Source organism: Ammodytes marinus (assembly GCF_949987685.1).
Source record: "Ammodytes marinus genome assembly, chromosome: 5".
Lineage (NCBI taxonomy): Eukaryota > Metazoa > Chordata > Actinopteri > Uranoscopiformes > Ammodytidae > Ammodytes > Ammodytes marinus.
The window spans coordinates 11,764,702-11,908,880 of record NC_137234.1 but is presented as its reverse complement, the minus strand read 5'-3'; the positions used below and the strand labels follow the sequence as shown (position 1 = coordinate 11,908,880).

The 144,179-nt window shown below is 41.4% G+C and overlaps 7 protein-coding genes across 8 annotated transcripts in view; 2 read left to right on the top strand and 5 right to left on the bottom strand.

The window, feature by feature from the left end:
• Positions 1–19,090: 19,090 nt before the first annotated feature.
• hbp1 (HMG-box transcription factor 1) lies at positions 19,091–26,951 on the bottom strand. 2 transcript variants are annotated; one of them, XM_080027194.1, is made up of 11 exons: positions 26,896–26,951; positions 25,425–25,588; positions 25,154–25,334; positions 24,693–24,813; positions 24,444–24,558; positions 23,531–23,652; positions 22,982–23,138; positions 22,615–22,759; positions 20,972–21,244; positions 20,165–20,306; positions 19,091–20,031 (listed from the first exon to the last, which is right to left on the bottom strand). In XM_080027194.1, the coding sequence occupies exons 2-11, from the start codon at positions 25,495–25,497 to the stop codon at positions 20,014–20,016; spliced, it is 1,347 nt and encodes a 448-aa protein (XP_079883320.1). In that variant the 5' UTR covers positions 25,498–25,588; positions 26,896–26,951; the 3' UTR covers positions 19,091–20,013. The 2 variants fall into 2 exon arrangements, with proteins under 2 accessions (XP_079883320.1, XP_079883321.1); XM_080027195.1 differs by lacking the exon at positions 26,896–26,951 and adding an exon at positions 26,384–26,519.
• A 1,964-nt stretch (positions 26,952–28,915) lies between these two features.
• On the bottom strand, positions 28,916–35,124 carry prkar2b (protein kinase cAMP-dependent type II regulatory subunit beta; the record flags this gene model as incomplete). Its single annotated transcript, XM_080028545.1, has 11 exons — positions 34,842–35,124; positions 33,751–33,786; positions 32,652–32,710; positions 32,397–32,480; positions 32,070–32,176; positions 31,742–31,895; positions 29,810–29,911; positions 29,642–29,716; positions 29,460–29,528; positions 29,198–29,333; positions 28,916–29,070 (listed from the first exon to the last, which is right to left on the bottom strand). The coding sequence occupies exons 1-11, from the start codon at positions 35,107–35,109 to the stop codon at positions 28,916–28,918; spliced, it is 1,245 nt and encodes a 414-aa protein (XP_079884671.1). The 5' UTR covers positions 35,110–35,124.
• Positions 35,125–38,983: 3,859 nt separating this feature from the next.
• Positions 38,984–46,502, bottom strand: hsp90b1 (heat shock protein 90, beta (grp94), member 1). Its single transcript, XM_080028350.1, has 18 exons — positions 46,367–46,502; positions 45,739–45,844; positions 45,253–45,394; positions 44,898–45,014; positions 44,441–44,775; positions 44,113–44,224; positions 43,854–43,982; positions 43,347–43,463; positions 42,446–42,583; positions 42,272–42,349; positions 42,099–42,164; positions 41,377–41,646; positions 40,762–41,007; positions 40,508–40,644; positions 40,320–40,398; positions 39,740–39,895; positions 39,361–39,459; positions 38,984–39,250 (listed from the first exon to the last, which is right to left on the bottom strand). The coding sequence occupies exons 1-18, from the start codon at positions 46,413–46,415 to the stop codon at positions 39,224–39,226; spliced, it is 2,403 nt and encodes an 800-aa protein (XP_079884476.1). The 5' UTR covers positions 46,416–46,502; the 3' UTR covers positions 38,984–39,223.
• A 3,075-nt stretch (positions 46,503–49,577) lies between these two features.
• On the top strand, positions 49,578–60,884 carry nt5dc3 (5'-nucleotidase domain containing 3). Its single transcript, XM_080028376.1, has 14 exons — positions 49,578–49,939; positions 51,173–51,357; positions 51,728–51,802; positions 53,533–53,588; positions 53,774–53,864; positions 53,965–54,102; positions 55,008–55,068; positions 55,301–55,403; positions 56,433–56,534; positions 56,716–56,797; positions 56,926–57,012; positions 58,612–58,752; positions 58,852–58,916; positions 59,314–60,884. The coding sequence occupies exons 1-14, from the start codon at positions 49,672–49,674 to the stop codon at positions 59,579–59,581; spliced, it is 1,722 nt and encodes a 573-aa protein (XP_079884502.1). The 5' UTR covers positions 49,578–49,671; the 3' UTR covers positions 59,582–60,884.
• Positions 60,885–61,405: 521 nt separating this feature from the next.
• parietopsin lies at positions 61,406–63,683 on the top strand (the record flags this gene model as incomplete). The annotated part of the gene is made up of 4 exons (XM_080028544.1): positions 61,406–61,748; positions 62,216–62,544; positions 62,866–63,111; positions 63,528–63,683. The coding sequence occupies 4 exons, from the start codon at positions 61,406–61,408 to the stop codon at positions 63,681–63,683; spliced, it is 1,074 nt and encodes a 357-aa protein (XP_079884670.1).
• Positions 63,684–70,528: 6,845 nt separating this feature from the next.
• On the bottom strand, positions 70,529–112,522 carry kcnd2 (potassium voltage-gated channel, Shal-related subfamily, member 2; the record flags this gene model as incomplete). Its single annotated transcript, XM_080027571.1, has 6 exons — positions 70,529–70,706; positions 71,992–72,212; positions 73,313–73,411; positions 74,376–74,474; positions 74,934–75,096; positions 111,411–112,522. The coding sequence occupies 6 exons, from the start codon at positions 112,520–112,522 to the stop codon at positions 70,529–70,531; spliced, it is 1,872 nt and encodes a 623-aa protein (XP_079883697.1).
• A 22,714-nt stretch (positions 112,523–135,236) lies between these two features.
• The window catches only part of LOC307250658 (filamin-C-like), a 23,600-nt gene continuing 14,657 nt past the window's right edge, over positions 135,237–144,179 (bottom strand). The window contains exons 25-46 of the mRNA XM_080027792.1: positions 144,033–144,156; positions 143,697–143,853; positions 143,425–143,614; positions 143,285–143,308; positions 142,927–143,168; positions 142,709–142,808; positions 142,473–142,613; positions 142,210–142,338; positions 141,914–142,087; positions 141,625–141,789; positions 141,313–141,516; positions 141,066–141,218; positions 140,829–140,951; positions 140,478–140,726; positions 139,628–139,897; positions 139,377–139,514; positions 139,098–139,213; positions 138,085–138,217; positions 137,820–137,996; positions 137,488–137,706; positions 136,754–136,975; positions 135,237–135,985 (exon numbers count right to left, since the gene is read on the bottom strand). Of these exons, the coding sequence (XP_079883918.1) occupies positions 135,798–135,985; positions 136,754–136,975; positions 137,488–137,706; positions 137,820–137,996; positions 138,085–138,217; positions 139,098–139,213; positions 139,377–139,514; positions 139,628–139,897; positions 140,478–140,726; positions 140,829–140,951; positions 141,066–141,218; positions 141,313–141,516; positions 141,625–141,789; positions 141,914–142,087; positions 142,210–142,338; positions 142,473–142,613; positions 142,709–142,808; positions 142,927–143,168; positions 143,285–143,308; positions 143,425–143,614; positions 143,697–143,853; positions 144,033–144,156 (3,638 nt within the window). The 3' untranslated portion in view covers positions 135,237–135,797. The remainder of the gene's footprint in view (positions 135,986–136,753; positions 136,976–137,487; positions 137,707–137,819; positions 137,997–138,084; positions 138,218–139,097; positions 139,214–139,376; positions 139,515–139,627; positions 139,898–140,477; positions 140,727–140,828; positions 140,952–141,065; positions 141,219–141,312; positions 141,517–141,624; positions 141,790–141,913; positions 142,088–142,209; positions 142,339–142,472; positions 142,614–142,708; positions 142,809–142,926; positions 143,169–143,284; positions 143,309–143,424; positions 143,615–143,696; positions 143,854–144,032; positions 144,157–144,179) is intronic.

Genomic DNA, 144,179 nt, shown 5'->3' with positions numbered 1-144,179 from the left:
CTAAAATAAGATGCTACCCTCCAACTCCTTTAAATGCGTGTCTTATAGACCAGGCATGTGGAGAACTCCAAAGCCTGACAGGCCTGCTGTGCCTTGTTATTGTTGCCAAGCAATGATTTGACAAGTGCTGTTTGGTGGAGGGGGTTTAGCGAATGAGCACTTTAATGTCGTTTTCCTCTGAGGTATAGGCTTTGTAAGTCTGTTGAGTATTCACAGTAAAATGCCAATTTCATAATAACAGTTGGTGACGTGTTGTGTGTTAACAGAGGAGAAAGTAGACAGAAATATTGTTCCTGTCTGACCATGGAGCTTTTTGTTGGTGGAGTGTTACTGAGGATATTTAGTGTCAGAGGAAGAACTTGCAGCTACAGTAGATATCAGAGCTTATGGAAACTGGGAGTGACAAATCTGAGTTATTTGCTTCGGAGATTTTAAAAGAGTGGATTTAAACCTATGGCTTGCAAGGGAAATGGAAATATGCTTTTGGCCTCCAGTTCACCTCTAGCGTTTCAAAATACGACGACACACCATCAGTCTGTGTATAACCACTAACTTCTGAAGAACTGACATCTGGTCACACCTCCTCCTGGGCAATTCTGTTGTGAGCTGTTTGCTTCTGACTCTGCCCCATACACGACACACATAAATACTGTCTTAAAGTGGAGAGTTTCTGAAGCGCCCGGCACTTATGTGTGATGGTAAGATCGCCGCCAATTAAAAGAAAGTCCAGACATGTTGCTCCGTCTGTTGGGAGGGAACAATGATTATTAGCTTGTGCTAGGGGTTATTGCCGCTGCCAAAGCTGCCCAAAAAGCCACATGTTCATAAATGAACCATGAAAGGATTTGTGTGCCTGTATGAGTTGATAAGAGGTATTTTGTGTGCATTTAAAAAAAAAGGGATAATTGACATCTTGGAATACATCCATCTTCTGCAGACCTGTTACTCTAGAAATAACAGCAGGTGCTATTTGTTTGGTAGTGATAATACCAGTTGTAAGAATCAGAGAACAATGGAGGGCGCCGACACAGTCTCCTCATCTGCCACTGATACCTCTAACTTTTCCTATTCCCATCTGTTTCATCCCCGGAGTATAACTGTCGTCTGCGGCCCAGGCTCAGTTTGCTTGGCTAAGGAGATCTTGTTTCCCCTAGAGCAGGCTATGCTTGTGTTTCATCATCTTTCATCCTCCCTTCGTACATCTCTGAAATGGACAACCTTTAAAACAACTGGCGGTAAGGAAGAGAATAGTCAGAGTTGAACTCTTTGTTAAGTGGAGGTGGCACTTTACGATAAGGTACACAAAAAAAGAGTAGTTACCCTTTTAAAAAGAGTAGTTAACCTTTTAAAAAGAGTAGTTACCCTTCCAAAAAAGAGTAGTTACTCTTCCAAAAAAGAGTAGTTACCCTTTTAAAAAGAGTAGTTTACCCATTAAAAAGTTTACCTTTTAAAAAGAGTAGTTTACCTTTTAAAAAGAGTAGTTAACCTTTTAAAAAGGGTAGTTAACCTTTCAAAAAAGAGTAGTTTACCTTTTAAAAGGGGTAGTTTATACCTTTTAAAAAGAGTAGTTACCCTTCCAAAAAAGAGTAGTTTACCTTTTAAAAAGAGTAGTTTACCCATTAAAAAGTTTACCTTTTAAAAAGAGTAGTTTACCTTTTAAAAAGAGTAGTTAACCTTTTAAAAAGGGTAGTTAACCTTTCAAAAAAGAGTAGTTACCCTTCCAAAAAAGAGTAGTTAACCTTTTAAAAAGAGTAGTTAACCTTTTAAAAAGGGTAGTTAACCTTTTAAAAAGTTTACCTTTTAAAAAGGGTAGTTAACCTTCCAAAAAAAAGTAGGTAACCTTTTAAAAAGAGTAGTTTACCTTTTAAAAATGGTAGTTTACCTTTTAAAAAGAGTAGTTAACCTTTTAAAAAGGGTAGTTACTCTTCCAAAAAAGAGTAGTTTACCTTTTAAAAAGAGTACTTTACCTTTTAAAAAGGGTAGTTAACCTTTTAAAAAGGGTAGTTTACCTTTTAAAAAGAGTAGTTTACCTTTTAAAAAGGGTAGTTTACCTTTTAAAAAGAGTAGTTTACCTTTTAAAAAGGGTAGTTAACCTTTTAAAAAGGGTAGTTTACCTTTTAAAAAGAGTAGTTAACCTTTTAAAAAGAGTACTTTACCTTTTAAAAAGGGTAGTTAACCTTTTAAAAAGAGTAGTTAACCTTTTAAAAAGAGTAGTTTACCTTTTAAAAAGAGTAGTTTACCTTTTAAAAAGAGTAGTTACTCTTCCAAAAAAGAGTAGTTACCCTTTTAAAAAGAGTAGTTTACCCATTAAAAAGTTTACCTTTTAAAAAGAGTAGTTTACCTTTTAAAAAACGTAGTTAACCTTTTAAAAAGGGTAGTTAACCTTTCAAAAAAGAGTAGTTACCCTTCCAAAAAAGAGTAGTTAACCTTTTAAAAAGAGTAGTTAACCTTTTAAAAAGGGTAGTTAACCTTTTAAAAAGTTTACCTTTTAAAAAGGGTAGTTAACCTTCCAAAAAAAAGTAGGTAACCTTTTAAAAAGAGTAGTTTACCTTTTAAAAATGGTAGTTTACCTTTTCCTTTTAAAAAGGGTAGTTACTCTTCCAAAAAAGAGTAGTTTACCTTTTAAAAAGAGTACTTTACCTTTTAAAAAGGGTAGTTAACCTTTTAAAAAGGGTAGTTTACCTTTTAAAAAGAGTAGTTAACCTTTTAAAAAGGGTAGTTAACCTTCCAAAAAAGAGTAGTTACTCTTTTTTTGAACAGTAACTACTCTTTTTTGGAACAGTAGCTACTCTTTTTAAAACAGTGACTACTCTTTTTTGGAAGAGTGACTACTCTTTTTTGGAAGGTTAACTACTCTTTTTAAAAGACTAACTACTCTTTTTAAAAGAGTAACTACTCTCTTTTGGAAGGGTAACTACTCTTTTTGGAAGAGTAACTACTCTTTTTTGGAAGAGTAACTACTCTTTTTTGGAAGGGTAACTACTCTTTTTAAAAGGTTAACTACTCTTTTTTTGTGTACCTTATTGTAAAGTGTTACCACGGCCTTGTGTTTAATTGTTAACCGAGTTGTTCTCTGTGCCCTGGAAAATCATGAAGGAGCTATGTATTCATTCTTAGTGAGTACAAAATGAGTTTATGAATAGACATCGATTACTATGACATTAAATGCAGCATGAGAGGAAAAAAATTATTTTATGCTGATGGGCAACTTATCAGTCCTTAAAGCTTTCAACTTTTTATTATTTTTCGCTTCGTAGAAATCTTTACAAAATGATAGGTGTCAGATTTATTTTAAGGACTAAGCCGAATTCCTTTGGAGACCGAGGTTATAATCACCATCACCGATGTCCCAAACATCAACAACAACGTCATCAAAATGAAAATCTAAATGAAATTCCAAAGCTTCTTAATTGCAAATCTGTCTTCAAAGTGTATGCTTAAAAGTTAAATCATGAGCTATTTATCATTGTGAGCAAATAATATATACAGTGGAAATAGAAAGTTTACACACCCCTACTAAAATGCCTGCGTTTTTGATGTAAAAAAATAAGAACCCGTTTAATAATGTCACAAAAAAATCCACCAGTAATATGACATTTAACCTGTTCAAATCAATTGAAAAGTTGCAGAAATATCTTAAGGGGGAGGAGTAAAAAATAAGAAACTGAAATAGGGTGACTGCACAAGTGTACACACCCTCTTATTACTGGGGGTGTGAATGGGATTTGAATGAACCAATCACATTCAAACCCATATAAAATAGGAGTCCATACACACCTGCAATGATTAAAAGTTCAACTGATTAACCCCAAATAAAATTTGGCTGTTCTAGTAAGCTTTTCCAGACATTTTCTCAGTCACATCACACAGCAGAAGACATGGTCCACAGAGGGCTTCCAAAACATCAGAGGGATCTGATTGTTAAACGTTATGAGTCAGGAGAAGGTTACAAAAGAATTTCCAAGGCATTGGATATACCATGGAACACAGTGAAGACAGTCATCATCAAATGGAGAAAATATGGCACAACAGTGACACTACCAAGAACCGGACGTCCCTCCAAAATTGATGAAAAGACCAGAAGAAAACTGGTGAGGGAGGCTAGCAAGAGGCCTACAGCAACATTAAAGGAGCTGCAAGAATTTCTGGCAGATAATGGCTGTGTGGTATATGTGACTACAATCTCCCGTATTCTTCATGCAACTGAGCTATGGGGTAGGGTTGCAAGACAGAAGCCTTATCTGTCAAAGAAAAACATCCAAGCGCGCCTCCATTACGCTAAAACACACATGAAGTCTCCCACAAACATGTGGAAAAACGTGTTATGGTCTGATGAAACAAAGGTCGAACTTTTTGGACATCCTTCCAAAAGGTATGTTTGGCGCAAAAACAACACTGCTCATCACCCAAAGAACACCATACCAACAGTGAAGCTTGGTGGTGGCAGCATCATGCTTTGGGGCTGTTTTTCTTCAGCAGGAACTGGGGCTTTAGTCAAGGTTGAGGGAATTATGAACAGTTGCAAATACCAGTCAATATTGGCACCAAACCTTCAGGCTTCTGCCAGAAAGCTGAAGATGAGGAGGAACTTCATCTTTATGCACGACAACGACCCAAAGCATACATCCAAATCAACCAAAGAATGGCTTCACCAGAATAAGATTAATGTTTTGCAATGGTCCAGCCAGAGCCCAGATCTGAATCCGATCGAAAATCTGTGGGGTGATCTGAAGAGGGCTGTGCACAAAAGATGCCCTCGCAATCTGACAGATTTGGAGCGTTTTTGCAAAGAAGAGTGGGACAAAATTGCCATATCAAGATGTGCTACACTGATAGACTCCTACCCAAAAAGACTGAGTGCTGTAATTAAAGCAAAAGGTGCTTCAACTAAGTATTAGTTTAAGGGTGTGCATATTTATGCAAGTAGGTTATTGTGTATTTTTAGTTTTTCTAAATTTCCCTGAAAAGATTTCAGTTTGTCTTTCTTTGACTTGTCCAGGTTATAGGACACATTAAAAGATGGAAAAAGTTCTGAAATGATTATCTTGTTTCCTTTTTATTACATCACACAAACCATGCATTTTAGAAGGGGTGTGTAGACTTTTCATATCCACTGTATTGACCAAAAGGAAAATGTATATGCATGGTTGTCAAACCCAACTGAATCTACAGGTAGGATTCCCTTTGTCAAAATACCAAATCAAAAACAACTGGTAACTGTTTTTCGACCATGTTCATTACAAAAACTAAGCAATATTTGCCACCACATTGGTTGCGTTTGGCCTTTAAAATAAAAGCTAATCTTTTGAACAGTATTCCTACTCATCTGTCTCCCTTTTTACTTGCATGGAAATCTTTCTCAAAACAGTCCAACAGATTGTGGCATAACACTCTCCCTTATTTGCATAATATGTAAAGTGCAGCAGAGACGAGAGAGGACTGGAGACACATTGATTAATTTTAATGGTGCAAAATTTGCGACCGCGGTTTTCTTATCAGAGTAAGGAAAACGTGGCTTGCAGTGTGCTCCTCTCCGCTCTACTCTCTTGGGTTGACTGACCTTAATAGTAGAAAACACATCGCTGGAGGTGCACGTTCATGGAAGTGTGCAAATCGGTCTGGATGTAAAAGGCAGCTTGTATAGCCGCTGGACACACTACAGAAAAAAATATCACATACAGGTATGTCTTATGAGTCGGCACTAGTGGATGGATTTTCTCCTGCTTAGCAACATGATGACATCACTCATAAGATTTCATTAGATCATAAAAGTAATGCACAGTAATGATTGTACTATACTGTTACAATGAGGCATAAGCTGCAGTTCACAGCTTTATTCGGAATGGGCCAGGGAGAGTCAAAGAAGTATAGAAATCTCAGAATCAATTTAGCTCCAGAGGTATATGTCATACCGTTCATCCCGCTCCACTTCTGACGTCAGAAACAGAACCCATTTACTTGAATGTGGCAATAGTGTGAGACTCGTCTTTTTGTACATCTCCTCTTAAAACTCTATTACATTACTTATGATCAGTTATGTGTCTCTCTGACCCAGTGCATACTTTGCATTCATTATTCCAAACGTTTATCTGCAAGGCTTTTTCCACAGCACATCCAGGACCGTTTTTAAAGCATGAAGTATATGGCTGCACAGAGAGGTATCAAGTTCGACAAAGAATGATGTTATGAATTTATAGTAAGGGGGTGGAAGATTACTCATACATTTTACCTCCCCTAGAACAAAAAAAAATAGTTCTTAATGTTGTTGTTAACTTTACGGCCATTCAGCCTGATTGCTTTGTGAAGTAGTCTGGCAGTGATTTTGTCAGAGATTGTGGCACACCTTCTCTTATAGCCTGTGGTCCATTCTGCTGAGGATAAAACAAGTATCCTAAGAAGTTGCTTTGTCTGCATTTTGCCAGTTTAGGTCAGTTCAAGGAGTCGGCTTTTTTGATCCTGGCTGTTGTAATAATACCGGTGATATCAAAAATGTTTAATGAACTTAAACTCTGTCTGAATGGTGACAGATGTTCAGTCCCAAGACACAGCACTGACAAATAACAGTAATAGAAAGGTTACTTTAAATAGCTTCAGTAAAAGGACACATGGTTTTAAACAATAAAGTATCACAACAGTAGAATGTTAATGGTGTGCATGTAGTGGTAAGTAGCTAACTACTACTGATATGATTCAATTAACTGGGTGTCATCTTTACCACTTCATTAGGTTGAAAAGGTCAATGGGATACAAAGGATACAGACACATCATACGTGTTCAGCTAAACCACCCACAAAGGCATGAAAGTAGAACCAGCAACATCTAAATAGTCTCTGCATGGCAAATCCTGCAGATACCACATGTCAGGCTGTATCTTCGACAGCCGAAGCAGCAGCACTCTGGACATTTCCCCTCACTCACACTTGTGTGTGACAGAAACTGGGCCAGTCTCCCGGCACACGGTGCTCCAGAAATACCTGCAGGTGATAACTAGCGGAGATCTTGTAGCAGGTGTCCTTTCACCTTCAGCGGTGTGTATATGCATCATACCTGTGGGTGGAGGTGGTGCTTTGCCCATTTTTAGAACGTTGCCATGACACCTCTCTGTGTGTCTCTCTGTCTTATCTCCTACAGTATGTTTTTTTTTCAATAACTCTCACCTATTAACAGTGTCTCTTTCTCTGTTGCCTGCTATGTGTTACTTCATATTTTTTCTCTCTTTCTCTCTCTCTCTCTCTCTCTCTCTCTCTCTCTCTCTTTCTTTAATATATTTAGTGTGTAGTGTTTCCATAAAATATACTAGGAATGCAGTCGGCCTAAATTTCCTTTCACCTTAAGTACATACCTGGTGTGTGTGTGTGAGTTTGGGTGGTCCTGGCAGGCTGACAGTGCCATCCATCATGGTCATCTGAGGTCACAGACGCTGCTCAGTGGGCTGTAGCCTGCAGGTAACAGAACCTCAGCTGTCATCCATCTACAGAATACCAACTTGAAGAGTGTTGTCCACAAAGGTCCACTGAAGCTCACAGGACAAATAAAATAACTGGTCTTTTTGTGCTGCAAGCCCACCAAAGCAAATGTGTAGCTTCATTAACGCTGGTTTACAGTCTTGCCTCAGGTTTGTGCCACAATATGTGACTTCATCTCCTCTTGAGTAATTTATTTAGTTTAAAGGTGCAGTGTGTAATATGAAATCATCACAACAGTTGGTCTCTATGGCTCCCGTTCAGAGAAGCAACAGAAATTCTTCAAGAACATTCCAGCTGGTAGTTCTGATGGACACAGAGTGGCCAACTGTTCCATTCTGTGCTTCTGTAGAGCTGATGACATTCCAACTATGACGCTTCCAAAATGGCGGCGCCCATGCCTTGGTCCATGGTATCGACAAATACGGAGATATAAGAGACCCATTCTAAGGGAAAAAATAATAATAAAAAAAAAACAATCAGCTATTATGCACTAAATTAAACGTACTTATGGATGTTATAATTATTTTCTACCAAGTCTGCTATGAAAAAAATCCCAAAATTCTACACACTGCAGGTTTAAAAACCCGTGGCTGTGTTACGGTTCTTGTTTTTTCAAAGTTTGACCTTTTTAAATGAGGATGATTTTATATGTGTCTCTCGTACTCTCTTAAAAATGTAAGTCAATTAATCTACAGTATTAGCTGATTGACAGGAAATCTATCAAAAACATTGATAATAGATAATGAATCATTTAAGTGATCTGATTCCCGCTCCTGCAGTGTGAGTAATTGCAGCTTTTTCCTCAGTTTTATATAACTGTTATCTGAATATGTTATGGACTGTGGGGTCTGGGAGACATATTAACATAATCAGCAGAATCACTTATCAAGCATTGTTAGATGCAGCAAGCACTGCCATTTAATTCCAATCAGTCAAATGACCTAGCCAACCACTTATTTATTCTGGACAGGTGTTGCTTTTAATCTGTCGTACAATTTGTCACATTATAAATTCCCCTCCCCGGTTCACTGCTGTCGTCTCCTGACAAATGGAGTAATGAAATGAAATGTCTGCTTGTGGTGAAATATTTAATAACCACCATAGCAAATATTAACGTTTGGAAGTAGAAGTGCGATATCATCAAAAGGTGAACGTTAGTTTAAGAGGGCGATGACATTTGAGTGATGATATCTGAGGGTCTGCGAAAGCTCTTCTCTGTGTCTGTTATTGCACTGCGCAGATAAAGAACAAAGTGGACATAGACCAGACATGCCAACATTAACATGCTACTGTAAATCACTCATGCTTCTCCCTTTCTTGAGGACCAGTCTTGAAGATTGCCTGCGAGGCTCAGTCATTTCTTATCCATAAAGATTGTCCACACCTTAACAACATCTAATTGGTTCTTCTGTATCCGATATCTTAGGTCATCTGGTGTTAAAAAGCAGAGTGATAAAAACATAAAACTATCTCAGATGTCAGCCAAGTCATAAAAATGGTGGTTGCACATGACATCAGCCTATGGTGTGACAGGTAGCACTGCAGATCTAAATGTCAATCTCAGTGGTTTAACAGACTCATGTAAACTTACACACATAATATAATATCCACCACCAACAACAACAATAATGACGATTATTTAAGAAAAAAGAGTATCTAGTATCAGTATCCATTTCGACAGATATTCATATCTAGGAATTGCAATAGGATCTGATCTGAAGAAAGTGGATCAGTGCATCTCCATGTATATAGTCCTGTGTCAAAGTCTCTGAAAATTGGTACCCTTTGGTTATTACAGTCTGGAATCGAAATAAAAAAAAAAACACTTAATTGCGAACAGACTGTAGCCAGGGTTTTGGACCAGCATTGGGTATTCTGATGGGCAGACCAGATATCGGGGATTAGCTCGTACCTAGTCTGGCATGACCACTTCCGCCAGCGTCTATTCGCTTGCGTCGAAAAGCAACGCAGCCCTGACGCAGCCCCCTCCTTTTCCGGGTGCTGGCTTTCCCCTATTGTGATCCCCCTCAAATTCGGAAACAATTCGCTCACAGTCAACCCGTGTGCTTATGTGCAGCGCTCTCTCTCACTCACACACACACACAGGGTGTGAGAAGTCACATTACTGTAGACAGAAATAAAGTGTGGCTATACTTCGGGATAATAATATTGGCGGCGGCGGTCCGGGACGCAGCCTAGCCTAGCTGTCCAACTTCATTGTACAACTACCCCCGGGCAGAAATACCCTCATAAACTCTGGAAAATGAAGCGTGGGGGTTTGAATTGAGCACCGGACCTTATAACCAGCTAGATTAAGATCCGCCGTTCCCTTTCTTTGGTGAGGGACTAAGCAGCGGTGTTTTAGCGACTGGGAAAGATTCCAACGGCTTCCACTATCACCTAGCAACTCTTACGGCTACTTGCTGCAGTTGGTGTAGCGCTCACAACGTCAAAACCCTGTTCTGCCTGTAAACAGACGGACTACGGCTCTGACTACAGCGATTGGAGGTGGTGACATAAGTTCTCGAATGCTAAAAATTCTACTCGACCGCCGTAGCCGTCCTCTCAACCGCCGATGATAATGTTACCAGAGATAACACTACGTGGCTAGTTAACTCCGGTTAAGTTATCCCGTGAGCTCCTCGGGGGCTAAAGTGTATGGTGTCTTGACATGCTGGTTAGAAAGCAACACACTATGTATATTCCTTTTGTCTTTAATAGTTTTTGTGTGGCGTTTGCGGGTTTAGCCATTTCTCTGACAGTCTCTGGACGTGAAGACGTTCCATCAAAATAAGTCCCCCCCCGGCACTATTTTGCAGGACACCGCTGCTGCTTCCCGGGGTTAGCCCCGCCCTAGTCTGGCATGACCACTTCCGCCAGCGTCTATTCGCTTGCGTCGAAAAGCTACGCAGCCCTGACGCAGCCCCCTCCTTTTCCGGTTGCTGGCTTTCCCCTATTGTGATCCCCCTCACATTCGGAAACAATTCGCTCACAGTCAACCCGTGTGCTTATGTGCAGCGCTCTCTCTCACACACACACACAGGGTGTGAGAAGTCACATTACTGTAGACAGAAATAAAGTGTGGCGATACTTCGGGATAATAATATTGGCGGCGGCGGTCTGGGACGCAGCCTAGCCTAGCTGTCCAATTTCATTGTACAACTACCCCCGGGCAGAAATACCCTCATAAACTCTGGAAAATGAAGCGTGGGGGTTTGAATTGAGCACCGGACCTTATAACCAGCTAGATTAAGATCCGCCGTTCCCTTTCTTTGGTGAATTAGGGACTAAGCAGCGGTGTTTTAGCGACGGGGAAAGATTCCAACGGCTTCCACTATCACCTAGCAACTCTTACGGCTACTTGCTGCAGTTGGTGTAGCGCTCACAACGTCAAAACCCTGTTCTGCCTGTAAACAGACGGACTACGGCTCTGACTACAGCGATAGGAGGTGGGGACATAAGTTCTCGAATGCTAAAAATTCTACTCGACCGCCGTAGCCGTCCTCTCAACCGCCGATGATAATGTTACCAGAGATAACACTACGTGGCTAGTTAACTCCGGTTAAGTTATCCCGTGAGCTCCTCGGGGGCTAAAGTGTATGGTGTCTTGACATGCTGGTTAGAAAGCAACACACTATGTATATTCCTTTTGTCTTTAATAGTTTTTGTGTGGCGTTTGCGGGTTTAGCCATTTCTCTGACAGTCTCTGGACGTGAAGACGTTCCATCAAAATAAGTCCCCCCCCCGGCACTATTTTGCAGGACACCGCTGCTGCTTCCCGGGGTTAGCCCCGCCCTAGATGATTGTGATTGGTTTAAACAAATACAAACAGGCTAGCCCAGTTTCCCCCGGTTTCCCCACCCGAATAGACGGCTCTAAACAGAGTGCTTCCAGACCATACTACTTGCTGTAGTTTGGTCTGGCTTTGCGAGACTAGCCCCGCCCTAGATGATTGTGATTGGTTTAAAACAAATACAAACAGGCTAGTCCAGTTTCCCCCGGTTTCCCCACCCGAATAGACGGCTCTAAACAGAGTGCTTCCAGACCATACTACGTGCTGTAGTTTGGTCTGGCTTTGCGAGACTAGCTCGTACCACATGCAGGCTTAGTGCAGCAGCCTATTAGGTTTCCATTGATGGCTCCAGAGATTCAATAAAAGATTAGGCTCCCAGATCCAAAGCAGTGCTTACTTGCTTGCTTACCTCCTTCTGTTTCCTTGGCACAGGCGAATTCTCACTCGTGGTGGCATATTTATAGTCTCAAGCACATGATGACTGTGAGGTCACAGGATTTATCTTTATTTCTTTGGACTTATGTGTGTTTGGGGGTTATGTGAAGAACGGTCATACATACAGCACTTTGAACTAGATTTGGACGATAAAGGACAATATATAATGTGTGGTCATTAAAATGTGTAAGTCATCAGAGACGTTTTACCTTGTTATCACCGAAACATCCATCCCTCTGTTATATCTGGGTGTGTTAGGTCATGAGGGAAATGTTACAAATCAATGAAGAGAACTGCTTTATGACTATAATAGATTGTTGTTCTAACTAGTGGCGTGGCTCTATGGTTAGCAACATTCTTGGGTCCACTACTTTGCTTTTGAGTAAAATTTCTTAACGACTATTTGATGGATACCATAAAACATGCCAACGATATCCACAGCATTAATTCCTATGACTTTAGCAATCCCTCAACACCAGAAGTCACTAAGAAGTTTGAACTTGTGCAGTTTAATATCTCAGCGTCTGCATGATAGATTGATATATGCTAGCATCAGCATGCTAGCATTGGTAATAGTCTCTCACTTTGAATAGCATTTAATTGAATGGATTGATATGATTTTTTTTTATAAAACCTATGATAATATATTTCATGGTCAAATCAAATCAAATCAGTTATATTTGTATAGCCCAATATCACAAATAGATATTTGCCTCAGTGGGCTTTACATTCCATACAGTATGACACCCTGCCCTTAAACCCTTAGCTCGGCTGAGAAAAAACTCCCAGTAAAAAACCCTTTACCGGGATTTAAAAAAATTGAGAAATCTCAGGGAGAGTCGACAAAGTAAGGGATCCCTCTCCCAGGACGGACATGCTGCAATAGATGTCATAAGTAGAGAAAATCACGAAGGAATTCGATCATTGACCAGATGCCTGTAGCCTGCTGTAGTATAGCCAAATGTTTAAACATGTGCTAGCAGTCACTAAAGTACGCTCACATTACGTCATTTAATTCATATGTAAATTGTTCAAACCTTATTAAGTCAGGATTAAGATAATTTATGGAAATGCTTATAGGTGTGTAAAATGACTGCGAGAGTGTGTCACCCTCAACGTCTGGGTTTGTCAAAGTAGCTCGTATTAACCTTCATTAACTTTCTTTGAGTGTCTGCATCTTTTCTGTAGGCCTAGGTGTACCATATCTTCAAACACGAGTACGCCCACACTATGTGATGATCATAACAGCATGAAGTACCCGCACAAGCTGTTCTGCTGCAGTGGATGTCTTGTTAGAGGAACCGGTGGCTTCTTCTTAATGTGTTTTGATGAAGTTGTGTGCTGCATAATTTCAGACGTCTTTATTGTTCTCCTGACATCACTGCACCTCACTTCAAGCAAACAGCTCAGATGACTTACAAAGCCCCCTGAGTAAATAACAAGGCAATAACATTAGATAAGCTTAGAATGGCCAGTTAACGACAACAATCTAATGATCTATTAACTCATTGGTAAAACATCTTTACAACCAATGAATAATTCCCTGTTGAGATAACCTGCATTTCATGATTATGACTAATAAAAATAAATAAATATTTATCAAGCTCCCATTCTATTTGTAGATCAGTGGGGCATAATGTGAGTAGAGTCAGGTGTCTTTCTCAGTCTGTCTCTCATTCTGTCTCTGTGTCTGTCTCCGCCATGTCTTGATGTCTCATTAGCGGTGTGCTCTACAGGGTTATTGATCTCTGAGAAACGTTAATTACGTTATCAGAGCTTGAATTGTATCTTTCGATATTGTAAACACAGGAAATGAGGATCTGAGGCTGATTGACCACTGAGCATAGTTTCTGGGAAAATATTAATCGATAACGATGTACACGGCCCGATGTTATTAAATCTCATTGCATCTCATTTTATGACCATTTTCGACAAACCATTTCTTACTTCCTCTCTTTTGCAACCATATGCTGAGCTGCCTCAAGTGCTACATTTAGAAACAACAAGAGATAGAGTGATTCTAAGGTGAGTTGTCAGTCTACAACGCCAGTTTGGGTGACACTATAGAAGAAGGTACACACATTTTTAGGAGCTACTAGGGGAGAACGGGGTAAGTAAGCACACTTTTTACTTTAGTGAGAATTGTTCATCTCCTAAACGTCTTTAAATTGAAGCTTAAGGTGTTGGCTTGAAATGTGTACCCCTCACTTTTTCTATCTTATTGTAATAAAGAAGAAATTAATCATCAAAGACACCCTTACACATTGTGACAACCAACCCCATCAAGGGGTCGGCAGAACTAAATTTGAAAGTTTAATTGCATTGTCAAGTTGACAAATAGGCCTAGATCACTTACTGTAGCCTTGGCAGCTGGTGTAGTTTGGGATGCACTGGGTTGTTCTGATTTTGTTGCCCTTTTTTCTTTTGCATGCTAGCTGCCTTTTCTTTCTCTATTCTTTCCTTCTCTGGGGTGTCAGTCAGGATACAACTTGACAATTTATTTCTTTATTGGGTTCCTTTTCTGGCTGCAGCCTTTGGATAACATGTGACAACCAACCCCCAAAAAAATGTGACGACCAACCCCAACTTGAACTTCTTGCTAGCATCAAGGCCAACAGCCATCTGACAACTAATTAGCTTGCTAACCACAATCTAAACTATAGTTTACCCTACACACTTTTTATGGGTAACAAGTGTTTTGTTATAAACCCATTGTGTAAAAGCCTAGAAGAAAAATAAGGAGGAGCTAAATATTTTCAATTTGACATGAAAAACACAAACAGTCCTCTCACCTCAAATTCAGCAGTCTAACTCCAAGGAAGACTATGTAGGTGACCTCTGATCCCAATTCTGGATATTTATATCCCAAAATTTCACAGACAGCGCCTTCTGGTTCCGAGATGTAACGATTGTGACAACCAACCCGTGTGACATATTACCCCGTTCTCCCCTACATATGCATTACCTACTACAAAGTTTTTAGTTTTTTTAGTAATTACTAAGGAATTACCTACTACATAAGTTGTTTTATTCTTATTTTTTTAGTAACTACTACATAGTTCTTTTTTATTTTTTTGCTAAGGAAGAATACAGTTTTCCAGAGCCCAAAGTGGTGTCTTCAAGCAGTTTGCCTTATAGTCCTAAACCCCAAGATCTTCCTATAAAATAGGAGAGAAACAGCAAATAATTAACTTTGAAAAGCTGTAACCAGCAAATAATTAATTTTTTTTAATATGTTTGACTTGGCTTTACTAAATGTTGTGCCACAATCACTGCCAGCAGATACATTTTTCCCTCCGTAAAATATCTCAACATCTCTGGGAATTTAAAAATGATGTTCACAGTTACCCAGACAATGCGTCCTAATGTCTAATGTTTCTCTCGTTTGTCTCTCTATGATCCCCTGACTTGGACATGGTATCCCAACTGTCAGATTGATTGATGTCAAATTTGCAATATTGTTGGTATTCCCCTCACTTCTCATCTAATGCACTTTAGGTCAAAATATTTTCGATGCTACTTTGATTTATGCTTAACTAAGATTGTGCATGTGGTAAACATTATAACTTCAACATTTTGGCATTGTCATGTCATTGCTTGATAAATAATTTGAACACTCTACTGTGTGGGGCTTCAAAAGCAGTGACCTGGAAAGTGCCTCGGCCCAGACTTGGATTGTGTGTGTGTCTACACTAACAACTGTGTAATCCAGGGAAGCCGCTACAGTGTGAACATTAATTTGGATTAGTATACCTCCATGCAAGCGGTTATGTTCCCGGCTTCTCTGGAGCTTTGTTCGAACACTGTGATTTCTGTCGTCTTGGCTGTTCTGTTGTTCCACTGTCAGACCAAAGTGCAAATTCTATCATCGGGGCTTTACTCAATCCAGTTCTCCGATGCTTGAAACCTGTGGACCAAGGAAATTGAATGATTTTCCCCCTTTTGACTGTATTCACACACCATCCAATTAGTGCTCGGAAACACAAGGGAGAGAGCAATTGGCAGCCAAAGATGTGGGCAGTGAAAAAGTACAAAAGAAGAACGGCGGTGTGACAGGTTATAGAATATAGTTGGAGAAGGAAAGAGACGAAAGAGGAGCAAAATACCGTGCCTTTGAAATACCACCATACTCGCTTGTATGTGCTCAGTTAAACTGAATCCATGAAGCCATCACTTTTGACGCTGTTTCCCCTTCAATGCGTCTGTTTTGTGTTTTTTTATCCTAATCCTTTTTTTAATCATCTAAAGCGACAGCATCATACTGTCAGCATCAAAGTCTTAGATCTCACATCCTCTTGCCAGCACATGAACAGACTGTAAATCAGTTGAAGATTTGAAAAAATAAGTCAATTCTTTCAACTACATGGAGACGTGCACAGTTGAATGCAAGATGAATGCACTGTAATAGTACATAATGCATATTTTTTTCAAGTTTATCTATGGCTGTTTTGGAAGGAAGGGGAAAAACCACACATTCAACTACAATAGTTATAGTGTTGTACATGATGATGTAGCTGTCATGGAGAGAGTATGTGGTTTGTAAAAAATAAAGAGAGAGAGAGAGAGAGAGAGAGAGAGAGAGAGAGAGAAATTAGAGTTTTCCTCAATGCATCAGAATCTTGGCTTCAGCTGCATCAATGTGATCCACACTTCACCATCAGATAGATTGTCACCAGCATTCTTTGCTGCCCACTCTTCTTGAATGAAGGTTCAATTGGAAGTGTTGCTCAGTATCGCCCCCTGCAGCTGTGACAGGCAGAAACCACCGCACCTTTCTCTCCTCCAGCGGGAGTCCGTAAATCACCTGTTTCTACCTGAGAGGTGTGAAGTCAAGGAAAGTAACAAAGCACCAACACAAACCTGTCACTAAAACCCCTCACACAAAATGATTGACTGCCTGCACACGCACAAGCCTCTTTTTCAATGGAGCTAGGATCAAGGAAAGAGCGCCACAAAAGAACTCAATCACCGAGAGAGTCAACCATGTGGCTCGGTCTCTCCCTTTGCCACACGCTTCCCGACAATCCAGTGAACCTGCAGAAATCTTCACCTCTCTTCAAATGTCAAAGCCCCAATGAGCTGCCTGTGACGGTTGAGACACTTTTAGAAAGGGAATCTACATTATCTTTATTTCTTTTTATTGTGTCTCTTTCTTTCAGTTCCTTTTTCCTAAATTAAACACAGTACCCTATCTTGCAGGGTGATTTGACACAAGTGAAAAATGAGCATGGAAATTCAAAGACGCTCTACTACATGAGTGAATGAAAATGTACTAATGTAAAAAAAAATATATATATATATATATATATAATAATAATAATAAATTAAGGTACTGCATGAATCACGCTCCAGCTCATGTTTTAGTAGGAGCAGATTGTTTACCAAACTGTTTAACGATTAAAGTATTAAGAGTTGAAAACCAAGGCGTAGAGATGTATCCATAACAGAATACCATTGAGAGATGAATGCCAGACACAGGCACAAACACTTTTCTCTAACAAAGACAGCAGGAGTCTGTTTTCTCTCAGTGAATAACTAAAGTTAATTGCCACTGATTAAAGTGCAGCTTTAGATATAAGAGGAAGCCAGCTGCGATGATCTCTGTCTGGGTTTCTTTCCATTCTAATTGTTCATTTTAGTATTAATGTCCTCTTTAATTGTTCATGTCAAAGGACCTTATGCATAAATGCATTTCATTTGTGCAAAATTAACACCTTTTTCTGTGGATTGCTACCCAGAGACCTTCAATTATTCAGATGATTACTATTCTTTCTGTCCTCAATATATGACTCTTTAAAGAAGAAGAATGTTTGAAATCTGAGAACATCTTAGATAAGGCATTGCTTTTTTAGTTGTTTTAGTCATAGGTCTCTATATGCCTCTGTATGTGCTCTGTAGTGATGTTGGCTGCAGAAGCGTCTTGCTGGGATTTATACATTTTATTTTCCCTCAATTAAACTTCAATACAGCAGTCAATACTAATCAAATGTGAGAAGACCTTAATGATTGTCCCCACAGCAGCACGTCATGTCCTGTACTGTACTCCACACAGTAAAGCTCATAAATGGACAACTCTGTTTCCATTTTCTGCCTCATGACAATGATGCATTGTTTTAATTTACAAAACTGTGACAGGATTTGAAAAATGCTTCTAATTTCTGGCCGCAATAACGACTATGCCTATATTCTGTAGTTCTCCATTTATACTTCCAATGGCCTTCAGCCAGTAGCACATCTGACGCAACTTTCTCCATTTCCTCGAATAAAGTATGCGACTCGGATCATTTTTGAATGGCCTTTTTTTGATGTGCTATAATTAGATTCCTGCGCTTGAGAGGCTTGCGCGGTGTTGATAATTGTTATTTCATGAGGCACGCAGTGCTATGAATCTCAACCATTTCAGACTAACGTGCAAACAAGCAGGGCCTTCGAGATATTCATAAACAGGTAAATAAATAGCTTCCTGGTGTCCATAAATCGTTTGAAGGATTTTGTTTTTTATTTAAACTTATAGGTAATGTGCTAATTATGGACTGCTAAATTAATGCAACTACATGTCACAGTTCCATAAACCCCAGATACAGTAGTAGGCTATCAATGCTATCTGTATGTTCATTTCATAATCATGCCATCTTTTCCAATGAAATGGTTCAGATGGGAGATGTTTATATCAGGAGAAAATTGTCATTTCTTTCACTGAACAAAAGTGGAATGACAGCGCCCTCTGGCTTTGACAATGAGAGTGATGATGTAAAATTAATAGTTTTTAAATGTTCTTTTTGACTGTGCCATTTTTTTAACCCTTCTTTATTAATCTCATTGAGACACGGGGTCTCATTCTCAAGAGAGACCTGTTCAGGCAGCAGATTACATTTATCAACTTGTAACTACATCAATGGATGTTTTGTCTTCCTTGGAAACACTGTCTCCAGTAAAAAGTGTATGATAATGTGTTTCTCTATTTTTATTTCCTTCCAGGTCCCTTTTCATCACCAGGAGAAGAGGCCAGGGCTCCAGTGAGAATACGAATTAATTTAAACTTTTAAAATCGTGCTCATTCAGCCCGAGAGCGAATAATCATGTGTCAGGACAATGGTTCCTTGGGAGGCTTTGTTAGCTCTTGTGCATAAGGGTTTTGATATGGCAGGACAGCAGAGAAACGTCAGACTTTACTGGTTGGACGTTTAGATCAGTGGATAAATCGAGAGCTTTCAAAAGCCTGAGATCAAATGTGCCTGGTTAAGCGTCTTATTTAAGGACGCACATTTGTTCACAAGAGGAAACTGACATACTGTACTGTAGTATATCAAAGGAAAAGACATGTAGCAAGGCACACAAAGCAAGGCCCCCGCCCAGGTTGCAGTTACAGTTTAGGAAAAAAGAGCAAAACACTTGGTTGAGATGCAAGTTTAAAAAAATTATTTATAATATGATACAAGGATATTCTGTGCAAGAGGTTGCTGGGGCTTTGAAACCTGTACATTATGAACAAAGCACTTAAAATACAGTGGCAACCTGAAAGCAGAACATGGCTACTGGGCCATGATTGTGTCAAAACGGTTAACTGTCAAGATACTACCTGTATTGTACAAATGGGTTTCCACCAGTATACAATGTCTGTATTGGATTAGATTACATATATAAAGTGCAACAGAAACAAACACTTGCAGTGAAGGCCTGAAGTGCTTTGTGACTGAGTGTAAACCCACCACCACACGCTGAAAGCCTTCTCGTGATATGGCCAGGTGGGCAGAAACAATCTGAAGACTTGGCACAGAGGGCAGTAACCCAAACTGTTGGCCATAGTTCAGATGCAGAATATAAACCGTATTAAAAACTGTATGAAATCTTTGCATTACAATGAATCTTACAAATATAAGCAATATGAACAGTTGTGGAAAATCTGTCTAAGATCTAAAATTCCCCCTTTTTACAATTATAAATACACATGTTTTGTTTATGGCTCCTTCTACACCGCAGCATAGCACCACAGGCTCTCATTTTTCAACATTGAATATGAAATGACCCAAGAACCTCAATGAGAAGGTTCATTCTTATTTCAGGGAAGATAGGACGTCTCTGACATGAAGGATATAAGAAAATATATATGCACTGTTAGTGACTAGATTACATGTTTTGTTTATAGTTCATAATTCTGTTCTCTAATAATGTTTCAAGGTTATAAAAAGCAAGTGAAATCAGCATCACAGTTGAGTCTCAAGAATACAGGAGAGCAAAGAGGTGTCAAGCGGTCCATCAGACTCTGTCCAGCCCCTCGCCATGCCAACACACCAGCAGCTGAGGATTCTGGGGGATTATCTAGGTCTGCTGGGAACCCTGATAAAAGAACACAAAAGCATTAGTATACATTACGAGTATGCAATAGAGTGGACATATTTAGATATCATTTGAGAATTTAAGATGCAATGCGATATATATATGTATGTAGCGGTTACTTTCTGATCCTTACCGAGTTGGTTCTTTTACGTTTCCAGCAGTCTGGATTGAGTCTTTTCTGCTCCTCAGCCAGAGCCTTGGCCTCCATGGTGTACATCCTCCTCTCCTCATTCTTCATCTTCTTCCACTTGTCACCAAGAATGACACTGATGGCTCTGGAGTGTCAGGGTTACAGACAGAAGATCAATGACTCGCCTATTGGGGATTATTGTCTTTATAGGATCTTTCTTAATTTTTTTTGTCTCCCAGCTTGTTTTCCTCTATTCCTTTTTGTTATAGGGAAGTTGAACACAACTTGCATTTTTTAAAGCTCTTTAACTTAAGTAGTCCTCTTGAAAATGGTAATGCACTTAAGGTTTCAACAACCACACAGTCGGATGATAATCCTACACCACAATGATTTCATTTGGAGAGCATGTGAATGTAATTAAATTTTTGTCTAAATATTTCACTCTGCTATAGTCACTGCGTTACTTCATCCTGACCCTTGGGCTGTCAGAAATTCATGAGGCATTCTCTTTGTGTTAAAGAACAAAGCTTCACATATAATAGCATACACTTCTAATTTGTAGTTCTGGGCTCCAGCTATGGTCGACTTTGTAACACGTCTGTAATTAAACTAAAAGTCAAACACACTGCACCACCCCCTACCTTCATTTTCTTAACAGTACTTCTTCTTCATTATAATGTAACTGTACCTTAAAATTTGACAGTAATCAAATATAAAATCCTTATCCTAAATAGGATAATTCTGCTCTACAAATGGGCAACTACTTACATGATAGTTTCAATACAATATATGTCATTGACTTTTGCATACCTGTTGTCCTTCCCAGGATACATCTGGGTGTACTCCACTCTGTACTTCTTGGCGTAGAGCATGAAGGCATTCATTGGCCGCTTGCATTTTGTAGGCGTGGCAATGGTGGCTGTCCCTGAGGTGTTGCTGCGGTTTGATTTGCTGGCGGAGGATTGCTCCAGTTTATCACAGTCTGGACTGGCGGCGCCCCCGCTAGACAGGGAGGTCCTGCGCTGACGAGCCATGCTGCTGAGAACATACACCGCAGAGGAATCTAGTGGGGTGAAGTCGTAACTGCACAAGGGAAGAATGAAAAGAGAGACATGGAGTTAGCATAATCTTCATTTAATCCGTCACATTCTAGCTGCAATTTAGTTTTTTCATCTGTCACCTTGTCCCTCCAAAATGATGGGTGCACTACAGCTCACATTTTCTTTGCTCTTACTTAATAAAAACCTCAAAAAATACCATATAATTAAACAGCTGTAGATATTCTATACAAATCAATACATTTGTATTTCTAGACCAATCATTTTGTTTTTAAGATACAAATCATGTTCTTAACTTTTGTTAAAATAAAGAATGTTGTACATTTTGGAGCAGCAGAAAGTAGTTGTGAACACAACATTGACGTCATCATTCATTTGTTATGATGTACGTCCAATATTCCCTCCCTTTTTTAAGTTTTTGGTTTCTACCAACTCCTGAGGGAAATATCTGGTTCTTTAGCTGCTAAATGTTACGCTATTTTCATCAGCTGGTCGCTAAATGTGTCTGTCTGCCATTTAATACTGAGCCACGACAGAATCAGCAGTTGGACAATGAACTGAAACTCTCTGTGAAGCTCTGTTAAAACCCTCTGAGGTCTACGGCCGTGCGCGCGTATCTTTGTCAATATCTCCCTGAAGATATGGCTGAAAAATAAAATGAAAACATCATCTCAAACTAGAGGTCCTCCTGTTTCCGGGGAATGTTCTCGTGATACTGTCAGTCCCTTACAGGCTTAGAAAACAGAAGCAAGACTCAGAAGCTCCCCAGCTACCACTTAGCTTGTAAATAGTGCATAGAGTATATACGTACATAGTGTGAAAGTAGTTTGTTATTATTGTTTTTATATTTACTTAATGGTTTGTTTGAAAAATGTTTTGTGATGCTTCCTCTTTTATTAGTATACATCCCATAAATCATTATATGTGGTTCAAAGTCTTCATTCAGTCTAATTTCCTAATGTATTTTGAAAGTAGAGATAACATTTCTACCAAAAAGCATCTGGACCAAATTTCATATTAGTCATGTTTTGTGCACTTCCCTACTGTGTTTTGGAAATGTTCTGATGCTAAGGCTTAGGAGAAGCAATTTCAAGAGCCAAAACAATTCAACAGGATGACTAAAGGTTCTTCTTTCATACAAATTTCCAGGTTTTTCAAAAATCGCAATTAATTTTTCAGCATTTAAGCCAATTATTTATATACACAATGGTCTAGGACATATGTAGACCTCAGAAAACAAAGGCCTAATGTGTTCTGAACATTTCCATATAAAACACTTTGGTATAATTTATCTTCTTGCACATTTAAAATAGGTATTTATAGAAGTATGTAAAATCGGAGAAAATACCCCTCGACCTTCCTCAAAGAAAGACCACATTACGTAGAAGATTGTACCTTCTGAAAGTGTCAAACACAACCGAGTCATCACACTTAATGGCATCTGGGTGGTTTGGTGGCAGACACACATCGCCTAACTGCATCTCATAGCAAGGGATGCCATGGTGCACCACAGTAAGGCTCGGATAAAAGGAAGACCACCCTGAAAAACACAGATGGTAAATTACAGATTACTCAGTTCATAGAGCCAATTATTAAGGCAAAACACTAAATAGCATGCATTTGGTAAACAACGGTTGGTCAGTGGAAGCTTCTGTTGGCAAAGGCTACTATTACATAATGCTATAAAATCTGTTCCTGACATAATTCTGCTTTTAATTCCAAATAATGATTGTTCTTTTCATGAACAGAAAAAAAAATGTACCTTTATTTTTTACAAAAAACGGGTGATCCAATCGGCATTCAGCTGTTAAGAAGCTGTCATCGAGTGAGCCAGGGTCAAAGGTCAGTTTAAGAACTGCTTGGCCAAAAGATATCGTCTCTTCGTGGCTCACCAACTTCAGCCCCTCTAAACCGTATCTCTGTAAATCAACCATAGATTGTAGAATTCAACAGACCAATTGGATTTCCTTGAACTCGCCACCAAATAGAAAAACGTGAAAAACAACAAGGTGCCCGATTGCCTGAAAACTACTATCATATTAAATAAAACCACCTTAGCAAATCATCAAAGATATGTGTTTCGACCATAGACTAAAAATAGGTTTCGACCTACATGCACACTTACTTCCTGTACCCCAACTGTAAGCCTTGCTGCCATCTTGTGGCCATTACAAGCTATTGTAATATCTACTCACCTAGTCAGCAATGCAGAAATACTACGCTGAAGTGCACACACAGCTGGTACATTTCAGAGTAAAGTAGAATATTATGAGATGTATTAAACACACTAAACGTTCTATGTGTTGCCTACCTTAAGAGAGGAAGAGGAGGAGGGCATCATGGTTTCATCATCTGACTCATCATCAGAGTCCCGTAGTTCATCGGCTTCCTGCCACTCCACATTAAGACCTCGATGGAAGCGCAGGCGTGTTCCTGAATACAAACACAACAATGCAACATGACGAATATGCTGATGTGTGTTGATACTGATAAGAGCATGGTGGGAAATGGAAGCATAACTCCTGTTGGGACACCCAAGGTCAGAAGTTCTTGGCAAATGCCTTCTTTAAATTCATGCTCCTCCTGGTAAAGGGAGGGTCCTTTCAGAAAATTGTAAACAAACACTTTGTGTCAGCCCCTCCACAACTTCAGAACAGTGCTGACAGCACACTTTGAGGGCAGAGCAGTTAAGCAGCAAATCAATGCTATTTTAACCATATAAAAGACAGGTCCATTCACAAACACATCGGAAGACGGAAGTAAAGTATTGGAAGTAAATAAAAGTGAAATTATGTATTTCTCAATTGATCGTTTTTGAAAAAATTGGGTGTTTTACTTTTTTGTTAAGACATTATTGATGTAAACAAAAAATATATTTAAGAAAACATAAATGAATGACTTATTTTTATGGAATGGGAAGTACATTTTGACACTTGATAGTGTCCTTGAGCTATGAGGCATAACTCTTAACGTGTCCTGTTTTTTTTTCTCTTAGAATTTTTTTTTAAAAAGGCCCAGGGATATGAGTGCGCTCATGGTGCAGTGGTTAGAACGCCACCCCATGAGGCTCATTCCTCACAGCAGACCCGGTTCGAGTCCGACCCGTGGTCAGTTCTCTGCACGTCCTTCCACTCTCGGCTCAATTTCATCTCTGTCTCTTTGCACTATAAATAAAGCATTCAAAGTGGCAAATTGTCAAAATGTGTATTTGCTAATGTGTTCACCTTTAAGGAAGCAGTGCCAGGCTGTGGTGGGCCAGGAGTGAGACCAGGCCATGTCTTCATCATCAGAAAACGATGAGGACATTGAGAAAACTCCAGACTCCGATTCACTGCTGGCCTGTTGGAATTCAGTTAAGATAAACTATTTAAGTATGCATGTCATACAGAACTTACTAGGAAATATTCACTGGGTCTACAGGAATGGATGATTATTAAGGTTGTCAGAGGATGATGTTGAAAAAGAAAGATTACCCTGACACGCCTGCGCTCCCTGAAGTGGCCTCTGGACGGGTTGGGTGCACTACTGGCTAATGGGGGACGGGCGTAGGAATGTAAACTATTACTGTTGCCAAAGATGTGGACTGGAGATGATCTGAAAGAAAGAAAAAGATGTCGGTGGCATAAACATTATTCATATTAATTTATAAACAGCCAAATATTAGTTAACCTAGTTTATAATGTTTTTAATGTTTTTTTTTTTTTGCAATATTCTGGTTACAATGTTGAAACACAATGAGCAATTCACTTGCCATTTGTATTAATTAATTAAGTGCAAAAATTCAACAGACATTTCATCGATTTTCAAAGTTATGTGGCGGTCTTAACAATTATAGATTGTGAAACACTATATCGGTAGTGGAGTGTATCTTATTACATGTGTTTTCTACTTCTCATTTGAGTTTCCTCATGTGTTTTTTTGTATTGGTACGAACCTCTTGTGTGGGGCATTTTTCAGTAGGGGGCTCTGGGGACTGGTGGCTATTTTGGCCAGCTCAGCCAGCCAGTTGGTTCTGGGGGAGCGGCTGAGCTCCTGGTGAGACACTCCTGCTCCAACCTGAAATAACCCTGCAGACCGCTGGTCCTCTTCCACTTCCTGCAGCTCTGGCAAGTCCTCTGGGGAGACATCAACAGTAATATTCATGTGTGGAAAAGCTCAGTTTGCTTAAATGTAGAATGGCACTCATTGGTGGTTTAGTGTTTTACCATAATCCATGTTGAACCCAGGTGAGGAAGGCAGGTCCTCGTTACAATTGAGAGGATCAAATGACTCATCCATTGTCACAATGTTCTTCTTTTTCCTTTTTCTTTTCCTTTTAATCAGGTTTCAGGTCAGTTTACTTAGCTTCCTTCATACTTTGCTACACCAGCTGGTTTGAAGGGGAAAAGGACACAATGTAAGCTTTAATAAACAAAGTGAAACTACTGCACAGTTCCATTTACAATGCTGCTTCGATCAAACCTATATAATAACCATTCATATATAGCCATTTGCATTGGCTATATAACATCTGAATGGCGCAGTTTGTGTTTTTGATAGTAGCCTAATAAGGTTTTATTAAGACAAAGGCCAAATGAATGATACATGGAATAAATATTATCCATAGGCCCTATTACAATTCACAGCATGTAATAAATATCCCGAAACAGTATGTAACCATTGCAATAGGGTGCCTTTCGGGAATCCTTTGTCTCTGAATCGACACCCTGTGCCTCTGACTGGTCATGTGACCCGATGCGTGGAGGCCTTGTTTATAAACTTAAAGGGATTCGGCGCATGCGTACCAGAGCTCATTCATTCAAAACTGCGTAGCAAAAGTGTTAAATAACAGAAATTCGCGTACAAAGGCTACAAAACACGAACTAGAGAAAAATGTAAAAGAATATCAAAAACATAGCAAATGTGTTCTGTTCATTATTAAATAATGTAGTAGGCCTATTTGGCGACATGCAAAGTAAAACAATATTAGGCTGTTTATATAGCCTACTATATATTGTTATAACGTTATAATATCCTATACAAGGAGCTGAGATTTGATTAAAAAAAATCCATTTACAAAAATGTACGGTCATTTGTATTTCTTATAAACCACCAACGGTCGCTGCACGCTCTTCAAACCGTTGATTCGACTTCGTAAAGCGGATATAGGCTACTGATAACATACCGTTAATAAAACGTTTCAAAAGTATTCTCATTCCCCTAGAAAAAGCAAGGTTTGACAACGGGGCCTAGTGTTTTCCCATTCCTCAGAGCAGCAGCAGTGCCTTCAGCTCAAACCCAGAGGCTGTCGGGTCTCACACTGTAAACAAAAGAATGTCAACAAGTTGAGGCATGACGCAACCTCTCTGGCCCGTTCAAAATGAATGACACCTAAAGCCCCACACACCTTTCAACCTCATTTCAACACTATTATAATTAGCTTATGCCAAAGGAAGGACTTGGTTTTCATACATAAAAATGCAGACGGGAGGGCTTGTTATCACAAAAACAAGCGTCACAGCGGAAGAAAAAAAATTGTCGAGCACAACCTACCATTCGACATCAAATAAAAGCGTGACAACCCCGCTGAAACGTCGCATTAGAATTGCAAAGACATTGTTCACAAAACGCAAGAGTTAAAAATGAGTTTGAAACATTTATTTATTCGTAAAAAGTAGTCAACTTCTTCCCACTTACCAAACCAGTCGCCATCAAAAAACTCTCTGGTGTTCGCTCGATGGGTGGCAACTAATGGTTCCAGAGAAAATCTGCCATTGGTGGATAAGAACGTCAGAAACAAGAATACGCGTAGTCTATTGGTCGATACTGTTGAGAAAAACATGGAAGGCGGGGTTTAGTTTGTTTTTCATCGTATCATTGGATGAATGTACATGCCTGTTACTGCCCAGTAACAGCTGATTGGCAATAACAGGAACAATACATGGTTATGTTTTATCTCAAATGTTGCAAGTACAGCAAGTACTATTTGTTGCTTTCTATGTTATTTTCCTTTCCCTTGTAATTGAATCATTGCTTTTAACATTTTACTAAAAAATCTTGTGAATGAACCAACAATGAATAATGAATGAATGAAGGCATGAATGAATGAGTGGTAGCCTACATTAGTGAACAATGAATGAAAAGCTTTGAAAGCCTGCTATTCTTTAAGTGTAACAAATAATTACATGAAACGCTAATATAAAAAGGTTCTTTATTGACATGAAAAGTGATACATACAGTTCTTTCAGCCAGTATTATGGGATTGCCTTTAAAAATTACCAGTACTACCTGCACAAAGGGGGGGAAATAAATTTTGAATGTTTAAATGTTAAACCAGCTTTAAACAGTTTAAGCTGCAGTAAACCACAGACAAAATACAGAATTACAGAAGTTCAATTATTAATTTTAAAGGAGAGAGAGAGAATAAGAAGAAAAGAGATAAGACCCACTTGAGATTCCTGTTATAGAAACATCAGAATGTGTTTCCAAACAGTATAAGTTGTTGGCAGAGGTAGACAGCAATAATGAATGTAATAATCATAATATATGTTTCACAGACACAAAAACAGTATGACCTATATTTTTTTTTTACATTAGAACACAGGAAATGTAATAGTCTAAATACATTGCCTATAATGACTACAGTTCAGTGGGGCAACTTATTAAACTAAAAGTGGGCCTATATAATAACAGCAAATACTCAGTTTCAAATTGTACAGCAATGTGTTGGATATTCTTTCAAAACTATCAGCTATCTGAAGCCTTTTTTTTTTTTTGCAAAAGCATAGTATAAGGCTCATAGCCACAAACACTTACCAACAATGATATACAGTTGATGAACATGTCTTTAAAGGATTAAATCTTATGCTGAAAAGAAGAATATCTCGTAGTAAAAAAATGAATAATAATAATAATAATAATAATAATAATAATAAATAATAATAATAATAATAATAATAATAATAATAAAAATAATAATAATAATACTGCCAAGTCTACATTCTGTTGTGATCAAAATGTGAAAGATGTTATTCAGACACCAAATCAAATTGACTCTTGTTACCAACTTTTAATCCTCTCTCATGTGGGGTCTGTGGTGGCAGATATTGAATGTTGGAATGCTTATTAATGTAATAGGAAACATTGTATTTATCTTGTATTACTCCTGTATGTCTAAGGTTAAATTCCTCAAATGTGTATTGAAGAGTACTCAGACTGTACCTCCCCAAATGACAAGAGGATGTGACATATTTGCTCGCAATTATCCAGTAATAAATACGCTTTGGCATCTGATTTTTAAAAACTATGTTTAGAAATGTACAAAGGATACTAGTGTGGGTGCAGCTATAATAACACTGCAGAGAATAAAGAGAGCGTTAACAACTGTTAAATATACAAACAAACAATGCATCCGACACTGACAAGTGAAATGTGCACTTACATTTTAAATTAAAGAGTTGTGGCAATAATCTAATTCAAACAAGCTTCAAGCAACTCGGCTTTGGCTTACTCTACTTTCATTAACACTTTGTGACAAACTCTGCTTAAATGAACGGGAATCTGACGTGGTCCATTTTATTTGTCTGAAACATAAACGCTGGAGTGGATATTCACATGTTATTGTGATATTATGATATTCATGTAAGAAAAGCCGTTTGAGTGATTATGGGGAAGAAACAAAAACATCCATACAAGCCTCTTTTTTTCATCCACTGATTCACGGTCTATTTGAGCCGTCTCGTACACTCTGTTGCTCAATCTCAGCGCTACTCCCAAACAGGGTCACCAGTTGCTCCTCATAGTTAGCAATGTTTCTCTTCATGATGTCCATGCACGGGCCCAGCAATCTCTCGAAGGCTTTGATGTCCAAGACTGATTTTGGAAGAAAAAGAACAGACATAGTTCAAGGAGAGTTACCGTATGTTAAAATATAAGTGGTGCACTAGGAAATTTAAAAGCTCAACGTAATGCGTGAATGATAAAGCTGCACAGAAAGTACCCAAGCATTTGACGCTCCCCACTGCATAGGCTGACGCAGCTCTGGGCTTGTTTGTGACAAGGGCCAACTCCCCAAAATACTGTCCCCTAGAGCATGTGGCGATCTCCACCTCCTCTTCCTCCTGGTCTTTTTTCGTCTGGCAAGAAATAAAGAAACCCTATAAAATACCACAAAACTACAAGTTTTTTTTTATTGTGTGTTTGTTAGAAGTTTAGCTTTTTGTTTACACTTCAAAGGCCTAACTTTAAGACAGCATACATACCCTGCTTCTTGTCATGGTGATTCTAACTTGGCCAGACTCAACTACGTAGAAGCAATTTGCTAAATCCCCCTGTAACACAATGCATTCATGTCAATTGTAAACAGGCAACGTGCTCATAAATTCTCCATTGCAGCAGGTAATAAAATACTAATCCAAGAGAGGATCATACAATGATTCCTGACCTGAGCAATGATTTGCTGTGCATCACTGTACACCTTGGTGGAGAGGACGTCGACTACCTTCATTCTCTCCGAGAGCTGCGGATGAAAGGGTATTTGGTTAGCAATGGTTTGATTGTAAATGAACACTGCACTTTCGAAAAGACTCAGAGGAAAAAAGCTAATATTAACCTCTAATGACGTGAGGAGTGGTAGCGTTTCAATGAATGCCTCATACATCTTCCTCTTCTTGGCATTGTTCTTCAGTATGATCCTCCTGAATGTCAGACGGTCCTGAGACACAGGTTTAAAGAAAAGAAAAAAACATTTAGGTTCATGTTTAAGTTCACAGTGTCTTGGGTTGATGGTTGGTTTGTTTGTATAAACTGTACAGTATACACACATACACAATATTGTTGATGAATTGTTCTGAGCTCTAAAGCATCCGCATAACCAGGATGCCTGGTCTCCAAAATATTTGATATTGTGTTCATGTCAGGGAAGTCTGGATGGCTGAGTGGTGATACTCAATTACGATACAATAACAATACAGTAACAACATATTGCAGTGGGGGTCGCTGTTAATCAGGTCTTCAGCAAGCAGAGCATCTGCAAACCATTACACTACTAGCAGCAGCAGAAATATTGTAAAACTCAGGAACATGGTGTCTCAAACGGAGATGGAAATATTATTTCATGCCTTCATATCATCCCGTCTACACTGCTGCAACTCTCTTTTCATTTGCCTTAGTAAAACATCCCTAGACCAGTTACAAGACGTCCAAAATGCATTTGCCATACTCTAAACTAGGACGCCCAAAATATCTCATGTCACACCAATTTTAATAATTCTCCACTGGCCACCAGTCAAATATAGAATTCATTTGAGAAATCTTGACATCACCTAAAGTGCACTAAATGGTGAGTCACCTGCTTACTTCAGAGATTTACTTCAACCTTATGCCACTGGCAAGTTTCTGATTTCCTCAAGTCCTCCTTGGTCTGCTGGCTGTCCCTCAGTCCAGATTTTAAACTAAACTATCTCGTCAATGTTGCCTTGTATTGTGTTTGTCTTAGTAGGCTATATACTATGTTAGTCTTTTATCTTGTTTCACTATGTTTTGTGACTATCAATGTTTTATACTTTTAGCTGTTTGAAGCACTCTTGAAAGGTGCTATAAATAAAGGTACTTTCTTACTTACTGTCATTTCAGACAGAAGTGAAGTTTTCATATCTCTCCAGACTGCCACAAAAGTTGTTTGTGTACAACTTTAATACCGGGCCTGAATCAGACACTAATTTAAGCTCCTATATTGTTTGCACAGAGGGCCTAGAGCCGCATTGTTTCTCTTTCACCTCAGGGGATCATTAGTTGAACAGGCTGGTTCACATACTCAAACACACACTACAAGGACCTGGGTCAACTCAGGATACAGCTGCAACCTGCCCAGCCTCACGCAGATGACCAAACAAAGCATCACCATGCAGTTTAAGGACACAACCTTTAAGACTCATTAATAAACAAGCTGCTTCAGAGAAACTGTAGCTACTGAATATTCATAAAAAGTGCTCTGAACACAGTTTACACAATTGCTTGATTTTGTTCAACCAAAATACAATCCAAAACTCAGCTGTGCAGAACATTTGTTTTCACCTTGAGCAGGGCTTTCTCCTTGATGGTGCCGACAGCTCCACTTGCAATTCATAACATTTTCCATACTCAATTACCTCAGTTCATCTGAGGTGCATACTTGCTCAAACAGACACTAATCTGATAGCCACAAAAGTTTTTTTTTTGCCTGACATTCATAAATAAATGTATTTCATATTCAGTTCTGAAAATAATTTGATTCAAATGAATCAACATTGATGATCATGTAAATTCAAATGTATTTTCAGGGACATGATTATTGCTCTCTAACCTTTTGTTGAATTTACTAGGTTGTATATGTTATCTCAGTATGGTATCACACTCTCACCCATGGTCCCATGGAGGTAGCAACACTGTCACACACAAACTGGATAATGACAGTAAATCCTGACAACCGACAGCACAGCGTGTTATAACAACCTGAGCACAGAGCCGACTGTGCTATTGCATGAGGATTTAATGGTTTACTCACAAGGCACCAAAGGGCTCCAGGCGAGGTGGCAATTATTGTTGCTGCCCTGGGGGTGTTGTACATCAGAGCCAGCTCTCCAAAACTGCCACGGTTGTCGTAGCAGCCCACTAGCTTCTCTGCGCCTTCAACCTTGACGAAAATGTTAAATGTCCCGCTAAATGAAAATGGAAAGGAAAAATACATCAGCCATATTGATGTCTTGTGAAATCTTTGCACAGCAGGGAAAAAACTGATTTTATAGATTGTTTTACCTATAAATTCACTTTTAAAGTCATACATCAATTAATAATCTGATTCAAAATGATTGAGTTATGTTGTGAAAGAGCACCTTTCAATCACATAGAAGTTGTCCCCATCGTCATCTTGATCAATGATGTGCTCCCCTTCAATGCTTATCTTCTCAAATATGGCATCCAGCACCTGAGACATCTCTTCCTGTAGTGGTGTGCAATATCAGTAAAATTATTTGAATTTCATGTGTTGAAACAATCATGTGGAATATGCCTTGCGTGCCATTTCAGCTACTTAAAAATAACCATCTTTAAAATCCATGCATAGTGTAGTGCACTGAACTGTGGCTGCCGGCCTCAGGCCACATTCTCCGTTGTGTTATTAAAGAGATGGCAGACCACAAACCAGAGGAGAATCCACTCACCGGATCTAAGTTCTTGAACAGAAGAATGTCCCTACATGCTTCCTGTAGTCTCTGTCTCTGCTCATCGGTTTTTGGGTGGGTGACCTTTGGATTGAAGCACAGTCTTGTGATATGACCCTATGGTGGCCTTTACATCAAAATTCAGAACACTTCATAATGTTGGCTGTTTGATTAATATGCAGAATTAGGGTTCAGATCGTTTAGAAACATCAGCCTCAGTATTACAGGATCTCTGTAGTATGAAAGCCAGTTTACCCATGGCTCTTTCTCCTCCTCCTCGTCATCTTCATCAGGGTTGAACGCTTCAGCACACACTGCATGACAAGATATCAACAAATTAATGAACAGGATTACCAGACAGTAAATTCATCCAGAAAATCCGCCAAACTATTTGTAAAGGCAGAACCTTTAGAAACGACGACTTTAAAAAAAACCTCATACCCCAAAGAATAAAGCTTCCTATTCAGAGGGTCCAGCAGCAAAACTTTCATACCAGTCTAATAACAAACCCAAAATCAAAGGGATAATTCAGCTGCATTTGTTGCTATAAACATTTAAATAAACACAACGTTTCTCATCTAAATTGTGGAGCTTTGGGGGGAGGTAGTGCTGATTTTGGCACTCATATTACACTTTTTTCTCCTATCCTAAAACCAAGAGTAGTCAAAACAAATGTTTACCACGGGTCGAAAATTGAAAAATTATTTATATTGGAATTTTAAAAAGTCTGAAAATTGACATTGATTTTGCAAAAGAAAACACAAAATGCATAAACCTTGTTGACAGAATATCTTTAATCTGTAACACATTGAATCTTTTGTTATTTTATTGACAAGAGCACTTCTTTTGATTGAATTCTTAAGTCTACTTAGTGTCCTATCAGTTCATTCCCCATCATTCCCCATCTGAATTGATAAAACAAACTCTTACTGAAAACCTTCACTTGCTCATATTTTCCATCAGTACTGCCAAACATGCAGATACCAGCCCCAATACAGCTGTTATTCTTGTGAAGCCCCAATATTACTATTATCAAGAGCAGGCAATGTTATTATAAGTAGTTCCACCTGTCCTAAACTGTCCCTACCCACGTCACTCACTGACACTATTAACCAAGAGAGGTTTCACAAACTCTTATAAATCACAATTTTTTATAAACTGAAGAAGGAGACAAAAGACAGATGGAAAAATGACTCCAATATTGCCTGTACCAGAGTATATCTGACGTATGGCCTCAGTATTAATGTTTCAAAGAAGTTTTATATGTTTGCAGCGCTGACACTTTCCAGAGTTTTCCTCTTAAGCAGGCTTTTAACATTCGGTTTAGACAGCCATGCAGCAGATGACAACTCACCTGATGCTCTTCTGATGAATCTGCTCATGACCGGGGCTGCAAAATAACACAAACATTTTTATTAGCAGGTTATATTTCATCACAGAGGAGACATATTTGACTGGAAACGGTTGTGGCAATGCAATGTGCTTCTCCATCCACAGTGGTGCATGTGTAGTGGGGCATGCCATGCACAGTGCCGTGCTCATTAAGGATCCATGTTCATTTGGGGATAAAACCTGAATGAGGACAGCTGCTTTGAAGTGCGTTCGCCTCTTTGAATTAAATTTAAATGAGAGATAAATGCTATTACAAGGGCTCAGAATGAATACATTAGATAGGAGATCTCATCCATTATTATACTGCCTTTCAGTGTTATCCGAGGATCATCTAAATATCATGAAGACATAAGACACTGGACGTGTGACGGTCGGGGCACCACCGTAACCTGACGTATAGTTTAATGACTGAATATAGTGTTTTCTTGTGCTTATGTAACCATTGCAGCCCCTGCAGACCCCACCACTCATTGGGATGCTGGGTCAGAGCTCTTGGTTGCTATGCTACTTGCTGCACCCTATGGCAACTGTCTACAGCCGGCCATTGTGTTGAATATGACCACAGTTTAGGAGGTACAAATTAATCTGGGCCGTAAACATTTTACATTCATTGCATCATAGCATGGATTAAGCTTTTTACTATTATCTGCTTTGTCATATTTGACATGCATAACCAGGGTAAAGGCCCACTAGGCCTGCACCTGAAACTGATAATATCCAAACGACCTAGAGGTGCAGGGTCCCTCTAAAAACACACACAGTGTTTTTTTTTCTGCAGCTGCCATTCCTATGCGCTGTCCTCATCACAAAATGTGTCTGCATAGATGAAGACCAAGACTCCTTCATCAACCAAGATTCATCCTCCCTGACCATATATGGCAAATGACAGCCGTGGTGGATGCAAGGTGGCGAGGCGCTGTAGCATCACTGCGCGCAATGTGCTCTTCATTTTATCCCACTGAACACAACCCGTTGAGTAAAGCGGTGCATGCTGATTAAAATAAATGAAAGCACGTTGACACATCTTATAAATAGTCAAATCTATTTGCCTACCTATGAATTCCTCGTCATCGTCGTCGTCCTCCTCCTCTTCGTTTTCCGAATCGATCTGCATGGCTTCTTCAATGAAATTGACCGCTTTTCCAGGTCTTGGGGCCGAATTTTGGTCATTGCCAAACGAGGCCTCTTTGGTCTCCCTTTCCTTCAGCTGGGTGAAGTATTGTAACGCAAACTCGAGCAAATCCCTGGGCTGATTCCTCAACACTTCCACGGTAAAGCTCTGCAACAGCTCCGTCAGTCCTTCAGGAATTTCTATACTCATTCCTGTTATCAGTCTATGGATGTGGACAAAACCGGTTTGCTGCGAATTTGAGACGATCAAACGCATATAGCCTAGTTGAGAGTAGGAAAAACGAAAGAAGCCCGAAATTAGCACATGGGTGTATAGTCAGGCCACCCAGTCAGCGAACTATCCACAGCGAATCCCTCTCGTTTTCTTCAATGAAAATGGCTCTGGATTTTTGGTCCAAGCATCTTCTGCTGCTTCTGGCTACAGGAAACCCACGCATGTGACCCAGGATTTCCATGGCAACCACCTATCCATGGATTGCGTATGAGCAGGAGCAGCGCAAAGAAACTGCAGCCAGTCGCAAAATACAAATGATCGGACAGGGAGAGACTCTGGTGGTATATCAGGAGGACATCAATTTTCACTGAGAGAGATATGAGATGCCCGTCGTCTATGAAGTAGTCACTTTAAAATTTCGTTTATTATTTTTATTTTAAAAATCTCTGTTTATTTTCCCACTGGCAATCAGGAGGCTAGCCTAAACGTCTCACAAGATCACATTCAGATATTATTGAAAATATCCTAATTATAACAATGGGCATTTAAAATAAATTCGAAAGGAATACAGGAATACATAATTGCCCTGCTCTTAAATTTTGTCAAAGGAAATTATATAATATAGCCTACAGTAGATGTAATCATTCATGTAGCCTACAATGATAGCAAACAGGTCAAAATTGAAGGTGCAGCAAATCAGGCAACAGGAAAAACAGTAAAAAAGGTTTCATCATACAGCAGCTTCATTATCAATTATTAATTACATTCATAAACTAATTAATAGCTGTAAGAAAAAGGCTCATTATCAAGGGTTTGTCCCTTTCTCAAGCAATTTAGAGCTTATTTCTTATTCCAGAGGGACATCAATTAATAAATCTGATGCAGTTTTAGTATCATGGGACTTCTCAGAACAGTGTGACTCCCAGGAAAAAATACTATATGCTGCCAGAAAGCTTCATTACAGGAATAGACATAAAATAAATCCTGTGATAAAAATTATTCTTAGACTGCAACTCAGACGTAAGAGTCCAGATATGGTGAGACCTTTACAATGGAAAAGATGTGACTAGTAGTGACGCACTCATTTGGGTTTGAAAAACCCTGGTCAGGCAATATGACTTATCTCTTTCTCATGAATGGATTTTGAAAAAGAAGCTTGTCTTACCAACTCTCACAATAGAATAAATTGTATTTCTGGGATTCACATGTGAATACAGGTGGTGAACACTGGTAAAACTGCTGCCTCCAACTCCGATTTCAACTTTGCATTTCTCAGCTTGCTTGAGTCAAATTTAAACAGCTACTCAGGGAGGAAAGAAAGGAGAGGACACAGAGAGAAAATTGCACGTTCATGAAATCATTGTACTACAGAAGAAAAAACTGTAGCAGATTTGGCGAGTCTAAATAGGAAATCCCCAGGCTTCCATATGTGCCACAACCCTCCCCTCTGTGTGTGCCATATTGTAGGGATTATGGCCTTGTGTTGGAATCTGATGGCAGAGAGCAGAGGGCAAATCACAGAAGAAGGAATCAATCTAATAGTTTATAACAGCAGGGAATTACTTATGGGAGAACAAATTGTAACAAAGACAGAAGAACACACAGCCTCATAGCATAATACATGCCATGATGGTCAGCCCTCTGTGGCTCGGCTATATGAGACCCCTCCCCCTCTGCTGTGGCCCACATCTGTCACTCCTTGTTAAGAAAGGCCCAACGTTTTCGCACTCAGGCAAACATGGGAGCCAACCATGACGTGCCCTGCAAAACTGATGATGCTGCTTAGCTGCTATAGCTCTCAAATTCATCAGACAATACTTCAATCTTTGAACTGTCCAAAAGGGGTTTTATTTTGGTGTGTAGGCTACAACACAGCCCCACCATACACTGTAACAACAGAGACCTCAGCCCTGCTCTGTGAACCGTAGATCCTGAAGATTGTCGCTGCTAAATGCCTCTCAGCAGAGCAGGGCAGCTGTTGAATAATTACACTTCCATATGCAAATCATTTCTGAATCATCCTAGGGTCGCGACACGACTTTGTAATAAAGAAATATACATGATAAAATGTATGAAGAACACAATTGTGAAACCACCTGAAATACTACACCATGCAACTGGAACTGTATCACATACTACAGCTTCCAAAGCTGAAGCAACTTTTCTCTAAAAAAATTCCATCAACAACTGAACAATAAATGCTCATGAATGAACAAACACACTGCCGGCTAAGGACAAGCACTATGGGGTCAAGCTACATTGCAAATTATACAATTACAATTGCTTTTGAAAATACATTTTCCACTACATTAATGCCACTCGCATTATGCCAACACAACTATGAAAGTATGAGAACCACTGGGAGGAGTGAATACATTATGTGACACTAGTCCAGGGGGTTATCAAGTATCAATATCTCATACAAATGTATTTTTTTATTATAAACTTCATGGAGGGAGGATATAGTTGGAATGTTGTATTAAAGTGAATAAGTTATAGGTGGATGTACCTAAGAAACTGGCTACAGAATGTACTTGCAGGTGTTTTGACCTCTTTTTCATTATACCCTTTATAGTGGTGTTCATAATTCCAAGATGTGAGTGACTGTGCCACCTACTGGGCATAAGATGTAATGCACTGTTTAAATACATTGCATTGTGATATTCCCTTTATGCATGTATCATCTATTCTGATTAATCATTCTGGGATTTAGTCAGATCATCCATTTAACAATGAGAAACATTTTTCCTGCAACCTGATCCCAGTGTGCAGGAAGGATTAATCTTGGACCATGGGGGATGTGATGAGGTCATGTTGTTCATGAGATCAATACAGTGAGACAAGTAGCAAGATTTTTACTCTTCTGGAGATATCATACCTGTGAGTATAACCGTCAGACAGTTTTCAAGATATATACAAAAATGTGTAATACTATTTGCGATTCGTTTCTTATTGTGCTCCTGGGCTCTGTAGTTTGTTGACTTGAATGATGAGATTGAGATAAACCTGTGCAATTTTTCTCTTACCCGATTTCAGATAAATTACTAAACCACACACAAATGCAGCTGATAAACGCAAAGCATGAAGTTTTCACTGAAGTGAAAGTTATTTATGTAGACATTAGTCCAACTGTTAGTCTAAATTTTGTTCACTCTTATTGAAATGCAACACGTTCAGTAAAACTGTTCAATGAAGAGATACAGTAGATGGACATACTGGGCAGCATTTTCCTAAAAACAAAATTTAAAGTCATACAAAAATGATCCCCATCAATGCAATCACCTATGCCCCACTAAAATGTGTGGTGAAGTGTTTTTTGTATTTTTCCAGGTAATTTTTTTGGTTGTGTTTTGTAAACCAAAGATTCAGACCTCCCCGCGATTTGAATCGCAAAATAGATTTCAGACGTACGTTTTGTCAAAAATATTTTAAGTAAAAAGCCAGAACCTTTTGAAAAGGCTATGCTGATGTTTTAGTCTTTTGTCCATTTACCATTGGCTTCTTCATTTTGTAGTAATTCCGCCATCTGAACATTATGATTTGGCCTCAAATAGATTTTAGGTCAACTTAAAATAGCTTATGGACAGACGTTTTTAATTTTTTTTTCCCCAGTGAAAGTAACAAGTGAAAATGTCAGTTGGCTAAAAACCTTTTCCACTTAGCATCAGTCCATTTTTTATTCACTCACCAATCTGTTGTCAACTTGTTGCTTTCCTGACCCCTTTACTACTAAAAACCATCCGATTTCCACTTCTAAGTCAAACTAACTACCTTTCAGTAACCTTTATAATATATATTTATTATATATTTTTTAACATCAGTGTGTATATAAGACCAAACAGAGTCCGTGTCCTTTTTCCAGGAAACATTTAATTCGATCAAGAGACAGGATCGCATCTTTCCATAAACAGGTCAGTTAAATATTAACAAATTTACAGCCATGAGGAATGTAATAAAAAAACAAAACAAAAACAAACAATGCTCGCCTTAAAAAACCCCAACCCAGGGACCCCAATCAGGATAATGTCGACCACTTTGGTGCTGGAACACGACCAGCTCTGTTGTTAACGTGCTCTTCAAATTCAGTGCTTCACAGTTCGTCTTTGTCTGTTTGTGTCTGGAAGGGAACACAAGTTAAGTGATGAGTAAACAGCCAGAAGAGTAAATATTTGCAGCATCTTAATTCTTTACATCCCAGAGAAGCCTCAGCATGTTAAGTGTTCTCACCGATTCTTCATCATCGTCATCCTCAATTTCCTCCTCCTTGTCTTCAGAGTCGTCCTCTGCAGGCTCTTCCTCCGGCTCCTCCTCTGGCTCTTCTTCAATCTGAAACAGTACCATCATTTTTAACATCAGCTGACAAAAACACAATTGGGAAACCTGAAGGAGGTAGAGAAGCATAAGATGTTCAAAGATGGAACATACTATAATAAAAAGGAACTATTTTCATTGAGTAAATTAACAGTTTAATCAAGTGAGAGATAGGACTGTGTTCAATGGCTGTGGGAGAGGAGATGCGACTTGATGCACACACTGAAACCGAAAAACATTTTGCATAGAAATGTCTCAAATGAACTCCAGTAAGTGGCAGCTGTCGGTGACTTGCCTGTTCGTCCAGAGCTACGTTCATGCTCAGTCGGAGCATGCGCTCTATCCTGTCACCGTAAGCCTTGGTGTCAGCCAGCTGGTAGCCTGAGCGCAGTGTGGCCGTCTCAAATAGAACCATAGCCATGTCTGATGCAGTCTGGTCATCACCATCCTCCTGAAAGATACAAGGAATAGAAAAACTCATCAGGTATTTGCTCTGATGTGCGACAAAAATCTGCACTAAAACCAAGTGATGCATGTCAACTGGATAACAAATTAAAACATAAGAATTCACAGAACTGTATTACCATGTTTAAAAGAAGGCTTTACGCCTAACCGCATCAGTGTGGATTTATTGTGATGCAAACCTAATTATAGGAGTACATTTATTTAAAAAAAAATTCTGTATTTTGTTCTCCCTAACTTTGGAACTTGAGATTTACAACGCTTTTTGGAATACTGCATTGCTTGATTTGAATGATTCAATATAAATGTATCTTTTTGATAAAATACACTTATAGTAACTTATTTTAGAAACAAGAACACATTGCATCTTTAAAATAGTACAAACATAGGGAGGTGACAGTGTTCAGACTTACGTTGACTTTGTTGAGCATCTGCTTGATGAGTGGATGTTTGGGGTTGATTTCTAATGTTTTCTTCTGGCTGGCATAATAACTGAAGGAGAGAAAAGGAGGTTTAATTTAGCCATATAAGCTCAGTTAACAGTCAGTCAGTCAGTCAGTCAGGCTAAAACATGAATGCAAAGCCAAGGATCATTACTCACTTTGTTGAAATGTCTTTTCCTGTCTGGTAAGCCTGTGCCTTCATGATCCTCTCCATGTTTCCTGACCAGCCGTACTGACTGGCAACCAGAGCGCAGGGGGAGTTGGTGAGCCTCTGAGAGAGGACGGCCTTCTCAATCTGTGGGAAGAGATATCAAACATTCAAAAATGCAACCGATGAAAGCTATTTTATCACCTCGTGGCTGGTGTTTATTTATTTCCCATGTTGAATATTACACAACTATCCTCTCTCTACCTTGTCCTTCAGGGCTTTGTCCTTCAGCCAAGTGGTGAGAGGCTCAAAATCTTTTTCCAAGGTCTCCCTCCTTCCCTTGGCCTTATCACTTTCGTCAAACTTGATCCCCTCCTTTGCCACGTTCTGGAAGCGTTTGCCGTCATACTCGGGCAGCGCCTGGATGCAGTACTCATCCACAGGCTCCGTCAGGTAGATCACCTCGTAGCCCTTCTTCAGCAAGTTCTCTACGAAGGGAGAAGACTCAGCCTAAAGGAGGGATAAACAGGAGGACACATGATGATCAAGGCCAGACTATTCAATGTTGATCATTCAAAGTCTTACATACACCACAGGTTCCATTTTTAATTCAATACCATTTTATCCAGATATTTCTAGTTTTATATTTTATGAGTTTAGTATCAATTACACACTGTCCTGGTTTGTTGTTTGTTCTGTATGATGTTATGAAATAAAATATATTTAGGTGAAGGCTTCAAATAAGCCCACTGGGTTATCTTTGTCATTCTGTACGTTCCAGAATGTGCAAAGAATAATAAAATAAATAAAAAATAAACCTATGTTACAGCCTACACTACTTCTGACATAATTGAGCATTTTACAAACACATGAGCTCACCTCCTTCCTGCTGGTTCCAGCCATGAAGTAGATCTTGTCCTGCTTCTCCTTCATGCGCTCCACATACTCCTCCAGGCTGGCCACCACAGTTTGGCTGTTGGAGGTCTGGAAGCGCAGCAGCTTGGCCAGACGGGTTCTGTTGGAGTGATCCTCAATCACTCCCAGCTTGATGTTGGTTCCAAACTCCTTCCAGAACTTGTCGTTGTACACTTCCTCAGCAATCTTTTTGATCATGTCCAAAGTCTTACGCACCAGCTTCTTGCGGATAACCTGAACGGGGGAGAAGATGAGTTGTGTCGTTGGTCAATTTCCCCTTTAGATTAAGTTGAAGTACTGCTTAAAAATGTAACAGGAATTTGTGGTCTGTTTATTGACCGCTCTGCCATGTCTAAATAACTAGCTGAATAGTTATCCAAAGCGTCTTTGTCGCTAGTAATATATTTCCGATTTCAAGTTCTTCCCGATTGCCTCCTTGATCCTGGTGCTAATGGAAGGGGCAGACAGTAGACACTTAAAATAGTATTTAGAGAAGAAGTCTAGTCTAGCCAGTCAAATTCAAGCAGAAAGGTTACTGTTGACAAAATGACAGTGAAAAATATATATTTTTAAAGACCGGATATCCATGATGAATAAAAGTTCAACTACAAAAACCTATATAACAAATTTCAAAATAAAGCGTGGCATGTAGATGTTGCTGTATGACTGTTTAATGTGAAGCTCACCTTGAGCAGTTTGTGCTGCTGCAGAGTCTCTCGGGACACATTCAGGGGAAGGTCATCAGAGTCAACCTGGCAAATACATTTCCATTAATCAAAGTGCAGGTGCCATCTTAGCATAGACCCAGCAGTTCATATTGGCACGACTAAGTCTTCACTTGAGTTTAGGAATCACTCACCACTCCCTTGACAAAGTTCAGGTACTTGGGCATCATGTCGTTGAAGTCGTCCGTGATGAACACTCTTCTCACGAACAGCTGGGACGGAAAGAAACATTCATTTAGAAACAGTTGAGTGAATCATTTTTATATAAGCAAATTAGCATCCCTCACAATGGAAACTGAGGGACTTACCTTGATGTAGTCGTTCTTCTTGGAGCCGTACTCGTCAAATAGGCCGCGGGGAGCTGCAGTGGGCACGAACAGGATGGACCTGAAGGTAACCTCGCCCTCAGCCATGAAGTGGATGTGGGCCAGAGGGTCTTCGGTGTCCTGTTAAAGAAAGCCAGAAGATAATCGTTACCTAGGGGGCAAAACCCCTTTTTTGGAGCGTTGTAAAAGGTTGTTCACCAGAAATGATATCCAGGACCTTCCACGATCACAACCTGGGTGGACAACCTTGTCAACAAGCTGCTGGAAAGCTACAGCGGGCCGACAGAGCAAATCAGAACCACTGTTTAAGCGAATGGGGGTGGGCTAATAGGGAATTTTTTAAATATATATATATATATATATATATATATATATATATATATATATATATATATATATATATATATATATCAGTATGAAACTTTGCAAGTTGATTACTGACATTAAAACAACTTTTTGTATTACAGTATTTTCCAAAAGGTTTGAATAAATATGAAAAATCATCAATATCTTACTAATGATGTGTAAATTTGCACATCTGCAAAGCCCCAAAATCTAGATGTTGGACAAAAACAAAGTCAGTTTATTTTAAAAACAAAACAAGTGTCCAACTGCCTGAAGCCTTTCCTAATCACAGTTCAAATTTGATCAATAACCCATAGAAAACGATTTTTTTTTTTTTACACAGTTTTTTTCCAAGGGAATGTCTAGCCGTTTCCTAAAATACCAGCTGGAGACTCCAAAAGGACACTTTTGGGCCATGGCACATGACATGTAACTGTGTAAAAAATGTATTCATTAAATCAAATTCATTGAGGTTATAAAATAAGGCAAAAAATCTCTGCAGCTGTTTGACAAAGCGCTACTGTTCAGGGGCACCTACCTTAGAGAATGTCTTGTAGAAAGCAATGTACTCATCCTCCTCAACATCCTTAGCTGGTCTCTGCCAGATGGGCTTGATGTCATTCATCAGTTCCCAGTCCCACACAGTCTTCTCAACCTAGAAAAAAAAAAAAAAAAATGCACATTTAAAAAAAATGGCCTAAAAATGTCACCCTTCTAAAAAAAATTAAAATTAGGTATTCAGTTATTCAAACGAACAAATGGAATTAGCATCCACTTATGTTTTACCACCTCTCCATATAAATCGTCGTACAATTCATAGTTCAAAGTCCAAATGTTTAAGGAATAAGTTAATATTTAACCAGCTTTCTTTTTACAGCTTGGGTTCTTAAACGATATTAATGTGTCTGTGCATGGGAGGGGGACAACTATTAAAACCATACGCCTAAACAAAATAAAAAAACACAAGTTAAATTTAGAAGAAATTAAAAAAAAATATTGTAACATTAACTTGCATTTGATATTCATAATAATATTTTTGTCCTACCTTCTTTGTCTTAGGCTTGTCTTTGTCCTCCTCCTCTTCCTCTACCTCGACGTCATCCTCAGTAGCTTCCTTCTCTGGTTCCTCTGCCGCCTCAGCATCTTCCTCAATGGGCTCTTCAACAGTCTCAGTCTGGCATGTTGGGGGTGAGAAAGAGAAGGAACCACTTGTTAATCTCCATACGTGTCAGTTTCATAACATAACTGTACTGGGATCAGATGCGAGTCATGGTGTCGAGGGAAGTGCCTTGTGTTGTAATCACCTTGCTGGCCCAAACGTAGATGGGGAAGTTGATGAACTGAGAGTATTTCTTGACGAGGTTCTTGATGCTCTCCAGCTCCAGATAGTCTGAGGCCTCCTCTTTTAGGACAAGTCTGGAGGTTGGAAAAGATTTGGCAGGGTTTAATATCAAGGTCAATCCTATTCTAACATTTTTGAATAGAGTAATACGAGTAAAACAGCAATCATGGTGCAATTGCGCAAGTGTTACAGTAGTCTTTATAATAAGAGGTGGATAAGAGCAATAAGACCAAGGGCAGTTGATCATAAAAAGTGTGCTATAAAAAAATATATATGTAAAGTTAACCCACGTGATGGTGGTTCCTCTGCCCAGTGTGTCTCCTCGAGGGTCTTCAATGACAGAGAAGGCATTAGAGTCGGACTCCCAGATGTGCTGCGTGTCATTGTTGTGTTTGGTGGTCACGATGACTTTGTCGGCGACCAGGAAAGCGGAGTAGAAACCCACGCCGAACTGTCCAATCAGCTCCGAGGTGGACTGATCCCCCTCGGTCTGACCCTCCGACATCTTGTTGAGGAACTCGCTGGTGCCGGACTTAGCAATGGTGCCCAGGTTTTTCACCAGGTCCTCTTTGGTCATTCCAACACCAGTGTCGGTGATGTGAAGCATGTTCTTCTCCTTATCAGACTGGGGGATAGGAAACAATACATTACAATTAAGTTGATGCAGCGAAAGAGAACTGTCAATTGCCAATAGAGACAGCAACATCAAGTGAATGCACCCCCCCCTTTCCCCATCCTTGTGCATACTTTTATTTTGATGGTCAGCTCTTCATTGGTGGCCATTGCTTCCTCGTTCGTCAAAGACAACAGGCGGATCTTATCCAGAGCATCTGAGGCATTGGATATCAGCTCCCTAAGGAAGATCTGAAAAAAAAGTAAAATCATTTGATCATTAGTTCAGTTTTTCCTGTAGTACATACCACAAAAAAAGGCAGTGCCAGGGCTGGGCATAATACTAAATTCATATAGAACTGCTATATATAGTAAAATTATTATTGATTGACACATAGCATTTGAAGCCCTGGATCTCCAGTGATTCTACTGTGTAGCACAAGTACATTTTTAAAGATTGTACACAAAGATGCTATGTATTCCTGCTTACCTCTTTGTTCTTGTAGAGGGAGTTGATGATGAGCTTCATCATACGGTTGACTTCAGCCTGAAAGACATGTTTTTCTGACTTTTCTCTGAGTTCCTTGATCTGAGCTGCATTCAATCCATCCAGCTGGATAGCCTCCTCTTCCCTGTAGGATAGACAGGTGCATACACACACAGACACACAGTAAGCGATGTGCACAACAACAAACGACAGGTGTCGACAATCAACCGGCAAATCTGTGCTCCCCTCTCTGGGGATCAGCATCCAATTTGGAAGCCAAGACACACAAGGTTCCCTGTTCTTAACGAGACCTGCAGTAAACCTTGCTAAAGATTATTTGCCCCCACTGCTGTGAGTGTTTGTGTGCACAAGCTTGGTCGTGGTGACCTTGTGCAGTCAACTTAAGGTTGAGTCGACATTTTTTGATTAGGGACAAACAAAGTTTACTCCCCAGACACACTATGAAAATTTATTCAAAGTGACACCTACCTCTGCACCACCTCATCGTCCGTTTTGGAGCCATCTCTGCTTTTACCGAGGTCCTCCTCCACTGCCCCATCGATGTCAAGTTCTTCATCCTCTGCCTTTACAGCAGCTGCACAAGGACACAAAGTGGTTAGATTATTAAGATTAACTAACCAATTGCCCCAGGTGCGTGTGGAGAAATATTCAGAATTAAAAGATGATTTCATTTTGGCTAAACCTCAGCAAAGACTTGATCAAAACCACCAGATTGTGTAACGTTTGATAGGCCGAGTTTTTCTTAGCTTATCTTTTTATTATGCGAATTTGAGTCATTCCAATAGAAATGGGGTTTCATGGGGGTGTTAGCTAGCATCCGACTGCTTTTACATTCATCTGTGTTTCTACTAGACACTTCTGAAAAGGCCATTAGGAATAACGAATAGTATATTTTCTCTGAGAAATGCTTTGTATCCATATCAACCACGCGGTATCTCATTAAGCAATTGAAAAAATTACGAAAGGAAATAGCAAATGTATGAATGAGCAGAGGAGAAGCACAAAAGCAAGTTAACGCTAGCTTAGTGGCTACAGTTAGCCCGGACGTTTAGTATTAAAAAGTGTCAGGCGACAAGCAAACGTTCCCGTTACTCACCAAAGGCTACGAGAGCGAACAGAAGACCTATCGCCCAAACTCGTTTCATTTTGAGATAGTGCTCTAATGACGATGTGTGTCTTCTTCTCCTGAAACAAAAGCCGGGAGTGAGGCGCACGCAGCAGTACTGCTTTAATCAAGAAAGACTGACAAGCTGCCTCTCCCACCAAAAGAGCCCACTCTATTAGACCCGTGACAACCGACCAATGGCTGCGCACCACGCACAACCTTCGGCCAATCACAGCGCTGACTACCGTACATGTTGTCCAATCAGATTCTTCTACATAAGTCAATACCCGAAATTCGTGGCTCGCCCCCATTGGTCGGGAATGAATAATCAGCACATCACTTCCTAAAAACTCACCTCTCAATGTAGGGGAGAAAAAAGTCTGTCAACCCTTTAGGTAAACTTTGATTTCCTTACGCAATGTTGAGGCCAAGTGACAAGGCTAGATGACATTAAAGATGCAAGCACGATATTGATTAGCCTACGACTGCATTAGATCTGTCTGCAGCAGCATTAGGCTACCTGTATCTGTGCCTGTCTGTTATATTCTTGCGGTAGCCTATATTATTTGGATTATCTGTGTTGCCTTTGCCTTCCATAATAATGTGAATGCATTGTAGCCTACATAATATATCATGCTGTGGACGCAGACACACATTCATTAGTTATATTATTATCTGATATTTGTCCACAAGATGGCCCTGTTTAGTTAATGAGTTTTTTTGTTGCTGTTTTGTTTGTTTTTTAAACTGACCCAAACAAACGGTCTCATCAATTTGTGAAACACTGAGATTGTGTACTACTGGAATTATTAATGGATGGATATTATGGCGGGTAACTTTGACGTATACCAATGTGCATGTCATTGTGCGTCTCGGTCACATCTCACCTGTCTGTGCGTACCAGGTCATGTGGGATGAGGATGCAGGTGTCAGATATCAACTACTGTATAGTTACAATTAGGGGTGTGTGTGTGTGTGTGTGTGTGTGTGTGTGAGAGAGAGAGAGAGAGAGAGAGAGAGAGAGAGAGAGAGAGAGAGAGAGAGAGAGAGAGAGAGAGAGAGAGAGAGAGAGAGAGAGAGAGAGAGAGAGAGAGAGAGAGATAGATAGATAGATAGATAGATAGATAGATAGATAGATAGATAGATAGATAGATAGATAGATAGATAGATAGATAGATAGATAGATAGATAGATAGATAGATAGATAGATAGATAGATAGATAGATAGAGGGATGTGAAAGTAATCTTTAAAATAATGAACATTTAAAAATATTTTACATGTGGTAAATCAAAATGATAAAGAGTCATACATATTATTTACTTAGTTTTCAGTGTGTACTACAAACCTTGAATTATCATTCAGACTTTCCATGATTTTATTATTTTCTGTCAGAAAAAAATACAAGTATAATGAACAAAATAAATAAAAAATAGCAGAACACAAGATATTTAATTAAAACGTTTGATTTTCTGTCTAAAATACTGCCATACGGTAAGGTTATAATTAAAGGTAAGGTCATAATTGTGCCTTTAAAGTCAAACTTTTTAATAATTAGCTCATCAAATTAGGTATTTTTTTCATGAAGATAAGTCAATTTTAGGCCCGTGAGATAGTCAAGAATATCCATGTCAGAATAATGATACTAAGTCAAACTGTGGGCTTGTTGTGTCAAACTTATGAGAAAAAGAGTCAATTGGAACAATTCCTCTCATTAATGTGTCCTTGAAAAAAAATATATTATAGTTATTTGGTAACACTTTACAATAAGGTACACAACATTACCTACTACATATATATGTGTTACCTACTACATAGGTTTTTTTGTGTTACCTACTACATAGGGTTTTTTTTGTTGTTGTGCTACCTAACACATAGGTTTTTTTTTGGTGTGTTATCTACTACATAAGTTTAATTTTTTTGTGCTACCTAACACATAGGTTTTTTTGTTTGTTTTACCTACTACATAGGGTTTTTTTGTGTGCTACCTAACACATAAGTTTTTTTTTTGTGCTACCTAACAGGTTTTTTTTTGGTGTTACCTACTACATACGTTTTTTTTGTGCTACCTAACACATAGGTTTTTTTTTGGTGTGTTACCTACTACATACGTTTTTTTGTGTGCTACCTAACACATAGGGGTTTTTTTTTGTTGTGCTACCTAACAAATAGTTTTTTTTGTGTTACCTACTACATAGGTTTTTTTGTGTGCTACCTAACACATAGGTTTTTTTTTGTGCTACCTAACACATGGGTTTTTTTTTGGTGTGTTACCTACTTCATACGTATTTGTTTGTGCTACTTAACACTTAGGTTTTTTTTTGGTGTGTTACCTACTACATACGTTTTTTTTGTGCTACCTAACACATAGGTTTTTTTTTTGGTGTGTTACCTAACAAATAGGTTTTTTTTGTGTTACCTACTACATAGTTTTTTTTTGTGTGCTACCTAACACATAGGTTTTTTTTGTGCTACCTAACACAGGTTTTTTTTTTGGTGTGTTACCTACTACATACGTATTTTTTTGTGCTACTTAACACTTAGGTTTTGTTTTGGTGTGTTACATACGTTTTTTTTGTGCTACCTAACACATAGGGGTTTTTTTTGGTGTGTTACCTAACAAATAGGTTTTTTTTGTGTTACCTACTACATAGGTTTTTTTTGTGTGCTACCTAACAGGTTTTTTTTTGTGCTACCTAACACACGGGTTTTTTTTTGGTGTGTTACCTACTACATACGTATTTTTTTGTGCTACTTAACACTTAGGTTTTGTTTTGGTGTGTTACCTACTACATACGTTTTTTTGTGCTACCTAACACATAGGTTTTTTTTTGGTGTGTTACCTAACAAATAGGTTTTTTTTGTGTTACCTACTACATAGGTTTTTTTTGTGTGCTACCTAACATATATGTTTTTTTTTGTGCTACCTAACACATGGGTTTTTTTTTTGGTGTGTTACCTACTACATACGTTTTTTTTGTGCTACCTAACACATAGTTTCTTTTTGGTAAAACTTTACAATAAGGTACACAATTGTGTGTACCTTATTGTAAAGTGTTACCAGTTATTTTGTTGTTCATAAAATATTGCGTGTATGCAGCAGCCTTTCGAGTCGACTGAACTCCGCACGCATCCGCCTCTGATTGGATGCTTGGCTGGGACCTTGCCAAACGCGGAAGTGACGTACGAAGTGACCATCCTGGAACGTTTTCGGTATTTACAGCGCCCGTCAACCTCATGCGATTGTTTGGGAGCCCACCGCGACCTACACACGGGCTGCCCCCCAGAGAGCAAAGCCATGGCGCCCTTATCCGTGCCCCTGTCGTGTCTCAAGGGCTTTCTGCAGAAGACGAATGTTTGTTGTAAAGTGTTACAGGGTTTGCGCCACACGCCTTTCAGATCTGGCCTATGGAAACGGAATTTCGGTGCAGTGACACACGGAGTCGGTCAACTGTTGTCAAACCAACCTAGAGCCACAAACTACGCCGCATCTGTATGCAGTAGCTCCTCAGACACGACAGAGAGGCTGCGCTCTGTTTACAATGAGACCAAAAGGCAGACTCAAGGTATGATAACTAAAACATAGCACTGTGTTAAATAGCACACACAACTGGCGTTGCCTTATAACCCTGTAATGACTCATTTATCCTGCACCACCATAGTAAATAATAGTGCACAACCCAGTTTCATAGCACCATATTACTATTAGCAACATTTAGAATGATACGTTTGTCATGCGCATTGCGCACAATGGAGGTAAGGAAACATTGACGCTAGGCTATATGATACTTTTGATTACTTTGTTTGGACATAAGTGAAAAATAAACATGAATAGGCTACCTGAAAGATATAGCCCTATATGCAACACAATACAATGCAAAAGCCACGCCATAAAGAACAATTTTGTGAACCTCACACAATATGCTTGATAAATGCCCAAATGTTTGCAGTATTTTACAAATAGGATGAACACAACATGAAGGGTTGTCATTAAGGACAGGCCAGGATTAAAAACGCCTGTCATGTTATTGTCCAGTCTTTGTTTACAATTTGTCAGAGGAGGGCTGAATTAAACTTTTGCTAGTTTGAAGTGGATTTTATTTCAAACTTAAGTGTTCGTTTTATTATGTCTACTACGGAACTAGTGCTTGCATTGAAGTGAAAAAAGTTGTCAAATCTATCTATCTATCTATCTATCTATCTATCTATCTATCTATCTATCTATCTATCTATCTATCTATCTATCTATCTATCTATCTATCTATGAAACTTATTATTATTATTATGGGACTTATTATTATTATTATCAATATAATGTATGTAGTAACAATTCATGTGTATGAAATAAAATGTCAATAGCCCACACAGCTCCAATTGAATAATTATATTAAAAAGTGGTGTAATCGGGGGCGCCCTTAGCTCAGTTGGTAGGGTGTCCCCCCAATGGGCCTAGGCCAGCAGCGGACCCCGGTTCGATTCCAGCCCTCTGTCGTTCTCTGCATGTCACTCCCCTCTCTGCCCCATTTAAACTCTGTCTCTACACTATCAATAAAGCATAACAATGCCAAAAAATTATCTTTAAAAAAAAAGTGGTGTAATCCAAAATTAAAGTTTTTCATATCTGTGTGTATCTACCCTATTCTGACGCTGCTCTGAACATTTAAGCAAAAGCAACTTCCCAAAGCAGCATTAGGTATCAAATGTTAGTCCATACTACCATTACTTTCTTTCTAGCAGCATGTGATATTCCCAAGTGAAAGGAAACTGCAAAATAACCTCAGGTGTTTCTCTCCTCTTAGATCTGTTCCCAGTCTTATCTACCAACTCTGTTGACCCCGACACCATATTTGCCAACAATGAGATGAGCCTGCGTGACATCGAGATCTATGGCTTTGACTATGACTACACCCTGGCATTTTACTCCCGCCACCTCCACACCCTCATCTTCAACACAGCACGGGACATCCTCATCAATGAACACAGGGTGTGTGAATCTTTACAACCTGGTACATGTGTTCCCCTGTCCTGTTAGTCACTGAACATACAGAGTATGTCCATGTAAAACTATGAACAGGATCCCACAGAGAAAACACTGGAACTATGCAATCAAGCAAAGGCGTTAGTCTGTTTATGACTGAATGTGTTTGACAACTCTGGTGATAAGAGTACGCCTGCATTTAACGTTTAAACTTGGCTTCAACTGTGTTGCACTGTCAACCATTGTTCCTACATACTAAGATGGATAATTGATTAGCATTTTGGATTTCCCCATTGATGTGGCTCAACTGTTTTAAGGTTCAGTTGAGCCAAGTTTTATTGTCCCTGAAAATTGCTTTTTTTTCTCTTTATATTAGTATCCAGAGGGTCTACGGAAGTATGAGTATATTCCTGACTTTGCAGTAAGAGGACTTCACTATGATGTTCAGAAGGTGAGCAGGTCTTTGATTATCTAAATGAAAAAACTGAAAGGTTTATGTTTTCTGCATCAGTTGTACCAAAAGCTCAATGTGACAATAATTTTTTTCTTTACATACAGTGCTGTGTGAAAGTTTGTGAGCCCCTTGAACCTTTTGGAATTTTATTTATTTTTACCATTATTAATTCATTTTTCTCAATACCAGTATTTTTTATATGAAATAATATAATATAATATAATATGTTTATCAATTCAAAATGTTTCTTTTCCAGAAATCAATTGTTAAAAGACATAAAACAAATTATTTGCCAACTGTTGTATGTGCAAAAGTTTGTGAACCCTGAGCTGCATTGCTTAAATCGAGCAGGTTGACACAATCAGGTGGGCCAAATTGAGTCATGAAATAGACCAATGTAATGAGAGATCTTTAGGGAAGAAATTGGGTGGCACTAGATAAAACAGAGATAAAACCAGGTCAGTTTAGGCTCACCAAAGTGAACCCGTACAGGTCAGACATGCTAAAAGGGAAAAAAATCTCAGAGGATCTCAGGAATAGAGTTTTGATGTTGCACATTTGTTTGGGGACAGCTATAAATTCATATAAAAAATTTGAGCTCCATCGGTCCACCGTGAAGCAAATCATCTACAAATGGAGAGCTTTAAGAGTGCCTAGAAGTGGACTTCCTGCAAAAATATCCTCAAGCGCCACAAGAAAAGTGATTTTTCAGGTAAAAGCCAACCCAAACATTACATCTGGAGATTTGCAGACAATTTGACACCACCATTCTTCACTTGGGAGAAGGTTCTCTTGGTGGTAGGCAGAGTTGCGTTTTTGCCGAAACATGACGGATAACTTATGACCAAACAGTTCAATTTTGGACTAATCTGTCCACAGAATAAGACTTCAGGTATCTCCAGGTGCTCTCTGGCAAAGTTGTGACAAGCAGTTTTGTTCTTTTTTGAGAGCAGAGGCTTCTTCAGCAACCCTCCCATGAAAGCCATTTTGACTGAGTTTTCTTCTTATTGTGGAACCATGCACATCTGTCCCAGATGCTGCAAGAGAGGTCTGCAAATCACAAGATGTAATGTTTGGGTTGGCTTTTAACTGAAAAATAACTTGTCTTGTGGCGCTTGTGGATATTTTTGAAGGAAGTCTACTTCTAGGCAGATGTTCAGTCACTCTTAAAGCTCTCCATTTGTAGATGATTTGCCTCACGGAGGACCAATGGAGCTCAAACTTTTTTTTAAAATTATTTATAGCTGTCCCCAGACAAATGTGCAGCATCACAACTCTATTCCTGAGATCCTCAGAGATTTGTTTCCCTGTTAGCATGTCTGACCTGTATGGGTTCAGTTTGGTGAGCCTAAACTGACCTGGTTTTATCTCTGTTTTATCTAGTGCCGCCCAATTTCTTCCCTTAAGATCTCTCACTACATTGGTCCATTTCATGACTCAATTTGGCCCATCTGATTGTGTTTACTAGCTCGATTTAAGCAATGCAGCTTAGGGTTCACAAACTTTTGCACATACAACAGTTGTCAAATAATTTGTTTTATCTGTTTTAACAATTGATTTCTGGAAAAGAAAAATGTTGAATTGATAAACTAACATCTGTTATTTCATATAAAAAATACTGGTATTGATAAAAATTAATTAATAATGGTAAAAATAAATAAAATTCCGAAAGGTTCAAGGGGTTCACAAACTTTCACACAGCACTGTATATATTGATTTGCAAACAGGCACTGCTGATGAAGATAGATGCTTTTCACTACATCCAGTTGGGAACTGTATACAGGTACCTGTGTGTTCAAACATTCCTGTTTTCACTAAGGAAAATATATTTTGAAAAAAAAAAAGTTGTATGTACAGTTTAAACATCTGACAGCCTTTCTGTGGTTTATCATCACTTTTAGTAGGTTGAACATGCTACAAATGACCACATATGAATTTACTGTTTGTTATCTTTTGCTTTTTCTACAGGGGTCTGAATCCAGTCACCGATGAGGAAGTCATTGCCATGTACGAAAGCTGTCATGTACCTCTAGAGCACATGAGCGACTTCTATGGCAAGGTGATTATCATTTCCCTTTCACTGTCTTTAAACAAGAGGGCCAGGTCAGAAAGACAAGCAACAGAACATAACACTTTAATGTCGATCCCTGTTCCTGCAGAGTTCCCATGGCCATACCATGAAACAGTTCATGGACATATTCTCCCTGCCTGAGATGACACTGCTGTCCTGCGTCAATGACTTCTTCATGAAGCACAATATCGACTATGAGCCGGTGCATCTCTACAAAGACGTCAAGGTGAATGATTTATTATAATTCGAACTTCTTAGATCAGTGTTTCGTAATTTGCATACAATATTTGCTAAATAACTTAACAAGGTGACAGAGTAACACTCTTCTTTTCCCAGTTATTGTATTTCCGAGTGGTGTGTCAAGTACATAAATGCGAGAGTATATTTACACGTTAACAACAGTGTGCTGTGTGAATGATACTGCAGTCTTAATTTTAGCTCTGAAAACCGGTGTCTAATTTTAGTGTTGTGAGCCCGCCTCCAGCCATCTGCGTCTGTTCCCCTAGCGGCTCTGCTACTTCAGAGGGAGAGAGGGGCGAGGAGACAGAGCTGTCTTCTCCCTTTGAGGGCAGCTGTCACGCTGCTCCTGTCTATTTAGTTTGACACTTTAGCGTTTTTGACGGATCACTGTCGTTAAAAGCCCCTCAACACGCCGCTCTCTGTTCCAAGAGTGCCCCTCTCGTATCTTTTCAAGGACAACCCCCCCTCCTCAATCTTTTTTTCCCCCCCTTGCCTTTCAAGATTTATTTATTATTCAGCAATTTTAAACCTGTTGTGTCATCAAATAATCTCCTGTGCAGGATGAAAAACCTCCCTTTTAAAATGTGCCCTCAAAATGTGCAACTTTACACAGGATAGTCTATTTACTCGTCTGCCGATTCCAAAAAAGTTACACTTTTGAAAATGCGCTGGAAACTTTCTCGCTGTGTCACCAAAGTAACTAAACCTCCAGGGCGCTGCTTTCTCAGTGTTTAATTTGTATTCACGGATGCACTTTTCTTTGTGCCTCCGAGTCAACCATTTATATACAGAGCAAAGTGTTGCTCCTGGAGCTGAATGCTAACATTGTGTGACTGAAGTACTGACTTCCTTGCTGAGGGCTGTTTTTTTTTTTTTTCATTCTCCTCACAGGAAGCCATTAGAGATGTTCATGTCAAGGGCCTTATGTACCGAGCCGTGGAGGCTGACATTGGTAACGTTCTTTGATTTATATTGCTTTGTTTGTGCTAATATATAAAATAAATTATTCGGCCATGTCTGAGTTGTTTCGCAGGACATAAAAAATGTATTGGGTGATAATGAGGCTGTGGTATACAAATAAAAAAGCATATTTGTTTGTGCAAATGAAATCAGTAGCACTGATCAGTGTCGCCTCTCACTTTCTCCTTTCCTCCGTCCGCTCACTGTTTTTTCTCATTTTCCAGGCAAATATATTTGCTATGGTGAGGAAAGCCACGCCGTTCTGAAGAAGCTGGCACAGCACGGCAAAAAGATGTTCCTCATTACCAATAGCCCGTTTGACTTTGTGTAAGTGTGAGCAAACAAGAGTTCAAGTTGTTGTTGGCCTTATTAATTAAAACCGCCAATGTTTCTGTGTACCTCTATTAAGTTTGATGGCCTCTGTGGGATGCCCCAATTCTTCTATGGGCAGCCACACATAAAAGAGTGGTCTCGCCTTGCAGTATTTGTAATTCAGACTCGGTCATTGACAATCAGCCTCTTTTGAAGTTGGCCGTGATTGCACAAAATGACCAGTGATGCGTGCCCAGCCTCAAATGCCTTCCCAGAGCCCAGAGAACATTAAACCTATTGTCTTGAGTTAATAGTTTGTGTTGCATTTATTCATCACAGCACCAAACAAAGGAAATAGGAGACTGAAATGTGCCAGTTCCCAGTTTCTTACTAATGCAACATTCTGATCACAACATCTTTGTACATCCATATTCCTCCTACATGTTAACAGTTTATCTATATCCTGGTCATCCTGATTTCCTTCATTGTAATTTTGCAATTTGGATGTATTCTGCACGGACGACATCTATTGTATTGTTTTGGTGTATGCTGGGACAAGGTGAATGCTGCACAGCTTGTGAAGCCCCTTGAGGCATTGTGATTTGTGATACCGGGCTATACAAATACAATTATCTTGATTGAGCCGCAGTTGGAAAAGGCCCTGCAGGGTTGAGTCCATGCATTAATAAACATTTGGGAGCTTGTGTGTGTGTGTGTGTGTGTGTGTGTGTGTGTGTGTGTGTGTGTGTGTGTGTGTGTGTGTGTGTGTGTGTGTGTGTGTGTGTGTGTGTGTGTGTGTGTGTGTGTGTGTGTGTGTGTGTGTGTGTGTGTGTGTGTGTGTGTGTGTGTGTGTGTGTGTGTGTGTGTGTGTGTGTGTGTGTGTGTGTGTGTGTGTGTGTGTGTGTGTGTGTGTGTGTGTGTGTGTGTGTGAAATTGCACACTAACCACACAGCATTGCAGTTATGCTGTGCCCTCAGTACCCCTATTGTAGTCTTTAAGATGCTGCTGACTTTGTAATGTCTTGAATCTTTGTCCTTGCTATAGGGACCGAGGAATGGGCTTCATCGTAGGAAAGGACTGGAGGGACCTGTTTGATGTTGTGATTGTTCAGGCCGACAAACCTGGTTTCTTCAACGACAGGAGAAAGTAAGTGTGTGCGGTTCATACCGCGTCCATGCTGTGCCTCTTTTGAAACTGCCGGCAGCTAGCAGTAGAACCTTGAACACTGTCTGTACACAGAATGCACGGAGGTGTATGTTTGTTTGGGAGCTGTCAATATGATATGTGGGTAAGAGTTGTGTCCTTGTGTATTTTTACTTTCCCACAGACCTTTCAGGCGAGTTACAGACAAAGGTGCGTTGCTCTGGGACCGGATTCACAGGTTGGAAAAAGGGCAGATCTACAAACAGGTGTTGTGCATGGGAATTACATGCCAGTTTAAATACTTTAAACATTTCTATTTGATAAAAACACAAGGTGGATTTTCTAATGTGTGTGTGTGTGCGCGTGTGTGTCTGTGTGTCTCTGATGACTGTAGGGAAACCTTTACGAGTTCCTGAGACTCACCGGCTGGAGAGGATCCAAAGTGCTCTACTTTGGTGATCACATATACAGTGACTTGGCAGTAAGTAGCATCCAGCCATATTTTACAACAAAGGACTCATTATAACGACACAAAACACTGTGCTGTGGTATTAACGGTCACACTATTATGTTCCAAAAGGTTCAAAACCTGCTCCATTTAAAGATAAGTGTTTCTGGAAGTTAAACTTTATATGCAACTAAATCGTAATGTGCACATAGTGACATGTATTTCTCCATGCATTAAACCACAATTACTGTAGCCCTGCATTGGGACTGGTTGCCAGGCATTTTCATGAGTGTCAGTGTGTCTCCTGGCATATCACACCTACAACAGCAACCTAGAAACTGTAACTGTAACCTAGAAACTCGCCCAACAGCTGCCTCCCTCTCCTATCTTGGCTAGACAAACCAACTGGTGTCGTTTTTCCACCCTTTTTTTTCACCGATTTATCATGCACTTGATTATATATGCATGTGTCTGATGAGCTGTAACTGGTGATATTGAAAGACTTGAGTTTACATCCTTGGCCACGGTGCCTTGCTGGTGGCAGGTAGCGGACTCAAACATATCATCTTGTTAATTATTTAGAAAGATGGAACATGGCACTTTTTAGTTTTGGAACCAACAGCACGCAGCTTCCAGAGGCAGACTGTGACCAGGGGGGGGGTCATTGCAGCACAGAGCAGTGTATACAGTATATACGGCTGAGTTGCTAACGAGTTACAGGGAAAGGAAGGAGGAAAGGAGAAGTTTTCTATTCTGCTTTGTCCATTTTTATTTTTTTAAGAATGCAGAAGCACCGAAGAATCCCCCCCAAAAGATCAGTCTTACTTGAGATTTGGCAAATAAATGCAACCAGAGTGGTGAAGGCTTCCAAGTCTTTTTCCCTGTAATCTTATTTGTACAACTACATTGGTTGTGTATTGGGGGTGTCAAATTGTCAAATGCATTTCAGTACTCCAGCAGGCCTCCTGTGACTGTGCAGATCTACTGTGACATTGCAAGCTGTGCTGATGATGTGCTTTGCTTGCTACATGGCTGACACAGACAAGGTGTTTATGTCGCAGTTGTCACAAATGTGAGTGTGACACTGGTGTAAGAGCAGCAAGGCACTGGAGTTCAGGCTGATGTGATCCATACTCCAGTGTAGGCTTTCTAGCACTATTGCTTAAAGGTGGAGTCAGCAATTCTGGAGAACACTTGTTGTCAAAATAATTTTTTGTCTGAATGGGTGAATGTCTCCTCACAATCCACTAGCTGTCCATACTGTGCTTGCTGAAAATAAATATGGTGTTATTACATAGCCCAGGCTCTGTAAACTGGCATCTTGCTAGCGACGGTGGTCCCCTTTGTTTACATACCAGTTTATGGAGCCTATGCTGTGTACTAACACCAGCTTTTTTTAAGCGCACTCACAGTACGGACAGGTAGCAGAAACGTGAGGAGATATTAACTGATTTTGTAAAAAAAAAGGTGATTTGGACGACAAGCATTCTCCAGAATCACTGACTCCACCTTTAATTTCAGGATGTAAAAAACCTAATTAAGACACAAACCATTCCTAAATCATTGATAAACCCATCCTGTAACACAGTAGTTCGGTTTAAAGACCGGTCTTTTCTTTCTTTCTTTTTGCAGGACCTGACGCTGAAACATGGATGGAGGACGGGCGCCATCATCCCTGAGCTGAGGAAGGAGATCAAGATCATGAACACTGGGAAGTACATGCACATGATGGCCTGGTTACAGGCGCTGACTGGCCTCATAGAACGGATGCAGGTCAGGAAAACACTCAATTTTTCATCAGATGCATAAAATTCCATCCTCGAATGTTTGTGCGTAACTTTTTTCTCTTCACACCACTCGCTCCCACAACAGGTCCACAGGGATCCAGAGTCTCAAGCTGTCGTCGAGGAGTGGATCAGAGAGAGAGACGCCATGAGGTAATGGGGATACAGACAGTAATTACTTTTCCATGGACACTTTCCATCATTTGAGTGGAACTAGATCTAACTTTGTCTCGATGTGTTTTTTTTATTTATTTTTAATTTATTTGTTGGTGATAATGTTCAAGACAGAACAAGTATGTGCACACAAATAACGACAACATTAAACAACGACAAGGGAAAGAAAACATAGGGGTGGTAGGAACACAAGGTGTGGTACAAGATTATTTTATCTAAGCAGTATGAGGGTTAGGGTCAGAGAGAAGAAAAAAATAATAAAATGAATAATAATAGGGTTGTTAAATAAAAATACTAGTAATAATGGCTATCATTTTTTTTTAATAATAATTAAGCAATAAGCAGGGACCGATGTGTGTGTTTTTTTTAATGGCAGGCCACAGACGAAGGACATCTTCAACGGTCAGTTTGGGAGTCTCTTCAGGACGTACCACAACCCCACCTACTTCTCTCGCCGCCTGTCGCGCTTCGCAGACATCTACATGGCCTCCATCAGCTGCCTGCTCAACTACGACTTCCAGCACACCTTCTTCCCCCGCCGCACGCCCTTGCAGCACGAGTCCCCATTCTGGCCTGAAAACAGTCCTTCAGGTGTAAGCGCCTCCTCGAAGCCCCAAGACACCAAAGCAGCTGAGTCCGATTAAACAGAGAGAGAATGAGAGGGTGGTTCAGGAGTAATTGGGTAGGATCGAATGTTTCTCCATTGCTGACCTAAACCTTTTTAGTCACATTTTTAGGGTATGTACTGTATAGTTGGTAACAATCACATAAACTGTCAATGTTTATTAAGCTTTAAACTAGTTTGTTACGTACTCCATCTCAAAGAATTTGAACTTTTAGAGAAACATCGGTTTTAGTGCTTTTAAGCCAAATGACAGAATGAGCATTTAGGATGTTTTAATGTAAAATGTCTAGTATTTGACTTTCATTTTACACGGAATGCACTGGTTGTTTTAGTATTGTATTGTTGTGTGTGTGTGTGTGTGTGTGTGTGTGTGTGTGTGTGTGTGTGTGTGTGTGTGTGTGTGTGTGTGTGTGTGTGTGTGTGTGTGTGTGTGTGTGTGTGTGTGTGTGTGTGTGTGTGTGTGTGTGTGTGTGTGTGTGTGTGTGTGTGTGTGTGTGTGTGTGTGTGTGTGTGTGCGCATTTGTTTGTTTATCTGCGTTTGTGTGTGTGTGTGTGTCTGTGTGTAACTGTTTATAAGTGAGAAATTATACAAGGAGGGTGCATTTACACGGTTTAAACAAAAGGGGGCAGCCACACATGAGGTCTATCATTGATCTCTGCAGTATGAATTGCACACCATGTCTAAAGGTGATCTTCTTTTTTTTATCCTTTGAATCTGTAAAACTATACAAGACTGTCATTGAAATGTGAATACTCAAATGTCACATTTTAAATGTCAACCTTTGTTGCCTTAATCTCAATGCCCAGTGCAAATGTATTTTTGTAACAGCCGAATATTATTTATAGTATTAAGACTTTCAACTTTTACCAGCAGGCATTTTGGTTCATTTCATTTTGAAATGGCACATCGTGTTACACGTTGCACATTTATGTCCCTGAGATCTTTGTATCGGGCTGCTTTAAGCACACGATGCAGCCTGTAAGTTTTCATTTGATATATGTTCATATTTGTCAGGGAAGTACAGAGTACCATTGCTATATTTATCATGTGTGTTGCTATTTGATCTGTGAAGGCAGCATTGGGTTTCGTGAGTTTGACACTTTTGCAGAAAATGTGTGGAAATGTTTTCAGACATGCTGGTATGATTGCTTCATGAGAAGAATGTGTTTAATATAAAAGCTGGGATCCTAGTTTCTGTTAAAAAAAAGGGAATTCTTAATTCACCAGTGGCATCATCCGAGACCTCATGGGTTATTTGTGTTTCTGTAGTTTTGAGGTGTGTATTTCTATTTAGCTATTTATTAAAATGCAAATGGCTTCATGATTTGTGCTTGTGTGATGATTTTAAAGCAGCTTGATGTGGCTGGATAATTGTCCTGTAATTGCATTTGATTAACAGCTAAGTGTTTTTATTGAGTGTGTGTAGGTCATTCGTGTGCCAAGCTCTCATTTTCCTTTTTTATATTAACTGTATAAAATACAAAAAGGAAGAATTATTTCAACATTTGAAAAATTAATTTTGAAAAGACTAATTTATCCCTCCATAATATCCCTCAGCTTTCCAATTAGCATTATAGCGGTGGGTTTTATTGGATTTAATCCCTCCAAATCGGGTTATGGACCAATATCCCATATTGCATTTGGGGGCTTTCTCTCTCTCTGGGGCAGGTGCACAGTCTTGAGATCCTGGAAAATAAGGGAAAGCCTTGTTGAGTAAAAGGGATCAGAAATGATAAGATCGATAAGATAACCCTGTGAGCTAAGCTGAGCAGAGTTTCAGCAGGCTGGCTCTCTGGCCTCACATTCGTTTCCACCCAAGCTGGACTTCACATAGGCACAGCCATGGACAGCAACAGCACTTCGTGGATCCCCGGCTCTCACCCTCCTAACTTCCAAGCTGATGTGGCACCCACCATCTTCCCTCGCGTGGGCTACAGTATCATCTCTTTCCTCATGTTCATCAACACAGTGTTGTCGGTTTTTAACAATAGCCTGGTCATAACCGTGATGCTGAAGAACCCGTCTCTCCTCCATCCCATGAACGTTATCATCTTCAGCCTGGCTGTGTCCGACCTCATGATCGGCCTGTGTGGCTCCCTGGTCGTCACCATCACTAACTACGAAGGCTCCTTCTTTATTGGCCACACTGCCTGCATTTTTCAAGGATTTGCTGTCAATTATTTTGGTAAGTGCCAGTCTTAGTGAGTTTTGAGTATCTTAAGGGTGTACAGTGTATTGTGGTGTAGCCTATTGTTTCTCTGCAACTAATCTCAGCATGTAGGCTATTCCAGCTTTACACAAATGTTTATTTTGTTTGTAGCTTTTCTCAGGCTTTCCTATACTGTTGACGGATCCGGCAAATGTCATGTTTCTTTTTCTTGGAAAAAAAAAATGTGTCACAATTTCTATTGTGAAGTTTATTCTTGGAATTGAACTGTAATTCAACATGTGACAAGTAGGCCACCTCTTTCCAAAATGTTTAACCATATCTCTGTGGTCTCTTCAGAGGGGGGGGGGGGGGTTGCAGTTTGCTCAGTTGCCATGGAGATATTCTCACTGACAGCAAAACTCCAATTTAGCTTGCAGTCAGAAAAGTCTAGAAAAAGAAAGAGTGGACCTTGAGCTTAGATTTTCTCTTCTTTCTCCCTATAGGTCTGGTGTCTCTGTGCACTCTGACCCTGCTTGCCTACGAGCGATACAACGTGGTGTGTAAGCCCCGAGCAGGTCTGAAGTTGAGCATGAGGAGAAGCATCATAGGGCTGATAATCGTGTGGGTCTTCTGCCTGTTCTGGGCCGTGGCTCCTTTACTGGGCTGGAGCTCGTACGGACCGGAAGGGATCCAGACCTCCTGCTCCCTGGCATGGGAAGAGAGGTCCTGGAGCAACTACAGCTACCTCATCCTCTACACACTCCTCTGCTTCCTTCTGCCTGTTGCAATCATCATCTACTGCTACTCCAAAGTGCTCACATCCATGAATAAGGTGGGCTCACTATACACAATGGCTTCTTTGCTTTTATTGACACCGTTAGAAAAATATTTAAATTTAGCCCTCCCCCCCAAATAGAGGCTCAGTCCTCATAAGCAGCAGACCACGGGTTGAAAATCTGGCCTGTGGTCGTTCTCTGCATGACATTACCCTCTTTGCGCCATTTCATATCTGTCCCTCCAAAACTGTTGAAGAAAAAGATTTAAATTTCCAAACTCCGATCCTTGTTTATTTTTTTCACTTTACCACCTATGTATTCAAATGAGTTATTATCTTTTAATGGGTTTCAAATTTGTTTTGTTTTTTTATTCGTAGCTGAACAGGAGTGTGGAGCTGCAGGGCGGGTGTTCCAGCCAAAAGGAGAATGAGCATGCGATCACCATGGTCCTGGCTATGATCATAGCTTTCTTTGTTTGCTGGCTGCCCTACACGGCGCTGTCAGTGGTGGTAGTGGTGGATCCAGAGCTCTACATCCCTCCACTGGTTGCCTCCATGCCCATGTACTTTGCCAAGACCAGCCCTGTCTACAACCCCATCATCTACGTCCTTTCCAACAAGCAGGTAAGCAGCTGGATATCAAAATCTGCCGTTTTTTTCAAGCAATGTTCAATTTTGACATTTTTGGCTATTTGGCTTCCATAACAAAGGTTATTTTTTCAGTATAAATAAAAGGTCCAAAATGTACATTTAGGTGTTTAATTTACTAAACCTTTTCTGATTGTGTCTGTTTATTTCTCCTATAAAACCATGTTTAATGGCCATTATCTCAACATTGTTGTTTTTTTCCAATACCCATTCTGAGCACTATTCTGAATGTTATTACAGAAGGATTTCGTTCATATGTTGTTGATTACCTAATTTATGATACATGAAAAAAGGCGGAGTATGCAGTGCACAATGATAGGAGACAATTGCATGTGACATTTATGCTTGTATATTTCCCTCCACGCCGTTAAATTGTTTTTCTTGTCCACCAGTTCCGCGACGCCACTCTGGAGGTGCTGTCCTGTGGCCGATTCATTCCCCATGGGCCTTCAAGCGGCAGCATCAACATGCGCAACTTGAACAGCAGGAGCCGGCTCACTTCTTTTAGCAGGAAGATCAGCACGCCCAGTAAGGTGTTGCCTCTGTGACAACATCCAGCAGATACAAGAAGCTGCTGTGGCGGTCAGTGTTTATTAAAGGACACAGACATGCACACACACACACAGAGGCCCGTGTCCCTCCCAGAGTTCTTCACTGTAGCCCATTGGGAACATAATTGGGGTTAAAAGACTGAAAGCTGATATGGTTGTTAATATAAGTGGGAAACCGTACAACACACTGTAATGCAACTCAACATCTTGATAAAATAAACGTTGATATTATTAAAATATCAATGTTTCTTCTGTGAAATTGTGTGAAAGATGTGCAGATTCATTGCTTTTTGAGACTAGTTTGTTTTGGTATTTTATCGAATTTAATTTGTTATATTGCAAAGTGTTGCCGTAGTCATTGTCCATCCCGTTTGAGAGTATTCAGTATGATGGTTTTAGTATGTATAATTTGTTTAGATAAAATTGTTACTGTTTTTTCATATTGATGTCTGCAAGTGTGTTCTGTACACTATGTGGGGTAAACTATGGCCAAAAAAGAACGGAGATCTTGAAAGGACAGCAAACACTGAGTGAAATGAATGTTTTTTGAGAAATGTAGTTTCAATTCTCAATTTCCCATTTGTATGAATTTTTAACAAGACAAGGCAAGTCAATAGAGCGGCTCTGCAGAAAGAGAGCGATAGAGAGACAGTGAGAAAATTAGACATTTGACCCCTGAATTTTTCTGTTCACAAATAAAAGGCTCTGGAACTGTTTAACGTAGCGTGAGATGATACTTTCTGAAAAGTCACCGAAATGTTAAACATTTTCAGGGTGTTGTGCAATTCATTCCGCGCGGCTTGAAATATTGATTCTCACAAATCGGACTGTGCAACCCCTCTTATTATTAGAAGGCCCTTTTTTAGAAGAAAAAAAATACTTTTTGATTCTATGTAAGATATACTTTTACTGCACGGACCTATTCGTATGTAATATTTTCATGTCATTAAAAAAAATTAATCTCAACAATAGCCAATTGCATCATCTCATCAACAGCACTGCCAAATAATTGGAAAAACGCAATTTTACTCATAAACACCTTTGTGAATAGGATTTGCTCTGTACAATTATTCATCAGTTGCGCCGACGATTGTGCTGCTGGCCTTATGCATAACAATGACATTATATGTTTGTGTTTTTCTTTTTCAAATCTGCATTTCCCATTCAATCAAAAAGATAGGGAAGTTTGGTTGCACTTATTAGACGAGCCTGCTGTCCACTTCCCCTCTGTGAATGTTTTAATAATGGGAAGTCAGCCAGGCAGCAAAAAACCTGCATTTGTTTCGGCTGGCCTGCTCTGTGGTCTGTTTGTTTTGTATTTTCTATCTCTCTATACAGTTCAGAGAGGGATTAGACCATTCAGAGAAGGATGACATAATGACAAAGTCTCTGAGCCTGATTCAACCCCAGGAACATCATGACATACACAGCGCTCCCCTGAGCCCACATAAATCACCAGAAATCAGGATTCATATGAATCACTGAAAATATATATAAAAGGACACACCTCTTGGATTATGTTTTTTTAAAGGAATCTATTAATTTGATTCATTTATTGATTTTTATTGATTTTATTTACTTAATTTCATTATTATGTTTTTTAATGTATTATAATATAATTGGCTTATACTGTATGTTGAGCAATGAGCATGAGCATTGATTCGACTATACGTTTGTTACAACATGATTCAATTAATTTAGTTTACACATTAAACCTTTCAATAATCTCCATAAATCCCTCAGTCCATCCTTATTTTTCCAATAACTGTCAAAAAATATCATTGTCCCATGAGCCGGTCTGGAGGCACTATTTTGAACAGTCGTCATTGTAAATGAGGGCAACCATTGTCTCACAAGTTGAAATAAAGGTCATTGAATTGAATCATTCCTTTTTTACGTAATTATTTCTTATTTCCCCTCTCTTGCTTGTTTTCTAAATCTCCAGGTCTGCACTTTACCTTTTTTTTCTCTCTCATCTGTTTGATGTAATAATTGCAGTGGTGGGAATTAGGCAATTTCAATTGGTCTCCTCCTTTCTATTTTATCCATTTGCTTAATCTGTTGTCTCCTTGTTTGCACCTAGGCGTTTGCTCAATTGTTTTGTGATTTTCTATTATTCTCATATTATTTTCTTATCCATACATTGAATCAGTCTAATACATAGGATGGTCAGGAAGATGATGTATTGTGTTATCTAATCCCAAGATTTTGGATAGTCCATAAACTTGTACATTCGAAGCAAGAGCATTTCCCGCTTTATCTCCAAACAGGATTACACAAGGTCATGCTATAATCCAGCAGCTTGGCTGAGCCATTTCAAGAAATCCCAAGTCATCTATCTGGCATGCTTACTGCAAAAGCTTTTAACTTTTGTGAGGTAGCGTATTAAATGAAATGGCCAGCTGTTGACCTCACCACACACATATGCATATCCTATGGGTCACCGTGCCAAACCATCATCGTTAAGCTATTTCGAGCTTTGAACCTCGGCTTGGCTTCTTTTTTTTTTTTAAATTGCACATCCGGATTGAGATTCAATTAACAACCATCCCTTTCTTCCAGTTTGTCTATGCTGAGAATACACAGCACAGTTTTTAATTAATGTGATCAGTGAGGAACTCCCAGGTGACTGCTGCTGTGTGTGTGAGTGATAATGGAAAGGGCGGACGCTTTGGCCTGACTTGTCCAGGCTTCAGGTTGGTTCACACATTCAGCTGGGAGAATCACTTGGCGACTAGCAAAAGCATTGGCTCACCGTGTGTTCTCTCAGAGTAAACAGAATGTAGATATAAAGGAACAAATATGCTGACTCTTTGAACCTGGAGATGAGAGGCGAGCATACACCTGCGTGGGACTCTGGGAACAGCACCATTTGGAAGGAATACATTGACTTCTCCTTTGTGGCAAACTGCTTGATCCTGTCGGCCACATCTGCTGTTGGGATTGCGGCGAATATATTTGTCATACTGGCAGTGTATCACCAAAAATCCCTGCAGACTTCCAATAATGCACTGGTGGTGAATCTTGCGGTTATAGACCTTTTGAGGTGTGCCATCGACTGCCCCATTCTTCTCACCATCGTCGCGACCGTGCGTCAAAGAGGACACGTAGACGGGTGGCTCTGTGATGCACAAGTGGCCTCGTTTTCTTTTAGCTGCTGCATCCAAATGTTGACACTGGCCGGTATAAGCGGAGAGAGATACCAGGCCATTGCGCAACCCTTCAAAACCAGTCACAGGCGCAGGCGAATTATGGTGCTGATTACAATCACGTGGACTTTGTCTATTCTGGTGTCTGGGTTTTGTCTGACATTCGTGAAGGACTCCCCCGTGTATGTGAAATGCGAAGGATTAGCCAGAGAAGAATCGCCCTCCTACGACACATTCGGAATTTATATGTTGTTCCCACTTTGGGCAGTTTGCTTTGGTGTCATCACTGGATTCTACACGCGCATCTTTGGCCTGGTGAGATCACACAACCGCAAAATATTTGACAAAGGCATTTTCCCTGTTACAAAAACAGACAAAATGGAAGAAAAGCAGAAGAAAGAAGAACACAGAACTACAGTTGTGGAAAATGGACATGAAAAAACAGAGCATGGCCAGACCTTGAGCAAAAGCGTTGCATGGGTGGAACTATTGACACAAGCTGAACCAGATTCATCCAAGAAAGAGTCTACGGCTGCTGTGCTGACCTCAGCAAAAACTCCACAGTGTGTCTCCATCAGCCCAGGGAATAAAAAAGAATTAAAAAAGGCATTGGAGATAAGTGACCTGGAAAAGGAACAAGCTCACCCTCCAGTAATGCAGGTTGCAGCAGATTCTGGGGGGAAACCCTTAACAGCAGAGCAATTGAAGCCTTGTTCCACGAAAGCTCAAGAAAAACCTTCAAATAGAGATGCCGTTACTGGTGTTAAGAGCTCAACCGCAAAGCCGCAGAAGGTGTCAAGCAATTTTGACACTGAAAAGCAGCCCAAAGAGAGAGCGAGAAGTGACACAACAGCACCCTCTGAAATGAAAGAACCCAGGCCCCATGTTCCACAGCCTGCACAGTTAGAAAATCCTGAATCCGCTTCTATTCTACTGATTGAACCAAAGGGAGCTAAGAGCAGCAATACAGAGGAAACACTGGCTGTTGCTGCAGTAGTAGACCAAGCGTCTCCATTACCTCCACCACTCTCAATTATTGTCCCTGTAACAGAGGCTAAAGAAGAAGGAGCTCAGGTGGAAGGGGCCGTTTGCATGATGCCTTCCAAGCAAAGCAAAGAGAGGGCACACAAAAAGAAGGAGAGTAAAATGGCTATGCGTGCCGGCTACATCATTATAACCTTCCTCTTATTCTGGCTGCCGTTGATTATGACTATCCTGGTGAATTTTGTCCTTGACCAAAACAAGAATATACAGGTTAGTATTGAGCAGAGGTAAGGATGCAATCATAAACTGTCTTTTTTTGTGTCAGGCAGAGTTTGCTGCTTTGAAGTAGTAGGATATAGTGCTTGACTTTTATACTGTTTCAATCAACATGAATTTGTAGGTCCCAAGGCATGGGATTAGCACAAGGCAGTATTTATAATATACAGTGGGGGTTAGTTCGACTCCATGACTACGGCCTTAGCAACAATTCAAATTGTGCCAGATGTCAAGATGTGAATTTTGAGTAGGAGAGACTTCTAACTTCTGTTTTCTGAGATTTACAGTATATCAGTGAACTCAATGCTTAAAACTTCTGTTCTATAGGTTGCTGTTTCACAAAGTGTGTTTTGCTTCTTTTTTTTTTCTATAATTTTTTTCTTCCAGATAACAATCGCCCAGGACTTGGAGGTTCTTTCAGTCTCCGTTGCCTGCATCACATCACTGAGTAACCCAATAATATACGCTGCAGTGAATCCTCAGTTTCGGGAAGAGTTTTATAGGTTTAAAAAAAGGTTTAAATCCATCTTCAATAAGAAATTATAACCATAGAAATAAATGACCATATTCAATATTCAGTATATTAATACGGTTAACATTTGTCTAGTCATTCATATCAATGTGGGATTTTATATTTTTGGTAAAGGAGTGGCCCATTGTTTTATATGCTGCTGTGTTTTCTTATATATAATACCGGCTGACTTCTCAGCAGTTGCTAAACACGGCAAAGCAGAGGCGCTGCATGCTGTGAGAAGCAGCTTGCACCGAAGCAATCGGCTCAGCAGGAGGAACACTGTAGAGTTCTTTGTCAAACAGACACGGAGGCCTTTCTGTCAGTCTGTCTGTCTGTCTGTCCCCAGAGAGCACAACCCACCGCTGGGCCGGGTCAGGTCCTCACACGTCCTCAAACACCACCTCATTATTATCCCATCCGGTTATTAGCGATGCTGTTTGATTGCTAAAGCAAAAACATTATGAAATCCACCTAATTGTGTTCTCAAAAAATAAAAGCGACATGGGTCATTTAATGGATTTTTTCCCCCGTAGAGCTAAAGTATGTATTCTACCCACTGCACCAAATGCACAATGTTTGATTATTTAACCCCTTTTTCCTTAACCCTTATATATATGTACTCCATGACAAGATTGTTATTTTATTAAAAGCAAAAGTGTTGCAGAATTTACACATCATAACATACCAGCCTCGTGGTTTTCTTCCATCAATCTCATTTTTACTGACAAACCTCCAACAAGAAGCAGACATACTTTTTAATAAAACAGAATTCTTCAATGACAGCATGCAAATCCTTAATTCAACCAGTTAACAGACAGAAATAGTATGCCAACAACTGCCAACTAAATCTAGAAAGAAGAGGAGCCAACTTCAAATGCAGTTTAGGTTCTAACTGAGATATTTACAGTATGAAAAATGTACAAAATGGCCCATTAACACAGTGAAATCTACCAAGTCTCGCTTATGATTATTATAATTTAAGAGGAACAATGGAATTGATGTTCTACACTCTTTCATATAGTTTTCCAGGTAATTTACTATTTGTCCAGGTTAGGGTTAGCATTAGTTAAATGTTGTGGAGAACATTCACTTTTATTTCTACCTTGTGACCTTAATAATATGTACCCTGTATCGTTCTAAATATCAATTGCAAATGAAGGTGGCTTTCACATAGATCCATATCAGAATGCAACACACAATTTGTCATTTTGACTTTCACTTACACATTTCACAAACATGTCAGGATGCTAAGCATATTTTTACTCATCAAGCGATGACATCGACCAGTTAATGAGTCCGTTAATGAATATTCACAAGTTATCCATTCCAGCGGATGTATGTATGTATTCTGAATTTACAACAGTGAAGGGACTATCAGCAACCAGTTCATTCAGGGTTTTTCCAAAACAATCCATTTAACCGGGTGAGATGAATGTTTTTAAACGTGTAAATAGACCGATGTAATATTCACAAAGTTTGTTAATGAATATGTGTGCTTTGTCATCAAAGGCCGTCAAGAGTGACCTTTGAACATCTGCCTTTCCTCCTTTATATCAGAAGACAACAAATACAACTACATTACATATTCAAAAATAAAGTTTTTTTTCCTCAGTATTTTTAGGCAACGACGATAACCACGCAAAATCCCAACACGTCCTTGCTCTGCTGTGCTGTGCTTTAATGGAGCAAAAGATCTGCTGGTTTCGCTTTTTATTCCCAAAGGCAGCTGTCCAGATCACTTTAATACCATGCAGAGTTTGACATCAGATGAGATCACTACTTCAAAAACCCCCAGACTTCTGCTAATCTTATAATCCCTTTAGATTATGGCAGGTTGATGCTCGGTGGTCCCTCTTCCTCAGCATCTGGTGCTTCTCGAGACCAGTTAGCTGATCAGATAGGCAAGTATACAAGTATATCTACAAGGCAGATACTCGGACAATGTTGCTCTGAGAGTATGGGGTGGTGGCCGAGGAGCCGTGCCCGTCTGATGAGGTCACCACTGGGGCAGACAGGTTGACCATGGTGGGAGTGATGTAAGCTTCCTCGCATTTCAAGGGCACAGTCTCATCTAGTTTGGCATTCAGGCAGGAGCGGCTGTGAAAGGAGACGTGGGATATGAGAGAGAAGGTGAGAGCTCTGACCTTGTGACTGTATTACACAAAGCCTGTACTACACAGAGTCCCTTTGTAAACTGTATAAAAGCTATTGTCAAGTAATACCCAAGTTCTTTGTGAGTGAATATAGACGGGATCTCATGTGGCTCGTTAGAGGTAGCTTTTCAGGTGTCAGTGTGGACGTCTGCAGCCTATGTCAGAAATATTGTTAAAAATAACCTACATATTAAATGTGCTTTTTGGTTGCAGGTGAACACATTCGATTTCTGATATTGTTTTCTAGTATACGTATATTCAGCGTTGCTGCATGCAGAATGCCATTTTCCACTATAAATTAACATTATCACATCATGGAGTGGCAGGCATATTGGTGAAAAAGTGTTTTCAATTCTCACATATGTATGACATATTTGCGGACCAAGATTAATGGGTCTCAGTTCTTCATATTTATGACATAACAAGTGTTCTGCGCCCCAATGTAACATAGGTGAATGGAATTTCATTTGGGGTGCTTAAAAATAACATTTGACACCAACACTTCTTTCCAGACACAGTGTCCTAGTTGTTCTGGATAATCCACAGAGCATGCTGTTCAAATGTCTCGCTGGGAGAGAAAGGACTAGTTCTTTGGTGGAAAGTAGTCCCACTGTAAACTGTGATGTCCGTGGGTTATCACAATTTACAGGGACATCATTGGGGGGCCAGTTTTTTTTTCAAAATTTCCTTTGATCAAAACCAGCGAACCTTCACCCCTTTCATTGTAACGTGTTATAACAAGAAATTCAGACAGTAAAGCAGAAATTCAGCGCTATTAAAACCAAAAGGATCTGTAGCTAGATATCAGTAAAGGTAAGTGAAAAACTAATTATGATTCTACACAACGTGGCCTTTGATTTTAAAATAAATCTACATTTATGAAACAGAAACATGTCCAAACTTCTCCAAAATGAAATAGGAAATCAGCCTTGTTTAATGCTTCTCGACAATGCATTCTTTGAAATCCAACAGATAATCGTTTGAAACCAGAAAAGGGCCTTTCATTCATTTAAAAACCTAATAACCCGAGACTCAAGATTATTTATGATAGAATACTGTCTATACATCTATATAACAAATCCATCAATACATTTCCCAGCATGGAATCAATAAAATATACATAATTTTAAAATACACATATCAGCTATTTACATGCATTTGTGTGTGTGTGTGTGTATTTTGGTGGTGTGAGTGTGTCGACAAAAGAGCAATACTGAGAAGAGCCCTACCTGTTGGCCACTGGCCTCTCTCTGATCTGTATGGTGCTGAGCTCCTGGTTGTTTGTGCTGGGCAGGCTGAAGCTGCTCTTCTTCCTGTGGCGGCGGGAGCAGCAGGAGCCCAGGCCCGGTGGAGAGGAGGAGAGCGAGGAAGCACGAGAGACCGACTTGTTCATCACAGAGATCTCCATGCAGTTGGCCTGGAACGTCTGCTCGTCCACAAACTCATGGTTCTGCATGGGGTGGGGCAGGGGCGGGCGGACATTTTGGGTTTTTAATGTTTTGCTCGTGAATCACTCTATTAGGTACATCCAACGATCGGGCTTGGCTAAATAATGAGTAAAGATGTTTCCACGGTAAAAGACTAAATAGACCGAACAGAATCCACAGCAAAAATTGTTTAATAATTGGAAAAATGAATCATCAAGGGGAATATAAATATATGGGCCCAGATGTCCACATTAAGAGCCATCTGTGAAAAACATTCAACACTGTTATCCCTGTGACAAATGAGCATTGCCTTGAAGGTCAGCCTCCAGAGTGTGTTTCGGCCTCTGCCAACAGGTGGCAGAGTGACACCGCGCAGTGGATCTGACGCCAAAGCGAATCATACCTCCCTTTCTTATACCTTCCCTCTGTCACTCCTTGCTCTACACTCCTCCATATATAATGCAACCCCATGAGAGGGACCAATATAAACATGTGCGCTATGCCATCTGAATGGCGCGAAGCCTTTATGGAGCTTTTCACAGACCAGATCAGCATGCCTTTTTACCGGGGGCGGATCATCTGTGAGGAGGAACACTGATTTACTGCCCGTCTGTCTGGTCTGTCTGGTGTGTCTCTGTACAGGGTTTTAGAGCTGCAAGTGTAAAAGAGTTAAACTCATGTATCATCAAAGTGGCTCTTATATATCTAAATAATAGATAGTGTAAATGTAAAATCAAGTATGCTGGTTTGTTAGGTGGGAATACTGTTACTGACTGGCACTGTCATCGTTAGCATGTTGCTGGAGCAACAACATTTTCCCAGCCCCCATTTACAGCTATTTTTAATAGTTTGTTGCTGCATATAAAATGATTTTTACAGTTTGTGCATGGATGAAAGAAATCACTTTGTCTCCATTTGTGACACACTCCGACACCGCTGATGATACAGCGCAGACTGCACAAGTGAGGAAATTTTACATAAAAAGGAACTATTTTTCACAGCAAGTTATTTCCAAGTGAAATCTGTTACCAGAATAGTACAAATGAAAGAGGCCTATGGGAGTGATTGCTTTCCAGTGGGCACAGCTTTACAGTTTGAATGGATAAAAAAAAAGGTATTTTACCGTAGTCTTCTCCAAGCAGTGCAGCAGGTGATTATGTTGGCTCTCAAAAGGAGGGTTGCGGGCCTTCATCACCAGGGCTTGTCCTGCCTCCTTGGAGGCCTTCGAACACACAAAGTAAAAAAACACACACACAAAAACAGTGTAGATGAGCTGGTTCACACTCTGGATAGAAAGAGAATCTCAGGCAACAGCTAGCTCGGTGATGTAGTGGAGAGTATATACGCAAAGCATTGAGAGTCGTAATGCTGATCTGTAGCACGGCAGCCAATCTACTGAGAACCTAGCTAGGTGAGGACGTTTTAGAGATGCATAGAGACAGTGGCTTATCACAACATGGTTCTCTGATATAATTGGTTCCGCTATTCTTTGGTTGAGAAGGACCAGTCAAATTAGAACAGAGCTCATTTCAGTAACAACAGCAGTGGCACACCTAGACACAGATCAAACAGACTGCACCAAAAACACAGCACAGATTCCGGACCAAAACAACACCACACACTTTGATGAATGCTCTGCACGGCTCTGGGATGGAAGGCATGTCATGTTAGTCTGCACTACAACCTGGATGCTCTAGGAATAACACACCGAACACACAGCAGATCAAAAACAAGAGTTTAGAGGAGATGCAGGCTGAGGAGGAGACAGCCTCCACAGGCGACCTAACTGTCCATTCAAGCCTTTGGTTCACATAAAACCCCTCAAACCCTGTTGGACAGACATGCAGAGCTGTTGGTCATGAGTCAGTGTGACTGTTAATGGCTGAAAACTCCGCCAGAAGGCAAACTGTGCCTGCCTGGCCCTCCTGCTGTATGGACAGAGAGAGAGAGAGAGAGAGAGAGTGTGTAAACGAAGCATGTCACAGCTGAGAGGTGTGATGTAGGAGAGAGAAGACGATCAACACTGAAGCACTGGAATGACAGCAGCCCCTGTGTTAGAGCATGGGAAGCCCCGCCCGTCCCCGCCTCCCCTCCCGGTGTGTGGTGGCATGGCCCCCCGAGCAGAGCGGCATGCAGCGAGGCCCCGGTCAGGCAGCCCTCAAGCAGCTACTTGGTGGTCCCGTTACCTCCTCCAGCGAGTCCATCAGGAGCCCATTTTGTTTGTAGCGCATATAGGCATTAGTGCCCTGGATCTTCACTGCACGGATTCTAGCAGTTCGAGTTTTCTGTTTGAACAAACAGACCTCTGTTTAGGCCTCTGACGGTTTGTCTGTCACTAATTGGCTCCGTCTCCCTCCGGCAGTCACAGTATTTAGTAGGGGGAGAGGCCATGCTTACATCTACCATTAGAGAGATTCTGCCTTAGCAAACACATTTAGGATGAAATGCACAAATTGCTATTGAAAAGCTGCTGACACTATACTCTGAAGATCATTTGTTCAGACATTGTCAATTCCCTCTCTTTATTTATTTTCCCCCCACTGAGAAATATACTCAAGCAAGTTTAGCCCACCCAACACACACATACACACAAGCACAAGAAAAAGATTAATATTCTGGAAGATAGTGTTTGCCCTGTCATTCTGTTACATGCGGATAAGACAGGGACAGAGGCAGATAGAAGCAAAATAGAGAGATAGAGAGAAAGAGGAGGAGAGAGGCAGAGGGAGGGGGAGAGTCAGTACCCTCTGGGCTCGGCGTTTCTCTGACCGCTGGCTTTGGTGGTAGATGCGGCTGAAGTTTGACACTATGACAGGGACAGGCAAGGCAATGACCAGCACCCCACTCAGCGAACATATGGACCCAAACACCTTCCCCACGATTGTTTTTGGCACCATGTCACCATACCTGAAACACAGAAAACAGACAACAGTCAACACACTGCAAAGAGAAAAAAACAACCTTTTAGAGAATCCACGTTGGATGCTTGTTTTTAATCATGATGATATGTTATTGTGTGTTTAATGTGTTTTTTTAAAGTCATGAAATAGTTACAGTGACCTTCATCATCATCATTTCAAAACTTCAAAATAAAAAAGTCAGACATTTCGTCAAGTGGTTGAGGAATAAATAGGACTTCTCTGTAGTCACTTCTTGCTGGCCTACTTTCTGCATGCCATGGTGACGTTCCTCTTCTCAAACCCTGTTTCATATAATTACACACCTGCTGGCACCGGATAATGCTTCCCCCGTCGTGACCATACGCGCTACATGTCCCCTGTGACCTCTGTTAGCCAAACAGCTTGTGAAGGATACCGCGAGTGTGGTATCACAGCAAGTAAAAGCACAAGAAGAAGGGAGCAGTGTGATGCTAAAAAAGCTTTGAGAAATCGTTTAAGTCTGATGGGCCACTTGTGCGTTATGTTCTTCCTCTTCACACATCAAAATGGGCTTTTGAATATTCAATGCAGTAATGTAGTGAAACCACATTAAAAACCACTCCTTGGAACTTGTGCATGACTGATCTCTTGGGGAATCCAGGCTCAAGCATGTAGTTTTTGAACATTTTACAAATGTGGAACAGGCCGCATTCAGCAAGAACAGATTAATGGTTGTACATATGTCAGATGGGACTGAAGCATCCCCCATTAAAGAGATTAATGTGCCTGTCTTCTCTCAGGCAGTCAGACCTGTCTGTGCTCAAGGTAAAGCTAAAATCAAACTGTCTGCATGATCTCACTTTCTTTACATTAGCACCTCCAGCGCCACTTACCGGAGGTGGAAATGACAAATCTATTTGCTTTTTTTAGATGGTGTCATTCAGTTCAGTTCAAATATTTGTACTCTTCCTTCAGTGCTGATTTCTGACTTCAGTTGAGAGTGTTCCTGATTCAAACAGCTACGTTCAGTTTTGTACAAAACTAGACTTTAAAGATAATGTTTTTAAGTAATCATGCTATGATTGTTCATGTCACTGTGGTCTTTTAATGAGCTCTTAATGAGGCTAATAACATTCTGTGCTGACATTGAAGCTTTCAAAGCTACTTATCCATTCAACAATGGTGATCAGTCATTTTGGTTGCGTTTGAAGATAATATGTGTTTAACATTTGTTTGAACATGTAATAAACACCTCTACTACTTACCAGCCAATACTACGAGGACTTACAAACTAAACATATAACCAGACACATAGTGATATTCTGTTCACCACACATAAGTGATTATCATTCAACATCATGAAATAAATTAGTAGATAAACCCTAAAATTATTCCAGGTAATTCATTAATAGCACCAGCCAGAAACCTGCAAATTATACCTACAAATCATCTGAACATAACCAGAGTGTTCATGAATAGCCCTCTGCAGACACTTTAGGGCAGCACTGGGATTTAGGAAAAGGAGAGCAAATTAATGATTCAAAGCATGTTTTCCTTGTCTTCTAAACATCCCCTTTCGGTGCTGCAGAGGACCAGCAATCCACAGGCTTGCAGGTGGGTGAGATGAATGATCGCGGCCCTAATGCGCAAATGACCTGAGAAGACCATTACCTCCGGAGAGTAAGATGAATGCAGGTAGGAAGGGACATTAGCATTGCTCGGTGGCTGTGACAGCCCGCATGTCTCTCAAGTGAGGCACGGTAATGTGAATGCATCGCTACACGGGAGGTTGACTATTTCATAAATGAAGTTGTCTAATGCCCACGGCCGTCTGCGTGAGTCATTAGCCTCAGGTTTCCATCATGTTGAACCCAACAGCCTGGGCTTTTTCACAGAGCTTGGGCGGAAAAGATGTAAAAGTGAACATTTTAATATCACGCTCGATGGGACTGCATGTACAACAGTTTGCTTTCAACTTGAGTAATCGCACGGCAATGTCATTAGTTTTACAGTTCATTACAGTTCAAGTCATTTTCCTATGTAATCACCGACCAAGCCTGACAGCAGGTGTCAATTATAGATTCCGGATGTACCGCTGAAAGCCTATTAAGAGATCCACATAAAAAATGCAAGACAGCATTCCCCTCACATGCGTACATGTTTTCGTTCACTTGTGTTTTATTCCAATGGGAGGACGGTTAAAATGCTGCTGTATGTGAATTATTGGTCTGATTCGGAACTGTCAAAAGTGGAATACAATGTATTGCAGTCCTTTTTCGGCGAGCATCGTCTTTTGAGAGCAAAGCGTAGCAGTGAGCAGGTGAAAAAAGAGAATGTGCAAGCACACTCCGGAGAGAAGCACTAACAGTGATGGATTGTTCATAAGGGGGAAGCTGAGATACAACCAAGCTCTGCCTCCCAGATGACGGCAGAGGTAGGAATTAACAGCAGCAAGAGATTAAAGTAATGTTCACTGCTTTGTTCTTGTTGTCTCTGACTAGCAGGTACCCACGTTTGCTACCCCGAGCTGACATGGGTGAGACACGAAGATGGATGGCCAGATCCTTATCCGCCCTGCAGTGGAGGAGGACGAGTGTCGAAATGACTGAGTATCAATTCCCCAGTTCCACCCAACTGAACCCATGCAGCGCTTGCACTCGCACCAGTCTTAAAAGCGGCGCATTCTCTGGAATTGTCTTACAGTGAGATGACAGCACTGCAGATGAGGCCCGGCATGGTGTGAGAGAGAGAGTGAAACTTTAGGGTTCACCTTAGATGGTGTAGGAGAAATGTCAGTTTAAAAGAAATATTTGAATTCCAAAAGCCGGGGGGAATGAATGTCCCCGTCCGGCTTGGATAATCGACCAATCAAACATTTATAAGTCCCTTTATCAACCTGGGTGGCAGAGTTTGTATGGTTGACCTTAATAGCGGTGCCGTATTCCATCAGGGGGAGAGAGAGTTCTGTACATGACCTCATCGTCACAAAGCAATGGCTGACAACCAAAAACAAGGACACGACACAAACAGTCACGAGAACAGTCACGAGAACACTTTGTTTGTATGTGTGAGTGTGAAATGGTCCTTAATTTGACATATAGTTAAACCAACCCCCTTCCTCAAAAAGCAATCTTGTTCCTTGATTGTCTTCCAGAACCCTGTGTCTGAAATCTGACCGCCATCTGGTTAGTGGGAAAACAAAAAACAAACAAGATATCTGGATGACTTTACAGACACGGCATTTGTTTAATACCCTTCTCAGAGACAGGGTAAGTCTTTTTTTCTAGAATCAAACGCAAATTAAATGAAATCTTTTAAAGGTAAAAATGAGCCTGGATTGGACAAAGCTGACCTCTGGTCAACAAATCAATCTATTGTATTTAAGTGTTTGAGGGCTGGCAGGAGAAAGACTAAACTATTACATATAAACCCCTTTTAAGTGGAAACAGGCTCAACCTTCTAGTAAGGATAGAGGTCTAACAGTCAGTCCTGCTGTCCCAGCAGCTGACATGCCAGTTGAGATTCCCGCAAACAGCTTAGCAGTGCTGACAATTTGGATCCAAGAAGGATTGTGGCAGATCTTTCAGCTGAGAGGGCTTTGTCAACAGCGTTAAAATCCAATCATTCACTGCCACCTCTGCCATAGTCCTTCTAGTTCCAACTTCCTGGGTTTTTACCGTGAAATGAACTAACTCGCCTCCTGCAGAATGACAGCAGTCAAGGGCAATAAAAAAAAGCTAATTGAATGAATGGCCTCGCAGCATTTAAACCCACTGATGGGAGCCATAAAGGTCAAGGTGTTCAAATGAAGAAGGATCCTGTGATGAAGACACTAGTGCTGCTTGACTGTGTGTATCTATTAAATCGGCCACGGAAAGGCATTAAATCCCATCTAACAGCACGTTGATCTACTCCACTTCAATGAGAAGCAATGGAATGAAACTAATTTGATTAATACATTAAGCATTCTGATTAATCAGCTGATTCAAATCAAGATGAATTAAGCACACCGTCCTATCTCGGGCACTATCTATCCTCGTTGTTTCATGCCAATAATTACTAAGGGGCCCTGCAATCTGATAATCTGAATATAAAATGAATTTCAATCTCACCTTCCTCCATGAGGTTGGTTTTACTTTGCAAATGCCACACACAGCATTTGTTTCTCATTATGTGCAACCATAATTGTGCATCCATTGTGCATGGAGTGACTGTGAAAATGCTCTTATAAAAATATATATCTTGATCACAAGATATATATTTTTTTTTAAATAATTAGAAAAAAATTCATTCAAAGTCAACCACTTCGTCCGACACAGCATTAGCATTTTCATAATTTCCAAAAAAGATTTAGTTGGTAAATTCCAGACATGCTTTCTGCATCGAGGGTCCAGTATTTGAAGATTCTTTGAATGCAGGATTTTCAGTCTGACCTTCACCGACCATCCCCTTGCACACAATCTACCTATCAGTGCCTCCTGGGGTAATTCACTCGCTCATTTTCACAGTTCGATGCCTTCTACAGCACAGAAAAGCCCTCCAAACCTTAAAGTCTAGAAACCTGTCAATTATCCTGAAGCTCTGATACTGTCACTGGCTGTCCCAATACTAAATTGATAATAACAGAGAGAGGCATTAATACTGTGCAAGGACAACGGGACAGTGGCAAGGTCAGGAGGTAACAGATGTCATTAAGGTGTTGACATGTCCCGCGGGCAAATTTCAAGTTACGGCAGAGAATCACAGTGTCAGAGTGGTGGACACAACATTAAAATCATATCCGAGGTCTTGACATAAAAGTGGTAAATCCTCACACTGGCCAACTGTGAAAGGCACGCTTTTTTCTTTGACTTTTTTTTAACAAAATATGACAAGGAGCAAATGGAGCTTTGCTCCATGACAATACTGTGCTCTGTACCTTCTGCACAAGGCTGAAAGAGCACGATATTCATCCTTGCTGACAGTTAAAAAAATAATTTTCCTCCTGAAATCTATCATGCTCGTACAACTTGAATTCAGATCCTCAAGAAAATGTATTTTGCCGCCTGCATGTCGTAGACGCATACTAATGTGAATGACAAGAAGATATACATTTTCTGTGTGTATTTGTGCAGAATGCAAGATTTATGTAGTGCTGCGAGAGAGGTCCTGAGGGTGGCTGTGTCTGAGCCCTCATAAAAAATGAAGTTCATCAAGACAAGAAAGGAAAGGCTGTATGATCGTTCTATTCTTTGCCAATAGGCATCGTGAATCTTAGTAAGGGAAAGGTGATATGCAAACAGACTGTTGCATTCACATACTGTATAAACAAGGTCAGTGAAACTGGTTGAATAGAGGCAAACTCCATCTGGTTTACTATATATTTATATTATTGATGAGCCAAATGCAAGTCTGTTTTGTCTTTTGGTCAGCATGTTCAAATATTAAGGGCATTCTGTATCTATCACAAACATGAACGGACTGTAAAAGAAAATCCTTGTAATGCCAGAGAGCCTGGGCAGCAGCACTGTTGGCTAAGATCTTTTCAATGCAGTGGTACAGCTACAGTGTGTACCACTGCAATGCAATCCTAGAGGGAGATAATATACCACGAGGTTACAAGAATCAGAAGCACAATGAGTGAACATGATCTCCAATGTGATCCCTAAACACAACGTCCGATCCCTGATGTTCTGCAGAGCACATCTGGCTACTAAGGCCCGAGGAGCACAACATCCAGAAAGCTGCCTCTCTTGGGTTTGGACACCAAAGACCGATGGGATTAAGAGTGTGTAGGATGATAGGACTGTGCTCTGATGCTATCCCCTCAGATATACATCATTATAGAGCGTGGGAATCCCACAGGCGTTGGGATTAGCCGTTAGATTTTCACTGCAGGTGATAAGGGAGAGAAGAGGAGGCTGGCAGGACTACACAACATAATGGGAAGATGGGGAAGCACAGATAGGAGGGAGCCAGAGGGCCGCACCTCCTGGTGTAATGCGTGTGGCAGGAAAAACAGAGCGTTCATGTATGAGTTACTGCAAAACAATAGCTACAGGGAAGGACAACTGTCTTTGAGATCACCGACTCCATGGGCAAGAATGGAATGCACATACTACTAAACTGCTCCGACTGGATGCGGAAATGCGGTAGAATGTAAGCGTGGAGAATATGTGATGAGAGATTGTTTGGTATGCCTTCCACATGCTTTTCCAGCTGAGATCCGGTCTCTGCAGAATTGGGAAAAGGCGAAGGGTATAGAGCTGAAGGTTAGTATGTTCAAGGAAACAGCCATAGCATGCGTGGCAACTTGCCAGTCGGTGTTAACGTATTGTAAATGAAGACTTTGTGGCGCAGCAGTGTCAAAGTGGCTTTAATCTTCCTCAACTGAACCTCCTGACGTTTAGCTATGCAGACGACACAGATAAAACCATATAGAATAATCCCCCACGTATAGCTCTGGCAAAGGCACCTCCGTCTCTCTCTCTCTCGCTCACATATCTAACATGTATCCCCTCAGCCCTCAAAATCCCAGCTTAACCCTCACCCCGCGAAACAAGGCGGCTAGTTATCACTGCGGCTTTGACATTAGCATGCACGCCCTCTCTCATTTGGGAGATCTTCTTAAGAGTCCGGGATGATAAAAAGCTTTCCTCTCTGCCGCTCTTCCATTCCTGACTTTGACTCACCCTTCCTCCGCCTGGACCTGCCTGCCTCTAACTATGAGTTAGAGATGAAACGCTTCATTCTCTCCTCCCTTTCTATTATCATGCAGTGGTGCTAGCACAGCCCTGCTTGACATTTTCCTTTTCTTCTACTCTCTTCTCCAGTCTCTCGGTCCACACCTGCTGACACTTGGGAAACAACTGCTGTCCTATGCATAAAACACCACTATTTCCCTGCCATTATAAACCAAGCCACCTCTACTACTCGGCTCCTCGTCGTCATGATTACGACCAATTCCTTGGGGCAATTTACTTTAACTGCTATACAAATGGCTGTTTTCCATTAATAGTAGTTTTACGAGGGTTAAGAATCCACATGGATCCATAAAATAGCATGCTCTCCTGAAAACATGCTAATGTGAGAATTATAATAGTTTTTGTGTCAGGAAGGGTGTGTGTATGTATGTGAGGGGGGTCTGGATAACGCAAATCTTTGACATGATGACGCTAAGTAAACAGACTCAGACAGTGCTCTAATTTGTTATTCCGTGTTTAGATTTCTGTCCATCCCCCTTACATTTCTTCAGAAAGCCATGGGCTAAAAATACATTCCCACAATGTCAGTATAATACTTTGATAATGCAATTACACTGCTTCGTGGCTGAATGGGGAGGGCAAAGGAACATGAAAGAGAGGTTGGGTGCAAGAAGGGTTGCCAGAGCTATGGATTATGAGAGAGCGTGATAATAAAATGAAATCATCAGACACTCAAGCGATTATGCTAATTAACTCATTCCGTATTCATCATTGGTTAATCGGCACGTGGGCGAGAAAGTGGTGGCATTTTCTTGAACACAGAAAGCTTTGATTAAGCAGGCAGTGAGGTACCTCACTTCTGGAGTATGAAAGCCTGAGGTGGGTAAAAAAAAATGTTAATTTTTTTTTAAAGTTGACTAATAAAAAATAAGTAAAGTAGCAATAAAAGTCACATCATCAGTAATAGCACTGTTTATAGAATGAGCTGTATTGTTGTTTTATTCTATTCTGGAGCCCATCTAGGATGCTGCTCACAAGGAGCACACTAATAAACTGATCATTATATGTTTACCAGTTTTTTCAAGTGCTAATGTAAACCACATTAACCACAAAAGCCGTTATTGGATTAAAATAATTTGATAAACACAGCTAGTTTTTTCGGCAATATGTCATCTATTTCGGACATGTGTACCGTCAATTGAATTACTTTTGGCCTTTTACATCTGCGCATGTGTAAAAACTTAGAGGGACTCATCTCATAACATCATTCATCAGATCACACAGTTTCACAAATACTCTCTGCGACATTGTGACATTCTCTCTCCATTCCAGGCCAGTCCACTATAGTGCCGATTGCCTATGAAATTGTCTATTGATGATTGAAGGCACGATCTGCAATAGTTTTTTTTTTTAAGATGGTGCTATCGGACTTACCGAGGTTAAATAAAACTATGAGTACTACGATTCCATCGCCAATCAGATGGAACCCTAGTGGACTGGAGTGGTGCCGAAGGAATTCTCACATCACGAATGGAGAGAGAAATTAAGAATGTCGCAGAGAGCATTCGTGTAACTGTGTGATCTGATGAAGGATGTTGTGAGCCAGGCCGTTGGACAGCAGCAACCATCCCTACAGTCCAACCACAAGTCTTTGCTCTTAACGTGCATCCAACAAGTTTAAGTTTTATTATAGGAGAGAAGGAAGACTTATGCTGTCCAGACCAATGGCAGAGGCTTGCTGAATAAATACTTCAGGTCCTTTTCTGCTCATATGCACAACGTGAAGACGAAGGGCATTATTCTGTTAATTCTGTTAAAATTCTGCCTGTTTTGCAAGCCTAACAACTCCCACATAAGGACAGCACCGACAGTCAGAGAAGCCACAAGCGACGGCATGTTGACAGGATGTTATGACAGGAAATTTTGGAGAAAAAAAAACAAAACAGTTTTATGTCATGTACTTGGAAAGAAATTCAATTAATTGACTAAATCATGTAAAGCCGCATTACTAAAGTGCATGTAAACGCATCAAATCAGATTATTGCTATTACCTGATTATTCTCAGATTATTGCTATTACCTGATTATTCCCAGTTATCGGATTATTGTGGTCATGTAATGTACTCAAGGACGCGACAGACTAAACTAGCTTCTTTCTTGCACATACTGTACATGAGGTACTATGCAAATACTCAAATCATATTGATCGGATGAGACTCCAGAGTGAACCCTGTCTTGACCTTTGTGTGTGTGTGTGTGTGGGGGGGGGGGGGGGAGGGTCAGGTGGTGGAGGAAGAGGCAGAAACGTGAAAGGTCCTGCGGATTAGTGCCTCTGTGTTGGAAAGGGGAACTGGTCCAGGAGCCTCATCACACTGACAGCAGATTAGTGCTCCGCAGCGCCAGAGCAGACGGTGCAAGATTAACTTTGATGTGCGATTCCACACAGAGCAACGGCTGGATATCAACTCCCTCCAACAAATGGCCCCTTAACTCAGAGGTTGCGGCGTGTGCATTCGTGAGGTACAGTATCTAGAAATCAGCTTCTTCCCTTTTTTGTAAGGAAGAGAAGTGTCTCCAGATGTCGGGGTGTGTTCTTACTGATTATTTTTGACTATCGATTAATCTATTGTTTGATGATACTGTAAAGTGCAAAGGGTGGGCAATGTGAAAATGTTATAGATGTCCACAATCTCATTTTTGATGATTAGAACAAATCCATTTAGGCCCATATTTGCCTTTTATACAGATTTATAAAACTGAATTATTATAGGTATGGGAAACATGGGTACAGGTCAGATGGCTTATGGCTAAACTACCATTGTATAAACATGGTACATTTTAAATCTCCTTTCATCCCTATGGCTAAACTTCATAAATCACATTTTAGAACTTGCTGAAATATCACATGTTAGAGCATGCAATTTAGCTTTGAAGGATTAAAATACTGCAGCTGATACAGTAAAGTTAGAGTTACTTATCTCGGATGCAGCAGGTTACAAGATAGTCTTGCGCCTGAGTGAAGTGCATGCATGCATGCAGCGGGGGAGGGGAGGGGTCTGACTGCTAGGCCTACTGCGAGATGCTTTGACGAAGGAACGCAGCAAGACACAACGTTGTCTTTGTTGTTTTGAGAAGAAGTGTGAAGATATTTTCGATTCATTATCAAACTATGGTGTAACGAATTAAACTACGTCCTCGTAAGATTATTAAAATGGTAAAAGTCAAATTGATTTAGCATTTCCCAGGAAAAGTCGGACCTGTGCAAATGCATTAATAATAGCTATATAAAAATAGAGTTGTTTTCGCTGATGGTCTTGTTTGCTGTTACAGCTAATTTATTATCACAAGAGGAAAACTGTTTCATAAAAGTTCCTTGCAGGAGGTTTAAAGATAAAGAAATGCTGAAATTCCTTCCATTTCAGAAGCGGAAAGAAGTGAATGTTTCCATGTTAAAATAACTGAGCTTGCATGTCAGCAGATCTATCTCCCAGACCATCTGTTGATGTAGACCGTGTGATAGGAGGACTAAAAGCTCTGATAAAGCCAGTATGTGGACCTTATATTGGGATCATTTAGTCAAACCACTACTATAGTAAAACAGGTTTATGTTACAATAAAAGCTTAAAAAAAGATTTAAAAGGTGGAGTATACAATTTCCAGAGAACGCTTGTTGATATTTGGACTAAGCATTAAAACAAATACAAAGCGTAAAAATGTACTTCAGGCTCCGCCCCCAGATGTGCTTTGCTTTAGCAATAGCAGTCGATATAACTACCTGCCCAATAGGATTGTTGCTACTGAAGACATGAACACTGCCGCAGCTGATTGGTTGGAGATATGTTGCTGGGCTAGCTTTGACACACTCGACTCCCTTTCTTTACATAGCCATTAACAAAGCCTTCATTGTGTATAAACACCAGCCTTTTTTACAGTGTACACGCGATACAAACAGGTAGCAGACGGTGACGAGATATTCACTCATTTAGATGTCTATTTTGGTGTTTTGGATTGGGATCGTTGCCTTCACCTTTAATGCACAGTAGAGTAAATTTCTTTTTTAGATTTGGAGTGAAGGAGAAAGTCTCAAGGGGGAAAGGATCGATTTTCCTCATGGTCGACACCAGAAAACTTGTAGATTCAGTTTGAGTTGCAATTTTAAATTGTTTACATCAGCCTTTTACCCCAAACAGCTGCAACCCCTCATCCTCAAAATTGCTTCCTGCCCATACAAAACTACACTCACATGCAGGGTAGTTAACCTTGTATGGAACACTGTAAGTAGGTACAGAATTCAATAGAGAAATGGCCTCAGATTATTAGTCATACCAGTGAAAGGAGAAAAGAAGCAGCGACAAATATCAAGGTACAGATTTCCGTCCATTGAAAAAGAATAAGAAAAGTGGCTGCATGTTCAAGGGAACACTTCAAAATCTCAGTGAAAGCAAGGGGAGCGGAGGTTGGGATGAGAGAGAAAGGGTGGTGAAGCGTAAAAATGTACTGAGCGCTCTCTCAGAGAGTGTGGACAGCAGCCAGACTTGCGACAGCAGCGAGCCCAGATAACAGCGAGTACCGGGAACCTGCACGAACCTTTGGGGAAGTATTGAGAAGGGCTGCATCTCCGCTAACAGCTGCTGACTGGCCCCTGGGGCAAAGCACAGCTCCTTGCTGCAGCCATATCCACAATTTCCCCAACTGCACCACGTTGCTTCACGCACATTGGGACATCATTACTTTTTCCATTTCACTCCCAGAGACTTCTCTTGTCAAATCTAAAAATGACACGAAAAATAATAACTCTGGGCCATGGGCGGAACAACAAAAACACAACTGAAAGGTCATTTTGCCCATGAAAATTGGTCTTGCATCCACACAATGTACCAGTCATCAACAGGTTTATTGCTACGTGTGCTTTCCCAGCAGGGGATGGCTGAAGCTTGAAATAAACTGACCTGGGGTCAGTGGGAGAAAGAGTGTTTGTTTGATGACACAACCCCCCATTATTTATAACTTCTACATCTTTGTCACTGCAGAGGACAGGCCTGCTGAAGAATAATGATGGAAACACCAGACAGGTGGAGTTAAGGCACAGCTCTGGCTCCGTCACAGAAGGCACATTCAAATGTGCCTTTAACAAACGTGACTGAATGAAGGTTATTCATTTTAATCACACTCCAGCACGCCCTCCCTCCCACTGTCCCAGGGGGTTGCTATATTTAAGCACTTTTTCATTTATTCTCCTTTTTTGGTCTTTGCTGATGGCAAGGCAATTGCTTTGTAGGACGTCTGCCCTTGAAGAATCAGACAACAGAAGGAGATATTTATACATACTGTAGATGTGGAGTGAGAGCTTGCTGTATCAAATTTAACGCGTACCTATTTTCCTGTGTAGCGTTAGGAAATCAAAGGCACCTTTTTCAGTCAGCTTTCTAGCTTTAATTTCTAATTTTTTTAATGTTTCCCCCTCCAAAACAGAAGACATGTTGGTTTTGTACCTGTACTCTAGGATTAGCTGTCTGTCCTGGGGGAGAGAGAAAGAGTTGGAACACTCCTATCCCATTTCTCCCATTAATTCGCCTGCTTCCCTAATTGGTCTTCTCCATCTGTTGAGGTCTACAAATTGTCTTCAGGGGATGCTACAGCTAAAACATCCTATCAAACACACAAATACATCGGGGACAGTTTTCTTGGAAAGCTGCCATACCAGGCACTGAAAGAGTAGGCTGTGCAAATGTGTGTGTGCCTGTTTGATGTACACTATAATCAGAAGTCCAGCAGCATACAGCCTGGAGATAAGTAGATATAGTATACGCTGAACTATGATCTGAAGCAGACAGGATTGGTTACTTGGAGAATTAATCTATCCACCACACAGCAGCAGATCTGTCAGTGGCGAGTGACGTCCTTTAATAAGAATTATTTCACAAGATGATATTGTCCATGGTGGGAGCCTGAAACACAGTGTCGTGACTGTATGTCACATGCACTTCTGATGAAGCTTTTCCTTCTGCAGTCCCCAAAGATCCTGAGCAAATAGACCAGATTTATAAATTATGGAAAATAGCAAAGTTTTATGGATTCTATTCCAATTTTCACTTAGTCGTTAATGATATGGGAAATTGTGTTCCTCATGCTTGTCACTCTTTACATCCCATTGACTGGGAGTTGAATACTCGGCAGCGAGCAGCAGTGGGACGTATGACAGTGTATTTGTGGTGATGATTACAGCCCATTAACTTTGATGGATGCCATTTCACAGAAAAGACGATGGGAGTTGGAACGACAGCGATGCAGCTTGTTTTCTGTCACCAACACGAGTACACAGAATGGTGGAGAAGAGCCCGAAGAAGTAAACTGTAGCAATGTCCATTTCAAATTGATTTCTGCATCCAAATGAGACGGCTTCACCTTTGGAGGTAATTGAATGTCACATTAGAGAAGCTGATGCTGGATCCTTCCTCCAGGAAGCTCAGGCATGATTCCCCTGTGACCTCCTGAGGACAGCAAGGACTGAGGATCCACCATCTACCAGCACATACATCAGGAAAGTAAATGATGTGGTGGTGTGTGCTTCCATGCATGTATGTATGAGCAAGAAAATGAGACTGAATTTGAACCTGAAATTGATTGCAGTGTTGCAGTGCTTTATTAATGCTAACGGTCTGGACAGCTTTCTTACATGCTCAACTCGCGTGCTTCTTTTTCGGCCCAAATGTGTGGCTTAGTCCAAACGAGACACGCTCCATTTGTCTGTGGCCGTTATGTAAAGATAAGGCCATGCATGCCAGAAATCTAACTCTTAAGCTCCTCCACAGGGATTATGGACAATTGGCTAAGGGGAAAAATACAAATAATAATCAACCGTTTACGGTTTTCCACTAATACTTTGAAAAAGAAGCGAAAATCCTCACATGGAAACGCAATCCTTAAGCAGTTTAGATAGGACGCCTGCAGAGAGACACGAAGGCAGGAAATCCTGTAGGTGGGAGCTGAACCAGCACTTCAATAACACCTAGACGAACATATCAATATATAGTAGCTATCTGCTACTATAAAAAAAGAAAAAAAAAGCTTTTAAATTGTTTCCATTTTTATGTCAATGATATCAAACCAGTGCTGCAGCATCAGAAGCCTTACCAAAATAGGATTAGGATTTATCATTTGCTTTGTTCTTTTTTACTTTGCACATTAATATGCTTACCTGTGATCCTGTTCGTCGTTAGCCTTGTTTAACCCCTACAGTATGTGTTCTACTCGTAGGCCTATGTAGACATGTAACAAATTGAACACACAATTTGAGTAGAATTTCAACCTTTTGTTTAGCCACAAATAACACATTATTACTAATAATAAAAATAAAATAAAAGAAAACTGTATTTTCACGCATAATATAGTTTGTTTTCTCTGTTCCAAATCATGGACCAATTGGTTCAAATTTTGCATTTTGCCTTAAATTGGTGCCATGGTGTTTACTTAGCAGCATTAACACATGTGGACCAAAATGTGTGGTGTGAGAGGTAACAGCTCTGTAATTGGTAACAATTTTTGTTGCGGGAAAACTTCTGGAAGTAAACAAAGGAGAAAAAAGGGTGAAAAGAAAAAAAGAGCCTAATGTTTGAATCTAGAAATTAATGCGCCCCAATTTCACAATGGGGGGACAACTATGCGAACCTGGTTATCGTTTATTACATGCTTTGCATGTAGCCTATCTCCAAGCAAACACACAGTATGAAAATAAGGCTGAGATTGATGCATTCTGGTCGCCAAATCTGCTAATCAAGAGGCGTTTAGTAATCAGCTGGCAATGGGAAATGGTTTAATCCACACGACATATGGCGGAATGCTTCCTGCAGTCTCAGCAAACAAACAAACAAAATCAGAGTAGGCTACAGTATCCGGACGGAGATCAACTCTTCAACCCGAGTGTCACCTATCTGTCTCCACACCTGCCCAAATGCAGCCTACGCTCTAGGACTCCAATCAACGGAATTAAACAATACAGGTGAGAAAGCGCCCACACACACACCCATTCATTCAACCCGTCGACCAAAAATGTGTATATATATATATATATATATATATATATATATATATATATATATATATATATATATATATATATATATATATATATATATTATATATATAGGGGAGAACGGGGTAATCTGAGCCACTTTTTACATTTGCTCCCCTCTAAGCGAGCTAAATTGATCACTCAAATGTACACATTTCCCATTAATTCAGGATGTTTCCTAGAAATGGGCATTAGCAGAATTTTTTCAAGACAAAGGGCAGTGAAAATATGATTGTTTTAAAAAAAGTTGTCATGTGGCTCACTTTACCCCAGCTGTGGGGTAAACTGATCCACTTACTTTTTCCACTCTGAAACTACCATAACAACACATATTGTAACAGTAAGAATCCTGAAAGCTAGCCACACATTCCAGAACTAATGTCGGACTAGTAAAAGAATGATGGGGTTTGGTCAATTAAGCAAAGCAAATTTTCTAAACACTTGAAAGTAACTCTGAACAAAATCAAATACAACATATTATAATTCAAAAGGTTTTAATAAGATTCAAATGAAAGATAGAACCAGTTAGATTAGAACACAGTCTGGGGGTCAGAACACAGGACCCTTAGAGCCAGCTAGTGTCTGGGGGTCAAAGCATAGGAAAATCAGAACCAGCGAGAACAGCCTGGGACTCAGAACACAGGAGAAGACCCAACTGGATTATAACATCAGCCTGTCATACTCTACAACTAGGCCAACTCTACATTCCAGCCCTGAAAGTTACAGGGAAAGATGAGAAGGTGCTCTTTCCGTGTGGTTGCCCCAGGTCGTCTTCCTGGTGTATTTCCTTGGCATGATGGCTTTTCTACAATGTGTATGACATTAAAATAAAACATATGTTATGTAATATTACATTAAAATATGTTTAAGACTAAACTTAACTTGTGCCTCATGGTGGGGGAAAGTGAGACAGTGGCTCACTTTCCCCCACCACCACAATTTGAGAAAAAACTACCTCTCTTAGCATTGTAGGCTAATATTCAGTTATCAGCATCACATGGTTTCATATGTTGGTAGTTCATCAACACTTATGATAGAAGTTTTTCTACGTGAATACATTTGCTTTGGCACAACAGTTGATTAAGTTGACAGCAAGAAAATTTACTTTTACATGCAAAATACCTATTTTGGTGAAAAAAACATGCTTACCACAGCACCATGAGGTCCTCTCTTTCAGGGCCATGGAGAAATGAGAGGGGCTTGAAAACATATATCTCACATGACCACAAATGTTTTCCGTTGCTTAGATACAGGGGGTGGCTCACATTACCCGATGCCTCAGATTCCCCCGTTCTCCCCTATATACAGTATGTATATATATATATAAATATAATATTTTTTTAATCTCCATTTAAATCCCGATAGAAGCGACTTTGCTCAGACCAAACAAGAATCAATGTGGAATAGCCTACTCGGCGAGCCTAATTGTGTATGGCGAAATAAAGTGGCGGCCTGATGCTGACCGAGAGGAAACATCTTTCTCCCACTTTGCCTGGGTGCTATCCTGGCAGTTTAGTAGGCTATGTGCCATATTCACTCAACTAGGTGCAGACTAGATTACCCTATAGCCTATGTTACTAAATTAGTAGCCTATGTAAAATCAAAAGTAGGCCTAACTAAAGCTGACAAATAATTGTAGAATTGACAAAAATTCAAATATTTTCCTATAGAAATATAAAGGGGTAGAACAATTCTTACCATCCAGCTGTGATGCCTGAACCTAATCGCAAATTTCAGGACCATATGCTGCGCGACCATCGGGCTGTGGGAACTTAGAGATGACCCGTTAAAACAAGCTGCTCTGTAATGGAACAGTGGTACTTTGAGCTAAATGTTGGTCAGTATGCTAACTTGCTCACAATGACAATAACATGCTAATGTGTTTAGTAAACAATAATGTGACATGTCCTCCATCTTATTGTAGCGTGCTAAAATGCCATTTGCTAATTAGCATCAAACACAAGAGTACAGCTGAGGACGATGCGACTGTCATGAGTTCTGCAGTGTTTTGGTAATGCTGTCACAGTCAATTCATAAACAAATTGAAATTTTTATATGATGGTGTAGCTAGCAGAAATGTTAATGGCTCGCCAATGTTATAACAACTCATCCTGAAGGGAACACCAATGTCTGCACCCAATTTTATTGCAATCCATCAAACAGTTGCAGTGACATTTCACTTAAAACTGCAAAAGTCAATCTCATGGTGGTGCAAGAGAAAAAGTCAGGGGATCACTGAAGTAGCCTAACCAGGCTTCATCCTCTGGGGCACATTAATATCTGTACCAAATTGAATGGGAATCTATCCAATAGTTGTTGAGATATTATAGTCTGGACCAAAGTGATGGACCGACTGAAAGACATTGTCATTCATAGTCACAACTATAGTCAACTCTGTGCAGGAACCTGGAAAATGCTTTATCACTGTGGGACAGTAAATTACACTGAAATACAGGCAAAAGACAGACACTGATATGTGCTGCCTTCAACCTGTCATATGACTGCTCAGAATTTACAGTGGTGTGGGCGCAATAAAAACATCATCGTCCATTTCCTTGCATGGTGATTTAATGCTGGCTCCTTGTTCAGACAATGCAGCGGTGTGTTGATTTAACACTGGTAATTCTTTTAGACCAAAGTTTGTTGTAATTCAATTGATCAATATTGTTCTGTGTGATTTTGACGACCCCCATAAGGAGTGCCCAACACCTTTTCCAACACATCCAACAAAATGACACAAAAACAAAAAGAACAATGCAGCTTTCAAAGGCAGGCAGCTATTGTAACAGCCAGAAACCTTGAACAGTAAATGCAACTGGCACTACTGGCATATTATATTATATTATGTAAAAAATGTATATTATAATATTAATTCTAAAAATATCTATAAAACTTACATTAGATCCACTGAAATGATTATTTGGAGGTGTCTGAGGGTCTCTGAACTTGATGTAAAAGAAGGGGAACTATATGATCGCAGCTTAATGTCATCAATCCATCCCAGACCACATGGAGACACATAAAGAAGAGGAAAACATAGACTGAGGTGGTGACACTGTGCACCTGTACATGAGAAATTAGTTTGAGGTGAAAGAGAAAGATTTTGCCCCAAGGCACACGCCCTGTTTAGTTTCTGGTTGACCAAATGGCCTACATTAGGTGATATATTTAGCTATTAATAGAAGCTGGGGCAGGCAGGAAACAGCTGCCATGCGTCAGGGTGACAGGCTGACATCCCTCATCTCAGCAGGACCTCCCTGCCAGGCAGACAGGAGGAAGCTCTATATACCTACGCTCAAATGGGACGTAGCCTCTTATCAGTCATATTGCATACAGAAACTAATAATCCATGGAGCTTGTGGCCAAGAAGCCTCAACAATGAAACAGAGTAAACCCTGGACAGCTTTATTCCAAGCCACACTTAGTGCTCTTTTACGCAGATCTGTATTCTGCCTTTACAGCAAACACTGTGGATTTTTTTTTCATTGAATTGGGATCATATTGATCACGAGGAGATTTATTGTGGTATCCTTGCATGACGTCGTAAACTGGCAGAACATCCCTCAGCACTGACAAAGATGAGACGGTTCATGAACAGTGAAGTAGGGCTTTAAGATGACAAATGGGTTGAATCAATATTCATGACGTTGCCATGAAGCTGCCCAGGTGCAGGTATTATGAATGGCCTGTAAACCAAGTTCCAATTAATGTGTGAGCGTCAAAGTTTTACCGCTGTCTCTAGAACTGATGACAAGCTATTCCTTATACTATAGCCTTCTGTTTGTCTCTCTGGTACATTAACGCCTATATTGATTTAATTGCTCTCACAGGATAGAATACAGCACAACTGTTGTTAACATTATATACTAAATGTGTGCTACACAGCATTTAAGTGCATGCCTTTCAAAAAAACTAGGGTAACTGTCAATGAAATGGATTTCTCTTAATTCACCCAAGTTCATTTTTTATCGCCAGGAGGATTTAGAAACTGCATATCTGTTGTTTTAAACCTTGTCTACAGGGAAATCCTATCATTCTCTAGATGAGGTGTCGGACCAGCAGAGGTTACATCACTCTTTGAATTCCTTACTGTTTTGTTCACACAGCAGACCCATGATTGCTGTTAGCTATAATCTCCCTGAATCTCTGCTGATCACAGATTATGGCTTGTTGGCTGAGGGGCATTTTTGATAAAGACACAAATGTCAGGGGGGATGGATACTCACACTCTGGCATTGTAAAAGCTGGCACCGATTCAAGATAGTGTGTTTGCCATGCTGTCCCAATGCGCCCTAGAGGAGAAATAGGTGAAAAAAGCAATACAATGCTCCCAAAACTACTCACAACAATGGGTGGGACAACTTTTTGGATCTACATTTGTGGCGCAAAGCTGGATTTTGAGGTCAGAAGGGGGGTAAAGGCAGCTTTGGGTTTAGGAAAAGCTGTATAATGAATGCTAGGTCAGTGTTTACCAGGGTGACTAGTGACAAGGCATCTAAAAATAAAGGAACAACTGTTTCTCCCTCAACCAGCACTCATTACATGCCAATGCGGGGAGTAGTGTAATGTTCAGACAGGCATGGCGAACATTAAAAATGTTACAGCTCTGCATGAAAACAGCCTGCGGCCACCTCTTTGTTTGCTCATTAGCTCAAAATGTTACACAAAAGTAGGAAGTGCAAGCCCATATGCATTTATTCAACTTTACAATTTATTACAGTGACTTTTTTCACAATTCAAAATGTGACGGTGTGTCTTATCAGTTCTTTCCTCTGTTGTTTCAACACTATGTTGAGATTATGATTAGTTTTCTGACCTTACAGTGAAACCCTGACTTTTAAAATTAAAACATGTGGGTGCTTGTGACACTGTCTGTGAGGAAACTTTTAGTGGTAGTAAAAAGGGCTTTCTTTAGTATAGGAAAATGTACTGATAGCAAGGTCCAACTTAAGTGAAAGCACAGGAATTGACACAATGGAGGAGTACCTTTTTATAGTAATGTTAAGATCCTTTCCGATTAAGAAGATAGCCCAGTGGCTATGTAAACTCAATTGGAATGCAGGTAAATGACTTATTTGGCAATTGTTTTAAAAAATCTCCTAAATAAATATTGTGTTTTGTTGACCCATCAATCAAACACGGCATGCTCCTGATGACTTTGTTGGTATAATAGAATTGTTACCTGACCATTTGCTTCTGTAATAATTAATGTAGGTGCTAGAAAGGCAATCTCAGATGAAAAGATTGATACCACTCAAGAATGATTCTCGTGTGTGAAGATATATCCAGCTGCTGGTTATCTTAGCTTAGCATATCAGCCAGAAGCAGGGGGTGTCTAACCCATTTGGCAAACATACGAAAAACAAGGCACAAATGAAAACAACATATTGATAACACAAATGTGGCATTAAGAAATACATACTGCAAGTAAAGAGAACATAATTCAATCAAGAAAGTTAATTACTAATTAGACAGATTAGTGACAAAAAGAAACACACTAAAAATAGAAAAATACATGCAAACACAGTAAGTCGTCCCACGCAGAGGGACTCCCGTACTGATTACAAAAAGCAACCCTTTGTGAAAGGTGAATGCTAGGTGTTGAGCAAACCACTCGGTTAATATTGGAATCCTCATCCAATTAACTAAAATAAACATGGTAAGCTCCTTCTTCCAACATCACTGATGATAGTTTGGATTTTCTGAATTCTGGAAACTTTTATTTTGTTGTATTTCTGTATTTGCATTTTTGTATTTGTGTGCGCAATGTATTCTGTGGTGATGATATTTTTCTTCAGTTGCTTGTGCGTTCCAAAGTTGCGTTGCGCTGTAGCGTGGGTGGAACGATATAGTAATGACTCATACTAAAGACAGTGGGTGTCTTTTAGGGTATCGACATCAATATGATCGCGACAAAAAGAAAAAGGAAATGAACTCTCTTATTAATGCTTTGCTTCTTTGCTTCTCTACTGTATTCACACGGCGATCATTTCCTTGGTTCATAGAATTCCCAAAATACAAATTTTTGTCATTTATCATTATGTTGGTTGCTATGAAAATACATTAAGTAGCCTTTTAATGATATTTTACACTTCATACATCATGGCACATGGTCCTTCCGGATATGATTCTGTCCATTACCACCTTTTAATAAGGAACGTTTACAACTAAAACACTGTGTGCCTTTGCCAAAAGAGGCATTGTAATTCTAGTTATAGTAGTAATAGTAGACTCACATCTCTGCTACATGGATGTCACTTTACTACTGCCATAATTGTTATATTTTTTTACTGTACATAGATACTCTATTGTACTGGCTTCACCTCATTGTTATTTACTTACATCTCAGTATGTATATTATTTACTAACAGCTATACTTATTCACATAACAGTATATAAATATGTTTCCCCTATCTGTTTCCAACCTTTTTATCTGACGGTGTATTTAAATGCATAATTTCACTATTATGTTTGAGTTTCTAATTAGATTCCTGTCCACGTGATTTTTCTCTGTACATATTTTATTTATACTGTATAGCTGTATGAGCACAGTTGGAGAGAGACTGAGATCTAAGAACTTCATTGCCAATTGCTTCACTGAAATCCTTGTGCGTGAAAAAAATATGTATAAACATAACTAAAACTGTGGATTTGTGTTCAGAATAGCAATTTATACACACATTTTTGTGATCTAAAAAAATATATATAATTTGTTTTAAACAATTTGTTTATGATAATTCCATGGATCTACAGTGTACATTTTACTAGACTAAAGTGAATCCACTTTGTACTCTGTTTTACATCAAAAAAGTGATTAGGAGGCATTATGTGTGTCTGCATACTAATGTCCATGACCAGACAAGCCATTTCCATCTGTATGTAAATGCTGAGCATGTAAATAAGCCATGCAGCTCTACAGAAGGAGATAGCTGTTGGGTTTATCATTTGAACACCATTTGATCCAGTGATATCATGGCACACGCTACATCTGATATCTTTGACAACATATCAGCTTTCATGATACTACATAGTCAAATGATAAGCAGTATTTCCCAATTTCGGGCTTTCACTCAAGCTGGGTCAGGGTTTGTGGGGATTTTAGATTAGATAGAAGAGGGGCCGGGCAAAGCAAATGCTTTCTAACAACAATGAAATCGAGGTGATCTGTTTCACATATCTCCTTATTTCCTAATGCAGTGATGCTGCATTCACTACAAGCAACTTTAATCTTGTCCCGGAAAATTCCATTAATCTTTGACGTTGCAATACAAAGAAGATGAAAATGCTGAGCAGTGTAAAAAAACACTGATGCCAGATTTTATGTCCTCACACTACTGTACGTTACCCAGGCCTGACTGCAGAGCATGCAAGTCTATTTCCCTGCTTAATGCAGCACATTCAAAGTGAATTAATGAAAACCCCCCCACGTGGAATGAGTGTTATTGGCGCTGCTTCGAAGACGGGTTGTCAAAGAAATCGAATCAAATGGTGGGACAGCCATTTTGTCCTTGCCATATGGATTATTTATCAATCTGACCATCCGCAGTGACGCATGCCTGCTTTTAGAGTCAGTTCACACACACAGTACCCTCACATCAACCTACCAGCTGGCCATAATCTGTTTTTCGGTTCAGGGTTGACTGACCGCAGAAACATTTTCGTTTCCTCGTTGTATTTTTCAATAAAAAAATATGTATGCTGGCATCAAAGTGTACTTTATGGTGCAAGTGAAAGTCTTTGAAGTTTCTACCTATTAAAGTACATAAGTATGATGTAATAAACCTGTAATATATGGCTGCCTATAAAATGTTAATCAATCCTTCATCTCACACCTCCACAACACCCTTTTAAATCTCTGGCTGCCTGGGTAAAAACTGTTCAGTGTGGTGAAAAACAAAGAGAATAAAGGAAATGCAGGGGCTTGCGTATTTTGAATTTAGCAGAAGAAGAAAAAAAAATCATCTGTTTATTTTTTTTGTCTGTTTTTATTCTGTCTTTCACAATGATCTTAATCTACCCTGAAGAAGGGAGGAAGGCTGCCTGCTCCCACCCCTCTCGCTCCCACTCCTCCATTTTGCAGTCATTTGTATGGGCAGGAAGGAGCTAGCACAGAACACATTTCAATGCCCAGGTTCCCCTCATTAAGTCACCTGTCACTTCAGGACCATTATGGCAGCATCATATTAACATCACCTCTCCTCCCCCATAAAGCACCTGGAGGGTCGCTGTGAGCCTACAGGCTAATGGCAGCCTACAAATCTCACACATCAGCCTGCTTCGCACATCACATCCTTCATAAATGATTGCTGATTTTCATAATGTGCACTATACATACACAATGCCAAATGTTGTAATTTATTCTACTGAAGACAAAAATTACACCCATCACAGTGCATAATCAAACGCACCAAATGTTCTCGCTGACTGAAAGAAGAATTAAAAAAAAGGAGTGAAAATCCTCTGCATTGCCTGCCGGGGATATGGTAACTTATCCAACCACATGAGTACTATATCATCAAAAATGCATTGGTTATCTCTTGCGTACAGATACAGTGTGAAAGGCCCTCCAGATTGTTCGTGTATATTTCAATTACATTTGACATGCAGTGATGGGGTTGGACTTCAAAAGGCTTTGCCCTGCAACACATTGAACCATGAAGTGAACGCTTTGCATTGTAGGCTTAGATTGCCATGGGGTTCAGGTGTCAAGACTGGCAAGCATGATAATGGTTATACTTCTAGTGCTTTATGGGCCCTACAGTGACCCCCGTGTCTGTTAACCTTGCCTCCCCTGTCTTATAAATCCTATCTTGAAAGGTTTATAGGGCTCACTTGTCAATGCCTTTCCCGTCGTATTTGGTGGGTGGAGCCGTGGCACAGACAAACGACACGGTGATGAATTGACAAATTCCGCATCTGTTGAGTGACTGTGAAGCACAGCCGCGATTGCTGCTCTGTAGGGCAATGCACATAGTAAATGTCACAACAAATCAGTAATTAGAACAACTCAACTCAACTCAACTTTATTTATAAAGCCCTTTAAAACAACCACAGCTGAAACAAAGTGCTGTACATAATGCAGATAAAACAATTTAAAAACAAAACAACAATTTAAAATTCAGGAAAAACAATTTAAACAAATAAAACTAATAAGCACAATGAATAAAATACACCATAGGACACTAAAACAAAATTAAGGTCTCATGCTGGGTTGAAAGCCAAGGAGTAAAAATGGGTTTTAAGACGTGTTTTAAAAATGGGCAGTGAGGGGGCCTGTCTAATATGGAGGGGGAGCTCGTTCCACAATTTAGGAGCGGCAACTGAGAAAGCTCTGTCCCCTCTGAGCTTTCGTTTAGACCTCGGTACCTCCAGAAGCAGCAGATCAGCTGATCGGAGGCACCGTGCAGGGGCATAGGGGTGAAGAAGCTCAGAGAGGTAAGAGGGGGCCAATCCATTTAAAGATTTAAAAACAAATAAAAGAATCTTAAAAAGAACCCTAAAGTGCACAGGCAGCCAGTGAAGGGAGGCCAGGATGGGGGTGATGTGCTCCCTCTTGCGGACTCCAGTTAGCAGCTAACAATCATTAGCCTTATCCGGAGGCAGGGACTGAAATACTGGGAATTGGTGTGAGTGAGGTAAGCGAGCGAAGGGTGTGTGTTTGTGTAGGAAGCTGAGGCCTATTATGTCCATCAAAGGCAATGTCTGTTGTGTCCGGAGAGAGGAGCGTGTGTGTCTCAATGCCAGTCTAAAAGCGTGTCCTCCCCACTCCTCTCTTCCCTTGTGGGTTGCGCTTGACTTCCACCGTTTTCACAGCTGCTCTCGGCGGTGCACTCCATTACACCTTAAATCACTTAAAAGATCTGAAGCACCCAAAAAATCCCTGTGCAGCTAATTCACCGTGACTGTGTGGATCATCTAGAGAAAACAAGAGCAAGGAAAACATCGCAACATCTGATTCCAGCCCAATAAAGAGCAATGTTATCTGTACGTTTGAATCTATCTTTGCCTTAAACGGACAGTATTAAATCTAAAGTCTCAGACTTGTACTGGGAGACATTAGTGCAGTTTCTAGCAGGGCCGGCGGTAGCCAGGGGCCAGGGTGGGCCGTGCCCACCCAATAAAAAAAAAAAAATGTAGGTGGAAGTCCAGACCCACTATCGGACGGACCTGTTCATTCGCTGTCCAATAAAATGTCAAATAAAATTCAGACAATTAATTAATACTAAAGAATATACCATTACCATGCATTGCTTCTAATTGTATTATTGGGGGGGGCAGGACAGCCTGCCTCCAAGTTACCCACTCGCTTGTAGTGGTCACTGGTCAGCAGAGCCGGCCCGAGGCATAAGCGAAATGGGCGGTTGCTTAGGGTCCCGACTGCCAGGGGGGCCCCCCCAATTTTTATTTAATTTTTTTATTTTTTAGTTTGTGTGTTTTATATCAACATCATATTATGTAAATGTGATTATCATACAATAAAAGGAATACAATGTTTTGGTAGATAGTTAATAGCTTAATAATTTAATCAGTTCATCTGGGAGGTAATCCGAGGTAAACTGATCATGTCACGTTCAAGTCCATGGCATGCACAGTGTGTATTGAGTTTATTTAAAAATATTTGAAAATGGGGCTGCCCTCAGTTGCCCATGCACTGTGTAGTCTATAGCCTATTTCAGCCTTGTCTGTGGAAAAAAAGATAACTGGACAACAGAATTCTTCTGCTTCGTTCCTCTCACTGCATTTAAATTAATTTATTATATTACAGAAAAATATGTCCCGTAAAAGAAAAAGAGCACCAAGCCCATCCCAGAGGACCCTGCATAATATTTGATTTCAAATTTATATTTCTATGGAAAATCCATGTGTCTTTCTTCAATAGCTTCTAATTCATCCGACCCAGTGTCTCCAAATTATTTGTTCACACAAAATTCTCACTTAATTTTCCTCTCAAAGCACCAGATTCATGCATTTCACTTTAAAAAGGTAAAAAAAAATCTCCCGGGGGGGCATACCCCCGGACCCCCCTAGCAGGGTCGTGACCTCGGCTGGCTACTAATTTCACCCAGCTGGACACCGGAGCCAATAGTAGAAAGACTATATATCTATATAGTGTGTATAGCTCGGGACTACCACCATCCAATACCGCGTTTAAAAAAATACATCCATTATGTTGTATATAATGTATATTATATGTTATTCATAAACATTTTGGAGGAAAAACATGCAAGAATCAAATCTCCCACACAGCAACACTCAAAGTGTATTTGCATATTGTGTTCTACACAATTCACAGTAAACTCGCATCTTCGGTCTCTCTGCCCAGTGTGCCCACCTAAAATATCTACAGACCCACCCTAATCTAACTGTCTAGAACCGGGCCTGGTTTCTAGACTGCAAAAAAGAACACTGCGGATAAAAATCTTATACTTTACACCCACCTCCCTGAAGATTTTGGCGGGAGCATTCTGACAGAGGCAGAGTCCTCTTTGTTGGCTATCCGAAAGCAGGCGCGGAGATTAGGCTCAATAAATAAGGAGCGATAAGTGGGTCTTGTCCTGTGTTTGGTGGCACAGAGCAGGAGACACAGAGGTGTGACACGCAGCTGCACATTGCTATTGATTCTCCGCTGGTCTCCAGCCACCCTTCCCTTTCATTCAGGCTGCCTGCCAAGTGCCTCTGAACAGGAGCCCCTGCTCTCCCAGTGTCTGCACGTCTGCTTAAGCACAATCAATGGGCCATCAGCAGGGGAGAGAACGCATGCCACTGTCTTTACTTCCACAGGTGTGAGTCAGAGAAATTGAAAAGATATGTAGTGGAAAGGCATCATGATACCATACCAACATAAAGCATCATTGAGTACAAGAAGGAAATCAAGTGCTTTCAAATGCTTCAAATCAAGGTCCCAGCCAGTAGCAAGTCTTTAAAGAATGTATATGCAATTGAAATGAAAATACTTTCTCAGTCATATATCTGACTAAACAGTTTGTCTGGTGTGTATCAATTTTACTGCATGATGAGATCTGAAACAAGCCATCGGAATACTTCCTTTCCCTCCATCAGATAAAGCTTTGAAGGTTACTGGAGGATAGCAGATAACAGATATTTTCCACACTTCAGTGTATGTGTTGGACAATGACAGGGTTGTATGAGATACGCCGTTTTAAAAGCACTTCTCGAGACAATGATGGATCATAAGAGTGAGCCGGCTTTGTCTTTTAGTGATGGGTATTCAGCCTCTCCACCGGTGGTCCACTATGCAGCATTCTGCACCATGCACTGCAAGGCTTCAGTTTGGGATGTGAATCTGTCCACCAGGCTCTCACGGTTCACAATGGAGTGACAGAAAACCTCATTTCTACTCAAGGACATTTCAGTTTTGTTCCTCGCACGGCAGAACATCTTCTTCAACTTCATCTTAAGCAACACAAAGGCGCATCCGCGTTGAACTAAGCAATGTCTTTGTTGTTCCCTAAAGATAAATAATGTACCCTCTCTTACACAACTCATCTTTCATCATTGCTTTGAATGTGAATGGAAAAGCATGGCCAATGCAGCATTACGTTTTGAGATGGCAGCTTCAATCACCGGATCGGGCATATCACTAATTATGCACTCATCGGTCTTTTTCATGAGGGAGTGGTAGTTTCGACTGGTATTGAGTGAGTGCAGGGGGAAGCTTTGTATGCCATTAAGAAGACAGGAAATCCACTAACTCAATGGCCCTCGTAGCACGACGGCAGATAGAGGAAGGTTGGCGTAGTGACAATAAATAATAATAATAATAATTACAATTAAAACTGCAAGCAGTGATGACCGGGCCCTCGCCCACACATGCTGCAAGCCGGAAGCGCGGAATTGTCGGCGACGCGCTCGCCTTCTGCACATACCCAGCAAGTTTGATGATGATAGGACCTACGGTTAAGGAGTTATGGCCAATTTGTGGATAGGCAGCGCCCCCTATGGGTTGGTCGCGATAAGCTTCGAGGGACATGCTACCACATGACTTCTGCACATACCCAGCAAGTTTGATGATGATAGGACCTACGGTTAAGGAGTTATGGCCAATTTGTGGATAGGCGGCGCCCCCTATGGGTTCGTCACGATAAGCTTCGAGGGACATGCTACCACATGACTTCTGCACATACCCAGCAAGTTTGATGATGATAGGACCTACGGTTAAGGAGTTATGGCCAATTTGTGGATAGCCCCGCCCCTGTGGCGCCCCCTATGGGTTAATCGCGATAAGCTTCGAGATACATGCTACCACATGACTTCTGCACATACCCAGCAAGTTTGATGATGATAGGACCTACGGTTAAGGAGTTATGGCCAATTTGTGGATAGGCGGCGCCCCCTATGGGTTGGTCGCGATAAGCTTCGAGGGACATGCTACCACATGACTTCTGCACATACCCAGCAAGTTTGATGATGATAGGACCTACGGTTAAGGAGTTATGGCCAATTTGTGGATAGGCGGCGCCCCCTATGGGTTCGTCACGATAAGCTTCGAGGGACATGCTACCACATGACTTCTGCACATACCCAGCAAGTTTGATGATGATAGGACCTACGGTTAAGGAGTTATGGCCAATTTGTGGATAGGCGGCGCCCCCTATGGGTTGGTCGCGATAAGCTTCGAGGGACATGCTACCACATGACTTCTGCACATACCCAGCAAGTTTGATGATGATAGGACCTACGGTTAAGGAGTTATGGCCAATTTGTGGATAGGCGGCGCCCCCTATGGGTTCGTCACGATAAGCTTCGAGGGACATGCTACCACATGACTTCTGCACATACCCAGCAAGTTTGATGATGATAGGACCTACGGTTAAGGAGTTATGGCCAATTTGTGGATAGCCCCGCCCCTGTGGCGCCCCCTATGGGTTAGTCGCGATAAGCTTCGAGATACATGCTACCACATGACTTCTGCACATACCCAGCAAGTTTGATGATGATTGGACCTATGGTTAAGGAGTTATGGCCAACGTGTTATTAAGCCCCGCCCCTGTGGCGCCCCCTATGGGTTCATCGCGATAAGCTTAGAGGGACATGCTACCACATGACTTCTGCGCATACCCAGCAAGTTTGATGATGATAGGACCTATGGTTAAGGAGTTATGGCCAACGTGTTATTAAGCCCCGCCCCTATTCACATATTTCACATTTAAAGACTTCCTGTTGATTTTGGGGCGGGGCTTCAAGAGGCTTTTTTGTGGGGCCTGCAAAGATACATTTGGGTTATTAATTTGGTGCAGCTAGGTATAACACAGCCTGAGCTATGATGAATTGAAGTTTCATGAGGTGCGTATTTACGCGACACTTTGACCCCAAAAAGATCCCTGGTTCCGGGCTAACTTCCTGATCTTTTCGCAATTCCTTATCGGGCAAGGGTCTTTTGTTTTTGAGAAGTGGTTTGACGTCGCTGGCATAAAAACTCTAGGACTAGTTCGTCGAAATGCGAAAAGATGTAAAGTGGCGGTTTTAGGTACTGAATCCAACATGGCCGACTTCCTGTTCATTTTGGCCCAGGACATAAAATTGCATTTATGTGCGCCTTGGGCCATTACATGTTGTCTGGCAATTTCAGGCTGCTAGCCCAATTTTTGAGCATGCATTTCCTGAAAAACTGTTTTTGGCCATAGGGGGCGCAATTTTTATGCACAAATCCTGAACCACTGATACATTGCAATTTTTTGCAGGTCTGACCTGCCCGCAGAGTTTTACAACTATTGTACCAGGGCAAGTAGGGGAAAAGTCCGATTTTAGATTCCAAAGAATAATAATAATAATTAAAACTGCAAGCAGTGATGACCGGGCCCTCGCCCACACATGCTGCAAGCCGGAAGCGCGGAATTGTCGGCGACGCGCTCGCCTTCTGCACATACCCAGCAAGTTTGATGATGATAGGACCTACGGTTAAGGAGTTATGGCCAATTTGTGGATAGGCAGCGCCCCCTATGGGTTGGTCGCGATAAGCTTCGAGGGACATGCTACCACATGACTTCTGCACATACCCAGCAAGTTTGATGACGATAGGACCTACGGTTAAGGAGTTATGGCCAATTTGTGGATAGGCGGCGCCCCCTATGGGTTCGTCACGAGAAGCTTCGAGGGACATGCTACCACATGACTTCTGCACATACCCAGCAAGTTTGATGATGATAGGACCTACGGTTAAGGAGTTATGGCCAATTTGTGGATAGCCCCGCCCCTGTGGCGCCCCCTATGGGTTAATCGCGATAAGCTTCGAGATACATGCTACCACATGACTTCTGCACATACCCAGCAAGTTTGATGATGATAGGACCTACGGTTAAGGAGTTATGGCCAATTTGTGGATAGGCGGCGCCCCCTATGGGTTGGTCGCGATAAGCTTCGAGGGACATGCTACCACATGACTTCTGCACATACCCAGCAAGTTTGATGATGATAGGACCTACGGTTAAGGAGTTATGGCCAATTTGTGGATAGGCGGCGCCCCCTATGGGTTGGTCGCGATAAGCTTCGAGGGACATGCTACCACATGACTTTTGCACATACCCAGCAAGTTTGATGATGATAGGACCTACGGTTAAGGAGTTATGGCCAATTTGTGGATAGGCGGCGCCCCCTATGGGTTCGTCGCGATAAGCTTCGAGGGACATGCTATCACATGACTTCTGCACATACCCAGCAAGTTTGATGATGATAGGACCTACGGTTAAGGAGTTATGGCCAATTTGTGGATAGCCCCGCCCCTGTGGCGCCCCCTATGGGTTAATCGCGATAAGCTTCAAGATACATGCTACCACATGACATCTGCACATACCCAGCAAGTTTGATGATGATTGGACCTATGGTTAAGGAGTTATGGCCAACGTGTTATTAAGCCCCGCCCCTGTGGCGCCCCCTATGGGTTCATCGCGATAAGCTTAGAGGGACATGCTACCACATGACTTCTGCACATACCCAGCAAGTTTGATGATGATAGGACCTACGGTTAAGGAGTTATGGCCAATTTGTGGATAGGCGGCGCCCCCTATGGGTTGGTCGCGATAAGCTTCAGGGGACATGCTACCACATGACTTCTGCACATACCCAGCAAGTTTGATGATGATAGGACCTACGGTTAAGGAGTTATGGCCAATTTGTGGATAGGCGGCGCCCCCTATGGGTTCGTCGCAATAAGCTTCAAGGGACATGCTACCACATGACTTCTGCACATACCCAGCAAGTTTGATGATGATAGGACCTACGGTTGAGGAGTTATGGCCAATTTGTGGATAGCCCCGCCCCTGTGGCGCCCCCTATAGGTTAATCGCGATAAGCTTCGAGATACATGCTACCACATGACTTCTGCACATACCCAGCAAGTTTGATGATGATTGGACCTATGGTTAAGGAGTTATGGCCAACGTGTTATTAAGCCCCGCCCCTGTGGCGCCCCCTATGGGTTCATCGCGATAAGCTTAGAGGGACATGCTACCACATGACTTCTGCGCATACCCAGCAAGTTTGATGATGATAGGACCTATGGTTAAGGAGTTATGGCCAACGTGTTATTAAGCCCCGCCCCTATTCACATATTTCACATTTAAAGACTTCCTGTTGATTTTGGGGCGGGGCTTCAAGAGGCTTTTTTGTGGGGCCTGCAAAGATACATTTGGGGTTGTAATTTGGTGCAGCTAGGTATAACACAGCCTGAGCTATGATGAATTGAATTTTCATGAGGTGCGTATTTACGCGACACTTTGACCCCAAAAAGATCCCTGGTTCCGGGCTAACTTCCTGATCTTTTCGCAATTCCTTATCGGGCAAGGGTCTTTTGTATTTGAGAAGTGGTTTGACGTCCCTGGCGTCAAAACTCTAGGACTAGTTCGTCGAAATGCGAAAAGATGTAAAGTGGCGGTTTTAGGCACTAAATCCAACATGGCCGACTTCCTGTTGATTTTGGCTAATGACATATAAATTGCATTTATGTGCGCCTTGGGCCATTACATGTTGTCCTGTAATTTCAGGCATCTAGCCCAATTTTTGAGCATGCATTTGCTGAAAAACACTTTTTGGCCATAGGGGGCGCAATTTTAGAGATCAAATCCTGAACCACTGATACATTAAAATTTTTTGCAGGTCTGATGGGTACGCAAAGTTTTTCAACTTATGCATGACGGGAAGGGGGTGAAAAGTGCCAAGAAAGAGTCGGAAAAAGAATAATAATTAAAACTGCAAGCAGTGATGACCGGGCCCTCGCACACACATGCTGCAAGCCGGAAGCGCGGAATTGTCGGCGACGCGCTCGCCTTCTGCACATACCCAGCAAGTTTGATGATGATAGGACCTACGGTTAAGGAGTTATGGCCAATTTGTGGATAGGCAGCGCCCCCTATGGGTTGGTCGCGATAAGCTTTGAGGGACATGCTACCACATGACTTCTGCACATACCCAGCAAGTTTGATGATGATAGGACCTACGGTTAAGGAGTTATGGCCAATTTGTGGATAGGCGGCGCCCCCTATGGGTTCGTCACGATAAGCTTCGAGGGACATGCTACCACATGACTTCTGCACATACCCAGCAAGTTTGATGATGATAGGACCTACGGTTAAGGAGTTATGGCCAATTTGTGGATAGCCCCGCCCCTGTGGCGCCCCCTATGGGTTAATCGCGATAAGCTTCGAGATACATGCTACCACATGACTTCTGCACATACCCAGCAAGTTTGATGATGATAGGACCTACGGTTAAGGAGTTATGGCCAATTTGTGGATAGGCGGCGCCCCCTATGGGTTGGTCGCGATAAGCTTCGAGGGACATGCTACCACATGACTTCTGCACATACCCAGCAAGTTTGATGATGATAGGACCTACGGTTAAGGAGTTATGGCCAATTTGTGGATAGGCGGCGCCCCCTATGGGTTCGTCGCGATAAGCTTCGAGGGACATGCTACCACATGACTTCTGCACATACCCAGCAAGTTTGATGATGATAGGACCTACGGTTAAGGAGTTATGGCCAATTTGTGGATAGGCGGCGCCCCCTATGGGTTCGTCGCGATAAGCTTCGAGGGACATGCTATCACATGACTTCTGCACATACCCAGCAAGTTTGATGATGATAGGACCTACGGTTAAGGAGTTATGGCCAATTTGTGGATAGCCCCGCCCCTGTGGCGCCCCCTATGGGTTAATCGCGATAAGCTTCGAGATACATGCTACCACATGACATCTGCACATACCCAGCAAGTTTGATGATGATTGGACCTATGGTTAAGGAGTTATGGCCAACGTGTTATTAAGCCCCGCCCCTGTGGCGCCCCCTATGGGTTCATCGCGATAAGCTTCGAGATACATGCCACCACATGACTTCTGCACATACCCAGCAAGTTTGATGATGATAGGACCTACGGTTAAGGAGTTATGGCCAATTTGTGGATAGGCGGCGCCCCCTATGGGTTGGTCGCGATAAGCTTCGAGGGACATGCTACCACATGACTTCTGCACATACCCAGCAAGTTTGATGATGATAGGACCTACGGTTAAGGAGTTATGGCCAATTTGTGGATAGGCGGCGCCCCCTATGGGTTCGTCGCGATAAGCTTCGAGGGACATGCTATCACATGACTTCTGCACATACCCAGCAAGTTTGATGATGATAGGACCTACGGTTAAGGAGTTATGGCCAATTTGTGGATAGCCCCGCCCCTGTGGCGCCCCCTATGGGTTAATCGCGATAAGCTTCGAGATTCATGCTACCACATGACATCTGCACATACCCAGCAAGTTTGATGATGATTGGACCTATGGTTAAGGAGTTATGGCCAACGTGTTATTAAGCCCCGCCCCTGTGGCGCCCCCTATGGGTTCATCGCGATAAGCTTAGAGGGACATGCTACCACATGACTTCTGCGCATACCCAGCAAGTTTGATGATGATAGGACCTATGGTTAAGGAGTTATGGCCAACGTGTTATTAAGCCCCGCCCCTATTCACATATTTCACATTTAAAGACTTCCTGTTGATTTTGGGGCGGGGCTTCAAGAGGCTTTTTTGTGGGGCCTGCAAAGATACATTTGGGGTTGTAATTTGGTGCAGCTAGGTATAACACAGCCTGAGCTATGATGAATTGAAGTTTCATGAGGTGCGTATTTACGCGACACTTTGACCCCCAATAGATCCCTGGTACTGGGAGAAATTTGAAATCTTTTCGCAATTCCTTATCGGGCAAGGGTCTTTTGTATTTGAGAAGTGGTTTGACGTCCCTGGCGTGAAAACTCTAGGACTAGTTCGTCGAAATGCGAAAAGATGGTTTTGGCGGTTTTTGGCACTACATCCAACATGGCCGACTTCCTGTTGATTTTGGCCCTGGACATGAAATTGCATTTATGTGCGCCTTGGGCCATTACATGTTGTCCGGCAATTTCAGGCTTCTAGCCCAATTTTTGAGCATGCATTTCCTGAAAAACAGTTTTTGGCCATAGGGGGCGCTATTTTTGTGCACAAATCCTGAACCACTGATACATTGCAATTTTTTGCAGGTCTGATGGGTACGCCACATATTTTCAAGTTATGCATGACGGGAAGTGGGTGAAAAGTCCCAAAAATGACTATAAATAAGAAGAATAATAATAGGGAATAATAATCACAACGATTACAATAGGGCTTTCGCACATGTCTGTGCTCGGGCCCTAATAATAAGAATAAAAATCGTACCGATTACAATAGGGCTTTCGCACATGTCTGTGCTCGGGCCCTAATAACAATAATACTGACATGTGTTGCCTGCAACGCTGAAGGTTGACCAGGTGCAGAGTGGCTGCAATGCAGATATGAGGGGAAGACAAAAAAACAAGAAGGATCAATATCAGACACATGAAAAGTCTAGCACACATTTGAGTTTGTATTAAGCATGTGCATTCATGTATCAGCTTAACCAAAAATTTGTATGGAAAAGTGTGCATCCAAATGTAATATTCACAGAATTATGTCACATGTCATCTAAACAGATACAGCTGTACAGACACACAACTGCAGACGTCACCACATACAAAAGTACACACAGCCAGTGGTAATTTGTTTTGCCGTGTTTGATCTGCGATGTTATACGGCTTTGAAATTAAAAGACAACATTATTTCAACAGGACCTCATTTCTGTGTCATCAGTGAAGAGGAGGGCACGAGGACTAACATTGACTGAGTGGCCGTCCAACCTCGTACGTGCAGCAGTGAGTGAAGGAGCAAAACAGAATGTATGTATGTAACCTATACACACAAATTAGGAAAATAAAAATGTCAGATTATTATTTCCCACTGAATAACTTGTAATCGCGCTTCACGCAGCCAAACCCTGCATTCCCTCAATAATTTTTTTTTCCTTTCTTCAAAAAAATGAAATAGCAGCTCACTGACACAACTTTTCAGCACCTTAGAAAGCACACCGCCCCAGAATGCTGAGCAGTATATAGTGGTAATGATTTTCAAATAAGAACAATAATAACCCAGGCCGAACGCTGAGCGGTTGAGTGGGTCAATACAAATTAATTTGATGTAATCGTCTTAATTGTATTTAATTATTATATGCAACATCAGCATTCAGCCCTAGTACAGCAGACGTCGTTCGTGAGCATGAAATTAGCATTCTAATATGTGCTGCACCTTGTTATAGGAAAAGAGAAAAGCTGAGAGAGAATGAATGAGAGAAAGGGGGAGGCGGTGTAGCCTTGTGTGTGTGCGTGTGTGTGTGCGTGTGTGTGTGTGTGTGTGTATGTGTGTGTGTGTGTGTGTGTGTGTGTGTGTGTATGTGTGTGTGTGTGTGTGTGTGTGTGTGTGTGTGTGTGTGTGTGTGTGTGTGTTTGTTGTGGATAGGTGAATGGGTGTGTGTGTTCGGTGTGGATAGGTAAATGTGTGTGTGTGTGTGTGTGTGTGTGTGTGTGTGTGTGTGTGTGTGTGTGTGTGTGTGTGTGTGTGTGTGTGTGTGTGTGTGTGTGTGTGTGTGTGTGTGCACTATACATTTTTAAAACCAAATAGCCTGATGTATGCAGGATCTCTTTGGCCCTAAGAGATCTCCTTTCTCGTGAAATGATATTAGAAAAAAACTCCACCCTCCCTCCACTATCTGTTGATTGTGTTTCATAACGGTAACCTTTCCAAAAGAGCACATCAAATAAAGACCCTTGAAAACATGCAAGGACGAGGCCTAACCCTCGGATAAGAGGTTGCTGTTTGTGAGATGCAGGCTCATTGATAGGAGGTGAATGGCGCACAGACGCCTCTACAAAAAGAGATTGTTCCTGCTCTCATATTAACTGAGCAGCGCTCGAGGCCGTTAATATGCCAGCAATGAATGCACACCTGTGGCCTCACCAAATTTTGTTCAAACAAGGGCCAAGTGCAAAACAGACTCTGTGAGACTCGCTACGCCAATTTAACTACTCCTCAATAATTATAACATTTTTAAAAGTTGATGAATGCATGGTATAATGAGAATTAAGCGATAGTTTCGCTTAAACGTGGATGTTTCAAAAAGGCAATGAGCCAATTAAGGCGATGATTTATGGTGAGATGAATAAGCGTTAAGAGTATAATAGATGCACAGTATGCAGCCACCTACCCCAGTGTTGTCATGGTGACAATGGTGTACCAAAAAGCAGCGGGGATACTTGTGAACTTGCTGGCTGTGGAGCCTTTTTCTGCATAAAACATGACCGTTGCAAAGATAATGATGGCCATGGTGAGGGAGAATAGTAGGAAGCCCAACTCGGAAGCGCAGCTCTTCAAGGTGTAGCCCAGGATGCGCAGTCCCGCGGAGTGCCTGGAGAACTTGAAAATCCGAAAGACCCGGAAGACTCTGAGTGTGACGAAAGCCCCGCTCACCTGGTCATTGTCGGTCATGACCAGGCCGATGTAGTAAGGCATGATGGCGACCACGTCAATCACGCTCATCACACTTTTCATGAACTTGATACGGCTGGGTGCTGCGAAAAACCGGAGGAGATACTCGAAGGTGAATATCATTACGCACGCAGTGTCCAAACAAAAGAAAGCCAGCGCGTAACGGTCTCCACAGGACATTTCCTTTGACCTGTTGGGCAAAACCCCACAGGGCACCGTCTCCACCACGTTGGCCATCACTGACACGGCAATGAAGAATCCTGTGACATAGTAAAAGACCAGAGCCAAGGTGCTGGTGTGAGGGTTTTCAAAAGCCCGCCACAGGAACTCCCGGTGCGACAGGTTCACCGGCGTGACGTCATTGCTCATGTCCATCTCCTCGTCGTCCTGAAGCCTCTCTGCGTTCTCGCGCCTCCGGTCCTTGTACTCCTCATAGCAGCAGTCTCCGATGATTTCGGGGATTATACCAAAGAAAGCGAGCTCCTCGTCGTACGCGGCTATGCACTCTTGGCGCGGATAGTGTAATTTCCCCGTGCGGTAAAAATTGAGGACGTGCCTGAAGATGTCAGGGTCACGGTCAAAAAAGTACTCGTTTGTCTCCTCGTGGAAAAAGAAGTCTCTCTCCGTGCTCCCCAGCAGCGTGTCCGGGTACCGCTCCAAAGTGGTCCGCCACGTCTGAAACTTGGTGCCGCTCACGTTGAGGATGATGAGTCCGTCCACGGCTTTCTTCTTGTCCATGGGAGGGATGGGCATCGGGGTGCTCGCCACGGGCATCCATCCTATGGCCGCCGCTCGGGCGAAGGGGAGCCATGCCGCTACACCTGCTGCCATGCTGACCCTATAGTGTTTTAATACAACCCTGCTCTGGTTATCACAGTGCTACGGCTCAGAGATGAATTGCATCTGCAGGAAGAACAGCAGATAGAGAGACAGTGGTGGTTAGTGCTCTGAGGCACCTACAGGCTAAACAGAATGTGATCAGAAAACACACACAAAGCCATTCAGTTATACTAATATTGCGCATAGCACTGTTGAGTATCACTCTCAAGCCTTTTTTTCCCTCGTTGTAACTGTTCAGTTATGGAAGCCTACTTTGCGGCAGAATATGAATTGGATTTCGGAAAAAAAACGTCACCCATCAATAAACAGGTTTTTCTTTTCAATGAAAATCTTAGTAACGAAAAAACCACCCACCTTAGAGAAGGCTGCTCTTTAAACTGCATCCACAGTGAGTAAAAAAAGAAAAAATATATACCTATCCTCGGAGGAGAATACTTGCGATTCCGCCACCCATCTATCTGTCACTGACTGCTGCCAGACGATAGCGGGGAAAAACAGTAGAATATCGTCGTATCAACAAGTTAAACAGTTCAGGCGGCAGTTTCTCGGCAGAGAGCAGTCATTCCTCCGGGCGCGATCTTTTTTCCTTCTCTTTTTTCTTTCTTCTTATCATCCGCAAGGCAGCGGTGCTCAGTCTCATGCGTTTTTCCTCCCGTTGCAGCTACTCCTCAATAAACTCCTGTTCGACTCGTCGACTGCAAGACCACCCTCCCCCTCCTAACCACCGAGCCCCGACTGTGGAGAGAGAGGATAGAAAATCCTATGCAGAGAGAGGAGTGGTCCTATATCTGCACCCACAAATTCCTCTGCTGCTTCACTGTGTGTGGGGACTAATCAATGCGTAATGGTAGTAGGCGGCATCTCCAAAGGCTCAAGTTCATGTTTGTGTGTTACCGCACCGAGAAAACCCCACCATTCGCCTTACCCCTATATTATAATACACCACTATACCCCTATACAGTTAATATCATCAAATATCTTAAAAACAGTGGATTTTTTTTCTGTGGCGGTCGTATTGAATTTAAGTATTTCTCAAACCACACCAATGCACAAAGTCCTTTGAAGTTTTCCAGTATGTTTTTTTCCTGTCGGAAAAATCCCCCAAAACAAAGAATGCATGATGCTGTTACCACTCTGTTGTAGGAGTTTATCGATATCGTTGTTTGTTTAACGTGTTAAAACTCTTACAGAATGCATGAGGCGCATTGTTTCTTGGTGATATGTATTGATTGCAATATTTACCTTTTATTGTTTTTTCATCCTTAAGAGAAATACATAGACGGATTTCAGATCTGCAGCAAATTGTGATCAATATTGTTTCTGGGATTGCATTGTGCTGTGATGCTGTTCAACGGAGCTACACAGCTTAAAAGGTCAACCTCATCGGGCTACACTGTTCTACTGACATTTTCAAAAATAACCATAATAAATGAAAGGCCTTTTGTGCTCCAAAACACAACACTGTCTGGCATATCCGAGGGGATTCGAGACAGCTGCGTCTACTGTGCAGCGTGGACCATATATGGCTTCTGATCCACGAATTAAGACATAAAGAGCACGTTACCAGTCAGCCTCGAACAGTTTTTCACGTTTCATCCATTTTCTTCATTTTCAGCACCATGGACAGCGCCAGAGCTTTCAACGCCCTCCAGACGTCAATTTATCATGCCTCTGTGTGCTTGCAGGTCCTTGTTTCCCGGCACGTTTTACCCTGTAGTCACTTCAGTGTAGATCTTAGAGGAGTTCAGTCATGCTTTAGCATACACAGCTGCACACAAAATGAAGTTTTTTATGAGCATTGACCCAAACTCCTGGCCACAAGCAAAATGTGGTGTAGATTCACTCTCTTGAGAATTTTAACTGAAGATATTCTTGCCTCTTTTATATAAAATTACATAGAAATATAATGTTATGTTTTTTGCAACAAGTTGCCTTTGCCCAAGTCTCTTTTTCAAGGACAGTTTGACAGTAAGTGGCTGGTAATGGACACATTAGATGTTGCACCAGTCAGACCTGTGGTCTTTTGCTCTCCAAATATTCAGCCAGTGCACTACATTCACACCCAGCCTCTGGCACAATGCAGAGTTTTTGTAGGATGAATGCACAGGACTGTCAGAGGTCCCATTAGTGTATGCTGAGCATGTCAGAGCACACTCAGTGTTCAGTTTGAGCAGTCAGGCCCAGGGGCTATGTATTCATCAGGGGATTTTAAATATTCCAGTGGTTGCCAAATGGCACCAAACACAGGCGTCCCATCTGAGCTGGATGCCAGACTAGCTGCAAGCTTGTCAGAGCACAGATAGCCACAGGTTTTTAATTTAAAAGTACTTAAAGGGCTTATTAAGCATTCATATATCCTGTAATTTAAGCAAACAATTTGTCAGAAATTTCTGATATTTTTCAAAAAATTTAATTATATTTGCCACATCGAATGAGCATGGCTGGGTGGCAGATGGAAAATACATGGCAGATATTTAATTCATCATATATTTGTTTGTCTTTGTTTTTTAAATGATTTACATCATTATACGTATATATCAACAAGTGAAACCACAGTTATATCCTTTGTTCTGTTCAAACTACCATCACAATATATCGACAGATACCTTACACAGGACCAGTTTGTATGGGTGTGCTTTGATGCATTGTGAATGGTCAGAACGACATCATCCAAGGTGCTGACATACTTCATGAACACACTCCTTTCCAAGAAGTTCCAAGGTCCTTTCAGAGGATTGGTGTTGACACAGAGCTGTGCAGATGATTTAATTACAACGTCTGTTTGTTTATGGATTTACTCTTTGGATCAAGTAATTAGCGTGTGTCCTCAACAAGGTTGATCAACACATCCTGCATTTTTGTGGTATTTTGTGCGGACATCAGTTCAAGGAGGAAAAATTACAGATCTGGACGTACAATAAATTGTTATAAAAACATTGTTACTCAGGTGCTTCCAGTAATGATAATACATAATCAGGTTCATGCCTTGTCCAGACAGAATTTGCCCGCTGACATTTTGAACCTGTGCCATTGAAATGACGCCGAAGCTCTGCGGATTAGGTTGTGTAACTCAGTGTGCTCAGCGTCATATTGCTAAGGCCTGCAAACAAATGCACGCACAGGCTGTCCTTTATAGACATTCATTTATCTCACACACATCACACGGTCGTATTTTTTACATTCGGTCCCTTGACAGTAACAGTCAGTTCACTGTAGTACACTGGTGCAGCCCACACTGCGGCCTGTTTTCTGCATGCTATATTTAGTCAGGTCGAGCGCAGTGATTGAGATGATTAAACAGATGAGTCCCCTTCACAGGAGACATGCCAGGGATTGTTAAGGAAGAAGTGAAGGGGCAGCTGCCATTTGGTCCGGGTCTTCAATAGAGAAACTGAAAATATTTGAATCTATTGAAGCGATTCCATAAGTTTAAGCCAGAAATAACAAGTGAGCCGAATGAATCATGTACAGTACAAATATTTGCTTCAATGCCTGTAATGCCTGTAAAGGCAATCATATAGGCCAGTGCTCTGCAGTGGGTTGGTAGTGGGACTGAGGTGTCGTTTAACCTCATAATAAACTTTATTTTTATGGAGCATTTCAACGAGATGCAAAGTTCATGACAAGTGATAAAAGGGTAATAAATAAAAAGCCAATAGGATGAGCTGTAAAAGAAAAAGTCCCAGAAAGGGAGAAAAGGGTTAGAGAGGAATAAAACAGGCAAATGACATGTAGTGCCCTATTTCAGGCCTGGCAAAACCCCGGAATGTTTTACGGCATGCTGCTAATGAAGTCGTGAATCGTCCTCATGACCTCTGGGCACAATGATATGCTGATATCCTCAGGTGAAAAGCCCACAACCACACAGCACATCTCCAGCCACGTCATCTCCCTCAGCCGCCTCTGCCTTTCCTCAGCTCTAATGAGTTATTGACCCCCTGCGGATGTGTAAAATAGAGTAGATCTTTTCTTTATTGCACATGGCAGCTGGTGTGTTTATGTTTGTGTCTGTGTTGTGTCTCTGTGTGTGTGTGTGTGTGTGTGTGTGTGTGTGTGTGTGTGTGTGTGTGTGTGTGTGTGTGTGTGTGTGTGTGTGTGTGTGTGTGTGTGTGTGTGTGTGTGTGTGAACTATTAACTGCAGGGAAGGGAGTCACCGGGAGTGAGAGGCTGATGTTTGTGCTTCAGGAGGACTCTATGGCTAGTTTTATCCCTGTCAAGATTGCTGGGATAATCTGTGATTTAACAACTGTTGGTTGCCAGAATGCTACAATTGGGCCATATGGGAACGTGTGGTTCACAACACTGGTAATGGGACTGGTATTTATTTAAATATTTTTTGCATTAAATGCCTACCAAGTTTTGTCACTTTACTCTACTGTAAGTAAGTAAGTAAGCTTTTATTTATGGAGCGCCCTTCACAGACCAGGGTCACAAGGCGCTTCACATATTTTAACACATTTTATACACACACTCAAACACCGATGGCAGTAGCTGCCATGCAAGGTGCTTTTCTATGTTGTCAATAGAGATGACACAATACGTTAAAGGAAATTGAACTAACCATTACCAGCTGGCTAAAATACAAAAAAATGCCATTTATAGCTATAGTGCGTAACTTTTTCATGCCGGGATACATTCAAGCCATCGCCAAACGACTTGATACACAGTTGATTATGGCTATCAGCTCCACAAAACTCTCTCTGTATTTCTCAGTATGGTATTGTTTACACACTACTGTCCCCAACTGACACTGGTGCAGGAGCTCAGAATAATCCCAAGAGGCGCCCAAGATACGTTTTAGTTGATGATTCTGCTGCTAAGAAAAAAAAACATACAGCAGATAAAATCCATACACAATCACGGAAGGCTTACATCTTGTAGATGCGTCAACGGTGTTTTTTAAATGACTCAGAATTTGTCATGAGGGTGACATAAGTTACGCACTATAGCTTTGAGGCGAGCCACTGCAGGTGGATAGGGTAACTCATAGTCAGATATCATCATGAGACTTTGGATACATACATTAAAGATATTATTGTTTGTATTACAATTTTTTGAGAAATGTTTGGATAAAATCTGGAAATATCTAAGTAATATGGAGACTTAAAAATAAAATAAAAAAATCTAGATGTTGGATGAAGCCAGAATCAAATCTTAATTTCGTGTTTACAACATATTAGTGTCTAAAGTTTTTCCAAAGATTTTGGATACAGCTTTTTTTAATCTAATAAATCAAAAATACTATGCACAGGTAAATTGTGTCATGTTTTAAGAACAACATGTACTTAACTAACCATTACCAGCTGGCTAAAATACAAAAAATGCCATTTAAAGCTATAGTGCGTAACTTTTTCATGTCTGGATACATTTAAGCCATCACCAAATAACTTGATACAAAGTTGATTATGCCTATCAGCTCCACAAAACTCTCTCTGTATTTCTCAGTATGGCAGTGTCTACAAAATAGTGTCCCCACCTGACTCTGGTGCAGGAGCTCAGAATAATCCCAAGAGTCACCAAGGTTTCAGTTGTTGATTCTGCTGCTAAGAAAAACAATGACATACAGCAGATGCAATCCATACACAATCACCGAAGGCTTACATCTTGTAGATGATCTAACGGTTTTGTTTTACTGACTTAGAATTTGTCATGGGGGTGACAGAAGTGACGCACTATAGCTTTGAGGTGAGCCACTGCAGGGGAATAGAGTAACTCATAGATAGCATCATGAAACTTTGGATACATACATTAAAACAATACTTTTTTGTATTACAATTTTTTGAGAAATGTTTGAATAAAATCTAGCAATATCTAACTAATATGGAGCTTTTAAAAAAAACTAAAATCTAAATGTTCAATAAAGCCAGAATCAAATCTTAATTTCGTTTTTACAACATATTAGTGTCCAATATTTTTACAGAGCAGATTTTGGATACAGCCTTTTTTAATATTATAAATCAAAAATACTATGCATGCACATGTCAATTTTTTATGTTTTAGTAACAAAATGTATCATAATCATCATACACATGATTATAGTAAGTTTAATTGATGTAAGAGATTGAGATTTTTAGTTGAGATTATTGAAGAAAAGAAAATCTGACTTTTACCTGCTCCTGCATAAACATTCACCCATCTGTCGCTTTGGTGTGCACCGGCAGTGAGACCATGAGTGAGAAGGGTGTCGATTTGTAGCGTTCTCTCTGGTGATTGGATAAAAATTTCGGGATCCTCCAATAAATCTATTTGCCGTTTACATGCAGAGCAGCTGACTGAGAGATCGGCTTTATGAAACACGCACATTATGTAAGTGATCACTGTATGAATAAAGAGCGATTTAACACTTATATTAACATAAATAAACCGCTTACTTCACCTTTAAGATGCAAACACACCATGTTTAGTCAAATAAACACCTCAATGCACATGTTGGACTTGTTTTCATATATTATACATGGAAAAAACATGTTATGGGAGCAAAACAGCCAAAATCTCAAATTTGACCAGTGCTTTCTAAAAAAATGCGTTTTTGCCTTCCCCGTCTCACCTTAAATGTGCTGTAACTAATTAAAATACGTATATTATTAACTTACAGTACATTCTGGATGGGAAACAATGAGATGGGGGGTAAGTGTTCCACCCACTGGCGCATAATTGTTTTTAACTGAGCTCCTTCTCACTGTGCCTATAGGGAAAGTAGCTCTTGTCATCTGGTGAAGAGGTGTAGAAGGGATTAGAAGAGAGAGAGGGAGGTGTCTGTCACAGTGATATCTTGTGCCTTTAGCCAAAGCACATACACTGCAGCAATGTATCTGGGCCTCTGAGAAGTCCCTGAGTACAGTACATCAGTACACAGGCATGTCAGCTGGAGAATGTAAAGCGAGGCCATGAGACTTAACTGAACCATACCTTTTACTCACCTTGCCTTGTCGCTTCAACCTTGTGAGTATTTCTCTTTTGGCCTTGTGCAGTGCGCTGCAGTGCAGAAAATTACAGCTGTGTGTTTATCTCATGGTGTGTAATTAAAAACCAAAAACAGCATGGTGCCTGGCTGGGAAACACTCATTGAAAATAGTCATTCTTTTCCAAGGACATGTTGCACTGTTTCCCCGCTTCATGAGCCGAACATAATCCCAATGGCAGAGGTGCCGAGCAGATGCTATGTGAATATCTTAACACAAGGCTTTTAACAGCTTCACACTGTCACTGCGGTGAAATGAAGCCGGAACAAGTGTTGGAACCTTTAGGTACTAGACGCCTCGGTGCACTGTGAAGATGGCATATGAAAGGAAGGTAAAGTTCAACTCCTGATCAGAGTTCATTGCCCATCATTTGTCCGCATACATTGGATGGTTATGCTGGAGCACATTGGAACGCATCCAAGATTGAAACATAACTTTGTCTAATCTGCTTTTGCATTGAAATCGTTTTTTTGTTTGGCAGATGTGAAGTACTGTTTCATTGGATCGTGTGCAGAATTTCATTGCCATTTCAGCTGATTGTTACTTAAATGTCACTGGCTTTAATAAGTTCGGTTCAGGCGTAAGTATAAAAAAATCCTCTCCTCTCTTTTTTTGTCTTTTTTGTTTAATCTGACTGGGGGGACTGTCCATAAATACCCACAACTTCAGGCCATCAGTGTGTTGTCTACCCAACACTTAACTTCTTTCCAATGCCTGTTTTGTATGTATAAATATACATAGGGGAGAGCGGGGGAATCTGAGGCATCGGGTAATGTGAGCCACCCCCTGTATCTAGGCAACGGAAAACATTTGTGGTCATGTGAGATATATGTTTTCAAGCCCCTCTCACTTCCCTTGGCCCTGAAAGAGAGGACCTCATGGTGATGTAGTAAGCATGTTTTTTTCACCAAAATAGGTATTTTGCATGTAAAAGTAAATTTTCTTGCTGTCAACTTAATCAACTGTTGTGCCAAAGCAAATGTATTCACGTAGAAAAACTTCTATCATACGTGTTGATGAACTACCAACATATAAAAACGATGTGATGATATTAGCTAAAGATTAGCCTGAAATGCTAAGAGAGGTAGTATTTTCTCAAATTGTGGTGGTGGGGGAAAGTGAGCCAAATGATGTGGGGGAAAGTGAGCCACTGTCTCACTTTCCCCCACCATGAGGCACAAGTTAAGTTTAGTCTTAAACATATTTTAATGTAATATTACATAACATATGTTTTATTTTAATGTCATACACATTGTAGAAAAGCCATCATGCCAAGGAAATACACCAGGAAGACGACCTGGGGCAACCACATGGAAAGAGCACCTTCTCATCTTTCCCTGTAACCTTCAGGGCTGGAATGTAGAGTAGGCCTAGTTGTAGAGTATGACAGGTTGATGTTATAATCCAGTTGGGTCTTCTCCTGTGTTCTGAGTCCCAGGCTGTTCTCGCTGGTTCTGATTTTCCTATGCTTTGACCCCCAGACACAAGCTGGCTCTAAGGGTCCTGTGTGCTGACCCCCAGACTGTGTTCTAATCTAACTGGTTCTATCTTTCATTTGAATCTTATTAAAACCTTTTGAATTATGATATGTTGTATTTGATTTTGTTCAGAGTTACTTTCAAGTGTTTAAAAAATGTGCTTTGCTTAATTGACCAAACCCCATCATTCTTTTACTAGTCCGACATTAGTTCTGGAATGTGTGGCTAGCGTTCAGGATTCTAACTGTTACAATATCTGTTGTTATGGTAGTTTCAGAGTGGAAAAAGTAAGTGGTTCACTTTACCTCCTTGATTTTTCTGGTCTGTCTCAGTTTACCCCACAGCTGGGGTAAAGTGAGCCACATGACAACTTTTTTTTAAACAATCATATTTTCACTGCCCTTTGTCTTGAATTTTTTTTGCTAACGCCCATTTCTAGGAAACATCCTGAATTAATGGGAAATGTGTAAATTTGAGTGATACATCCTTTTAGCTCGCTTAGAGGGGAGCAAATGTAAAAAGTGGCTCAGATTACCCCGTTCTCCCCTATATACTTGTTCTCAAAATTGAACTCTTTTCCAGAGTAACTATTACTTTGTGCCACACTAGAATAAGCTTTAATTCCTAAATCACCTTCGCCATCATTAGACTACTAAGGTGACAGTGACTGAGGCAAAGGGTCATGAGGGGATGGGACTCGGTGGCAGGGTGGTTTGTTTGGGCAGCGACAGTGTGGGCTTCTCCTGACGTCATTTGTCGGTACTTGGCAATGGTCGGCTTGGCCACTGACATTTGCTTTCTCTCCATGTGGCCCCTGTACTTTGAGGCCAGATGGCAGATGATGCCTCCAAAGCAGATGACACACAAGCACTCGTGCAAGTGTATCCTCACACTCACACACACACACACACACACACACACACACACACACACACACACACACACACACACACAAAGAGCGTGCACAGACAAATTTACATAAGCACACACCCACACACACACACTGCACACAATCAAGTTTTCCTTCATTCAGCAGAGCGAAGGGGGCATAGCAACGGATCGATTTGTCACCCAAAATAATTTATAAAGTCCTGATAGAATGCCAGAAAGTAAACTTAGGGGGAAAGTGGATGTATTATGATTGGAGCACGGTAGATCGATGCTTGCCTCTCTCTCTGTGAGGCTCAGCTTGTTTGTTCAGGTTGAAATATCGTCATGAAGGCTCAGCACAAGGCTCTTCCACCTCCCCTTCATCTGGACTGCAAAATGTGTTTCTCTTCTAGTCCGTCTTTTGGTTACCATTCTGTCTTTTTGTTTTTGGAATCCATTCCTCAGTCCCATATGAGGAAAACTTCAGTATTCAGCGAGTAGTCTTTAGTAGAACAACCAGGTAACTAAGATGTACCATTGAACTAGATATAATAGCGTTGTTGTCCACAGGCCCAGAGATACAAGGGTTGACAAAAAAACTGAACTCTTAGTGGGGGTGTATATAAGTGTGGCCTATTAGCCCTGTTTGGAGGAAGCAAAACAATTTACTCCCTTTGAAAGTTTGTATCAATCATAAGCATCGCAGCTTGGAGGAGAGGAAAATGAAGGAGAGCTGTCTCTACATACATCATATCAGTAAACTGCGATAAGCGCCAGCACTTTAATCTAAAGCCGCTTTGAGCCACTTTTGTAGGATCATTTCTGCTTTACTAGAAAGCCAGCAAACCACAGTCATAGAAAAATTACATGGACAAAGAGGTGATGACAGGGAGCAGACATGGTGATCAATCCACATGAAAGCCTAGAACAATTTGCTTCTTTTAGCATATTTCATTTAATGTTTCTCTTTTTCCTTTAGCTCATTAATTCAAACTGCTTTTGTTGTGTAACTCTCCGGACTGTGAATGAACAATTATGCAACTCTGTGGGGAATTGAGCCCAAGCAATCCTGAATTTGACCAAATTAATACACACAGCATCACATATGGGGCTGATGTTTCCACATGCTGCAGTTAAAGGAATAGTGAGCCATTTGGGGGAAAATTTGCCTATTAGTTTACCAGCAGAGAGCAAATGAGAAAACTGATTCCACTCTCATACCTGTCTATTCAGTAAAACGCTACAGGAGCCGGTTAGCTTAGCTTAGGTTAGCATAAAGACTGGACATAGAGGGTAAGCTCACTTAATTACTCATGTTATGTTTCTTTCATACTACTACTGTCCACAGGTTGCCTGGAAACTGCTAAGAGCCAATAAATAGTTTGGCAGGTAACTCCCTTGAAACACAGATTCATCATCTTAACAATTAGATTTTTTTAAGGTTGAAAACAAATCAAATGTAACCTTACCTTTGCATAGAGTAAGTTAGTTGTTTGCAGTCTTTGTGCTAAGCTAACCTAAGCTTACAAAGTGCTGGCTGTACCTTCAAATTAAATGAGATGGTATCAATCTTTTCATATAACTTGCATTTACACAAAAAAAATCCTCAAATATGTTTAGGTTTATGAATAACACCCATGGCTATTTTTCAGAGTAATATATCAATAATGAAACCTTGTCATCAGAGTGTGTGTAGCGAACGTGAAAGGAACAGTAAAGATATGTGTCATAAACTCAATTGAAATTCCGTTGAGCGCACGATTGTCTTACCCTTTAAAGAAAATCTTTAGGTGGAACAGCTTGATACAAAGATAATGATGTATTTCAGTCTTGCAGAAAGAGCAATGTGGCAAATGACTTGGTGAGCTGCAATGAATAATGAGATAACCTGCCTATTAAAGATGAAGGGGAGGTGTTGAGGTCATCAGCTCCCACACAGCAGCTATTGGATGGCAGTTCAATTTAAAGGGAGGTGGGGGGGGCATCCTCTGAGAGTTTTGTAATTAATCAAAGTCCCCCTTTAAACTAAAAAAATTCACATAATTTTTATCTGCTCGTCTCCCACGTGCAAAGCCCCTTGTGTGATGTGAGCCCATATCTTAATTACTCTCAGATCACTGATACCCCCCTTACACACACACACACACACACACACACACACACACACACACACACACACACACACACACACACACTCCTGGTATCTCTTGGAGAGACAGAAAATCATTTTACAGCTGAGCAGATAAGTCCCCGTGCTCCCTTTAACAGCCAAAGCACATCTGACAGTGTTATAATGACGGACAGGCAGCAAAGGGGCCTTGTTCCGATAATTCCTTGGCTACATAGTAGTAATGAGCCCCCTACACCAGTGATGGATTTCAAATTGAGCCTCTGCAAAAATATTATAATTTTCAAAGCAGACGTACAATCTTTAATATGTTATTAATGGCAATGGCGGCTGGAACAGGCCCGCTGCTGTAAAACTGTTTCAAGATGAGTGAAGGATCATTATCAAATTTGTGTTCGGACATGGCTATGTGCATTTGTGAGCATTTACTGAAGATGTGACCTGCTTTATTACTGACCTATACTAAGGCCACCAATCACTGATTCCAATTTCATGCCATGTTCTACTTAATGCAACAGTTACTCGTATTCATATTGAAAACTGTAGTCATACTCAGTGGTTCACTCTGCACCGAGTGCAGTTCAGTCACCCGAACACACAGGTCACGTGGCTGCTTTGCACTACCTTTTTTTTTTGGTTCAGCTGCCGTGATGCACTCAACTCCCTTTCAAAATGATCAGAGGAACGCTGTTAAATCTTAATCCATCAAAGTTTTAGTGTAGGTTTTATGGATAATTAAGGATTTGTGCACTTGCCGGAGCGACTGTGGTGGCTTTAAAAGTGATGCCAAAGGTGTGTGGTTAAACTCATGAATATCTAAATGGGTTTGGAAAATAGTTTTGACAGGGATCATTATTGAAATCCCACAAAAAAAACTGTCAGATTTGGGATCCTGCTTGCAGTGCACACTGAAGGAGCTGCTTGTCAGATATTATGAGGGCAAGAAGCACGTACACACTTTAGAATCCCACGATGCAGCATGTCTTTTGATGCTAAAATAAATGATAATAATAAATGCATTCTATGAATAAACCTGCCACATTAAAGTGCAATAATTTTTGATGGGCTTAGCCAGGGGTTCTTTATCTGTAAAGAGAGAAAAAATGCCAGAGGGCAATGCTGGGGCTTTGAGGACAGCTCAGGGGCCACGCTGACAATACAGGCGCCTGGCTAAATTAAACAGGAGACTGAAATAAACACAATGTGAAAGACCTAAGCCGAAGTGCTTATGTGAAATAGATTTAATTTTTTTCTGATCTGCCCGAGCAGACACGGCAACACCAATGCACTTCTATTTCCCTGTGGCTTGGCGTGCCTTTTTGTAGAAATTAGAGTAGCAACATCACATGTTATTACCTAGGTTGGGCTTTCCACTACGAGTATAAACATCGTTAGAGCAACTATTACTGCATAAAGCAACACAAATATTCACCTGCAGTGGTTTGGTATTTTTTCCCCACAGGCAGAGGAATCAGCACGCAGTTCTCTAATCACCTCCTTTCACTCTTTCAGCTTGTTACCGGCTAATCATGCTCATTTAAATGGCTCACATGTGTAATTACTGCCGCCAAGCAGTCCCCGGCCTAACAGGTCAGCTTGCTCCCAGGGCCAACCCCATTATGGAGAGACGTTAAGTTATGATCACAGCTGTAGGCCAGCTGTAGTAATACAACCCCAGGGAACAGCTCTTGTCATCGGGGAGAATAAAGCGTTTGTTTAACGTAGAACGAGGAAACGCGTAGTGTTTGTAGATTCTATTTGCATAATTGATCAGAAGTCATTTTTGGCTCATCAGTGGCTGCTGTTTTCCAATCAGACTATTTTAGTGAAACTCAGCAGGTCCTAATGATGAAAACAATGACTGTGCTTCGGTTTTCATCTAACGGCAGAAAAAAAGCCTGATTGTGTTGGTGAAAATCTAATGCCTGGTCATTATGAAGCAAAGCTCATGCTCAGTCGATTGTCAGTGTTTTGTTTTTGTTGAGGCTGCGTAAGAAAGAGAAAGAGAAATAGGAGGGGCAGGGGGACAGAGATAGTCACGTCTTGGGTAGTGTCTGTACTTACCTTAATAAAAAAAGGTTCTTATATTTCGAATGCGGAGAGAGTGCAATGACACTCAGAGGATTAGCCGCAGCATTTTCCATAAAGCAAAAAGTGCTCTCAGGACACCTTCTTCCAGTCTTTCTCACTTTCCTCTGTAACTCCCTGTTCTTACCTCTCACTTTTCTTCTTTTTACTTCATCACCACGCTCCCAGGAGGTGCAAAAAATGAAGTCCTGAAACTGTTGGAAGAGAGGTAGAAAGTGGAAGTGAGAACAGGGTGAACATAAACTTACCAGGTGTTTCCCCAAGACGTGTGTGTGTGTTTGCTTGTTGCATGGGTGTGCAGGAATACAGAGACAGACATCTGGGGAAAGTCATGGCTCCCGAAATCTATAAAGCAAATGTTCAAAAAAGCAGTGCAGATCCGCAGCTGGATTGCACCAGTGTAATGGCTGGTTTATGGACTGTGCCCATCCAATCAGAGTTATAATTAAGCAAGATCAGTGTGGGAATTGTAGAGAGAGAATATAAGAGACAAGAGAATATAGCACCTCACAGCTCTCAAGATTATTTTGCTGTTTACTAGAGCCAAAAGACTTTGCTGCACGGTGTGACTGCAGCAGCACCATGTTGTCACGGCTGTTTTATTATGGGCAAATACAGTTTTTTTTCCAGCGCCTTCCCTTCTTAAAAGAGTCTCTGTGAGGTGGACCCAGGAGGCTGTGCATTCTATTTCATTTCCATTTGAAAAACAGTGCAGTGGAAATGACAAATGTGTAAGGCCCTACTGAGGAGCCTTCGGGGCAGTAATGTAAATAACTGAAATTAATCATCTCCTCCAAAGGGGGAAAAACACGCTCCACAGTCACAACAAAGGTCACAAATCCGTCCTGAGCCTTCATATCTTCCTAACAAGAAATGACAGACTTCTGACACACCACTAATGTTTGACTGTGTGGTCTGTGTGTTCTAATGTGTGTTTACTGTTTACCAAGTGTGTGTGTATGTGTGTGTATGTGTGTACGAGTGTGTGCAAGCCTCTCTCCGTGAGTCCTTTTTGTAATTGTGAATTTCTGAATCTGCCTTTGAATTTCTTGGCTTTATTTTGTATTTTTTATTTTTTTGTTTCTTGTGTGCGATGTTGTGCGTGTGCATCCGCATCCATGTACATACGTTTCACGCACACGCCTTTATTCTCTGTTTGAGGGAGTGTTTGGTCGAAGATTCACAGCATACCTTTTTTCTGAGGCTGAACCATCTACTTTTAGCTGACAGCAAATAGTTGAGCAGAACCAATTTAATCTTGTTTTTCAGCCCAGGATGACATAAGGGAGAATAAAGCAGTGAAGCTTGTCCTAACTCTCCTGGTTGAGGCAGCCACTATGGGCAGCTGTACTCCGAGGAATAGATGGTAATTGCAATGTGTTGATTTGAACTTTTATAGGCATGGTGGGAAGCTATGGTAACACAGTGTGGTTAAGTATATCCATACACTGTGGGCTCAGACATACTGCAACCCCTCTCCCAGTATTCTAACAGCTTCCAGGGAAAATTTGCAGCTCAGTAAAATACTACCTGACAGATCGATTCTCCAGTTGTTCCTGCAATTAATGGACGATTCACTCCTACCATGGGAAAAAAATAATCCTCTGGGTAGTTTTTTCTCAGTAGAATGGGGGGCACAAACGTTGCTCTCCCACATCTCATAAATGTCACAATTAAAACCAACCACAAGCTCTGTGTACATTACAATGCCTCCTGGGGGACAGCTTGACATTTGGACAATCATGTTGAGTTTCTCATCACGAAAAGAAGTTGGATTTGATGTTCCCTGAAGAGGTTGCGCATTGCAGCATTATTAGACTCATTTGCAGAGAACAAGGTAATTGCACTGGAAGTAAAGCACGGCAGAATGTTGCGCATATATTCATAGCAGAACGGACCACTACCGAAATAGGCCTTTTCAATGACGGCAAATCTATACATAGAGCTGGTCCGAGCTGAAGTGTTGCTGGTGAGGAGCACACACACCAGCTGTCACTGTGGGGAAAGAGGAGAAAATAGCTTTCATCACTGAGGGGAGAGGACTGTCAGGCCACCGGGAGGCAGAGACTGAGTCAGTCATACATTAAAAAAAAAGAAAATCACATGGGTAAACTAGAATTTGTCTGCAGGCATCCAGAGCGTTATACGTAACGTAGCGGAATTGCTCATCCTCCCAAGAGAATCCAAAGATGAACCGGGTAAAGCTGCAAATAAAAAAATAAAAACTTTCAGCTCCCAGAATTTTGCAAGAGTCCAAAACCAGATTAATTTATAGCTTTGCACCAAGTAGTGGATGAAAGTTTAAAGAAAAGGCCCCCTGGTTGTTTTTATGTATAACCCCTAGGTTTGGATAGTACTGAACCAGTGCTGACTCTGTCTAGACTTCCTCCACTTTGAATGAGTGAAACTGGGTAGCTTAATCATCGCCCTGTTGCTTATTTCTTGTTGATGGACAAAATTATGGGATTTGACTAAGAGGATTAAAATGACAGCAGTTAATGAGACACAGCTGGGACTGGATCACAACAGAACTAAATTGTATCCCCCCCGTCGCCCCGTTGGACTTACAAATCCATAAACACATAAACAGACAACGCATGCACACATGGGCATACACATCAGCACACAAGCCCATATGGTCCCCCCCCCTTCTCTCTCTCTTATTCCTTTTCACTCTAACACACACCTACAAGCCGAGATAAAAGCTGCCACTCACTTCTACATTATGCTTATTGCACACGGTTTATTATCCCATTCGAGTGAACTAGATTAATTTCCTGTCTTTTCTACTGGATTTGGAGCATTTAACCCAACAGGAAACACTGGGAATAATAGCATAATAATAATAATAAGCTCTCCCCCAAACCCCTCCTCATTTAAATGTCGGTTATAGGCAGTCGGCTTAAATATGTACATGACAATGAGGCTTCTGATCTTGTTAGTGAAATTCAAGGTTGATCCATGTCATGTTACCAACTTGATCCATGCTTTGGACAGGATAAATGGGAGTATATGGGATCTATAAGACCAAATATGACTACACGTTCACCCCCTTCTGACATGGAATTAATACTGATACAAAAAGTGCCACTTGGGGGCAGCGGGACAAGCTGTTATCAAAACTCTGACATATTACACCAATTTTCTTTTCTTTTTTTACTACAACGACCTTTTTTGGTTTTTCCAATATGTTAAAGTACCTGGTACTTGGAACCTACTATTTTGTTACCTCCTCTGCCGATGTTCCTAAACAGTAGGTACCAGCTTCTAAACAGAGATTGTGTCACCGATGGGGGTACGAGCTGAGGCTACAAAGCCATTGTTTTTTTATATATATAAAAAAAACATTAATTCCAAATGAGAAACTGTCTTTAATTTATATGTGTATAAAACCACAGACTGTACCTTTAATGATTTTAACAGTATAGAATCTTCTTACTGTATATTTTCTATGTAAATGTCAATATATGATATTAAATGTGGTAGCTATTGTACCCTGCATATGGAACAGAGCCTGCATTCATCAGATGTTCCTGTGATTGATTTCCTGTGATGATCACTGCCATGATCTTTTCTGTCACCAGATTTGTCATCCAATTTTTTCCACTAAGTCAAACCTTCCAATCCTTCCACCTTTATCTTTCCACTCTCGAGTAATGACAAGTAGCCTCTCTGTATCTGATGGTGACTCGGCCGGTCCGATGTGCATAAAATGTTAATGACATTCCCGGACATCCAGTCCTCGTGAGCAGCCTGCAGCAACCCAAAGCACACTAAAGACAAACATGCTTAATTAAATTCATGGGGACCGAGATTTTTTTATTTTTTTATTATTTTTTTTTACCTTTATTTATACAGGTACTGTATATCCCATTGAGTCCGAAGACTCTTTTGCAGGGGAGACCTGTTCCCATTCCCACGTTACCATTCACACACCGATAGCAGGCTAACTATCAACATTCACACGAGGCAAGGTGGGTGAAGTGTCTTGCCCAAGGACACAACAACTATGACACAGGTGGCAGGGCGGGGATCGAACCTCCAACCTTTTGATCATCGGCCGACCCGCTCTACCAACTGAGCCACAGTCGCCCCACGCGACACTAATGTTGCCTGAACATACATGATAATGTAATATACATGTTAATAAAGATGTGTCTAGTTTAAAGATTCTAAATAATGTAAGCAACACATTATTAATCATGGCTGGGGAGCGCATCTAGAAGACAGAGTGGCTGCAACGCATGCATTTTGAAGCAATCCTAAAGATGTGTGCGTGCCTGCGTGCGTATGTATGTGTGTCCGTCTGTGTGGGCGTTTTAATCTATGAACACTTTGCGACTTGTGCACACTGCAATGATACATTATATCACATTCTCTCATACAGCAGTCAAAAATGACATTCCCAGCATCAATTTGCTGCGGCACATTTATTGTGATTCCTCTCATTTGTCATTCGTACAGACAGCCCAGTGTTCGGTTGGTAGGTTCAGAAGGAGGTGACTCTGAAATAATCAAACTCTGATAAAAACTAGCTGTAGCTCTCCCACAGATGCATGCATAACAGTCACCCCAGCCAGACAGTCCGGTACAAAGGACAAAATGCAGAGAAGAATAGTAAATTAGTAAGAGATCACAGCAACAAGGCTGTGAATTTCACCATTACATGGTGTGATGTGAGCTGAGGAGTAAGCTAGGAGGATCAGAGGGATAACCCGTCTGTCCGCAGCTTTCCTATGGTGAAACCTGCATGACAGACACAACATCTCATCATGCAATGCTTCCTTAGTGTATTAAGATTCAACAATTAATTAAGTCCAACACGTGTTTTGGCTATACCCCGTAATGTTTGGAAAATCGTCGCCCTCTCAAAACTCAAGGGCCACAGCATGATTTGGCTTGGCCTGATGCTGATATTAATTAGGGAATTTATGTGTTTGTTCAGAATTCCATTATGCTAATATTAACAGACGGCCCATATGCAAAGAGCATCAAATAGGATGTATTTCTGTTCAGCAGAGCTTACCTGGTGGGAAATAGATGTAACCACCTGTGCAGATATTCTAATACAACAGGATTTACTCAGAGGCACTGTGGTCATGACTGAAGAGTTATTCCATAACAGGAATTGGCATACTCACTGGAATGTAAAAAGCAGTGCAGGTGGTGCCCAATGACCCATAGGCCCACATCATCTCTGGGCTAAAAGCTGATTGAGACCAATGACTTTGGCTCTTACAGTAAGAGGGAACAAAGTTGTGCCTCCATTTCAAATCGGCCTGAGTTTCAGCTCCCACATACAGGCCACGCTTCAGTGATCTGAGAAATTACAGGAGACCACCCCTTCCAATTTCGCCATCAATGGACCAGACTGTTGCAGGCTTTTGAAACAATTACTCCAAGGGGACCAGAGTAACCTTGTTTATAGCTCATTGAGCATCCACAGTTCCAATTTAGCACAGGTAATTACAACGTCGTTATCTACTCCTGAATCTTCACCAAAGGTGTTATCACAAAAAAGCTATACCTTTGGCTCAGCTGTTTGCCTTTCGGACATCGATCCAATCAAACACAGCGTTTGGATATTTGATGGGCTTATGCTCCTTCTCCAGGTGTCGGTGACCCAGCGCAGCGTGCTCACCCAGAACACATTCGTCACACTAACACACACATCTGTCGCACCGGCCTCACCCACTCCATCACAGCCATGGCTGCTCTCTCTCCTTGAATGTCCCGCCCCGCTTGGAGAGGACAAACAAATCTTCTGATTTGCCTCTAATCTGCAGTCTACCCTCAGCGTGGCCACCGTCAACCTGCGCACATCAAGGACAAGCACTCCACAGGGGGGCTATCCATTAGCACAGCATCCTGCCATCACACTGTAGTGTTAGAGGGACAGTGCAGAGGGATACGCTCCAATTAGAGATGGAGGCATGGGGACTTTGCCCCTGACATGTCCCTGCTGCTCGAAAAAAGTGTTGTGAGCACACCTTTCTCATACAAAAGAGAGGCTTTCATTCTTTTTCTGCCTCTGGCTGTTGCTGTTCGTCCAGCTCATGAAGCCAAACCATTTTGCATCATGCTGTTTCTTTTCATGTGTGATGCTGCTGGGGTTTATGTGCCTCTAAGTATGAATGTCTGGTCAAGTTTATGTGTGTGTGCGAAGAAAATCTGTGTGATCTTCTGTATATTTGCTTGCGGCGGTCTTTGGCATGCATCTCTCGTCCAAGGCTTGCATCAACAGAAATCCATCCCTCTATATAATGCAACACGTTCTCCAACTTGCCTCTATTGGTTTGAGATAGGTTGGACCAGCCTTGTGCTTCTTGCATTTACATGCTGCATGAACACAATCTGCTGACGCCCAGTGGGAACTCCTTCACTGCATTTGCATTGTTTTTTTGATCCTACGTGACGGGATCCAATTTGTGACCAGAGTCTGTCTGATTTGTAATCAGGATGTGTGTTCACCAGGGGTAAAGAGACACAGAAGAAAGCATAGCAACAACACTGGTATAAATATTTCATCTTTGTTCTATATGAATAAAACACAACATGGTGCTGATTCATTCACATAGGAGAGCATACCTTTCACTTGTCCCGTGTGCATCTGTCCATTCTGAATCACTCAGATATGAATGAGCTTTTCCCTTTATAAGGCGCCTCCCATGGAATCTGAGCTCTACCAATGTCCTGCAAAATGCAAGTGCAGCCTTTTACATAAACACGTGGAAAAGAATTGTGTGTATTTGTTTGATTATGCAGTGTATCAACTATGCATGAAGCAATTACATACCAGGGCCTTGGGCTGGGATGGAAACCAAACGTATGAATTCCTACAAGGATCCCTCCCTTCCACCCTCTCTCTTTTTATGTCCATTAATTTACCCAGCCGGGCGGCCATTTGTTTGTGCAAATATTCGTTTAGCGTTTCGTTTGTCTGTTCGCTCATCCGTGGAAGTTTTTCCTCATGTTCTACCTGCTTCCAGCGATGTTAGTGTCTCGCTACGCAATCTATAGGGATTTCAATCTGAGGCAAGAGACTGGCTGCATTGATAAATAGAGGTTGAATGCAGGAGGAAGCGTGGCCGTAGACAAGGCTTGTGGTGGCAGTAGAAGTGAGATGACAAAATAAAGCACTAGATCTGCAGAGGCTTAGATTGATTGGAATTTGGAGTGAGGGAGGAAAAAATTAAATTGGGGGGAAGGTAGGGAGAGGCTGGATCAGAGTAGATGGAGACAGAGGGAGGGAGAGGGAGAGAGGAGAGTAGGAGTCAGAATGATAGGGCCAAGCACAGAATGAGATTTTTGCCCCCTGAGAGCACCAACTTCAAAAGCTTTTGGGGGCATGCCTTTACACAATTTTACTCTTAACATAATCCAGATTTTTCCAGTGTGTGTGTGTGTGTGTGTGTGTATGTGTGTGTGTGTGTGTGTGTGTGTGTGTGTGTGTGTGTGTGTGTGTGTGTGTGTGTGTGTGTGTGTGTGTGTGTGTGTGTGTGTGTGTGTGTGTGTGTGTGTGTGTGTGTGTGTGTGTGTGTGTGTGTGTGTGACAATGATAGAGATTTAACAGAGACAGAAGCACCCCTCCATTGATCCTCCTCGGAACAGAATGAATAAGTCATCAGATCACCCATTTCACTAAGTCCAACATTTAGGAGCGCTCTGAAGGTTGAGCTTTACACTGCATTAGGATGCTGTGAATGAATTTGGAGCAGTGGCTGACTCATGTGCAGTGCATTTGTGTGTGTCTGCAAATGTTCTTTTGCTTGTTTGTTTCTTTGTGTGTCTGTGTGCCTGCCTGTCTGTCTCCCATTCTTCCATCTGGATGCTTTAAATCCCATTCTCTTCCTCTAATCCATCTTTCTCCCCCTCGTCCTCCCACACAGAGTCTTTGCCCTCTCTCCCCCCCCCCCCCCCCCCCCCCCCATCTCTCTTTCTCTCTCTGTCTCTCTCTCTTTCTCTGCTTGCTGGATGATCACTGCTGTCTGCATGGGGAGGAGCAGTATCTTCCACGCAAATTTTGTGAGTCACTTGGCATCCACTCCAGATAAACATGTTGTGGTGGACAGACGCCTAGGTCCCGGTCTGGAGAAGCCAGGATGGGCACAGACTGACGTGGGTGGGCCCTGCTGCAAACCGGCCCCCAACGTCAGCATTGGGTCAGTAATATAGCAGGTACTAGCACTAGCCACTTGGCCCGATGGTCTGGTAGTGGAGCTCTCGCCACTGTTCATCAAACACACTTGCTTGCCCATGCTCTGTCTTGCATCGCCCATGGCCCCCAGCATCGTGTGTCACAGTGGAACCAGAGAAAATTAGCACCTAATTATAGGCTCCTCTCTGTGAAGAATGGTGCCGGTTGCCAGTGGTATGTGTCAGCAGCGCGTGGAGGCTGGGTTGGTTGACTCACTGTGGGGACCGAGGTCTGCAGACCATGCAAAGGGACACAGAAAAACATGCTAATAGGCCATGGAGGAGACAGGAGTGATGTCACACACACATGCGTGGGAACACACTAGTAAAAAGCTGATACTCCCTTTCCTTTCTGCTTGAATTGTCCCTCAGCAGGGTCTGCCCTCTTCCAGCCCCATGAGGATCCCACAACAGAAAACCACTTGTGTTCCATCTCCGATCCAATAGGATTAATTACACACACAATGGAAGCTGATGCCTCTGGTTTCTCTACGCTCCCCTGTGTATAAGATGGTGTAGTTAATTTTCACTGGGAACAATGGAGATTTCCTCTTGTAGTGTATTTGGACTTAGAGACGTAGATATGGAGGAGAGCTTGACTATGCTGCCATCTTGTGATTACAGCTGGACATGTAAATGAGAGTGCTTCATCAATGCGGTATTAATCAGCAGTGCTGAATTGATATAGAGGGCTATCATGAGACCCCGCAGATGTGAAGCTAAATGTTAGAAAAGCATGAAATCTAACAATCTACCATATACTGGTCAGATACTCAGCAGAGATCCTTGGTGATCAGGAGGAATTATAAGAAGGCTGCTCAGATGGAAGAGCCAGCAGTGGTCTGAAAATAGCTGCATGATGAAACTATGTAAATATGAAGAGAAAGAAATGCCTGTTGCTGTGCTAGTGGGGGGTCTGTCAGCATTGTGGGAATCAAATAAATTCAATCAGGTTTTGTCTGGAAAGTTAGCCATTCAATCTTTATTAGGTCTGCAAAGACTTACAAAAAAATATAGGTTAATATAACAAAACAAAGTCAATTTCTCATTCTTAAACCATACAAAACCATATCTTATCACACTTTAAAACGGTTGATTACTCCAACACCTCTCATCATTAAAATATTATGGCATTCGTTTACAACACAACAGATACGGAGGGAGAAATGTTATAGACCGAGCGAACAGATTCAACCAGAAATCCCTTAAGGGGGGGGGGGGGAGACTCGTAAACCACGCTGTTGCCTTTTGCGTCAGTCTAAAATGGGGATGCGTACTTGTAAAATGTAATTTCTGGAGTTAATACAAAAACTTTGGCACAATAGACATTCTGTCATCAAGAAGAAGAAAAACTGTAAGCAAATGTCCTTGCAGGTTTTTAGTGCATGTTGAGTATATTGTAATCCACTGAAGAGCAAAAAGAGTCGGGAAACGGAAAGAAGCACCGGGGAATCTTGATTGATGCGTTGACAAGAAACGAGGGCGGTGGATCAGTAGAGGGAGGAGAAGGGGACGGGGGGGAGGGCATTGGTGTCAGTTTATTTTTAGGGTACGGCCACATTGAAAGGGCTCCCGGGGATGTTGTCGTCGCCCCATTTTACGATGACGCTGTAGCTGCCCTTGTCCTTGACGGTGTAGGTGACGTTGTAGAGCTTGTTGCCCATGTGCTTGACATACACCTCCTCACAGGGAGCCTGGGGTCCATGCACGCCCACCATCAGCATGTTGGTACCTGGACAGAGCAGAGAGAGAGGGAGGGGCTTAATCATGGTGTTCAAAAGTTGCTGTGTGTGTGTGTGTGTGTGTGTGTGTGTGCGTGCGTGCGTGCGTGCGTGCGTGCGTGCGTGCGTGTGTGTGTGTGCGTGCGCGTGCGTGTGTGTCTGTGTGTTGGTTTGTAGCAGCCGAGCTAATCAAAATGTCAATACAACCAATGCATGCAATGATTATAAGGTAAGAGAGGTAGCTAGCAGAATAATTGTCTGATGCTTCATATCACCTCAGCGTTTTAGTGTCAGTCGTTTCAGCTCTTTGTATTGGTTTTAAGATCCACAACTTCACAGTTCTATTCACTCACATTCATTACCGTCCTTTCAGCAGCAGCAGGCTGTTATAAGCTCTGATATAATGACTGCCGCCTGCCCGCCCAGCACCAAATGCCAGACAAAGTTAGCGACTAGGGTTTTGAATATAGTGGAGCATTTAAGCTGCTAAAGAGCCAGATATTTCCCACAAGAGCAGGTGGAGAGACTTAAAGAGAACTAAAAGGAGAGTGAGTGAGTACTGGAATCAGTCAGCCAGAAACACAACTCCAAATGATTGCTTGCTTCTTTTTACTTTTATGTTATTTCAGCTCGATATGAGAACTGGCATTTGTTTTTCACCCTAACAACATTATCTCAGAGAGTGTCATCGATATTCTTCTAGCCTGTTGTGTCTGTAGAAACAATGTGTGTTTGATTTTTCCTTTCACTGAATGACTAAAAGGATGTGATCAGCTCACCTGCTTTGCCGCAGTCAACTGTAAAATTGTTTTTCTGTCCGACCAAAGCCTTGGCCAGCCCCGTTCCACGACACACCACCTTGCTGGCATCGGATGTCAGTTGTGTGGAGGTGGTGGAGGAAGAGGAGCTGTAGGCGCCGCCCACTTTGGACGTCTTGGTAACGGTTTCCACCAAGACAGAGGAGGTCTCGTGGAGGCTGTGTCCTCCTGAAAGCCGGGCGCCTGTAGGAGCAGGAGACAGCGAGAGAAAGAAAGAGAGGGGTTATCTAATGTCATCAAGGCTTAGTCCAGACATTACATAATACACTCAGTATCGACGAAGATATGAGTAAAGCAAACACGCCTCTGCTGCTTGTGAGGAGGGGTTGGCCTTATCTGAGTTACAGATAAGGCCAGGGAAGAAGGACTGGTGATTGAGTTCAAATAGGGACAATTTTCTAAAACCACTTTCAAATAAAGTGAACTTTCCCGACTCGTGGGAGTTATATTCATATTTTTTTCAAAGTATTTTTATCTTTTACTATTTAAAAGAAGGGATTTGTACGCACCAAGTAATGGCAGGAGGAATATATCAGCGTACAGTGCCAGGGAAAAAGGCAGCTTTTTATGTAAGATGTACTGGGAGCAGTTCGAAACGAAGATGACATAACATTTTCAGAGGAACATTTTGTTTCATAATCCAGACACTTTGTCATCCACAAGATCAGATGGGAAGAATGACTGGTCAAGCGAACCTGTGATTTTGGCTTTGAAAGGGCTGCCCACTATGTGCCCTGGCCCTCCGTATTTAATGGTGATGAGATAGTTGCCAGGCGCCATCGGTGTGTAGGTGATCTTGTAGCCCTCGGGACACTCCCGGCAATCCATCTTGACCTTGGACGGCCCGTCGATGTTGACGGATAGAGTGCCGGAGCCTGCGTTACAGGTGTTGACCACAAACTCCGATGCTGAACCTGGAAGACGGAAAAAAAAGATGAAAAGACTTATTGCTGAACATGATACACTAGGAAAACATGCAAAGTGATCAGAAAGTGTGGTACATATGTGTAGTGGTGATGATACCGACCTGTGGTTCCTCCCTGCAGTCCAGGGCCATGTGCCGTCACCAGGCCTGGGTCTCCGATCAGCCCCAGGTCTCCCACTCGCACGTTGAAGGGGCTTCCAGGAATGTGACATCCGTTGAACTTGACATCGATGGAGTGAACTCCATTCTCACGTGGAATGAAGCGGATGGCGTTCTTGTCTGCACACGACACAAGGGGGACCAATCACTGATCTGTTCACTCGTGCATGATGCTTACAGATATAAAAAATAAATAAAGTGAATTTACCGCTGTCGAGATCAGTGACGTAGCATTCCTCAGAAGAGCCGGAGGGGGTGTGGACTTTGGCGTCGACTACACCTCGAGCCCCGTTTCGCTGCACCATGAAAGATGCCTCTTGGTTTACCTTCAAGTCCTTCTCCTACAACAGAAAGGGAAGAATAAGATCAGAATGTCTCTCTGTGTGTGTGTGTGTGTGTGTGTGTGTGTGTGTGTGTGTGTGTGTGTGTGTGTGTGTGTGTGTGTGTGTGTGTGTGTGTGTGTGTGTCTTTGCACCAAGAGGGACAAAAAGTGTGTGACTCATGCCTGAACGAGAATAGATTGAGCGGTTGGGTGCGAGAGGCGGGAAAGGTCAGAGTTGACAGCGAGGCGTTTAGTGTTTTTTGCCCTTCAGGCAGACGGGCCATCCCACCAGACATAAGAGGAATAGCGTGACATTTTAAACATTGGTCTGATATTGCACTTCACCCAGGCTTCTGGTGCTAGAAAGCACTCTGAAGTGGCTTTTCAAGTGAACTCAAAATACTCGATTCCAGCATTGTTGGCAGTTGTGATAGAATCTGTAAAAGCAACTAAAACAACAAGCATCTGTGAAGCGAAGGGGGGTCCAATATATCTGGAGCTGTCACAGGTATCTTTAAAACAGTCTTTATCATCCTCTCACTCTTCTCTCGCTCGCTTTTATCTCAGACTAAAACACAGTCACGTAGACTCTCTGACTGCCCACACATAGCCACAGCTTGTGTTGCCCCGCATTTGCAAGGGACAGTTAATCCAGCCCTTCATCACCGGCCAGCATTTCTGTATTATAGTTGTGATGTGGATAATGCTCCAACACTGGCATTGAATTACACATCAAGGGCAAAAGTGCAATCAGACGGAAATATCTACAACCAGTCCTACATTATGTTGCTGTAATTATTCAGCCCTGATATTTTGTGACTGTGTGTGTGTGTGTGTGTGTGTGTGAGTGTGTGTGCTTGTGTGCCTGAGTGTGTGTGTGTGCGGGGGAGAAATTGTACCTGAAGGCTTGTGACAGTGAGCCTGCGAGCCTCGTCTGACAAGGTAGCGATGGGGACGATGAATGGGCTGTCAGGGATGTGCTCGTTGTTGAACTTGATTGACACCTCATAGTCACCTGGAGGGGAAGCAGACCGGTTATTTACGTTCAGCATCAAATGAACCCAGAGGAAGTATTGGAAGACTTACCGACAAGTTAAGCAGTTCAGAGACATAAAACGCTCCGATAAATGATAAAATCATTCAATCTAAACTCGCGGGGGTGACAAAAAGTTCTATACCTGGTTCTTTCACTATGTAGGAGACGCCACAGGAGCCATCCTTCCTGTCCTCAAAGGAGATTTCGGCCTTGCTGGGGCCCTCCACGGCGATTGACAGACCACCAGCACCTGCCTCTCTGGTCCAGATACTAAATTCAGCTACATAGGATAAAACAAAGCTTAATTACATGAAAGTTCATCTTTAATATCATGAAAGATTTTCAAAAGCATGTTTCGAATAGTATTTCCACTTCCACAGAGTTAAACGTTACCATGTGCTCCTGCCACGCCTCTCTCCAGGCCGGGGCCTCCTGCGCGGACCTTGTGTGGTCCTCCCTCCCCCATGGGCCCCACAGTGAACTGGAAGGGGCTGCCGGGGACGTGTTGGCCCCTGTACTTGACGTTGACAGTGTGTGGTCCCATCTCCTGAGGGATGAAGCGCACGCTGTATGTGCTACTCCCTCCGTCCACTAAGTCCGCATCGGCTGTCTTCCCACTGGGGCTGGTCACCTGGGCCGTCATGGCAACAGAGCCACTCTCTCCTGGATGAGGCAGAGCAGCACAGAAGGATGTGTTTAGATACAAGAGAGATATTTACTCAGGATATATAACAGATATTATTGGTGGGGGAAAAAATACTGTAATATGTATATCTCCTTTTAGTGGACAGTTCAAGCATTCAAGCTTTTTCCCAATTACACAAAGATTCATATTTCAAATTTAATGTGACAGCTTGCTGGCAATTTATCCAATATCCCACTTCTGGTGTTTGTGTTTGCTCCTTTTCCATCCATTTATTCATGTATCTTCTCAGTTATTTATATCATTTGTTTCACTCTCCTTTATCTTTAGTAAGACACAGAGGAGTCCAAAGTTATAAAAATGTTTTATGATGTCTATCTTTTCTGCTCTGCTTTTTGTATCCATTATTGGTTGCTTGTCTATGGACCCCATGGCCATGACTGTAGGTTAGGGGTGTAGGATGTGGGTATATGTTTCTTTGTCAATGCCATAAGAAAATAAAAGGCCATTTATATGTGTATGCTGTATGTTCCACACCTGCCTTCACTAAAAATGTAACAATCTCAATCACAAGAATTGGGTTAACGTCTGGAATCTCACCCTCAGGTCTGGCAGTGATGCCTGCGAAGCTGCTCAGGCTCTCTCTGCCCAGAAAGTCTCCAAACACATCTCTGAAGGGGCTCCCCGCTCCTCCTAACTGTGTGCTTTCCTCCACTCGTACCTCCCTCTTGGTCTCCCCACCGCGGATCTTGCTGATCTCTGTGCGCTCGGTGCGGGTGTATGTGTGGCTGCTGCGGGTGAACGTTCTGGTCAGCCTCTCCTGAGCCGAAACCATCTGGAACCAGTTTCCTACGGCGATAAATACAAATGTGAGTACAGAGCAGGTCCATCTATCTTGAGATGCTCGACCGCAGAACCTCTAAGCACTTCTGTCTGGTTTGCTCTACTCACCTGGGATCTTGAGGTTAAGGCCACATGTGCTGCCCACTGAGGCAATAGAAGAAGCCTGTCTCTTTCTAGTAATACTCTCCTTCATCCTTCCTTCTCCGGTCACCTTCACTGTGAAAGGACTTCCTAAAGGGCACAAACACATAAACAGTTATGCATACTGTACATACATATCTCTGTCATTTTACCATGTCAGGTGGTTTTGTATTTGTATGTTTTCCAGGTAAAAACCATTCTAACCTGGGATGTGCCTTTCAGCAAACTTGATGTTAACGGTGTAACTTCCGGGTTCTGTGGGACAGTATGTCACTCTGCACGTCCCGTCCTCAACATCCTCACAGTTGATATCCACTTTGCTCGGACCCTCAATTGACAATGCTAAACCTCCATAACCTAATGGGAGAAGAGAGGTAGAGTGAAGAATGTGTTGCCATTGTATTTTTTGGGCTGCAATAGAGGTGAAACATACACCGTCTCCAAAGCTCACCTGCATTCCTTGTATCCACAAAGAATTCGGCCATTTCGAAAGTGTGTGCCTCCACCAGGCCTTTACCGAAAGCCTTGACTCTGCTGGCCTCGCCGATCTCCGACTGGCCAACCATGATTTTGAAAGGGCTGTTGGCCACGTGCACGCCACTCTTTCTCACGCTCACTTCATGCTCGCCGACCTCCTTGGGGGTGAAAGAGATGCCTGTGAATGTAAAAAAAAGAAAGAAAATCATTAGGTGAATCCAAGTTCATCTTGTCTACGTTTTACTCTTCCTGTTATTATTGGGTAACTGTCAGGTGAATATCTCACCAAGGTGTCTGTTGGGCAGCTTCTTGAGCAGACAGGGCTCCTCGTTCCCTGATGGTGCTCTGATGCTGGCGGTCAGAGAGCTCAGATCAGTCTCTGCGATCTTGAGGGACACGTCAGCCGATGTGCCGACATTCAGCTGGGACGTCCTGGTTATCGCGTCATCCCCTTGACATAACAAAGAAAATGGTTTAGATGATTTGCAAATCTCCAAAAACCTGATTCTAAAAATTCACACAATAAAATACACATCAAAAGTAAATGAATAAGGAGAAATAATTGATGTCCTAACCTGTGATCTTAGCAGTAAAGGGACTGCCAGAGATGTGCTTGTTGTCAAACTTGACAATGACATTGTAGTCACCGGGAGCCAGGGGAAGGTAGGACACAGTGCAGGTGCCATCTTTGTTGTCCTTACAGGTGATCTCGGCCTTAGAGGGACCCTCCACTGCCAGTGACAGGCCACCTGAGAGGGAGAAGCAATGCCCATATTGTTACTTTTTTTTGCCGTGTGGTGATGAAAAGAGCTTGCAAAAGAGGTCAACTGTATAGCTGCATAAATATCAGTAGAGAAGCAATGTGTAGTACCTTCTCCTGCATTCTTTGTGACCACAGTGAAAGTAGCAGACTTGTTGACCATGCCGTAACTCAGACCTGGGCCATAAGCAGTCACCAGTCCGCTGTTCACAGCATCCACAAAGAACTGCAGAGGGCTTCCTATAGGCGAGAGAAGGATTACAGTAATGAGACTCTGAGAGCTGGGCATTGTCATATTAAAAACATAGCAATAATAAAGGTTATTTAAATAAAGACAACCACATATACTCCTTCAAAAATAACGTGTTTCTTACCTGGAATGTGGTTGCAGTCATATTTGATGTCCATCTCATGCAGACCTCTCTCTGTCGGCTGGTACTTGATTGTGATGGTGCCGTCCTTATTGTCGGTGATATGCGGACGGGCAGTTTTTCCTGAAGGCATTCGCACCTCACCTGGAAATGAGTTGACAGCGCTTTAGTTAAATGTCAGTGACCTAAAGGAGATGTTTTGTGGGTGATGGGTGTGTTGTTGTGTCTGTTTGTCAAACCTGTAATTTCCCCTTGCTGTGGCATGAAAGGGACGAGGAAGTTGACAGGACGGAAGAGTGGATCCACTGTATCGCGGGGAACGACCGGCTCATTTGTGGCCTGTCAATACAGAGCGAAGAGAAAATAGTTGGTTTCATCAGACTGAATGTCACAACAAAAAAAGTACAGCTTGCAAAAAAACACAGCAGCATTTTTTTTTAAATACTTGTTTACTTACCATCACTTGGAAGGGGCTCTTAGGGATGTTCTGTCCCCCAAAGCGGATGGTAATAACATATTTGCCGGGTTCAGGGGCCGTGTAGTAAATGTCAAAGGTCCCATCGCGATTCTCCACCACATCCATGTCCAATTCCATCCCCTGGGGCGTCTGCACCTTGCAGGTCACCTTGCCTTTTCCAGCAGCCTTGGCATCCACGGTGATAACTGTGTCCTCGGAGGTCTGCAGCTTCTGGAGGCTAGCTGTAACACCCACACAGAGGCAATGGGGTTATAGTATGAGCAGTTAAAGTGCATGTATTCGAAGATTTTCTAGCAACGTAGCACAGAAATAAAAAAACAAGGCCTTGGTTACTCACACACGCTATGTCCTCCAAGAGAAACTGTAAAGGAAAAAATGCAGGTTTTAATATGAATGTGTAATTGCTACAACTATGATACATTTCTTTTTACATGAATTTTTTCAGAAATATTATGGATCCACAGTAGTTTTTCTCACCTGTGAGGAGACATTTGCTTGCGTCTCCCGTGGGCAGGGACTGAATGCGGTATGGGGAGTAAGGGATCTCATCGCCGCCATATTTAATGGTGATAGTGTACGGGCCTGTGGAGTCAGGTACATAGGAGACGGTGTAGGTGCCGTCCCTGTTGTCCTGGATGGTTGCGTTCTTTGGTTTTCCCTCTGGATCCTGTTAATAAGCGATATGGATTAGTTTTAGAGCGTGGCTTATGGCTCAGAAATTATTAGGTAAAAAGGCCCAGTGAACCCACCAGAATCTGCACAGTGAGCAGTCCCTCTCCAGCATCACGAGCGTCGATAGTGAACTCCACTGGAAGACTCGCGGAGACACCTTTTGTGTCCAGGCCAGGGCCACTCGCGCGTACCTTACTGGCATCGTGCCCAGGCTGAGACATCACCTTGAATGGACTGAGGGAAAAAATAGAGAATGTCGAGTGTAATTAATGAAACCCAGCTCTAACAAAAGACAGTGGAAACAGAAAAGAAAATTATACCCAGCCAGAGAGCATACATTTTATTTAGACATATATGCACTGCCTGCCCTGATGTTGGTATTTTTATTTTTTTTCATTATTCATATACTCTACCTGTGTGGGACTTCCTGATCTGCATATTTGACAGCTACGGTGTAAGGGCCGTCCTGGGCTGGGGTGTAGTGAACCGTGTGGGTGCCATCTCCGTTGTTCTTCACGCCGACTGGCTCCACAGAACCTGAAAAACACCACCAACGTAAT

Excerpts from the sequence above, each read along its gene's own strand:
- hbp1 (XM_080027194.1), bottom strand. The coding sequence starts at position 25,497 with ATGGATGAGTCATTTGATCCTCTCAATTGTAACGAGGACCTGCCTTCC. Across the intron at positions 25,335-25,424 it reads TGGGTTCAACATGGATTATG|AGGACTTGCCAGAGCTGCAG; the intron begins GTAAAACACTAA and ends ATGTCTCCCCAG. Across the intron at positions 24,814-25,153 it reads AAAAATGCCCCACACAAGAG|ATCATCTCCAGTCCACATCT; the intron begins GTTCGTACCAAT and ends TCTTTCTTTCAG.
- hsp90b1 (XM_080028350.1), bottom strand. The coding sequence starts at position 46,415 with ATGAAACGAGTTTGGGCGATAGGTCTTCTGTTCGCTCTCGTAGCCTTT. Across the intron at positions 45,395-45,738 it reads GACGATGAGGTGGTGCAGAG|GGAAGAGGAGGCTATCCAGC; the intron begins GTAGGTGTCACT and ends TCTATCCTACAG. Across the intron at positions 41,647-42,098 it reads AGCAGCACAAACTGCTCAAG|GTTATCCGCAAGAAGCTGGT; the intron begins GTGAGCTTCACA and ends TCCCCCGTTCAG.
- nt5dc3 (XM_080028376.1), top strand. The coding sequence starts at position 49,672 with ATGGCGCCCTTATCCGTGCCCCTGTCGTGTCTCAAGGGCTTTCTGCAG. Across the intron at positions 55,069-55,300 it reads AGCCGTGGAGGCTGACATTG|GCAAATATATTTGCTATGGT; the intron begins GTAACGTTCTTT and ends CTCATTTTCCAG. Across the intron at positions 55,404-56,432 it reads AATAGCCCGTTTGACTTTGT|GGACCGAGGAATGGGCTTCA; the intron begins GTAAGTGTGAGC and ends TCCTTGCTATAG.